The 144179-nt window shown below is 38.0% G+C and overlaps 1 protein-coding gene across 1 annotated transcript; it reads right to left on the reverse strand.

The window, feature by feature from the left end:
* Positions 1-14340: 14340 nt before the first annotated feature.
* CPNE8 (copine 8) lies at positions 14341-111227 on the reverse strand. The gene is made up of 20 exons (XM_053461829.1): positions 110986-111227; positions 80851-80891; positions 73391-73437; positions 70588-70691; positions 66740-66779; positions 65019-65095; positions 61928-61991; positions 61576-61679; positions 60606-60710; positions 59947-59988; positions 57745-57820; positions 56289-56342; positions 45334-45395; positions 39231-39277; positions 34453-34634; positions 31201-31328; positions 29794-29896; positions 23551-23608; positions 19987-20060; positions 14341-16059 (listed from the first exon to the last, which is right to left on the reverse strand). The coding sequence occupies exons 1-20, from the start codon at positions 111111-111113 to the stop codon at positions 15871-15873; spliced, it is 1725 nt and encodes a 574-aa protein (XP_053317804.1). The 5' UTR covers positions 111114-111227; the 3' UTR covers positions 14341-15870.
* Positions 111228-144179: the final 32952 nt, after the last annotated feature.

A 144179-nucleotide genomic window follows, 5' to 3' on the forward strand; every position in this document is an offset into this window, starting at 1 on the left:
ATTTACATGTACAGGTATAAGCAGATTTGCCTAACATGATTATTTTTCTTTACTTTTGTTCTGTTTTTTACATACACATATGACTCCCATTGGCAAATCTGAATTCTGTAGCTGGATTCCTGGAAATCTTCTCTTCTTTTTTTAGTTTTACTTCTAGAGTGTATTTATCTCCGATGTAGTTGCCATGGAACACTTGCAGGATGATGAATACTTGAAATATCCACTCTTTCAGATTATATATTTCCTGCATGCCTTGCAGAAACTGACTGATGCATAAATTGATTTAGCTATACCATAAAATTGGCCTTGTATTCTGATTTATCCCATTTTCTCTGTCCATAGGCAGAATCTTCCTGAGTCTGTGGACTTATCAGATTGATGTTGTGTGATCAACAGAATTGTATGATGTATGTGTCTGGCTGATGCACAGCTTGAAAATATTCACATGCACAGTTGATCATTTTAGGATTCCTAATAAAGGTTGACATTTGAACAGGTAAATGTTACTGTCACAGAGCTGTGGTTCTATACAACTTTGGGTCCTCCATGTACACTAAATGGTGGTATGCACACATTTACGCTGCATGTATTCCTTCTTTAGAAAGTCAATCACCAATTTGAAAAGCAACATCACAACTTAAATGTGTTGCTTATCCACAAAATAGACAGATAAGTAGTTCTCATCCAATACTAACCATAGCTTCCATTTGTATTACAGTCAATCACATTTCAACTTAGTGTCCAGTTAGAGTCCAATTTGATTCCATGTTAATAGTATTATTCTGAGTTTAAAGAATTCTTTAGAAAGTATTTACATAGACAACAATTTAGCATCCCAATAAAACAAAATTAGAACGAAACATCCAATTTGTTAATTGATTATTGCTGAAACTGTGATTATATTAGTCAATTGTTTCTAAATAACTATAATTATTATTAAGACTAGCTTTAAAGCACAAACCCACAACACATATAGGCGGCCATTTTTCTCCACACTAAACAGACACATTGATCACGTCTAGCCTAACTAATGCAAACTCAAGCACACCGACTTACACTCACTGAGGCAAACCTATAGGGACTGCTCTTCACCATACTGCTGCAAACACATTTATCACTCTCAGCCAAAGTCATGCAAACCCAAACACACGATTAACTACCCAGACCACATTGGATTCATTGATATATCCACTTAATACTACTAATCTGAGCACTCTCATACAGACTTATATTTGTCTACCATTCTCAACCAAACACACACACAAAGTACCAGCAGAAATTCTCTCTGCCCTCAACCCTATCTCCTCTAAGAATGCTTCACACTCACAGTAAATAATAAATAACAATAAATATGTTGACAATGTCTATTTAAAAAGAAGCATGGTCCATTTAATTTACAATACTACTGTACTTTGTTTTATAAAGTATTTCACTATACTGACAACATAATAATAACATAATGGAAGTAAAACATAAACTCATTTTATGCTGAGATTAATATTTTAAGCAATACAAAGCATTTTGCATTACTATAATCTTTCCATTTTGAAAATTAAATTTGCTGGTTCGCCATTCAAGAAAAATAATTATATATGATATTCCGGATGCAGTATTTAGAATTCTAACATTATATTTTACTGTGCTATAATAACAATGAACACCTACACAATATGCATTAGCGTTGGTGGAGGGAAGAAATAGAACTGGAGTTCCTTCGCTGGCATCCTGTTTCTACGGAAACCACTTTCTGTACAGCTACCGTCTAATCCGTATTTTACACTAAAAAAGGGCAAATGGTCAATCTTTTATATTTTATTTGTTTGTAAACATTTAAAGTCTTCTTGGATTCAAGGATATATATATATATTATATACAGGTTTAATATTAAATGTGAAATATAACATGCACTGCTTAGAATTCTGTTGTTACATCCCTGCTAAAAACATACAGATATTAATATGTAAGTAATAATATGTAAGGTGTTATCAATAACCATCAGATTCTTCAGCACTATTACAATGAGGGGAGAATAGAAAAGTAACAATAGCATTGAAATTAACAGTATACAAATGTAATAGTAGACATGCTGCTTCAAGACAAGAGGAGCATTATTTTACTTAGCAGATGTACTTTATATCCTGCCTCTTGGGCATTCTGTCCCTCCGTGGTGCTGCTGCCCAAAGGGCACAGTCTCCATAGGTTGCATTACAAAGTCGCAGAGCGCTGTGATATGACATCATACAAGAAGGCGTAGCTGGGGTGCTGCCTTAGGTCAGCCCTCGGTCTGTGCCCAAGGTATATGCATCACTGGTTATGGTTAGGGGTAATTCATCATTGATGCAGAATGAGGAGTATTCTTGATGCTGAAAATCCAATGTTTAATGCCAAAGTACATTTGATATACAAGAATGGAAAAATCTGTAAAAACTGCTTTTTTTTTCTAAATAACCAGGTTCTGTATAGTAACAAGATTCATACTGATCGCCAATAGAACATATCAAAAACAAAACACTAACCCTTAATCCTTTACGACAAAGCCTGTACATGTACAGGCTCACAATGCATTGTCCTTGTTGGGTTTAAGGACAACCCTTTGTTCTGAAAGGGGTTAACACTTTGCCTAAATTCATCTTCTCTTTTGCAGTTCCTTTCCCTTGGCTCCTGAACTCATTGGTCCCTTTACTTTCTTCAGCTCATTTTGAGAGCAAATGCTAGTAAGGTATGTGCTTTGTTCAGTTTTTTCTTTCGATGTAACTTTTACCATGTTTAAGTGTTCGAAGTGAAAAGACACTATTCCTCTTCTAAGTACAAATTATATTATTTATCTTACTTTACCAAGTCCCGATAAAACTGTCATGTCATGGCATACTCTACCAAATCCCATCAAACGGTAATATTCCACACGGCAACACGTTGAAACATTCTATAGATATGTAAGTATAAATGATTTGCAGAATGCTGCTTTGTCAAAGAATTAAATTTAAGGCCAGAGCATGTGCTTTATATTCCACTCAATGTAAATAATTAGCACATTGTGTAATTAAAAAACAATAACTAAAAAGATTACTGCCACGCAGACAGAGGTTTTTAGCAGGTCCACACACCAGGAGGAGAGAGCATGAGCCCATTTGTATGTGATGAAGCTCCATGTAGGTGTTTCTTGCTATTCTTGCTGTTTTGTGTACATATTGGTCATTATTATTTTACCAGCAACCCAAGATCTGGATGTTTTATGCTCTTTAGGCTGTGCTCCCCATTCTTTATATTTTTGTTGTGAAAAAATAGACTAGATTGGACCATTGGACCATTATTCATGCTTTATATATTTCCAGCAATAGTCTGACATTGATAGATTCTCTTCTTTCACATATCAGTATTTTCAATGTGCAATATTTCAGCAGACTTTAAAGATGTCACCTTATGTGCAACCTGTATCTGCTAGAGAGACCATGAGAAATGATCTTCAAGCAAGTACTTTTCTTAAAAACACACTCGCAGTTGTTTTTACCTTTTGTAGGTTTAACCCTTTGTGCCCCTGGTGTCAGGGGACATTTTTCCCATAAAAGGCAGGGATAATTTTCAGAGTTGCAATGGTCAGAGTTAGGAGAAATTCATAAAAGCAGTTTACACCTAGTTTAAAGAAAACTGTGCATCAATGTTATAGCTGCAAAGGGGGACCAACTTCATATTAATGTCTATGTATTTAAAATGTTAATGTCCTGTTGGTGTAATGGCCAGGTATCCCAATACTTTTATCCATATACTGTGTATTTATTTTTTTTTACATTTTTTTTATCCCTGGGCATATGCTTTTGATTTTGTCTTTTCTTCCACCTAAAAAATATTCACATAATCCATGATCATTAACACTTGCTACATCAAATATATATTGTTATAGAGAGAGGTGTGAACATTGGTGTTGCCTCTTAGGACTACAAATACTATAATTCTGTATTGATACTAGTACTAGCATAGTGTAACTTGACTTGATTTTAAGAAGAATGTATGGATCAAATTAGCCTGTATACAGTTTGATGTCCCTGCAGCCTCCCTAACCACTTTGATGAGATGTGTTTGGCTGAACATATCTCGGCAAGCTAAGGAGCTGGGGGCAGTACAGTATATAGACGGGATTCTCAAGAATACCTCCATACATTGTACATGTAAGGTGAGAAAATAAATGGGGACACAACTATCTTATGCATTATAGTGCATATGATGGCTGGATTAAAAGCGAAGTAAAAGCGATGGCTGAGCAGTTCAGACTCCTGGGTTTCTCAATTACCTAAAATGTAAAAATGCTAATAATTGCTCAGCTGATAGGGTTCCATTAGTTCTATTGCCTTCTGAGACTAGAAAAGCACCTTTGCACCCGTACTCAATAACACTTATTGCCTTGAAGTGGTAGCTTCCATCATGTTTCCATAACTTTACATTTTAAAGTTTCTTACACTTAATAAACCAGTATAATGCAATTTACATGTTTTGAGGTTACTGGGAGCAGCCATATTAATTATCTGTGAACTTTGGAGGACTATTCTTTGTAAATTATTTTTCTTCTTTCCTTTTATCAAGGCACCGTCCATCTGGTGGCAGCTCATTTGTTCCAGCAGCATTCATAAAGGTAAGGGAGGGGGATAACAAAAATGGAAAAAATACACTAGCCACACATCTCTGCTTTTATGAGATAAATGGTCCCTTACTTTTAACCCCTTAAGGATGGGGCTGTTTTTTTTTCTTTTTGTACCCTTTGCGACCAAGGCTTTTTAACATATATGCGGTGGTCGTGTTCAGCTGTATTTTTTTCTATGATGACATTTTTTTTAAAAAGCCCTTTTTCTAATTTTTATTTGACAAATCTTTTACTCAATTATAGAAACTAATGAAAAAACTGCTAAATTGATTCTTACACTTGTCCTGAGTTTATAAATAAAATTGTTGATCGCCTCCTAAGCTCTTATTTTTGATTTTAATACTCCATTGAGGGGCAACACGTGGTCCCTGGAGCAAATGTCTGTCTATCACTAACTCCGGTCCTGTGACCTCTGCACCCAAGCTGTAACTGGGGCTCTTGATGCCTGGGGTAGTATCGGAGGCCTACTGTACCCTGACATCTCATTAACCTCTAGAAGCAGAAGATAGCAAGGAGAAGAATTGCCGCTTGGTGGCTCAACCACAACCCTTACCTTGCAACACCTGGGGCAGCTGCCCCTCTTGCCTTATGGAAGTTACAGCCTTTTCTGCACACTTGTGAGACTGTAGACATTGCTTTTTTAATGTGATTGCTTATGGCAAATACATCCAGCTCTGGATAATGGACTCCTGCAGCACTGACCCTTGGCTTACTAAGCTCAAGCATAACCTCAGGTGGTTCAGTAGCAGCAGATGGTAAAAACATTATACTTTGCAAAAGAAAAAAAAATCTAAATATCAAAACAGCATACTGTTTATCAAACAAAATATAAATGCAAACTGCTGGGAAAAAAAACACTGAAGTCAAAAATTGTACTTAAATAAATGCATCTTTTTGAGCCATGAGTACTTTAAATAGGTTACCATTACTCAATAAAGCTTTGCAAGAGTAAAGAAAAGTGCTATATTTATGGCACGACAAGTCAACAAAAATGTTACAAAACATACTGTTTATCTAAGCAATATGTTTCTGTAAAGATACACAAGCTACAGTGTGTCGGGTTCTGAGTGCAGATATACTCTGCTTAAAATAGAAAAGAAACATGCTCTGATCACAGTAAATATCATAATAATCACCGTCTAGTCCACCAGGCTGTGCAGTCTGGAATTAGAGCATCTCTATACAACCAGTGCTGTTTAAGGTAGAAACGTTTAAATGTAGAACAGTAGCATTCACTATACACTAGGTATAGTAAATATTAGAGCGTATCTGTTTTATAGATTTCATTTTATTGATCTAGAATCTCTGTACATAATCTTAAAAAAAATCCTTGTGTATTTTTTTTCTCATTGGCTGGTGGCTGTATTATTCTTTGATGATTCTTGATGCACATCGATCGTTTTTGACATTTAGAAATCCATCAGCCAAGCCACATTCAACAGTTGTAGTCTCATTACTGTAATCAGTAATTATGCTACAAAGTTAATTAAAATCTAGAAACGAGTTGCAGAAATCATTTACACTTCCTAAACAGCTATATTAATACAATTGTATACAAATTTCTAGTAACAGTAAACAATATGATGGAATCCTTATAGTTGTATTTAATATACATTTATTAGAGAATATTAATGTGATGGATTGTCCATAATATTTATTTTATATTATTGCTAACAAATTATAAGTAAACCAAACCTCACGTAAGACTGCCCATTAAAATTATTACATTAAATCGATAGAAGTCTGAAGAAGACACCTCTGAGGTCCTGAAAGCTTATGTGATTATACATCTTTTTCCATATTTCCCAGTAGAAGGTATTAGTTTTGTCTTGACGGGTAGAGTTCATAGGAGTGCTGTATTTCAACTCCTCCATTTCACTATATGTTATGAAGGTCTCACACCAGTGAGCTTCTACTGCATGAAGAGCTTGATTGTCACTGTATAATGTATAGTCAAATCAGCAAGATCCTTTAGTCTCCTCCTTCTCCTCCATTATACAGTATGCAGGGCCTTCTCGATCCTTCTTGCTGATGATGGTCCTTCATAATGAATAGTTAGGGAAAAGAGTTAAAACGATAATTCTCCTGCAAACACTCCCTCTAATTCTCCACTTAGTTAATAAAACCCAAGGACTCATTTTTCTATTTGGCCAATACACTAATATACGGTACATTCTTAATAGAATAAAAAATAACATTGGTTAAAACAGTTCAACAGATTTTCATATGAATACAGAACCCAATGTTTTACCTGTGACCTCTTCTTGACTGATTCCATCATTTCTTCAAGGTAACTATCATACCTGCCTCGTTAGGAGAGACATACCCTTTTGGGTCCAAATAACTCAGTTCCTATTTCTCACTGGGTGTCCCCCTTTTTTTTAGGACTTCAAAATATTTCCTGGGTAGGACTATATGTCACGGAAAATCTGTTTATAAATTAAATTGTGTCATAAAATGCATTATTTATTCTAAATGCCTTACTCAATTAGGTAAATAGTGAATGGTCACGCATAATAAATTTGGTCATTTAATGATAGAAGGTATAAAATACTTTTTATATATACATTTGTGGTTGTGGGTCTACCATGTAATGATTTGTTTAGAATTAAAGGTATATCAAGGTAACTAAATATATATATATATATATGATTTAAGGTTTATCCTTGTCTTGAATAGTATACCATTTCTGTACAACAGACATTAAGTAGCAAATATTGCTATCGGTTACTGAGAATAGATTTATCAGGTATGGCAACACGCTTCCCAAATATTCTTGTTGGTAACACAACTTAAACTGAAAAGCTTATTCATTGTTCAGATGCATCCGCAGATAGCAAATGAAATTATTTAACATTGCCTTTACTGCTCTGTTGTCTTAGAAACCAGATAAGAAGTTTGAGAATGTTCTATATTTATTTGCATAATCAGTCTGGGAAGGGTGCAGGAGCACTTCTAAGCCCCATGTTGTTCTGTTGTCTTGGAAACCAAACACTACAGGAAAAATGCAGTAACAGTATTTAGTATAAATTGCAATGAAAATAATGAGGCTTGTTAAAGAGATAAGCACAGGCTTATAACGTGCCAGTCAAAAATCAATTGTATCTAATCTAGAGTGAAAACATTATTGAAGTATCTATAGGCTATAAAAAGAATTTGCCTAACTTGTCACATAAGCTTTTCCAGACCTATGAGGCCCATCCTTCAGACGTAATCTTTGGAGATCATTTCTTCAGATGTATTATGTATGTTTATCCACTAAAAGATAACGCCAACACCTACCATAAAGCTGGTATTAGTATAACATCTGAGGACATGCCTGTTGGTTTTCCCCAAGATTTTTTGACTATTTTCTCTAGGACCCATACTAATGTAAAGTTACATGACAACTGTCCTAAAATAAGAGAAAGGGGTTCACTGAATCTAGGAGATCTCCAAGTTCTCACAGGCTTATGTTCCCATAATGTCTGACTATATCGGTATTTAGAATATTTTTACAATCTATTTTCTCTGAGACTGAGGTATTGTGTGCTGGTATTGTGAAGCAGGGTGACTTTATAGCAGAACAGAACAAGGCTGTAAAACAAAAAGCAAACAATTTTATTTATGCCTTCTCAGATAATTTCTCATGGTCACTTCTGAGATAACAAAAATGTATTTCAGAAATAAACCTCTGGAAAAAAGTCCTTAGCAGGGCTTCCATCTTCTCAGCCAGCACGCTTTATGCTGGTGCCCTTTCTCAAAGGCATAGTATAACGTCCTCACCTCAGCTCAACACTTCCTCCATGATCTGACGTTAACATGCCACTGATTCTGCAGAACCATCTCATTCATTTGCAACAGAGACCGCAATGAATTTTAAAGGGGCCACCCAGCTATGCATATGGTGGCTGGAGTGTCCCTTGAAGAAATAGTCTGTATACTCCACCTCAGAGACCAATATGGATGTTGGATATCCATTTTGCGTGTTAAAATGGCACAGTTATTTTAATTAATAAGGTTATTTTGCTATTCTCCGTTATAGTGGCGTACACATTTGGGTTAAAGGAATGTTACAGGATCATAAAGTTGTCTAGTACTGGAGGACCAAAAATTATCTTTTTAAAAACCATATTGCTACACTGCAAAAAAATCGATAAAAGAACCGGTAAAAGAACATGCCTATTAAGGTGATATTTAATGAGTGATCTTATGCATATTCCAGCTTAGGTTTAGTGATGCAGGACCAACAGTACAGCCTTCTCTCTGCTGCAAAATGAGAGGAATTAGTGGCTCCCTGGTCTCTCTGTTCTTCCCAACCTGCCCATGTTCACTATGGAGGACAGTGGCTGGGATGTTGGGCTGGGCTAGGCCTAGAACAGCGCCCACGATAAAGACGTCACCATGTGTACTTGCAGCAACAACCTGTTTGTCCGTTCGGTTGCACTTACACTGCTGGTTTACAATCCACTACTTGGTTAGAAACCTTACATTTGTTTAATTTTTGCCATGTCATCATAACCAACCATCTTTGGACTGGTTACTTTTGTGTGGTTCTAATTTTATTTTTATCAAAACAACTCATTGCAACAAACGATATTTATATATTTTACTAACTACATGCTGGCCCGTCTTAAGTGAGACGTTTATGAGAACACAGTGATTTTTATTTAGTAGCATACGCATTTAGTATTTATTTCAGAGGGGGTCTGGTAGTGATGGAATGCCACACATATATTACCATTCTGTTATTGCCTTGGAAACACATCATTGCATTTCTTTCACTCAGCCCTGTCAGCTTGTGACACATTTATATTCACAGAAGAGACTTACCGAGATAAGAGCTTTTACAGAAATTACCCAGCAGCATTTTGACAGTGATAGCACAGGTCAGAATATAGGAGGCAAGTAAAAGCGCTGAGCAGTAAAATAATATGCCTGCCTGACAGCTGTTACCAAAAATAAACATTTTTTGTTATATTTATATTGATCAAAAAATATAATTATGTAGGAGAAATAAAAAAAAATTTCTCTGAAAAATTGTTATACCCTTCAGCTGGTCTTCTTGAAGCCACTACTTTACAATAATTTAGGATGTCCTAGTATCTTAATTCAACGGTTATCTAAAGACATTCTGTTATGTTACTTGGAGTCTTAATCTCTACTTGCAAGACAAATGTGACAGCAAGTATTGTTCAGCTTTTATCGCAGTCAAGTCAGAAACCATAGAGGCTTCGTAAAAGGTTACCACAGTTTGAGAGCATAAGATATATATTTTGTCACATTGTATTTTACCATTTTTAGGGCACCAAGTTAAACAAGTGTTTAGGTTTGAATGAAAAGGATTAAAGGGGATTCCACACATTACTAGGAAGGAGACTTATGGGGGAGTTGCCACCCAGGCAGGTCAGAATTCATTATGCCGGGCTTGCCCAAAATCAACTTGGAGGCCAGACACCTGCCCCACAGAGCCAGATGACCAGCAATAGCCACAAAGTCCAAACTACTGTATCTGTGCGGCCAGCGCCCAGTAGAAACCGACAGTGTCTTCGGTAGTCTGGAGCAGGGGGCTAGTGAAGCAGATATTGGCCACTTGGTTGTACTTGCCCATGAGGTTCTGTAAACCCTAACCTTGGCCTTGTCACTTTATGCCGTGTTATCAGTGAAGATAAAACCTGGATCCGATTATTAGTTAATAAGTTAACTTGATCAGGAAAGTGCAGGAATAACCATATCCTGTTTATGCACATTAAGCAGTAAGAGACATAGAGACAGGCATTTAATATAAAGAAGTATGTTTTTAAGTAGTAATTATGGCCATACAGTCAGTCTTTAGTATGACATTTACAAACGTGAATGCATGTGTGTCTGTAGGTCTTAAACACAGCCAAGCAATTATCATGCTGGGATCATATGATATAAGTCCTAACAAGGTCTTTAAGATATTTGAATAATGGTAGGGAAGCTAATTACATTTCTTAATTACTGCTTGCTACACCAGCATACTAACCTATTTCATATAATTATTCCTGTGTCTGTAATAAGACTGACAAGTTTTAAGTTCATTTGCAGCCATGGACCTGTCTCATGCATACATACTTTATCACAGGGTTTAAATTGCACAACTAGATAATCACAATAATAATAATTTATAATAATAATTTATGACAGACATAAAGTTACCCAGGCCAAGTCCACTGTAAAATCTGTAACTGCAAAGAACAGGGAAGGAAAAGCTACAAAGATTTTGTTGAAAGAGACCAGTCAGCTCTCTTTTGGTTTTTCATTATTTGGACATATCATGAAATGCTGTATACACACACAGGGCTGCTATTTAATTTATTGCATTTTATAAATACACTTTGAATAAGATGAACTGATAGCATAACGTTGGTTTTAAATGCACTCGCTTGATTAGCAGAAAGACCAAATACTTTCATTCAGTCCAAAGGGTTTGCATGTTAGTTGTTTGTTAGTTGTCAGCCATGCTGGAAAAGTACAAATACAATGAAGATTAATGGATATCTACGAAGGATTAGAAAGATCTAATTTATGTCACGTCTGCCTGTGCAGTTGGCTTGTACTTCCAGGAGCTCTGCACAACACATATACTTAATCTTACTTTTTACAAAAGGTCATACAGCAAAACCGGATAACTGTGATGCAGTTACAACGGGGAAAATTCTTAAGAGCATCTGCTGAAATTATTCAATACTTTATCAAGAACTCCCAGTAGAAGCCAGTCTAATTCTTTGCAGCGTTATAGATTTTTGTTAATGGTAGCAGATCAAGATCCACAACACTGTGAAGTGTAGAAGTGGAGGATGTATGTGTCAATAATTGCCATTTTTATATATAGTTTAGTACCACCTTCTAGTGTGTTTACCTGAGGAATATATTAATAAATATACACCTATTATCAGCACCGGACTGGGACTTAAAATAGGCCCAGGCATTTCAAAGCCCAGCAGACCACTGTGCCCCCCACTCAGTCTTATTGTTGCCCAAGTGCCACCACAATAATTTATAAATATATATGCACACATTCATATTTGTACGATTGACGTCTTCCCCCCTTTTCCATTATTTCTTAATATCGGCTGACGAATAAGTTAAGTTTTAGGGGTTAAAGGATTTTTGTTGGGACTTACTTTTAACACTTAGTAGAGTCTAGGTGAACTGGCTGTTCTCTATAAAATGCACAATATCCCACCATGTAGGTTTCAAGCTATTTAATGAATACCAACATACCAAAAGAAAAGATATCGGTGCATGAACTTCTATGACAGCAAAGCTTATTAATTGGCCCTTGACTTGCTGAGGCAAGCCATTACATTATTCTGGGTTACCAAGGAAACATCAGAACTTGCAATCAATGGCAAAGTGTTATTAACATATCTTGCAATGTTCCACTGAGGTTTTATCTGTAAATAGCAAGTTCCAAAAGCGTTCCCAAGATGTTTAGGAACTATTACAGCCTTAAATAAAATTGTCATGGTAGGAATTCTCAGACTTTTTTGTAAGTCAGTTTTGACTGTAATGTGATCAAACCCTTAGCGCCATAAATAATTGCTAAATATGGAAATTGCATCCATAATATGAGGGAGGCCAGGAAAAAAATGAAATCCTATTATTGATATGCAAAACAGTATAACGAGTGGCTGGTGATTTTGCAAATCCACACGATCCGTCTCAAGTGGCTATGGCTATTATTTTTGTTCTAGAATATGAATATCAAACACAGAGCAGTGAAGACCGGCAGTCGCAGAGATACAGAAGCCATTCTCAATTTTAAAAGAAAGTGATATGAATCCAATTTTATGCTATAAAGATTGATGGTTTCACAATAGGAACTGTGTTTTTGGTCAAAACTGTTATTTTTTGAAACAAAAGAAGGCAGAGATTAAACAATGTTATGATGCTATCAATATAACCCCTTTAACACCTTTATGCCCAGTGTTATTTTGTACCAAAAAGCTTATTTTTCTTCTCTTTTTTGCTGTGGATGTTCAAACACAATTCACTGTATCCACGCATATGCTATTTTTATTGTCAGGACAAGTAGAACTGTCTTTTGAGATTGTATTTATATATGCTTTCTCATGCTCTACAGTTTTCAAGCTTGGTATTTTAGGAATAGGAATCAACAGATACCAAAACCGCACAGTATTTCAATAATTTTGTTTTTCATGCAACCTTTTTACCACCCTCTTTCAAATTTTGTGGAGAAGTAAATAATTACAACTGTGTATTTTTTCATATGCATCTTGCAATGTTGCTGTGGATTTCATGCACCCGGTGATAAATACTCTACAGCACCATCCTCAGTGTTTTGGAGAGGCTACAGCGATCGTGTATCCTGATGCATCAGAGGTTAAAGAGAAAGCTTGTGGCGTAAACGATGTTGGCTCGATTCAATCTGCAATATTGGCTTTTGGAGAAGATCTCATGCTAAAATCATATCCACAATTAAGCAATTCATCTCCCAGGGCACACATCCTTAAACAATGGCTAATTGCTCAAATGATGTACAGATTTAGAGTGCAAATTTCATAATCACAACTCAGCGTGCAATGTTTCTGTGTCCTAACCACTGTATAAGATCAGGAAAACATCTAACTGGTTTTAGAGCAGGTCTTGGCCACGGCTGAAGCACATTACAAGCAATCTGGCACTACTGGCAGCAGTGCAAGCCCTTTTATGTTTGCAAATGTTTGTTTTGATATACATTTGTGTAGCTTTTTATTTGGGTAATAATATCAGTTGATGTGAAAAATATATATGGATGAAAGTTAAAAAAAAAAAAAAAAAAAAATTGTACAAAAGCCAAACTTATTGAAGTGCCAATTAATCTTACGTAGGCATTGACAGGGTTAAATTGCCACTTCTATACTTTTGTTTTTGTTCGTTTGTCTGCACATGTTCAAGGTGTTCATTTCAGCCTTCTATGTATATTCCGGAATTAAGTTTTTGATGTGTATCCTCATGATATCCATCACTGTCGACAGAAGTTTCTCGCAGATTTAACTGAAATAATCAGTAAAGCCAACATGGGCATGGAGACATTTGTGCAATAAAGAGAAAGCGTATATTTCACACATATCATATACCATCTTACTGACCTTTTGAAACCTTTACATCTTATTAAAAAAAAATATCTATAAAAGTCAGATTTAATCTACAGCAACAAGGGATCTGTAAGCTATTTCAAGTAATGGCATGAACACATGAGCAGATACCAGATAGGATTTAATCTTTTAATGTCCTCCATTAATGTTATTGCAAGGTTGTTTTTTTATATTTCAAAATGCTTCTATAAGTACTGTATTTATAACTTTCTCATAAAATGTATTTTATTTCATTACTGACAAGTGAAACATGAGTTGGGATAGTATAAACAATGTTCTTTTATGAATTCAGTGGTCTAATAGTTATCTGGTGAATATTCCATACATTTTAGACACTAATCTAATAATTTCTTAGTAGGGAATACAGTTTCCTTAAATGAATAGGAAGCTCACATTTAAACACCCCCAAATTCATTAGAATGTGTTATTGACAGGTGAAAGGTAAACCGCACAGCTTAAAACAGTATGCTAGACTTAAATGTGTCCACTTTTACCTAAAAGACAAAAGCAAGGACTTGGAACTTTTCTTCTTTTAGGAAGAGTTTACATTTTCTGATTCTTTTTACACTATAGAAGATGTAAAATATAGTTGCAACCAGAATTTTTAAATCGTTTTAATAAAAATTTAGGATATAGCATTACATAAGTATATATCATCTAAAATGGCAGATATATTTAGATTTAAATTCAGCAAAATACTCGTTACCATGCTTACAAAAGAAAGGGTTTGCTACAATAAATGTAATTTTTAACAGTACATCATATAAATATTTATGCATATATTATGCAAATAAAATTACATTACAAAGCAGTTACAAGGTTGACACAAAAATGATAGAATATTTCCATCATTTGAAGGCAATTCACAATCATTTTTGAGGAACTGGGTGTGTGTTTAAGGCCATTAGTTCTAGAATAATGTATTGTAGTTGACACAAAGTAGCACACAACTGTGTAGAATGTAGTAAAAACTGTACATGCAAAAACATTGTACCATTATATATGAACAAGCATATATAGTTATTTGGGTAGTTTCGTAAACATAGTTTGTGTTTACATAGTACACGGACGTGCATTTTCCAAACATTGCTCAATACTCTTCTATGCTGCCACCTCCTGCATCTGTTATACAAAGCAGTACTTATTACCTAATCATGTGCTTCAGTCTACCCACGCTCTATGGCATTGATGTTATTAGGTGCCAACAATAAACCCCATCAACAGGTTGAGCTATTACCCTTTTGACAGACATTATCCAGACACCATGCACCATAGCATAATAAATTTACAAAAATGTTGACGTTACTATTTTAATCACAGTAAAAAAATAAAAGGCAGCCAACAAGCTGCTGACTTCATATAAATGATATAGACATTGTGTTTTTATGTTAAATTTATTTCAGATTATTTTGAGGTGTCCATTCTAATTTTATCTTTAGCACATTTAGTAAGGATAAATTATTTGGGTTGATTATTTTTTTTCTTCTTTAGTTCACAGCCTTTCATTTTTCCTATATATAAATAATTTGGCAACTGATGATTAAGCATGAGGGATTCTTTTTTTTTTCTTTTTCTTTTCAGGTATGTAAATATATTTCTCTTTAGGTTTGTCTACGACTAAGGGGATATTGCTTGGATTTTGTGGCTATACTTATTGCCAGCTAGAAGACACTGGATTTTATTTAATTTGTTTTTTTTCTTTTTTTTTAAGAATAGTTACAAAAAGTATTTAAGTTTAAAAATTAGTAACATGTAAACATTGACAGAACTGCATTCCCATAAAAGTAGATATCAGTTAGGGAGAACAATATGGTTTGGATTAAAAGTGTTATTTGTGCTTTCCCCAACAATTCCAATATAAATGAACGGTCACAAAAATAAGACTCATTTAGGAAAGTTTTTTTTTTGTTTTTTTTTCCTGCCGAGTAATCAAAATCTTTCTATTTTACCATATATCCATATTTACAGTTTTGGTCTGTAAACAGAATCTGTTAGATCCAAAAAAGCATTCGATATTCCATTCAGAATAGCAGTCCTACTAATTGTTTCTTAGTGCACCTTTGACTTGAAAGCTGACTTGTCAGCTTGTAAGACTTCATGAGAGTTTGGAAGTACTGTACTTTAGAGTTGTCAGATCTGAGTCTGTAAAAGATGTCCTGTGGGTGTATATGGAGGTGGAGCTGGAAATGGCTTGAATCCTCTGGTTCTCATGTACAAGAGAAACTGGTCTGGGATCTCAGCTAACACATCCTTGGCTAACCGTGCCATGCTTAAAACGTGGTTTCCACTTCTGTCAATGTAGTCTCGGAAAGGAACAAACTGTAGTGGGGAAAAGCAAAACACATTACAGTGGAATTATATTCTACTGAAACATAAAATAGAGACAGGTTCCATATCCCCCCCACTATTGGAGTTTGTTTGGATCTATTGGTTAAAATGAGGTAGGTACATGAGATAAAATGAGTCGTCCACTAATCCACCTGTGCTGATACAGTTAAATCCTAAAAACCTGAGAGGTCACCTGCGGAACCATTATAAGGTACACTGATCAGCCATAACATTATGACCACCTGCCTAATATTGCGTTGTGCCCCTTTTGCTGCCAAAACACACCTGACCAGTTTAGACATGGACTCCACTAGGCCTCTGGCATCAAGACGTTAGCAGCAGATCATTTAAGTCCTGTGAGTTGGGTCTCCATGAATATATCCAGGTGCCATGTGTTCTCCAGGTAAGTGAGGCACACGCACAAAGCCATCCATGTGATGTAAAAGAAAATGTGATTTATCAGACCTTCTTCCATTGCTACATGGTCCAGCTCGTCTGTTCGATTTGACCACACGGGTCAGCCTGTGGCCCCCACATGCATCAATGAGCCTTGGCCGCCCATGATCCTGTCACCGGTTCACCGCTTTTTCTTCCTTGGATTTTGATAGGTACTGACCTCTGCAGACTGGGAAGACTCCACAAGAGCTGCAGTTTTGGTGATGCTTTGATCCAGTCGTCTTGCAATCACAATTCGGCCCTCGTCAAAGTTGATCAGATCCTTACGCTTGCCCATTTTTCCAGCTTCTAACAGATCAGCTTTGAGGACAAAATGTTCACTTGCTGCCTAATATATTCTACCCACTGACAGGTGCCATGATACGATTATCAGCATTATTCACTCCGCCTTTCAGTGGTCATAACGTTATGGCTGATCGGTGTATATGATAAGCTGGCTTTGTGAAGATGACCCTTAGGGATAAGTTGGGGAAAGCGTATGCTTAGCTTCTATGAAATTTTTGTCTTTATTTACTCTCTCTCAACTACTAGTATTAGAAACTCAAAGTTCACAACCAAACTTTTAAAGTTGTGAAATATAAATATCTATGACAGCACCGGTTTTATAATGAACATGGGGTTGATTGCCACTATAAAAACATACATTTATTATTTATTTGAAGGGCTGAGTTTTTTCACAGGGTACAGTAAATGTACAGCAGAGTATCTGTATATTTTGCACCCTTGTGCGTAATAATTGCCAATTAGCAATAACGTAATAAAGTAATAATTATAACATCATAATGCTAGTTTTAAGCAAATTTTAAGAGTATTATTATTATAGGGTGGTGAAATAGTTAGACATTCATTTTTTAGTGCTAATTGCATGATTACGTCATGCAGGAATTATCTAGTAAACTATAAAACAACAAACAATCTTGTTTTCCCACCAGTCAGTTAATTAAATTGTTACATTAAGGATTTCTACATAGACAATTGCTCCTATCTCACCAATTACCAAGTGAACCCTTTTTCCTACACTCTTGCTCCCATCTCATTTCTCCTTTTAGGTTATTCCCTAATCATGATCATTCTTGTCAAACACAAACTCATCACAGGTACAATTTCACCAAAACACTTTAAAGAGATAAATACCTCTGTTCGATTAATTTATCCTGTTAACAATCTGGTGTGTAGATCTTAACATTATGTATGATAGTAGAAACGGACAATATTGTTTTAGGTTATGTAGCAGAAATGCGTAATTAATTAGCCACCCAGTAGACAGATTGTATGTGAAATAGCCATCTTAAAAAGGTGAGCAAGTTCATATATCATACAGCAGGCAGCATGTAGAACTGATCATGTGATCAGTGCATCAGTTCACTGGTTTTTAGACCTCATGAAAAGTTAAAGTCTGAGAACTGCATCCATGCAAAGATTATTTGGCACCATTACTACAATTACAATCAGGGCTGCAGCACAGCACCCAGGCGGCAGGGAGCGGAGAAGAGAAAGGGGCGCCGAGTGGTCGCTCATGAAAAAGTTTTCAGCAACTCCTTGGCGCCCCTGTGGTCCTGCCACCACCCGCCTTGGCGAGACGCACTTTGTTTATGTTATACAGTGTGCCTTGATAAAAGCCATCCATGCCAAAATGTTAGGAGGATCTCTAGCAAGTATCAACAATTATCAGCTGTTATACTTCAATTAGTGTTTGCTGGTAGTACCTACTGCATTAGTAATTAACTTTTTTTTTATGAAACACACATACATCTGGGCAGCATTGCTTTGCATGTTTTATATTATCAGTATGCCAGCTTAGTATTTGCTTCATTTTGTATCAATGTTGGGCTGATTGAAGAGACAGCCTTTATGTGGCTATTCTGCACCAATATTCCACTGATGAAATGTATTTGAACCATGGTGGCAGATAACTATGTATGACCTCTATTGGCCTATAAAGTGATACAATATCATTTTAACATGCAGCCAGAAGCTGCAGAGAAACTTTCTAGAGGCCATGAGGCTATTTCTTCTAAACAAAACAGTATGTAACAGGTATTATCAATACCCCCCTGTATTTGTTAGTACAAGTATGATCCAAAGGCTTTCTACCAGGTATAGTGCTATCTGCAGCACATGGCTCTAGGATAGCATATAGGATATATAGGATAATTTAATACAACGTATATTGGGAAATTGAGATATCAGGCAGAAACATCATATCATACAAAGCATACAGAATCAGCATAGTTAAATTTTAATGTTAAATTAGTTCATCAGCATTTTAATAAGTTATGTTGTTTTCTTAATTTGACCTTCTCTTTTGTCTACAAATGTTAAAGGCAAGTAACACAAAGAAAACAGGTATGCAATATTTTTATTTATGGATAATGTTACATGGTGAAGTTGGCTCAAAGCTTAAGATAAATTTAGCTACCGTGCCCGTTGCTTAGTGACATCAGTGTATGCGGATACATTAGTAACTAGATTTAATAGGGCAAACTGGTAATTCAAACTATTAAAAACATATACATACATTTGGTTACTATATTTTAACATTTCATACAACAAACATCCCAATGTGTTTCCTTTAAGAAACATAGAACACAGAAACATTTTACAGCAGATAAGAACCATTCAGCCCATCTAGTCTGTTTTTCCAAGATTCAGACCTTAATCAGTCCCTGGACTACTCTAAGATTCGGGATAGCTGTATGCCATGAATGTGTACATTTCTCACTGTATTAACCTCTAAAACCTTTGCAGAGAGGCTGTTCCATTGATCTACCACCCTCTCAGTAATGTAAAACTTCCTTAACTTACATTCAAGCTTCTGACCCTCCAGTTGGCTACATGCGCTTACATTTTTCCTCTGAAATGAACTTCCCTGTTGTGCAATCTTTTCATTGCATGGATGAGTTGTTTCTTAGGAGGCCAATTTTACATTTATTTTTATTGGAATTATTTGGCTTATTAATTAAGAGGCCCTCAGTTCATCGAGTTCAGTTCCTTTTTTGTTAGCTTTTCATAAAAGTAAAACATAGGTAGCCATACGTCAAATAGGGTTTAAGTAATGTTTCTCATTAGAACATCATTAGTGATGTTGTTCAAGTCACAGACCCAACACTAACAGGCACACATCTACTTCATCTGATGTCACATTAACCCCTTAATGGCAAAGCCAGTTCATGTACAAGCTCAAAATGCATTGTTTTCAATGGGTTTAGGGACCGCCCATTGTCCTTAAGGGGTTAAGGAGTTGGAACATTTGAGTATTTCCCGTGTTTATTACCATGGAAGCGACCAGCTGTATTAATTTTGCAATTTTTAGTATTTAAGCTGCAGCATTCTCTTCTTCCGTGGAGCAAGCCTTGTGTTTAAAAGTAAACTGACGTCTTTCCTTTTTAACAAAGTCTCGCCATCGCTGTTATCATGCATACATGTCCACTAATGCAGAGGACAATGTTTGGTTTACTGTACCTGCACTATATCTCTTTCTGCATAGCGTCCTCTTGATGAAAGCCTGATTTCATCTCCATCCAGTTCTATCATGGCTTCAAAAGAAAAGAAAATTATGTTAATTGTTTGCATCATAAACCTTAAGTGGAAATTATTTAATTTAGAACAGAATATTTATTGAAAAAAAAGGTTGGACCATGTACGGACTGGATCAGTGTGCATTACATATCAAAGGTGTAGATTTCTTTATTCAAAGATATTCTTACAATTTAGTTTTCTTCTAAACAGCAAATCTTTGCTAGTAGAAACCATTTTATTGGAGCCTGCTCAGTGGTGCAAAAACATCAAGACATTTTAATCTCATAAATCTAAGCTTCAAAGCTCATTCTAAAAAGAAAAATAAAGGTGTTAAGTAGACTGTGGTGTTGCATAGCAGTAAGAACAGCTCACAACGTACCATGTCTAGGGCATCAGTATGCTTTCAACATAAGCTGTTCTCAGTCTCAGCATCACAAAAAAATCTAAACCTTGCTACACTAAAATAATGTGGTTCACATTCATATACAAATCACATAATGAAATAAAGTTCAATTGCTCTTCCCTTGTAACTTTGATTTCCACAGAATGAGCTGATACAATGTAGAATGTGTGTTGTAGTTGTATTAACTACATCTTAAAAGGTAATGGGAAGCACGATCAACTCCCAAATTATTTGCAGGAAATGTCTACTGTTGCATCTTGGGACTTTAAATGGGAATCCCAACCTATTTTTTTTTTTTAATATTGGAATCAGATTTAAAAACATTTTCAAAATGATTGTACTTTTCGCATAACATTTTCAGACAGGTGCATCTTAGCCTTTGGTATATGTTCAATCTATTAGCAAACATCCTACTTATCATACTGCCTGGGGCAAACAATAAACTGACTTAGTCTTAATCACCCAACCAAACACTAATGAAAGTCTATGGAGTTACCTCTCTGTAGTGCCTTAATATATCACTAAAATATTCTCCAAGGAAGGTTGGTATTTAGCTAGAGGGTTTGGTCTGAGATGGTATTTTTGTTATTTAATGATTCTATTTTTTATTTATGGCGTTAAATGGAATCAGATTTTTTTACAACAACATTTACAAGCTAGACATGTATTTTTCATTACTTAAAACATGATACAAAGTGGAACTTAACATTGGATATGCTTTTATACACAGGAGGCAAGATGTATTAATAACTGCTCAAGTCAAACATCTAAATGCCTAGGATACATGACTAACAGTATGTAATGTTGAGAATGACCTTTCACTAGGTTTTTATACAAATACAGTTTTCCATAGCACAAAGGGTGTTATTCTTTGTGTAGGTTTATTATAAGGCATTTCTCAGCCGGAGATCCAGAATATAGATATCTTTGTGTGCATTTTCTTCTCCAATGTATTGATCTTTTTGGGAGACTGGAATTTGTGGCCAAAACATTTAGGACTGTATTACTGCACTGCACTATAATATGGGGGATATTATGGCTTTGTAGCACAGTAATAAATATATACGTATATATATATATATATATTTAAAGATATAGTTAAAGTTCTACACATGTTACAGTGACAATGCCAGAGCCTAAAGAGCAGCGTTACTTGTTTTAACAGCAGAATTTATATAGTGGAATCTACAATTCACTTTACTTAATTGCATTATATATATATATATATATATATATATATATATATATATATATATATGCCGTATTCGCTCGATTATAAGCCAAAGTTTTTTCAGAGCAAATGCAATGAAAAATACCCCTCGTCTTATAGTCAGACCTCAAATAAAGGTCTGACTATAAGACTAAGATCCAGATCCCCCTCTCTGGCACCCTGTGAATGCGCACAGGCAACCTCCTCTGCTGCCGGCACTTCTGACAGGGCTTCTATGACTGAGCACTGCCGGGACATGACCTTCCAGTGCTCCGCCATAGAAAGCCCCAGCGGAAGTACCGTCCAGTAGCAGCGGAGGTTGTCTACACGCATCACGCAGACGTTCACTGTTCAGAGAGGTGGACCCCCCCTCCACAACGCAGCAGGAGACCTCCTCTCTGGCAGCTGGTGGACGTGAGGGCAGAGTGGCAAAAAGGGGGTATAATTTCTGGGGGGCAGAGTATCAAAGCCTTTAATTTTAAATATTAAAAAATGGTTTACATGTGAATTAATATTTACTAATAAAACTTTTTTTTTGTTATAGGCTAGTCTTATATTCAGGCTTTTTCTTTTTTTCTAAATTAATATTCAAATTTTAGGGGGGTTGTCTTATAATCGAGAAAATAGGGTATTTTTTTCAAATAAAAAAATATTACTTACATTATAGTTATAGTTCTTGTTCCAAAACAAAAATATTTTTAAAGCAGAATGTTTTTTTGTTTTTTTTTAATGCAAGGATGTCTGTGTAAAACAAACTGTAAAAAGGAGCAAGGCTGGCACTCACATTAACATGAAACATTATAGACATATGTTGATACAAACAATGTTTACAAAAAATAAAAAAAGGTTTTTAAAATATCAATGTAATACATAAACAAAGCAAGGAAATAATAGGCTGGACCCCGTGTGAGATCCCCAGTGGGGAAGCATTGTTTTTATCAGCATATAAGTCTATTTTTTATTTTCATGCGGTTTCAGTGCTAGCCTTACTCTTTTTACATTATTGCTATTTATGGTGCTTGGGAGGGCACCTGTAGGCTTTAGTACCATTGTTCCATGTGTTACTTACATTTGGAATGCAGTTCTTAGTTTCTATTTTTGAAAATAAATAAACTGAATTGACGATGAAAAAAATGCTTTACAGGAATACATGAAGACTGAACTATAACAATACTTCTGTTTGGTTACTCCTGGTAAGGTGATCCTCCATACTATTATGTCACTACATATCTTAAACATTTTATTCTTTTGTTATTGTTATTTGTTTTATCAGTGCCTCTGAAAGTAAAAATATTACAAGTCTTATCCCATGCTTGGTAACCCATTATGCTGGTAATACTTTAGTGCATTATATCAATTATGAAAATGTACTTGTCTGGGCTTCATGCTAGTAATGTTTTAATCATGTTACACATTGTTAGCTCACATTGTGAGGGTCTAGGTCATACTACATATTTACAAGATCTGAGTACCAAGTACTTCTGAGATATGTATAGTGCCACTAGGCTTTAAAAATCTTGTTTTGAAGCCAGTACAATGTACTAGAACACATGCAAAATGGATCCCAATATGCATTTAAAATGAAAACAGGGTTGGGTGTTCTTTTAAGGAGAGAGAATGTGAAGCAGTAGAACAAAAATGAAAGTAGTATAGGGGCAAAAGTCAAAAAGCTTGTGGAATGGTGGGAAATTATTATAAATGGCCTCCTCTATGGTAGTTATTAGGCCAGTTCTTAGCTAGGATTCACCCCAGTAGAAGCTGCTCTATTATCTCTCTGAAATTGAAAAATTGGCAATGGACCCTCTACTTCTTTACAAGTTTAAATTCTGTCAGCCTTCATAAATGAATGCATGTTTAATTATGCCTTCCCAGCTATCCTAATGATAACACTTACCATCAAATTCGGCAGGTCCCACTCCTACAATGATAATCGACATAGGAAGTTTTGCGGCCTTTAAAAGAAAACAAATGTTCAGTTACTATAAACTAAACCAATGTAAGAAATAAATTGGAAAAACTTAAATATTTTTTTTATTTTTACATCGGATCTATATGAGAGTGTCTTTGGGGCAGGAAAATATTTATTTTAAAATGTTCTTAAACACTATTTTGCATAGTTTTGTTATTTTAAGTTTTGGTTTCATACTCTTGAGTAAATGTTTGATTCAGATTTTACAAGTAACATTACTATACACAACTGCAAGTAAATTCCTATAATCTACAGGGAAGCTTATCATTAGCTTTTTAGGCAAAGGACTCCAATTTGTACTATTTAATAAAAATTGCCGGTTTATCAAGATACTATGTGAACGTTAATTTGAAAAAGATATTTTAAGTATTTTAAAAATACATATAGGTTCAGTATAGTTGGTTTCTCACGTACACTACTGCTAGAATAATGTACAAAACACAACAAGAGTTCCCAGAGGCTATTCTGTTAAAGTATTTTTTTCTCTGGTAGCTATTTTTCCTGTGTATGGGATACACAGACCAAAGGATCACTACTCTTATTTAAGAAAAAATAGTTAATAGATTTTATGTGCATATTGTAATTGCTGCTGTTGTTTTTAATAATTTAACACATGTGCATGATTTTGTATGCAGAGACCTTTTTGCAAATATTAAATCTGTCTTTGTAAATTTTTTCTCCACGTGATATTAACTGACAGTTTTACATATTAGTTATGTTTTACAAATGTCTATAGTGTTTTTTGTTTTTTTGTTTTAACAAAAAGTACATAATACACTGCATTTAACAAAACGCATCCAATACTCTTCAAAAGGAGAACAATTACATTTACATGTGGACAATAGAGACACAAAGTAACTAACTGAAAATTAGGAATAGGATGGTAGCACAGCTTGTTTCTATAATGAAGGAAAAAGCTGTCTTGGGGTCTGACATTATATACACTATGTGGACAAAACATATTGGGACAACTGACCATGACACCAACAGGGACTTTTATGACATTGCTTTCTAAATACATAGAAATTAATATGTAGTTGATCCTCGCTTTGCAGCTATAACAGCTTCCACTCTTCTGGGAATGCTTTCCACAAAATTTTGGAGTGTGTTTGTTGGTATTTTTACCCGTTCATCCAGTAGAGCATTTCAGGCACTGATGTTGGATGAGAATGCCATTCTAGTTAATCCCAAAGGTGTTTGATGGGGTTGAGGTCAGGGTTCTGTGCAGGCCAATCAAGTTCTTCCACACCAAACTCATACAATTATGCATTTATGGACCTTGCTTTATGCACTGGGGTACAGCCATGCTGGAATATAAAAGGGACTTCCCCAAACTGTTCCCACAAAGTTAGAAGCATAACATTGTCCAAAACGTCTTGGTATGTCCCCTTCAGCATACAAAGACAATGCTTTGCTTCTAACTTTGGAAGCTCAGGCTGCAGTAGCAGAAGGTGATAGGCCTACCCACTTGAGCGGTGTCCTTGGGTAAGACTGCTACATGTGTGCTTTTTATTCATGGTTTGGTTATGGTCCTATATCTGGTGTTAACTAATGTTTAATTTTGTTTGTTTTTTTGTCCTTTTTAAGAGTGATTTGAGTTGTAAATGTTTGGAATAATATTTATGTTATTGGGTGAACACCTAGGTATTTTAGCTCCACAATGCACTTCACTTTGTGCAAAGCAGGGATTGAGAGAGTATTTATGTAAAAGGGCAAAACTTGACAAAGGCCAGGTCAAGGTTGGCACACAGTGGCAAATATGCAGATTACTTTATCCTGTAAACAATTGTTTTTAACATCAAGTGTATCTGTCCTCCCACATGACACATTATCTTGAAAATATAGATACAAACTTTTAAACACACAGACATTATATTTCAGGTTACATGACTAACACTGCTTATAGTGTTGTTATTAATGCAAAAGCAACATGTTTTTTTCTGAAAGAAGAAGAAAAAACACTGTGAAGTATCCATGCAATACTGCTGCTGACAGATGAACAGTCCATGGAAATTCTGCTCACATTTAAATGTTCACAATGATGCCTGCATAAGCAAATATACACAGACAACAGCTCCCTCAGCTCTTCTCAAGGTCTCCTTTCTGCCTTTAATATACACCAAACAGATAAAGAACAAGTCACAAAACTTAATAAATTCTTTGCAGTACATTTTTTGAATAGTTCTCACAGATTAAGTAGTTTATTCTTTGGGGGGAAAACACGGGAACAATTAAATTAATTATGTTTAGGATAATAACTTAACACTATACAACTGTAAATAAAAGAGCCAAGTCAGCAGGGTCACTCCAGGTTGACACCCTGATTCCCTTTAGGACCCACCTAAGGTGGGTTGTAGCTGAAGGACTTTAGTGTCTTTCTGTGTTACAAAGCTAGAGATTCATGTGTGTATGTTCTTCAGCATGAAAAAAGGGGCGATAACCTAGCAGAAAGCATTGTACATACACATGCATACATATACAGTACTGTGCAAGAGTTTTAAGCAGGTGTTAAATGGTGTTAAGTAAGAATGCTTTTAAAAATAGACATGTTAATAGTTTTTTCCCATTTAACAAAATGCAAAGTGAGCGGACACAAGAAAAATCTAAATCGAATCAATATTTGGTGTGACCACCCTTTGCCTTCAAAACAGCATACATTCTTCTGGGTATACTCGGGCTCATTTGCCGAGATCAGGGTCCATGCCATCACTTCAAGGACCCCTTGTTGTTCTTCACTCTGAAGATAGTTGACTTTGGCTGTATGGTTGGGGTTGTCATGCTGCAGAATACATTTAGGGCAAATCATGCCTCCTGGGTGGTGTCACAAGATGGATAAAGAATCTGCCTGTACTTCTCAGCATCGGAGAGTCCATTAATTCTGACTAAATCCCCAACTTTATTTGCAGAAATGCAGCCCGAAGCTTGCAAGGAACCTCCACCATGCTTCACTGTTGCCTGCAAATACTCATTGGTGTACCGCTCTCTATCCCTTCGGTGAACAAACTGCCTTCTGCTAAAGCCAAATGTTTCACATTTTGACTCATCAGTCCAGAGTCCCTGCTGCCATTTTTCCTTTCACCAGTTCCTGTGTTTTCGTGAACAGCTTTTTGGCCGGAAGTCTTCCACAAAGACTTCTCAAGACAGTAGATGGGTGTACCAGGCTCTCACTGTTTTCGGCAAATGCTGAGCTGATGGCACTGCTGGACATTGATTGTGAAGGGAAGTGAGCATGATGTGTCTTATCTGCTCCACTAAGTTTCCTTGGCCTACCTCTGTGTTTACTCAATTTCGTCTGTTTTTGTGCTTCTTCAAAAGAGCCCGGGCAGAATCTCTGAAAATCCCTGTTTGCCTTGAAATTTCCATCTATGACTTTTGACATTTAACACTCTTCAGCAACCTCATCGTGTTAGTGAGTTTGGCTGATTCTGTTTCAGTTAATGATTGTGCTTCAACCTACATATTAAATCGATAAGCAACCTTTTGGCATAATTCTTTAATCATACACATATATGCCTACAAAATCACTGACTTTGTACAAGTGTACCTAGAAGAATTACATTTTTTTTTTTTTTTTTTTAAAGGCAAACACCAAACATTGATCGGATTTAGATTTTTCTTCTGTTCGCTCCATTTGTATTTTGTTAAATGATAAAACCAAACTATTTACAAAAATTTAGTATTTTTAAAATTATTCTTATTTTACAGAAAGTGTAGTGTTTTTCACACCTTTTGCATGGAAACACACACAAATATATATATATATATATATATATATATATATATATATATATATATATTTGTATATATACTGTATATGCTAAATGATCATCCATTGCCAACAGGCAATTAAGCACGTGCATGTCATCTTCATAGACAAACAACGATAGTAGAATGGGTTGTACTTAAGAGCTGTGACTTTAAACATGGCAGTGTCATAGGATGCCACCTTTGCTACACATTAGCCATAGACTGAAACTTCTCCCCTGCTCCACTGTAAGTGCTATTAATGTGAAGTGGAAATGTCTAGTAGTAGCAACAGCTCAGCCCCAAAGCGGTAGACCACGCACACTCACAGCGCAGGGCTTCTGAGCAATGAAGAGCGTAAAAATGATCTGTCCTCTGTAGCATCACTCACTACAACGTTCCAAACTACCTCTGGAAGCAATATCTGCACATGCACTGTGTGTCAGGCGCTTCATGAAATGGGTTTCCATGGTTTTGCAGCTGCACACAAGCCAAGGATCCCTATCTGCAATGGCAAGCACTGACTGCAGCAGTGTAAAACACACTGCCACTGGACATCCTTGGAGCAGTAGAAAGGTGTTTTCTGAGTTGACAAATCACACTCCACTTTCTGATGGTCTGATGGAAGAAACTGGGCTTGGTGGAGGAGGTAATATGGTCTGGGGCTGTTCTTCAGGGTTTGGACTAGGCCCAAGTGAAGGATAATGTTAATGCTAAAGTATACATAGACATTTTAGACAATTGTAGGTTTCCAACTTTGTGGCACCAGTTTGAGGAAGACCCTTTCTTGTTTCAGCATGTCTGTGCCTCCATACACAAAACAATGTCCATAAAGACATGATTTAATGAGTTTGGTGTGGAGTAACTTGATTGGCCACCGTGAGCCAGGCCTCCTTGTCAAACATCAGTGCCTGACCTCACAAATGCCCCCATGGCTGAATGGGCACAAATTACCAGAGATGCACTCCATCTTGTGGAAAGCCTTCCTAGATGAGAGGAGGCTAGTATAGAAGCTAAATGGGAAGAGGGGGCAACTTTATATTAAAGCCTCTGGTTCTGAAATGCAATATTCAGCAAGCTCATATAGATGTGATGGTCAGGTGTCCACATGTTTTTGGCCGTGTGTGTGTATATATTATATATATATATATATATATATATATATATATATATATATATATATATATATATATCTTACAGAAATCATTTGGTTAGGGAGAAAATCGTGTCATCAGAATAGCCATTTACAAACATATCAAAGCATTAATGTTTTAGCATTGTTTTCCTTGCAGCAAATCCGGAACATCTGCTAGTTCAGAAAAATAATTTGGATAGTCTGCCTGCAGCAAATCAATGACCGTGAAATAAAAAAAAACACATACAACAACACATATATCACCAAATGTCAAGGCAGACAGTTGTTATATTTGAGAATGTAAGCATGACCTTCTACCCCTTTCAACACCAGAGGGGACAGCAACTTATTCAATTGTCTATCAGTGCAAAAACAACAAAAGAAGCAAGCAATAATCATTTTCAAATTATCATGTGTGGACTGAAATGATTTTATTTGAAATAATATTTCACTTTTGGTATGAAATACAAAAAGAGAAACAGTATATCAAAAAACAAGTCAGATCACTTATTTAGATAATCAATGCATATTTCTAACTCTGACTTAAAAAAAAATAACGGATTTTTATTAGGGATTCCATCAGCTACAGTAATTGTCTCAATTTTAATGAGTTCCTAATCTGGAAATGCTTCATAGTTGACCATCTGGGATAATAGATTTTTGCACTTGATATTATGTAAATGAGTCAACACAGATATGTTTACTGACAACTTACATACCACAGAAAAGAAGCATGATATCATGTGCACACTGGATCCAGCTTTGTAATCTGACCTAGGACGTCTAGGGCGGTGCTAGCCCCCTGCAGCAAAACTGTAAGAAGTTCACCCTAATGGTCGATCAGGCTACCTGGCGTACCCCTGGTCAATGGGCTGGTTACAAGAGCATCTCCGATTTACCCAAACAGCCTATTTACACTACTGTTTGCAGACTCAGATGCAGACGGTTAAACTCTATTGATTTGTATAGTTTTAATTTAGTTTTCCTTTGTAATTCCATTCTGTAATATAAAGTAAATAAGTAAAATGGGTGTAGTGGGCCACCTAATACCACTCATTACTTTCTGTAGAATGCCAACTAGTGTAATCATGAGCATGATTTCACTGTTAAGATTATTATACACTCACACCATGACATGAACTTTAAATATGCAAATTCTTAATTGTAAAATCATATTTGCATTTAGAATAGCGAAGCATTCTTTAAAACAATAAATCAGATGGGAAAATACAGGAGCTAACGAAGAAGAAAACTGCCAAGGATGCAGGAAAAACAACACTTTTACTCACGTTGACTATAGCCTCCTTTGTCTGAGCCATGTCAGAGATAACTCCATCTGTAATAATCAGCAGAATAAAGTACTGCGAGCCATCCTTTACTGAAGCAGCATATCTGCAAAAAGAAAGAGCAATTACTCTTTATATAAAAAACACAAGAGCAGCAAATTTGACCATGTGAATTACTCCATACTGCAGGCTTGTTAATAACAAGTAACAAGTAAAACTTTTGTTCCTCTTTCAACATTGGGATGACAGAGCATGTCAATAATGAGCAGATTCCCTTATAATATATTTTTCTTCACATGTGCTGTGAACAGGACACTTATCTCGTTTAATATTTCATTTTTGTTTTTTTGTTTTTTTATAAATTGTGGCCTTATAGAAAGGTGGGCTATATCTGTATTAGTTGCAGAGAGGCTTCCAATGTCAGGAGCCATTGTGTTCAGTGGAATTCTGGGTTGATCCAAGAGTAACCCTTAGTCAGTCCCCTTGGAAATGGTATACAAATTAAAGTGACATGCACAGCAATGTACAATGACATTTGAAAATAAATGTACTGTGAAAGGGCAGTATGGCCAGAAAATGTATATACTTAAAGTGATGCTGAGCCCTTTATGAGCAAAGCCCTTTCATGTTATTATTTATGAACAATCTGCTAAATTTCTATATTCCCCCCACAACAATCTGACCACAGACAGAATTTAAGCTAACTAAACAGCAGTGCAGTATATATAGTAAAATTGGAAATGCTAATTTAGTAAGGATTTAATTAATGGCTTTTTTTTTTTTTTTTTAAAGAAAACCTGGCTATTATCACTTCTTTATCATGTTTCTTTTCTTTTTAAATTGCTTATACTCAGTCTTTCCCACATTTGCTTTCTTTCGCTTCTTCTATCTCCATTTAGTCCTTCACCTCCCATGATGCTTTAAGAGCTGATTTGCAAAAGGTGTTTTGCTAATGATTGTATTAAATTATGACATCCCTCTGCCAATGACACAGAAGATATGCTTTTGCATTTCTGGCTTGAAGCATCTTGTTCTAAGGCCAAGAAGCTCTATTTCAACAACTCAATAAAGAAAATGAATGTGGCCCATGCAAAAATACATTGTCACCTTGCCTACTTTTAAAACATTTGGATGCCCTTGAACCAAGTTCCAGATTGGCATGTTTCACAACTAACACAGCCTGCTTTTTAAGACCGGGTTTTCACCAGTGACTCATTGCAACAATGCACAGATTTACTGACTGCTGACAACTCAGTAAACCAGACTATGTTTTTAAGGCTGTTTGTATGTGACTATAGAAGAAGAAGAAAATAAGAAAGCATTATAAAAACTCGACTATTTCTTCTATGTGCTACAAAGCATTACTGAGAATATTCCTGAATTAGACAAATAGGCAATAGTCAAGCATACCTTGCAACGTGATTAATCACTGGAGCAAAATTTGTAGGGCCATAGAGCTGTACACTTTTCAAACTTCTGTAATAGGCTTCCATCACTCCTTCTATTCCATTACAGTAAGGGTTTTGGGGATTTCCATTCTGAAAGAAAAAAGAAAACAGAATAAAAAAAGGAAAGAAGTAGATAGAGATGTAGACAACTGCAATTAATTATTTACAACACACAATACTTAAGTAGAGCATGGGTTATAGTAAAAGGGTGCATCTGAGTCTGGATAGGTTGCCTATGTGGTGTGGTAATATGAAACAGGAATATCATTTCATCCTCTGATTTAGGTTTTAAGTTGCATACAAGTTAATATGGCAACCCATCAATTGTTTCATTTTAGAATAAGTATGGCGTTATATTTTCTATATTGCATGGTGTTCTTTGACATGTCAGCCTCAAAGACAATTCTAAATTACATTAAACATAACTTGAAGACTGTCAGGAGGAGTGAGATTTATATCTTGATTACTAGCCTTTGCGACCCCTACAAAACATTGGGCAATGCTCTTGAATGAGCCAAGCTTTCTAAACAAAGCATACTTACAATTACATGTGATGAGAACTACAAAGAGCGGTTGGAAGCCCATATGTTCCATGTACACCACATGAAGGGAAATACCACCCCTTTATCTAAAAGATGAATCTCTCACTTATCTAATTAACTAGCTGAAAGCACTTACATAACAGTTTACTTTTGTAAGTTGTGATTTAAGATGGTATGTGCCCAAAGTCACTAAGATCTTTAGTATGACCCATTCGGCTGCCAATGTTTGTCTACAGAGATGGCTGCCTATGGGCATGCTTTTATAGACCTGTTAATCAATGGGTGTGGCTGAATCACCCAAACTCAATAATTAGGATGGTTGTCCCTATATCATTGGCCAGTAGTACTGAAAAAAAAACAATATAGGGTAATATGAAAGGGATGGATTTGTCCCTCTAGAACTACAAAAAAAAAATGTGTTGTATTACTGTAATCAGGGAATGTTGCCAAACATAAATTGGGTCATTGTTCAGCAGTGGCACCTGCTGTGTACAAGAAATCCTCAGCAAAATTACAAAAAAAATAAACAAAATATACTTTAGCACTGGTACTTTACATATTAGCACAAATCATTTTGTTTTATGTATTTCTATTATTCTGAAAGAAGGCCCTAAACGCCCTGAACAAAACAATGTATAACTTATATGGGTGCATCAAATATAGAAAACCATCATGGTGCCGAAGGGGTTAAATCTTGTTGGAAAAAAACTCTAATTTACTTAACTATGCAGTGTACAGGGGCATCTGAGTCCTTCTCAAATGGGGAAAATGCTAGCATGGCCTTTAATAATTAATAATGAATTAAGTTAAAGTCACAATTATTCTGCACACTCTCATGCCAACTTCAGAGAATAAAAAAAAAATCTGCCAAACCAATCTGCAAAACCATGTTATACAGTCCAATCAATATATACAAAAACTATAACTGGGGGGCAGGGTAGATACAAGTAGCTACTTTCACTCTTGTTAATGGTCCTGATGGATTTAGCAGGTACAAAAGCAAGCTTTTTCATGGTAACTCTCATGGGAAGATTGTTCAACCTTCCACAAGCTCTAGTCTATGATCATCAATACTAGTCTTAAAATCTTGCACTCAGCATGGCTTCACAGGAAGGAATCAGGAATCGGTGAGTAGTATATTAATGTCATCCCAGAGATGGTAAAAAAAAAAAAAAAAAAAGTTCTAGACTCACTGTTTATTTCTGAAGCTCTTTCTTTGATAAGAAAAAGCACATTTATTACTGGTTCCGCCAAAAGCACTAAGCAAAGGGTGCTCCAGGGAGTACGCAGTTTGTGGCTATCAATTCCATTATGGAACGTTATGTAGCACTGTCAACCTAGAAGTGTTAGTGCTCCGTGCTGGGACTTTTAGATCAGTTTGCTTCATTCTGTGTGTCACATCACAGACACTGAGGCAATCTGTCACACAGTAGCATCAATGACTAATGGACAAGTTTCAGCTGAGAAGGTTAACAAAACAAACAAAAAAAGCTAACTTATTTTTTAATAGAATTATTCTTGAGGAAGTTTTTTGTCATTAATATATTTTTGTTAAAAAACATACATGAATATGTCTTATTGGAAACATGAATATAGCACCTACACTTTTATATAAATATAAAAATAATCTTTTACATTCTCAACCACAGCAGTAGTTTGGTTTTGGAGACTAAAATATCTGAAAGAATCTAAAATAAAGAAAATTCAATAATTTGCAACTAAAATTATAAAAAAAAAACAAACAAAAAAAACACATAGCAAATATAAGGATATTCTGCTTTGGAGAGCAGCGGAGAAACTAATATACCAGATCATTTTTCTTACTTAAAAATGCTATGTAAAAATATGCCATTAAGTTATTAGGTAATGGCTGCCTTTCAAAATATGGGATTTGCTGGAGTCAAATAAGGATAACATTGTTGGAAAGAAACTTAATACATCACGCAACAATTACAGAAATGACGGTGAGGTTAGATGAGCTGCCCGGAGAGGAAAACAGGATGCTTCTCACTAATTACATAACCTCCAGGCAAATGGCTTATGAACATATGAGAACTGTGACTTGATTAGAAGAAATACAGTACAATATAATTACAACTGTATAATAATTTGGAGACCATTAGAAGAGAACATAAAGACATTAATTTAAGATGCCCTGAAGTAAAAGACAGTTGTTCGTTATTGCCAATCATGGTTTACTATAAACTATTTACTGTTTTCTGTCTTTGATATTTATGACTAGAGCCACTAAGTTTTGTTCAGATCAAAGCCATCACACTATGCATGTTCACTTTGGTTTAGTTACCAATAAATCATAGATGAAATGAAACCTATCATTGTGCAGGGTAAGCACACGTTCTTTAAGACACTTGGATCAGTGGCAAAAAAGCACCGGGTCTTCACGTCAACATAATGCAGGCACTTGATTTAGTTTTATTCCCACAGGCTTTGATTTTACACCGTTCTACCTAGTGTAGGGTTTTTTTACACCCATAACAGCCTACTACTAAAATAGTTCAACTGTTTAGTATTCCAGGTATCTGAGCCAACAGCAAAGGTAAACTGTCTTTAACACTGGGGTAACATGATGATAAAGTTGTGTTATGAGTTATTGCTTAATTCTGTGAATAATCAAACAGGTGCACTTAATGCATTTTAAAACAAACTCTTACCAAAGCAAATTCATGACATACTCTTCCATCAGGTGGCAACTTTGCTCCAAATCCTAATGCAGGAAACATTTTATCGCTATCATAATCCTGAATAATCTCTCCAACTGCCTTTAGTGCCATGCCATATGCATTAAGCTGATAAGGATTCATATAATGCAAAGAGGTTGGCTGTGCAGGGTTACCTGTGTAGAAATAAAGGTTATATTAAATCACATAAATTGAATGTGGATGGTCTGAATTTTCAATCAACACAAACAAGAATCTGTATCAATGCTCCCCTATAAGAAAAACAATATTGAAGAGAATCTTGAATTCGGTGTCAGAACACAAAAATGGTCACAAATTGTATATTGTCTTTCTGAGACATTGATAAATTTAAGTATCAGAAAAAAACCCAACTATCATTAACCAGCAGTTTTGATATTTTAAGAACTATCTTGACCAGGCATAGTCAGTAGAAAATCTATACAAGGGCACTAATGTGAATGACTAATAAAATAAGGACTTTTAAGGACACCATTCAGGTGCCCTACACTCCCCCAAGATCTCCATGGAGTCTCGCCGAAATAAGTATATAACACAAGTGGCAAAACGTTGGAGATCTCCGTGGGCAATGATGAATAAAGGTTCAAACTCCACAGCATGCAAACATTTCTATGTTATTGTAGATTTAGTCCACCACATAGTAAACAGCAGCAAGGTTACACACCCCTGAAAGGAGACAAGTGATGAACATCAAACACGTTTAGCACTATACTTAGCATTTAGTCATAGGCATATATCACAAGACCTAATAGATGTTTATATACTATCTAAAATGTACATCACCGTCACATCTTTTTGAATATTAGTGTCATTAACAGGTAATGTCAAAGTTAAACGCTCATTATAATTAATGTAAAAAAAGGGGGGGGCAAAGGCTAAACAAAAAACATAAAAAAATAATCTAGCTTGAGTTACCATAAATACCAGGAGAAGCGACTGAAAATATATATAACTGCATTCAGTTTTATATATAGAATTGCCCCAAAATATACAACTATTAAATTATAATTATTAAATAAATGACAAAATATTTATCACCACTCAAAAAGCCTGAAATCTGATATTGGTCACAATAGCAGACAAAGGCTTTGTTTGACATCATGACTTTAAGAGCCACATTTGTTCATGCCAATATAGATAAGCCAAGTCTTTTTCTTGTTTATCCCATCTTGATAAAATGATGGTGACAAAAAGGAACCTAAAGACCTAATCTTTCTAGCACTAAATCATATATTAGATGTCAAGATTTTGTTCTATAGTGGGTCCAAATGCAAAAGAGAAGGTTTTTAGTTCAGCAATTATACATTTTAATATTCTGCACAATAGTACAACAAATTAGATTCATTTAAGGGTTGCTTTGTCTCCTTACACTGTAATAAATCCTTACATTTCTTGTTTTTAGCTATATTAAAACCCTACTCTAAATCAGGACAATTTTATTTTAATATTTAATATGAATATGTGAATTTTCGGTAGCTTCCCCAGGTAACTATGGTTATGGTAACTTGAGCTAGACTCTTTTCCTTCAAGGTGTTTTATATTAATTATAATGGGTGTTTAATTTTGGAATTACCTGTTAATTACACCAATATATAAAAGGGTGTGTTTTGTCATGATACAGGCAATGGTCATTTTGGGTCATAGATATTATATATAAGCATCTATGAGATCGAGCGGATATATGCATATGACTAATCGCTAAGTATAGCACAAAATGAGTTAGGTGTTTATCACATTGTCTCCTTTCTGAGCTGTATAACCTTGCTGCTGTATACTATGTGGTGGATTAGAATCTATAGCACAATATCAATGTTTGCATACTGTGGAGTTTGAACCTTTACTCATTATCCCTTGCTGTCCAACTTTGTGTATGAATAGTCATTTGTGGATCAGGGAAATCTAGTCGAGTGTAATCATGTTTTACATGTACGGTGTAGATACACCATACGCAACTCTTTAGTTATTTGAGGTATAAAATTAGACTTGTGTCTCGTTTAACTCTTCTCTCCGATACTATACTAAAATAAGATACAATACTAATACGCTTATTTCACGCGCTCAGTGGGATTGAATCAGCAACAGCCAATCACATGTATGCTAAACACTGATGTTTTGCTAACTTACATTAAATTAGCTTCTGCTTCAGTAACCTCAAGGGGAGGGCTACTAAGCACGTGCAAGTAGCTACATACCAATGCTTCCTGGTTTCAGTAGAGGCAGTCAATGGAGGAAGAAAATGAGATGAAACTCATTTTCTAACTCTTGTAACTAACCGCATGCTCCAATCGGCATGTACTAAAATGCATTGGAGTCTATGCAAAACAGACTACAACATGCATTAACAGTACCAATTTGGGGACTGTTATTAGAAATAACCTAAAGAAATAGAAGACAATTGTGTAATTCTTGTCCAGAGAATATGTACCCGAGAAAAATTCTGGTTAGAACTGAAATAATTTCATATTCTACTTGCTTATTTTTTTTTATTTTATTTTTTTACTTTAAGACTGTCAGTTTTCTATATTTAGAAAGTCTGCTGTTTTTTCATGCTGTGTGCACCTGCTGAGATATGAACGTTACGGTTGCTATTGGAAAGCTTTCCAGTACAGTGGATTTATCAAGAAATATTTAGAAAATGACAATTTTATTCTTGTTATCTTTCATGTTGCAATTCTAAAATTAGCAGTTCTCATTGATCCTGTGTAATATTGATTTTTGCCAATATGAGCCTAGTGCTTTTTATTCCAATATCAGACTGTTAGCTCGGCTGAAACTTCTATTTCCAGTGCTCGGTGTAAGGCTGTGGTATTTACATTTTTTTCATTACACTCACTAAAACCAGTCAAAAGATAGAAACATTTGTAGACTTAAATCTGTGGATTTTTTGTACAACTCAAAAATCTTGTGTTTGGTATTGTCCGACTTGTGCATTTCTTGATTAAATGATTATATGGCAGGACAAAATGAGGAGGCAGATACATATTAAATTGAAACAAAAAAATTTCACGTTTCTCATATGCAGAATAGACAACTAAAGCCAAAGATCATTCACATGCTTATTATAACCGTTTATGGCTTTCTGTGACAGGACAGCCCCTCAAGGAATACAATGTTAACCTATGTATGTCAGGAATACCTTCTGAAAGCTAGTTTTGTTTTGTTTTCTTGAGTCTCTCTCTCTATCTATATTATATATATATATATATATATATATATATATATATATATATATATATATGCACAATATGTCTGTTTTCTATGTTTCAGAATCATGCGCATATCATTCTAGACAGCTGTCAAAGTTAAGCGTACTCAAAGTACATTTGTGTTGTAGCGTAACCAAGAAGACGCTCTCATCATATAGAGCCATAACTAAGGATATTGGCGTCTGGGGCAAGGTTAGGGGTCATGATGGGCTGATGTCAGATCCGCTTTCCAGAGGGGGCTTTGAAGCACAAGGAAGTGGAGAGAAATTGCTTTTGGGCATCTCATGTGCACCCCTCACCTTGCCACTACTGGGGCAGCTGTCCTTCTTAACCTATGGAAATCACAGCCGTTTCATTACTTCAGTAAGAGCATTTTATTGATATTACATCAACAATACCACACATTTAAATTAAACGCATGCAGTACACTGTCTGTACTATCACAGAGAAGAGTCTAAATAGTTGGCAGTGAGAAGTAATCGAACTAATCATCTGTCTGAATGCCACTACATATGCAGTCATATTTCAAAACAACCGCTATTGAGTAAGACACCAAATTTAACATAACATGGAAGCCATTCCATGATAGATTAAGATTTTTTTTTTTTTTTTTTTTTTACATTCTGTTTTACAAACTCTGCCTCAGATGTTTTCATTTTACAAAGGAAAAAACAAAACCGATATCTTACTGCATATATAACACTGGTGATGCTGTGTGCATGTTGTGCAGGATCTCATCTACTGGTATTAGCCAATTACAAATGCACAGACTGGCAACCTAATTAGGGGAAGATCTTGAAATATAACTGTTTTACATTTATAACTCTTGTAAGAACATGAATTGGAGTCTGGAATCTAGGACTGATGTTAATAGGATTCAAAGATAGGATCCAGATAAATTCAGTGCTACGTTTGTGGCACACTGGAGGCTTAGGTGATCCATAATATTTGGTGCCAATTTCCCTCTGTGAGCAGCCAACATCAAGAATCCCCAGTTATGACAATGGTGGCACAGCAAGGCCAAAAGCAGGAGGATGCTATGTGGGCAATCCAGATCCTTTCAGCAATGATGTGGCAGAAGTCATGATCAATCTCTTCCTTGCCAGCCCCGTTACCGATTTATCAACATAAAACATACCACAATGGATGGGATACTGGTGAAACACATAATTGAACTCTAAGCACTGGAGACACCGGAGAGATGGTTCACAAGCCATTGAACTAAAATCCTAAATCTTTGTTAAAGAGAGTATTTATGGTATTATAGTATTAGGGTAAAAATGCCAAAAAGCACTAGCACTTTTAAACACACTCTTTATTCTGAAACTATTTTAGATTTATAGATTATATATTTAAAATAAAAGCAAAGAAAAAAAAATACTTAAAGCTGTGTTTAGAATGAATTATATAAAATGTTAATGACATATTCCCGTTAAAAACAGCAATTACATTTCAGTTATTAAAAAGGTAAATCCTAAAATCAGTTGCATAATAACATTACACAGTTTTAATCTCTTTTCCACTTACCATTTGATGCAGTAAAATCTATGGCAACTGTGAAATTGATTTGTGTCCTGTGAATCAAAATAAGAGGTTGTTTGTTATAGCATTATGCCTCTGCTATGCCGAACAACACCAAAGGCATTTTAACAAAAAAGTAATAACATTCATTTATCATACTGGGACTGTAATAATGAACTTCTCATTTTCTTAATCATTTTAAGATGTGGATTTGGTATAGTTAAAGGTAAATTATCAAGACAAATAGTTTTTTGTCCATTTTTTACGTAATGACACATAATCCATCATAATAATAATTGGCAGTTTTATTATTTTAAAATGTGTTATTGACTGAAGAAATTCAGCATTCAGGGCTCTGTTTTATCTTTCTACGTTCATGGTCTCTTCCCTTCTAAAGTAAAAACACTGTGCACAAGTAGCATACTTGGGGGGGTGATCCACCCTGGATGCCACTCATCAGGGGTATGCCACTCTGGCGCACAGAGGTCCCAAGTCTCCCTACCTTCTCCACCGACCACTTCCGTGTCTCTGTTCCCACAGCTGTGCTTCTTCTCCTGTCTTCTTTCATTCTCCATCCAATTATCCCCGGTGTCTGCTCTGTTGACCAGGCCTCCCAGAGTACTTCCATAAAAGGGCAGACCCACAGCACGTGGACAGCCTCTTGTGTACGTGGATTCTCTGTCCTTTACAGGAAGAGATCTGCAAGGCCTGGTCAGCAGAGCTGATGAAGAAAGAAGAGGCAGAAGAAGCAGAGCTGCAGGAGACTGGAACACAGAAGTGGTTGGCAGAGAAGATTGAGTGCAAGTGAGTGTGAGGGACTATGAGTGAGAACAAGTGAGAGCCAGGGAAAATATGTGTGGGCATGTTTAATGGAACATCTTCATAGGCGCACAGGAAATATTTTATTATATTTTTTCATGTGACAACACTGACGAAATGACACTCTGCTACAATGTAAAATAGTGAGTGTACAGCCTGTACAACAGTGTAAGTTTGCTGTCCCCTGAAATGTAACACCTTGGCAACAAAAGAGAGTGCTGCCCTAAGTGAAAATGTCCAAATTGGGCCCAAATATTTTGCGTGGCCACCATTATTTTCAAGCACTGCCTTAACCCTCTTGGGCATGGAGTTCACCAGAGCTTCACAGGTTGCCACAGGTTGCCACTGGAGTCCTCTTCCACTCCATGGAGGGCATCACGGAGCTGGTGGATGTTAGAGACCTTGCGCTTCCCTACCTGCCATTTGAGGATGACCCACAGATGCTCAATAGGGTTTAGGTCTGGAGACATGCTTAGCCAGTCCATCACCTTTACCTTCAGCTTCTTTAACAAGGCATTGGTCGTCTTGGAGGTGTGTTTGGTATTATCATCATGTTACTGCCCTGTGGACCAGTCTCTGAAGGGAGGGGATTGTGCTCAGTACATGTTGGCATTCATGGTTCCCTCAATGAACTGTAGCTCCCCAGTGCCGGCAGCACTCATGCAGGCCTAGACCATCACACTCCCACCACCATGCTTGGCTGTAGGCAAGACACACTTGTCTTTGTACTCCTCACCTGGTTGCTGCCACACACACTTGACATCATCTGAACCAAATAAGTTTATCTTGGTCTCATCGGACGACAGGACATGGTTCCAGTAATCCACGTCCTTAGTCTGCTTGTCTTCAGCAAGATGATGCAGGCTTTCTTGTGCATCATCTTTAGAAGAGACTTCCTTCTGGGACGACAGCCAATGCAGTGTGCGGTGTATGGTCTGAGCACTGACAGGCTGACCACCCACCCCTTCAACCTCTGCAGCAATGCTGGCAGCACTCATACGTCTATTTCCCAAAGACAATGACGCTAAGCACGTGCACTTAACTTCAATGGCTGTGTGTTGAGTTATATTTGAGGGGTCAGCAAATTTACACTGTTTTACACTCACTAAACTCACTACTTTTCATTGTAGCAGAGTCATTTCTTCAGTGTTATCACATGAAAAGATACCATAAAATATTTACAAAAATGTGGAGGGGTGTACTCACTTATATATATATATATATATTTTTTTTTTCTTAGTTCAGGTGAGCTTTATGTTTAAGATGCATCAGCAGTGCATACTTTGCAACAAATATATTAATTTGATGTTCCCTTGTTTTCTCTAGTGTCTTTTGTCATTAGAACACTGTGTGGCGTCTTTGAAGGTCATGAAGCATTTGTAAAATCAGATCATCCTGCTAAAAGCGTGAAGTGTTTTCAACAACCATGGAGGCCAGGATGTTGCCTGGAAACTACATCTACAAAGCTATTTTTATGACAAGAAGCCAGGAAACAACGATTTACGCTATATTACTAAACAGAAAATGCAACAAGTTCTATATGCCAGTGCATATACATCTATTGGGTACCATTTAGATAAACTAGGTATCAGAGTAACTCCACAGGTTTTTAGAAAATGTTTCACAAGGTATTAAAATTTCAATTCATGCATCATTCTCAACGTTCCGATTCTACCGAGCAAAAATTTATTAAACCATGTCAAACACTCAGCACTGCCTAATGGACTGTAAACACACATTTCTATCAGTAAGCAGATAGAGACGTGCATATACATATCTCTATATCTGCCTGTCTATATATATATCCAGCCAGCCACAAAACCATAACACCAACTTTGTGTTTGAATACAAAGCTCTTTACATTCACCTGGAGGAAAAGTCGGCGCAAATTTAGCAGCTTTTAGCAAAAAAGAGAGGTCAAACTAGTGCAAGAAGAACATGCAATATGGAATACCGATTTATATCTGCCAACATCATGTGATAATTATATTGACACAAATGCACTTTTTATGCATTTTCATGTATACGTGAATGTGAAATTAAATTTTACTAATTCTATTTCTTAATAAAAAAATAAGTCTGAACAAGACATATATTTAAAACTATTAAACTTTGACTATTCTAAACATGTTCAGTAAGCATAATGTTCGATAATCTATATCTGTCCTGCAGTGGTGCTTGAGAAGTTTACAAGCTGACTTCAGGTGTATGTAGTGTTACAATTGTTTTGTTTAAAACATGGAGCCATCATATACATGGCAGCCTCCAGGTCTGTAGATAAAAGGAGTTTATAGGAACAAAATAAGATAAGACCAAGTTTTGTTCAACGCCAATATCTGCTTCTGCATACAGCACTGTATTGTACACTCTTACGCAAAATGCATGTCTTACCATTATAGCTAGGAGAACTTGTCCCTACAAGATATGCAAGTAAAAAGGATGGACGACTTTAGCTTATACAAGTAATCCATGTCAATTTATTTATGTGTGTCAGGTTTGGTGTATATGAGTCAGAGTATGTACCCATGCCTATGAATATCATACATATATGATTATAGTGTGTATACAATGATTAATGTGCACCAATGTATGTATTCATATGCATTTAGACTTCTTGTTGGGATGTACATGTCTATTTAAATATGGGTGTACCACATCCCGGTGTAAAAAGACATTGGATGTGAAGCCTAGCCTTATTTTTTTTTGGTGTTGGTTAACCTCCCTCTGTGCTTGCGATCTCAGGATGGCAGCTCAAATGTCATGCACACTAACACGCCAACATTACATAAAAGGAAGCCTGGCACCTTCACAGCTTTGTAATTACCTAAACACAACATTAATGTAAAGGTCACTAAACAAAGAATGACAAATCTGCTTATAGCAACTGTCTAATCGTCTCAATAAACACTCAAGTGTACCGTCCAACTGCAGACATGGGAGCTACACTGCATCTCTTTCAGACTAAAATCCCTGCAAAAAAACGGATTATTGTTAAAAGTAGTGGGAGTATGTTTCACAGTTCTGACATTTATGATCGAACGCAGATACTGTTCTATATTTAGTTTCAGCAGAGGATTTTCTGCTGTGAAAGAAAAGACAGTACAAGAATTCAGACACATTTGATTCATACAAATGTTCTTCATTCAGTATATAAATAAAATGAAAATATTGTTATGTGAATATAATACATTGTTATAGTCTAGCAGCTAAACATCTCTATTGCCATATCTCACTCTAACTGTCCGCACCAGGGCTGTAAGATCTATGGGCCAAGAAGGGCATCCCCAAAATCAGAGATCCCGTCCCAGGTGCAAGGAGCCGTAGTCACAGCTCTGGTCCATGCGACACGACCTGAATAGACTCCAAACGCACCCTCTCAGGTCACTGAACATTACCGTCCAGATAAAACAACACACTCTAAAGCCATTAAACTCATAATAACGAAACCGAACAGATCTGCGCAGGAAGGTTGGTTATTTGCTGTTCATTTAGGATATGGCTAATGGAATGGCAGCCATTTTGATGTTTTAGAGAGAGATAAAGCAGCTGTATCTTGCAGAATACAATTTTCTGGAGTGTTTCTTATTAAAGCTTGATTCATGCAACAAACGTCTGTAAAAAAAAATTGCCTTATTCATCGTGCTTTTTAGAAGCTCAAAAATCAAAGAAAAGGAAAATCAGTGCAACTCGATAATTATGTTTAATTACTATGCAAATGGCAGATGAAATCTTCCATGAATTAATTTTAAAATGTTGGTAAATATGGCAAAGATATGAGCAGCCCATGGTGCTGAGGAAAGAAACAATGCAAAGTGATTATATTTTACATGCTCTGTTTCCTTCTCTGACTTCAATGGCAACTACGCCAAAAAAGATTTTTGACAAGTGATTCAGAGAACCGACAAGCTTGCTGCGAGCTTAACAGGAGTTCTAAATTGGATTGCTGCTTTATCACAACAAGGGCTATGATGCACAGTTTGCGGTGCACAGTAAAAGCATATCTTTCAATTAACTACCTTAACTCTTGCTGTTCTTTGTAAACTAGAGGATACTATTCTTGCTAATAAAAATATATTTAAGGCCCTTTGCCGTGAAAGAGCCTTCTATCTCTCTCTCTCTGAGAGGCCATTTGGCAAATCGGCAAACTGGCGCAGGTGACTTATTGCCACTTACCAGGAAAGTGTAAAAGGCTAGCATGCCGTTGCACATATTCAGGTAGCACATACTGCAAAAAGTGTATAAAGATAGAAAAAAACATACTTTTCTACTTCTAGAAGCCTTACACAATTACATAAAAAAATGTTTTTCTAACCGCACTCCTTACAACACAAGTTTTCCTATCTGACCATCTGAAAGGTTGTGAGGCATATTCACCTAGCTCAAATAAATAAATGGCATTTATTGCATGTATCGGAGTAGTCAGAGATTTCTGGTGGCAATATGTAGTTTGGGTCTACAGCCTAGTAATCCGTACTTTGTAGCCATTGATCATATTTGGTTTAGTTTACTTCACCAAACATGAGCACATATTAATGCGCTGAGGGTACAAAGAAATACTTCTATTCCCAGTATATGTTCCTGTCATGCATCATCTTTGTGAGTACCGCAATAGACCTTTTCTTGACTTGCTACAGTGCGACTTCTAAAAGTCAAAGAGTGAACAATTTTCAAGTCAGAAAATATATTGTACAATTAGTAGACATCCTTTCATAGAGAACAAAGAACAGCATTTATTCACATGGTGTCAGATCGCAATCAAATATTCAAAAATAAACTGTGTTTGTGTACCTGGTTCAGTGGGGATTCATTGATCAAAACCAATATGCATAGCTGCTGCCAGTACAAATGGACATCTCAGTACAGATCATATCGCTTACACAGGAAAGGCATCATAAAATAATGATGCACGCAACATTACCCACACTCTACAGTTTTTAATAATATCAACCTATGTTTCAGACTACCTTGAAAAGGTTACGTTCTTAGAAAACCCCTGCAACTGTAAATGCACTCAAGACAAAAAAAAAATGCGTGATTTTTTTTGTGCTGCAAATCTAGAAGACGAGATGCGACTTTAGGTGAAAATGTACTTTTAACAAGTCCAGGTGATTTATCAGGCAGGGAATTGGTGGTCATTAAATGTGATCACTGGTGTGAAAAACTATAAGAAACTTCTGTGTTCAGGATCCTGCAAACTAAGAATTTCATGAATTTTGTATCATTCGAGTGAAACTTTGGATATCACAAAAAAAAAAAAAAAAAAATAAATAACTTTAAAAGCAACACTTACCCTCCTTTAATATAGTCAAGAAATGAAACTTCTGTTTCGACCAGAAAGGAAAGCAATGTAACCTAAAGCAGATAAAAGAACCAATATAAGTTTAACAGTCAACAGAATGAGGGTCACCCAATAAGTAAATATAATAAACACTTTGAACCAATTTATCAGGGGGGGCACTCATCTGAGCCTCCTTTTTGTGTCATTTGTAAAGGATTAAAAATGGACTAAAACACATGGGCATCAATCTGCAAAATATTAATTCCTAAAAAAAATATTTGGGAAAAACATTAGTGGTTATGTTTCTGTTTGCTCTACTGAGATGCTTTATCTCAGAATGCATCTGGTCTTCTGTTTTCCTTTTGCCTGTCCAGGCACCCATTTTAGGAAGGTTAACGGGGCTATGATTTAAAAATTAACTTGCAGGGGTGAAACAGTAACATTTTGTATTTTCACCTTGTTTCAATTTGTATGTGTATTGAGAATGACTCACCATCTAGTTGACGTTTCATTGTTACTTCCCTAATCCCTTTACCTGTGTTGTGTGTTCGCTGTATGTGTGATTAGATCAGTCAGGTGTCAATGCTGTCTGTGTAATCCCTTGCCATTACGTTGCGTGTTAATTATGTGAATCCTTTCCTATATATATCAATATCAATCAGAGCAGCTACCCATCTTGTAGCCGGCTTACACTACGAGGAAGAAGGCAACACCCAGTGGATCCCCTTGGTTCCCATTACAATAATATAAAAGGAAGAAGAATTACACTGAAATATAAGTGGACAGGTCACTAAAAGCCAGTGAATAAGTGCTGTGTAATATTCTTGATGTTAAGCCAACATAAATAAATTATCTACTTTGTCTCTTGCATTTTCTCAACATTTAGCTTTGGACTGTATCTATAAATCACTTCTTAAATACTACTGACATCAGAGAATTGCAGCATGGAGTTTTAAGTCTACAAAGATGCAAAAAACGTTCGGACGTTCCTGCAAAAGCGCACGTAAAATATTTTTTGCCATTATACAAATTAACATGACCACTACGTAAAGATTTCCAGAAAACGTAGTTTAAAATTAAGCATGCATGATCACATATTGTTCAAGAGACATTATTCCAGAGCATACAAAACTCTACTGTTGAAACTTGAGGAGGTACATAGTTATATTAGAGGTAAAAAAAAAAAAGGTTTTGTTTACATTTTTAATCGCTTTGCCCTAAAAAGTCGAAAATTGCTCATTTTGCTTCACCTAAGTAAGCATGACATTTTACCATGGCTCTATGTGGTTAATTTCCACCTTACCATTTTGGATTCTTTACTAGACTAATAGACAAAGCACCCAAAATTTGCAAAAGGGGAAAGGTATTTTTTTTTACTGGCAAATATTCTAAAGAGTAACCCCATATTTTGTGTAAAAATATTTACCCAAACTATACACATCTTAGATTCTTTACTATTTAATCTCAAAGATGCTTTAGAATCTGAAACCATTATATGTTAAAAAAAAATAAATAAAAAAAAAATAAAAAGATTAAGCTGTATGGCAGGCAGGGTTTCAATAAGCACACACAGAGCTCAGGGCCTCCAATGTAAGAGATAGTTTCTAAAAATGGTGATATTTCCAAATACTAAATAATACTAGATAATACTAAAGACTTGGAATATCTTAAAAAACCCACAGAAAATTAATCCCCTCAGTCACATATATGTGCGATTATATCTACCCAAATCTTAAAAAGGCACCTTATTGTTTTAAGATTCATACATGTGTCAATTATAGTCTGGCGGTAAATGGTGTACGCTATTCATACAATTATAGCAAAAGCACCTGTCCTTTTCCATTGGTGTTAACAATTTCACAAAAAGGTACAGGTTATGGTATTTTGCATTACAATATCTAAGTTATGTACAAATTCTATATTCTGTATAGCAAGAATAACTTTACACTTTTATTCAGTATTAATTTGCTATAATAAATATGTTACTGACCTTGCTTGTATGGGTACATTTTGACACTCCACACTGGGGTAAATGATGTGTAAAAAATTTCCCTTAAGGTTATTTGAAGGACAAAAATAGATATTTAAGCATTCTGTGGCCAACATTCCCGCGGGGAAGTTTTTGACAGTTAGAAGGAACTGAAAGCACATTACAAACAAAGACTGTATGGAAATGCACTCCGACAAAAACAGAATTGTTACATAATGTAACAAATAACTTGAACGTATAGATAGTTCTGAAGATGTACATTAAAAACATACTGTATTGTGCCTAAGGCTATGGTACTTTATGTGGGTCCTAGGGGAAAAAATAATGACGACAGCTTCTGTTCAAGGAAATAGGTATTTTTACAGTTGATCCCCAATTAAACGTTTGAATGCAAGAATGCCCTAGGGAGTTTCAATATGGTCTGGTTTTAATGCTCCATTCTTACCTAAATAGCAAGATTGGTGAGGAGAGGATTATGGGTAGGGGAGATTATATCAGTGTAGCTTTTGCTTGGTTAGCTTTTTCTTTTACATACTTTATGGGGTATCTGATATAACATAGGACTTGTGAACATATGGTTTCGCAGAATTTTAACATTTGGAGATTCTAGGACCAAGTTTTAAAGAATAGAATACGGCTAAAATAGTTATGCTTTTAAAGGGTTGCTTCTCATTGCGGATGCTTGTCATCTTGCACGATTTAAGGTATTATAACGTTTGCTGGGTTTTTTCCTGCATCGCACTCTTTAAAAAGACATCTTTTACATGGGAAGTCTAGCACGATAAGCCAGCTTTTCATGTTCTGATTGTCCTCTAAACCACAGAGAACGAACACTGATAAGCTGCATATAAAGGAAGAATAACAAATATAGCAAACAAAAAATATAATGAATCTGTCAAGAAAACAAATTATTGCTTTATTGTGGTAGCAACATTTCACTTTTATTACCGTTCTTTGTAATGTCACTGAAAGCTGGAACTGTGCTTATTGAATAATAATAATAATAATATTATGCATATGTATCCTGAACAATCTTCTTTGGCTGTGATTGTTAAGATGTCAGTCATTTCTTGGGAAAATGCTTTATCAAATATATTCCTTGTGAGTGTAAATTTGATTTGGCTTGTACATATACGTTCATATGTTGCTTACTGCAACATACATTTTAATGTATTAAAAGTTATTCTTTTACTGCTTCTTTTGGCAAGGGTGGTATTTGTTCTATGGGTCTTAGAGTGACCACATCATAAAAAAATAAATACAATTTAAAAAAAATTGTCCAACTGGAAAAAGCTACCATATTGCATAACTTGAGAATTGTCCCCCCAATGATAGCATCCTTTTTCAGGCCCTTAGGCAGCAAAAACAGCCACTTTGTTGTTGCTTCTTCTGTGGTATCCTGCCATGGACTTCATGTCTGTTCAATATTTTGCATACCGTAGACTCATGAACACAGATGTTGACCAGTTCCTAAAATTCCTTCAAGTTTTTAGCTGTTACTCTAGGGTTCTTTGTACCTCATTGAGCATTCTGTGTTGTGCCCTCGGAGTCATCTTGGCTGGGCATTTGGTTCTAGGGAGAGTAGCCCCAGTCCTCTCACGGGTCAGTGAGAGTGCTCGTCCAGGGAAAATTCAAAGGGAAAGTTCTGGTGCTGCACAACATGATTCTTCCCGTTATGCAGTGTGTGGCTCAGGCCTCGTCCTTGCTGGTCACCATCCACCGACCCATCAACAAGGCAGTCTTCCATTTCATCTGTGGCTCCAAAATGGACAGAGTAAAGCATGCAGTGAAGTACAAGGACCCTCGCAAGGGTCATGCTGAGAGCCTTCTTTCTTCTCGCACAGATATATCTTAGCTGATAATTCAGTGAAACGTAAGTGCAACACTGATCTTTAACCCAAAACATTTCACATAAACTCAACTCCTGGTGAACACGTGAGTGGCAACAGAGCCGGCCTTAGGTGTTCTGGCGCCCTGTGCGGACTACTCCTCTGGCGCCCCCCCATCCCATAAAAAGAAAGGAATAAAAACTTGTAACAAAACCCCAATCACTATATACTACGCCAAACATTGATGTGGTGTAGGCCTCACACTGTCTGGCTTAGTAGTAGGGATGCACCGAAACGAATTCTAGACTGAAACCGAAAGTGCAGCATTTACCTGGCCAAAACCGAATATGACCCCCCCACACCATAAAGAAATCTAACACTTTTATTTAAAGTAAGTAACACACCAAAATAGGACAAAACAATTAAATAACAATATTATATATATATATATATATAATCATATATATATATATGATTAACAGCAATCACATTCCTATCATGCCCAGGCATACCCAGATTCCAGGATGTACTCGCAGATTTGGCATGATAGGAGTATGATTGCCCTATCTACCCCTTCTCACTCCCTTCTGCCCTATCTACCCCTTCCCCCTGCCTCACTCCATTCTCCCTATCTACCCCCTCCTAACTATCTACCCTTTCCCTCTTTGAAGTTCACTTACCTTTCAGGAGTCCTGCGGTGAGGGTGCAAGGCCTCTGCCTCCCAGCTCTGCCACTGTATGGAACAGTATAGAGTGATGGGAGTTATGATGTACTTTTAGAGCATAATTAGATCATGAAAAAGACATTGGATGGTACAGCATAACACCCATCACTCTCACACACTTACCAATCCACACGTATACCAATCCACACGCATACCAATCCACACGCATACCAATCCACATGTATACCAATCCACACGTATACCAATCCACACACATACCAATCCACACATACTAATCCAGACGTACACTAATCCACACATATACCAATCCACACATATACAAATCCACACATATATACCAATCCACACATATATACCAATCCACACATATACACCAATCCACACATATACACCAATCCACACATATATACCAATCCACACATATACACCAATCCACACATATATACCAATCCACACATATATACCAATCCACACATATACATCCACTCTCACTGAATGCTTTCCTACCTTTCCTCTTTTCTCCTTACAGCTTCTTTTCCTCCTCTTCGCTCCTCTTCTTCAGTTCTTCTGTCCTCTCTGTCTTCTTCCGGGTCAGAGGGCACGGACAGCGGTGGGCGCGGCTTCAGTGTTGTGCGCCGGGATCTGACAACAAACCCCGGCGCACAGCAGCTGTTGCCACCCGGATCACAAGGGAGCGATATCGGAGGTCTTTAACAGACCTCCGGCTTCCTTGAGCGATTTTAAGCCGGGTTCAAGGGAGATCCTTGAACCGGCTTAAAATCACTCAAGGGAGCCGGAGGTCTGTTAAAGACCTCCGATACCGCTCCCTTGCGAGCCTGCACCTCCAGCGGCGGACATTATTGTCCGTCTCTGGAGGGGTGCCGGGTGCCCCCCTGATGAGCGGCACCCGGTGCGGACCGCCCCCCCGCCAGGTACGCTACTGGCGGCGGCGGACCCCGCGGCGGCGCCCCCTGGAGTGTGGCGCCCTGTGCGGTCGCACAGGTCGCACACCCCAAAGGCCGGCCCTGAGTGGCAAATTTAATGCTGCTGCATCCTTTGCTTCTTTAGAGGCCCATTGGTAAAGTCGAATGAAAAGTGACAGTAAAGTAATTGACTCATTATCATGCATTTTGTCTTGCAGAAAGTCCTTAAAAAATACGATTTGATAACAAGGGTTAGATTTAAATATGATTCATTTTATTGGTTATACAAGAAATTATATATTTTTGATTGTCATAATAAACTGGTACTGGTGTGACACTCAATTCATACCAATAGCTGCAATATAAAAGCACCATATCAGTTGTGACAGGACCGACCTGTACCCCGACTGGGTACACCCGCCAAACCGTGCTTCCTCCTGCCAAGACTGTTAACCCTTTCAACTGTTAACCCCTTCAATGCTGGACGAGGCTAATGCTGGCAAGACAAAGTGGGACAGCAATCTAATGGAGCCGTAGTGGCACTGTGGCTAGCCGGAGCTTGACTACTCATTGCTAATATTGTCCTGAAATGGAAGTTGTCATAGCAGCCCACCTCAATCATCAGACAGAACTAATGTTGAGGTGGAACACACAAACTCATTTTATTTGGAACAAGCATTGATATTTATACACCCAAACATAATTAGATCAGGTGTATAATCCCATCACTTCCAGACAGCCCGGCCCCTCCATACAGTTCTATGGCCAGCAATGCCCACCTGACAAAAAGTCACTATTTCGGGGTGATCCCAAGGGAGTGGAGTCAATCCAGGGGATTCCAAATGAGCTCCTTCTCCGTAACCACCTCAGAGTGTTGCCTACCACGAGCATAGTGTAACCTCACTGACCCTGGCTTGTCTGAGACCACGTATCCGGTTCCTGATTTTGCCTGCTCTGCAGCTTCCCTAATGACATTCCATCCTGCCTAAAAGGTTCCTACTCCTCTGCCTTAGATAGGCCCCATGTGCCTCTGGGCTGACAACAAATGTCCGCAGCAACGCAGTTCCAATTGCCAGCAGACATCACCGCTGGTTTTCCCAAACTAAAACCTTCCCCTAAGTGCCGCAGGGGGTTACTGTGACATCAGTAACAAAAGATGAGTTAAGAGAAGCACACTGGTTGGATTTGTATAAAATCTAGGGCTGCAACAACTAATCGATAAAATCGATAATAATCGATAATGAAATTCGTTGGCAACGAATTTCATTATCGATTAGTTGAATCGATTATTATCGATTATAAAATGAGGGTTTTTTCAGAGCAAACGCTCTGAAAAATCCCCCTCATTATATAATCCGTTTAGTCTGACTCACCGTCTCACAGCAGCAGCTCCTACTTACTCCCCCTCCCTGTAATCACTGTGACAACTGGCCCCGCCCCTTCCTTCTCCAGGCCAGAACCACATGGCTGTGACGCTCATCTATCTGTAAGTATATGTACAGCTATGGTTAGTGGAGTGTTTAGGGTTAATTTAGGGGCAGTTATGGTTAATTGGGTGTTTAGGGTTAATTTAGGGGCAATTATGTTAATAGGGTGTTTAGGGTTAATTTAGGAGCAGCTGTGGTTAATAGGGTGTTTGGGGTTAATTTGAGGCAGTTGTGGTTAATGGTGTGTTTAGGGTTAATTTAGGGGATGCTGTGGTTGATGGGGTCTTTAGGGTTAATTTAGGGGATGCTGTGGTTAAGGGGGTGTTAAGGGTTAATTTAGGGGCAGTTATGGTTAATGGGGAGTTTAGGGTTAATTTAGGGGAATCTAAATCCTGGGGGCAGTGAAGTGACATATCTGGGGGTATAAGGCATATACAGTATATAAGGCATATGTGGGGAGGGCAGTGTGGCATGTCTGGGGAGGACGGAGTGGTGTATCAGGGTGTATAAGGCATATCTGGGGGTAGAGTGGCATATCTGGGGGTAGAGAAGTGGCATGTCTGGGAGGCAGGGTGGCATGTCTGGGGAGGATGGAGTGGGGTATCAGGGGATATAAGGCGTATCAGGCACAGTGGCAGATGTTGGAGGCAGCGTGGAGTGGCAGATGTGGGAGGCAGCGTGGAGTGGCAGATGTGGGAGGCAGCGTGGCATATGTGGGAGGCATTGTGGAGTGGCAGATGTGGGAGGCAGCATGGCGTGGCATATGTGGGGAGGGCAGTGTGGCATGTCTGGGGAGGACGGAGTGGTGTATCAGGGTGTATAAGGCATATCTGGGGTAGAGTGGCATATCTGGGGGTAGAGAAGTGGCATGTCTGGGAGGCAGGGTGGCATGTCTGGGGAGGATGGAGTGGGGTATCAGGCACAGTGGCAGATGTGGGAGGCAGCGTGGAGTGGCAGATGTGGGAGGCAGCGTGGAGTGGCAGATGTGGGAGGCAGCGTGGCATATGTGGGAGGCATTGTGGAGTGGCAGATGTGGGAGGCAGCATGGCGTGGCATATGTGGGGAGGGCAGGGTGGCATGTCTGGGGAGGATGGAGTGGTGTTTCAGGGGGTATAAGGCGTATCAGGCACAGTGGCATGTGGGGGGTAGAGTGGAGTAGCAGATGTTGGAGGCAGCGTGGCGTGGCAGATGTGGGAGGCAGCGTGGCGTGGCAGATGTGGGAGGTGGCGTGGCAGATGTGGGAGGCAGCGTGGAGTGGCAGATGTGGGAGGCAGCGTGGAGTGGCAGATGTGGGAGGCAGCGTGGTGTGGTATATGTGGGAGGCAGCGTGGTGTGGTATATGTGGGAGGCAGCGTGGTGTGGTATATGTGGGAAGCAGCGTGGAGTGGCAGATGTGGGAGACAGCGTGGAGTGGCATATGTGGGAGGCAGCGTGGAGTGGCAGATGTGGGAGGCAGCGTGGTGTGGTATATGTGGGAGGCAGCGTGGAGTGGTATATGTGGGAGGCAGCGTGGTGTGGTATATGTGGGAGGCAGCGTGGAGTGCTATGGTAGGCAGCGTGGCATATGTGGGGGGGGCAGCATGGCATGTCTGGGAGGCAGCGTAGCAAGCCTGGGCTCAAATGTGCATATATTGGGGGGCTGGTTGGGAAATAAAGACAAGAAATTTATTATCAAAGTTTTTTTTCTTCTGCTGTTTGTATTTAACATCATTTGTTTAGTAAATTATTTTAAATAAATGAAAAATTTACATTCATTTTTTTTATCCGGGTATAAGGCGTATCAGGCACAGTGGCATGTGGGGGGTAGAGTGGAGTAGCAGATGTTGGAGGCAGCGTGGCGTGGCAGATGTGGGAGGCAGCGTGGCGTGGCAGATGTGGGAGGTGGCGTGGCAGATGTGGGAGGCAGCGTGGAGTGGCAGATGTGGGAGGCAGCGTGGAGTGGCAGATGTGGGAGGCAGCGTGGTGTGGTATATGTGGGAGGCAGCGTGGTGTGGTATATGTGGGAGGCAGCGTGGTGTGGTATATGTGGGAAGCAGCGTGGAGTGGCAGATGTGGGAGACAGCGTGGAGTGGCATATGTGGGAGGCAGCGTGGAGTGGCAGATGTGGGAGGCAGCGTGGTGTGGTATATGTGGGAGGCAGCGTGGAGTGGTATATGTGGGAGGCAGCGTGGTGTGGTATATGTGGGAGGCAGCGTGGAGTGCTATGGTAGGCAGCGTGGCATATGTGGGGGGGGCAGCATGGCATGTCTGGGAGGCAGCGTAGCAAGCCTGGGCTCAAATGTGCATATATTGGGGGGCTGGTTGGGAAATAAAGACAAGAAATTTATTATCAAAGTTTTTTTTCTTCTGCTGTTTGTATTTAACATCATTTGTTTAGTAAATTATTTTAAATAAATGAAAAATTTACATTCATTTTTTTTATCCGATTAATCGATTAATCGAAAAAATAATCGGCCAACTAATCGATTATTAAAATAATCGTTAGTTGCAGCCCTAATTTATATATGTATGTATATTTATATATGTATGTATATTTATATTTTAAATAAATGAAAAATTTACATTCATTTTTTTTTATCCGATTAATCGATTAATCGAAAAAATAATCGGCCAACTAATCGATTATTAAAATAATCGTTAGTTGCAGCCCTAATAAAATCACAAAAAAAAAAAATGTATTAAGCCATATCACAATGTATCTCACTTCCATCTCTATTTTTCCTTCTAGTTAAGTACAGTGGTTTAATTGTGCTTAAAACCCTAATCTACATTGGAATTACTGGAACAGGAGCCACCAATGCTATACTTTTGCAATTTTTATTATGTTATAATCTAGTGTACTAATATTAAATTTATCCCAGCCTAAAAAACACCTTACAACTAAAGTTATCACACATGCTTATGTGAATGTACATTTTCACCTTTTTAATATTTTATCCTACTATACTCTTTAAATGTATTAAGACTGACGTTGTGCAAGGCAAAGTGTGACCAAAAAAAACCCAACATTAAATAAACCTAATTATAGAAAAAAATATTTCTATATTAGTACTATTGTTTATTGATTTAAATAGGGCAATTGTATTCTGCAGCTCTGTACAATGTGAAGGTGATCATTTCACATTAGGTCAATGATAATTATGCAGTACGTGTTTGTATAAAACAAAATGCATCACAACATGAAGTAAGTCCTTGACTCTAAAGTATATAGATTTAGCTTCAAACTCATACGGCACAAAATACATTGAAACGCTAAAATTGCAGATATAAAGGATGCCCTTTCCCCAAACTAGTTTAAGAATGCGTTTTCTAAGGCAATTTTTTTTTGCAGGGTGAGGTAGGCACCAATAATTTGATTTAATTTTGAAACCACTGTAGTGCAAAATGCATTGGTCATATACTTAGTTATTGCTTAAATTTTCTGCTGAAGAGCATGTCACACATGTATGTTTTAGTTTAGCAGATGGTGGAGAAACACAGATCAGCTGTCTCAGAACTCATCTGCCAACAGTCTCAGGCAGTGCTAAATTGATTTCTTATAATGGAATATAGTCGCTGTCATGGTAATCCCTTTTCAACAGAATACAAAATCTTTTGCACAATGACACGTTTATAGAAAATTGTGACATATATGGAGCAACATTAAAGCGACACTGCAGAGTCCCATGCAGCTTCACCAGCTAAGAATCCATATTAAAGTACTTTAAAATGCAACTATTAATCATTAGGGGCGGAAAAAGCTCTACCCGTTAGCAGAAGAGCCATTCTCATGCCACTGGTTGGCTGCTGGGTTGGGAAATTAAATAATGCATATAAGGGGGATTCTGTAGACCACATGAAAATTTAAAGGGGACACTCAGCTTTCATATGCATTAAAACACACACGATGGCTGGAATGAATGTCCCTTTAACATGACAAAACACAATGTTGCTAATAAGCATTTCTGTAAAATTAATGTAACAAAACAATATCAAACTAAAAAAAAAAGACAAAGTATAATGTATGACAACAACACTCCACTATGTGAACACAAGAATGTTCATTAACAAAGCAGTAAAGTGTGGGAGGGAAGAAAGCACTAATATGTATCAGTTGAGCATTTAGTTACTTACAGTGCCAGAGTTTACATACTTTTTCTTTTTTCCTTTCTTCTTTGGGTTGATTACCTGAAATTAAAAAAAAACATTAGAAATAACGAAAGCATCATTGTACATAAAATTGCTCTTCTGATCGCGCAGCTTTATCCCCAATTTGTTTTGCATCACCATTTAACACAATCTCTGAGAAAAAACAGTCTTCAATGTTTTATAGATAAAATGCATAATTACTTTTCATAAAATATTAAATTAGCATATCTTGAATACTTAATTACACAGTGTTTTTAAAGGACATATTCTATTAATAATGTATGTAAATGTTTTCATGTTATTCTAGGACAAAGCATAGTTCCTTCCAGCTGTGTTTGAACCACTGTAAAATAGGGAAATATAGAAAGAATATTTCAGAGTTAAACTTCTAGTGCTGAATGCAATGATTATTACTAAACTGGTGTTTATGAGAAGGCTTTTTGAGGTCAATAGTGCCTATGAAGCCTTAAGTGAAATGTCTGATACAATGGTTGTTGCTTTTTTTTTAATGACTGGATTGAGGAATATGAATAAACAATGTGAATGGCCCCTTCCTTTAAATTGGGTTAATTTTGGATTGGTACCATTGAGACTCTGAGGCCTGAATAGGTTTTACAGAAAGAGATCAGGGTCATCGGTTAGCCCTGTTTTTTTTCCCCAAAGGAAAACCAGACAAGCACATTTCCTCCTATTTTAGCATTATTGTTGTACCATGCAAAAGTTGGTGGTGTCATTCTGGTTGTTAAGTGGAAACTAACCATTGTTAGTCGGTGCACAAGCCTAAGTGTAAGTGATAAGATTTGCTTTTGACTCCAGAGCAATTTATGAGACTGGTGGTTTCCAGTGTTAATCTTTAAAATTATGGCTACAGCAGTTATTGTAGGCCAATTGAATAAACTTTCTTGTTCATACAGTTACGTATAGAAGTCTGGGAGCTCTAAACACGTACATCAAGCTTAATTATATGATGTAATAGGCTAATTATGTAAAATGTCATTATCTTAACATATGCTCATTATGTTAATTGGTATTACATTGATTTGTATATATTTTAAGTTGATTTGGATGCTTAAGTGTTGCAGTGTAAAAACCAGCACACTTAATCCAAAATTGACTTTTGAACTTAATAGTTATGCTGCTCATGTCTTTACATATCGTGGGGATAACTGGACATTTTGCGGTGCACATGTTTAATCTGTGCACTATGGTTAGGTGTTAACTACTGGACTTACAAAACTAGGTTATTTGCCATCTTTAAAAATTGTCCAGGTAATCTATTTCGTACTTGCATTTACTATATACAAACCTTAATGCGTAACAGAGTGCTATAAACGGTAATCAACCTATAAATGAGAATTCCGAAACGTGAAACTAAACAAGACTCAAAAAATAAAAAAAATGACATAGTAAGTTATTTTTGTTAAAAATGACTTAAACTCACCTCATATACATTGAACTGAGATTGCCCTCTAGATAACTCTCTATAACTTGTTGTAAATTCCCCAATGAAATCGTGGCTGAGAGAAAACAAAGCACAAATATTATATAACTATATACATATATATTATACACACAGAACAAATATTATCCAAACACTTTCATCTATGTAAAATGACAGTTGCGTACATAATAACGTTCACCGACTAGATACTTGACTTCAATTAGATTCATATTACATAGTTAATATTCTGTTTGAACAGGTAATCCAAAGATCACTACACAGCAGAAGTCACGAGAGGAAGGAACCAAAAATAAATTATTTGGTGAAATGCGGATTATTCAGAGCAATTAAGCATTGCTTACTCTGTTCCCTCTAATTAAAAATCCTTCATTAACTATTGTATTTTATTCATCACTCAGTGGAAAAGAACATTTAGACTCCTATAATATGTACTCTTTTCTTTCAGAGGGATGCTAATTAGTATTGCCCTATGTCAAAAGACTGCAGGACTCGACTGAGAATAGATGCCAAGTCATTCATTAAAGAGTAAATGGACATCAGATTTTTTTTCTTTTTTCCATATTGACTAATTAGAATCTGGTGAAGATATTCAGTTTAGAAAATGGCACACACTGCATACATATAACTATGTGGTATGATTTAATCGTATAACAGTTTAAAGCATACCTGTCACCACAAAACATTTATATCTGATTAAACATAACAGAAAACAGGCTATGTTGTATACTAGCTATTTTGTCCCATAAAATTGTGAAGAAATCTTAGTTTGCTTCACTAGAAAAACAAACAAAACAAATTATATATCATCAAACTATCGTGTCTTTTACTAAACAGCTTTTGATTCTTATTTCTGAACTTGTATTTGGGGGGGGGGGTAAAATACCACCATTTCAAATACCCTGGGGTGTCTACTTTTCAAAAACATATGGTTTGATGGGGGTAATTTGAAAGTTGTCCCAATTAAGACATGGGTGCAGGATGACCAGATGTCAAATATGAAAAAGATAAATATTTAATAATTTAAAAAATAAATGACTTTATAAATAAAGGACAATAAAAAAAAATGCAGACAGCAAAAAAAAGTGGTGCTGTGCAAGATTACTGCCTACGCAGTGATCACCGGTAATTAAGGGGTTAATGAATAATGAACATTGGATGTTACTGATTAGATGCAACACCTCTGAGTGACGGAAGTGATCATTGACCGCTTATGAAGCGCTTGCCAGAAGAGGGGCAGCGCCATATTGAAAGACGCCAGGATTATTTAATCCAATGATGTGCCAGGCAGGTCCTTTTTCAATAAGGGGTTAAAGGCTCTTCAGTTTGCTTTTCTCTTTCTTTTCCTTTTTGTAAAGAGTGGAGAGGAAAGGGTAAAGCTAAATACTAATGAGATGCTATTTATCATTAAGAAAAAAACATTTAACAGCAAAAACTGTTTTTCTATAACTTTGGCATATAACATATTAATATTGACCTTTATTTATTAAGCACTATGGTACTTTTGTTTACCCCATTTCAGATGATTTACCATTTGCTAACATATAACCATTTAATGATGGTCATTAATATTAATTCTGCTCTCACTAAAAAACATAGTTGTGTGCCTGCCAAACCTGTAGTAGCAGTAATCCTAACATAGCTCAGATGTAACCTTTAGCAGTGTAAATCATTGTGATATTTCAGTATGCAGTCAATGCATTATAAAATAAATACTTTGCATCCAACACTAAAGAGCTGGCAAATATTTTAGAACAAGGCATGACTCCAGATAATAGAAAGAATGGGTATCACATGAAAATTCCTTTGATTGTTGGCTAGGTGATTCATAACAAAAAGGTGGTTCTACTAAAAACTTCCAAATAAAAGTGTAGGATATTTATCAGAAAAAAATGCAATTAAGTGAACAACAACAACCCAATAACTCTGCTTGTCTAGTCCATCTACAATCTCATTTTAAGCTCATTTTAAGATTTTTGTACACAAGAATCATACAGCAAAAAATGTGATCCATATACAATAAAGATCCTTGTCTCCCTCCCCCACAAATATATATATATTATGAGTGTATCATTGCTTGCTGTAATACTAAAGGATAAAACATAAATCAATGATAAATCACAGCATGTACCTCAGTAGTATAGTTTAGAAATATAATAATTTAGAAATATATAACTATTCTACCTTCCATCTCTGTCCCAGTCGTAGACTTCTACTTTAATTGTTCTGCCAATAGAAACAGATAAAGAAACACATCATACAGTGTACAATTAAGGTTTCCGTCTAATCACAGAGAAAAATAATCGTACTGTATACCTGAAAGCATCATAATTCCCAATATTTTAACAATGTCACAAACCACAATATTTGTATTTCTGTGTTACCCCCACACAGTAATTATTGCCACCAACACAGAAATCAAATGAATGCATTACAAATGAATGGACCATTCACCTCTGCATAGCAAAGAATACAAAAAATAACTAACCTGAACTGAATGTGAACATGATTTAATTTCATGTTTTCGTTTTATTACAGCCATTCTATAAAATCAATTTTTCTGATAATTTTATACTGCTGACATATATAGATATATAAAGTGCTAACTATCATATTCTAATGTATAAATTCCATTTGAACATCCATGGTACCGAGTAGAAAAGAAAAAAAAAAGGGCTAGGATTTTCATAGTAGCATTTGCATCTTTATGAACCTTCACATTGTCTGGAATTAAGCGCTCCACTTGCTGTTTTCTTACGTACATCCTTCGTTTGAACACAAGTTGATTACTAAAATGGTTTGAAAAACATCTTACAATTGGACATTTGTTAATTTTTTCTTACCTGTCAAAATCCCCATTGCACAGTGCTCTTACTGGAACTTTAAAGGCCTGCCATACTGGGTTTAATGTGTTTTTTACAACCTCTGTCTTGTGGCAGATTGTAAAGCTGAAAGGTCCAGAAAATATTAGTAAACACCAATTAGTCACATAAACCAATTTAATACATTGCACATATGCTTCAAACAAACAATGTTGCATGAGCACCATTACAGATATAAAAAAAAAATCACAAGCAGCAATATTAGACTAATTCCATCAATAATGGCAGCCCAGACTCCAGATACAGAAGGTAACGTTTTCTCAGCAGAAGAGAACGAAAAACTCCAGATGTACATTTGACTTTCAATGGCCTCATCAGTGAGATATGATTTTTTTTTTTTCTAGGCATCGAGTGTCCCACAAACAGTCCAGACATAAACTCTAATTCATACAGTGCCCATTCTTCATGAAGCTAGCCTCAATGGTGAAAACCAATGGAGGGGATGGGTATTCGCTAAAGGCTTGTAAATTGATCTTCAAGCAGAAGGACTACTGATACCACCTAGAACACACCAGCTGTATTACACACAATAATTATGTATTTTTAATATAATTTCATAACATAGATGATTCCTTTTGTTTTATCTGCTTGAAACACATGCTTTAATTTTAGGGATTGCATTCACACAGAATAAGTGCTTTTCAATGCCCCAAATAAATGATAAATGGTTAAGGAGGAACTTAGCACTGAATGTTTCAAGAGTAACACATTTCATTGATGGTTTCTGTATTAAATTATGCAAGAAGATTGCAGCTAGTTATCTAGCCTTGTTTGGATTTAGAAATTAAATTAACTTATATTTACTGAAATAAAGCCAAAAACAGGGACATACAATATGTGGAGGTATATTGGTTTGATTAAAGTTATTATTGCAAAATGAAATGAAAGGGACTGTTTGCAATCTCTAAACCAAGTGATAACAATGACTCACCTGCCATCTTCATTACTTCTGTAAAACACTAGAAAAGGATCAGACTTTCCAAAAAAGTCTTTCTTGTCAAGCTTATTGGCACAAAACTGCATTAAGACAGACTCCTGTAGTAAAAAGACACACACAAGTGGCTTATCAAACATGGCGGATAACAGGCATGTGTCTATGTGACTTACTAAGGAATGACAAGGAACAGGCATGTAGCTGGCTGGGTTAAATATGTTTATTATCAGTTCAGATCAGCGTATCCTCCTTTCAAACATCACTCATTCACTAAATCGTACATATCATAACAATGTAGGAAGTGCTTAATTCTAAAGCCCAAAGCAACAAAGCAGTACAGAATACTCACTCTACAGTTATTCAGCTCTTCTGCTGAGACTATGATTGTTCCACAGTTTTTCCCTGGAATTCCCCTACAACAAAATTTGATAAGATTATATAATCACTATAACTGCATTACACCAATTAGAGGTAACATGACAATTTCAAGGTTACATATTATGTCTATTACTAGGACAAATGGGAAAATGAGACCACTCCAACCTCCTCAAGGAAGGGAGCGCTGCACTGAGGCTTCTCTGTGCAATCATGTGATCATCAGATCTCTGTCTCCCACATCACTACAGCATCAGACAAAGAAAGCAAAACCCTGAGAGTCACTCTGCTTTTTCCTCTCAGTGGGGTATATTCACTAAAAGGAGAGTTGTGATTTCAGCCTTCTCACTTCACTATTCATTATGAAAGGCTTACAATGGCAGTTTTTCTCCGACAAGAGGACCTGAGCTGGCTCTATATACCGAATTCAATGTGTAAGGAGACTTTAAAGAAACCTTGCTGACTTAACTATGCATTACACGTCTCACCGAGCTCTTCCTACAGCAAATGTTTGCAAGGGTTGGATTTTCATAATGCATAGGAAAGTCAAGAAGAAGTCAAGTGAAGTCCCCTGCCAACTCTCCCTTTAGTCAATAGACCCCTTTGTCTTAACCAGCAGCGTCCACTTCAGTAAGAAATAGGAAGGCGTCCTAGTGCTGTCCCTGTGCACTTGTGTTATCTAGAAAGCCTAGGTCTAAATATAGGGCATACCCTAAAGAGAGTCTACTACTACAAACAGCCTCATTAATGTTCAATGCACGTTAAAGTACGTTTAAAATATCTCCTGAGCTGCAGCATGCTGCCCGCTCCAAACTCAAATCAAAGAGAGCGCTTTTCAGTGTATGCGGCCATGAGACTAGTGTTAGACCCTCTGGAAATCTCACGTGAACTAGCACTGGAGCTGGCTGCCAATGAGTATCTACTTATGCACACTGCTGAACAGAAAATTATTATAGTCAATTATTGTAGTTACATAATTGAAACAAAATTTTAGTTCATTTTAAAAGTTCTCCATGTAATACAACCATGCTGTTTTTAATCTTGTAATTAATTTCCATTGAGATATTTTACAATCCTGTCTGTTAACATGGTTTATGCTAATGGTTTCACACTATTATTTTATGACTAATTATATAGTAATAATAAGAGGTCATAATAAATGAGCAAGGTAAAGAGCAAGTAGAGGAACACCTTATCAATCAGCACTTCCATACAGGGAATGCATGAATTCAAATGCCTGCTACAGCTTTTAACACTCTGTTGGTGGATACTACAAAACGTATGAACCACATGGACCAAAACTAAACACTTTTACCGCCCAAATCAATAAACTTAGAGAGGAGTGGGGGAGATAACATTATGGAGAAGGATGATGATGATGCAGATTCTGAGGTTAATATGGCTACTCCCATAGTATACATATACGACTGTTTATAAAAAAAATCTATATAATATTATGTATAAACACAAATACAGAGAGAGCTAGCTGGCTGTAGGTAGTTTTGATAAGTTTAGTTACGCTAAAAGGCAGCTGCATAATCCAACAAAACGTATCCATTACTTATTTTTGACTCATCATTTACCCAACTGAATTTAGAATTTAGAACCCACCATGTTTCTATCTTGTTTTATTCTATAATCCGTTATTAATAGAGTAATGGGATTTAGCTTCTTGTGTAAACACCTTTATTCCATGTTTCATTTAACCCCTTCAATCCCAGGGGTTTTTGGTACCTCAAAGTCGGTTTAGCGATGTTTCTCTTTTCCTGTGAATAGTGTACCCATGTAAACTATATATTGTTTTTTCAAGGAGATAGAGCTTTCGTTTGATACCATAGTTGGATGATTAGCTGAAAATTTAGAATGAGAAATGTAGTAAAAACTAGCGAAGATTAGAAAAATAAACTATTTTTTTTTTTACACTTTCCCTCTGAATCCTCACAAAATTAGGTAAAGTGATGGAAAATCCCCTCCAAGTTTATCAATTCAGGTGTCCTGATTTCAGACATACCTAATTTATATAGATTTTCCAGACTTTCCCAGCACCAGGGAGCATACTATTAGGTGTACAATTTTGTATAATTTTTATGCCTATGGCTTAACGGGTTTGGGGGTTGTGAACGGGGGCAGGAGGGTTATACTGGCTAGATGTTATGCTAGGGCTATGGGATGTAAGATTTTTTTAAGAATTTTTTTTATTATCTTTTTTTATATCTTTTTTTTTAATTTTTTTTTTATTTTATTTTTTTTTTTACATTTTTTAGTATTTTTTTTTTTTTTTTTTTTTACACAGTAATGGTTAGAGGTCCTCCTAGGGACCTCCTGAACATGCCAGTGATGTCACAGTGACATCACAGCTCACATTATAATTTTTTTTTAGTATTATTTATATTATTATTTTAATGATTTATTTATTTTTAATTTTAAATCACTAACCGTTTTTTTTTTTTTCCAGCTTTTCCGTTTCAGGACTGGAGGAGGAGTGAGAGAGATGGTTTCTCACTACCCTCCCCGCGATCCCCCCTGCACCGATCACACTGTGATCTCTATGCAGGTGCTCACAGACCTGCATAGAGATCGTAGTGTCTCTGTGCCTCATCGGAGGGCAGGATATCTCGTTGCAGTGGTAGTATATACTTGTGGTATATATACTACTATGCACCAGTGCCCTACGTGGTTGGAGGATGCATTGTATCCCCAGCCAAGTCGTATGGTGGGGTAAAGGAAGTTAACTCAATATTAAGGGGGTCTTGGACTCCAAGTTTCATTTTTTTTAAATTATTATTTTATATTTGTACAGGGAAGGTGGAGTGGACTACCCAATATCTTGCAACGTGCCTAGTGATGCAAAGCATAATTTGCAGGTAGAAACTTTAATAAATGTTAATACAAAATCTGCTTTCTAAGTGAAGAAATGTAGCAAAGTAACATTGTGTAACAGCCAGTGGCTGCAAAGAATGTGAGTGTAAGCACCTGTCACACATACAAGCATTTATTTACATACATATCATTTTTTGTAAGAAAATTCAAACCAGAACCAGAAAATTGAGTTCATGCCTACTTACGTTACAGACTTCTCAAGCCGGCTTCCTTGAGAACCAACGATTTCCCCCAATGTGCAATACATCTGACCAAGAAAATCCTGTAAATTAAAAAATATTTATATGTATGTATATAAAACAAATCACATTGAATAGCATCAATAAATGTCTTGTGATATACTGGCTACTAACTTTGTTAACATAAAATGAAAGTAGATTTTTTGTTTTGTATTGTTACATTACATACTGTACAAAGATGAAAATGTTACAATTTTAGATAACCTGCCAGAAACCGACAGAAAGATGGAAAACTCCAGTCCAAACTAACAGAATTCGCAATAATACTGGCACATTGCTGTGTGTCACTAGCAATGCATGATGCCGGCTGTCAGATTACAGGGTAATTCACAGCATCAAAAAAAAGGACTGACACTTATACTAGAACTTGCAGTTGAGTACACATAGAAGCTGGAATTTTGTATTTATGTTATTTTATGAAGCAGAGCAGTAGATACATAATGTAATCTAGAAGCATAGGCAATGAATTTAAAGTATGTGAAACATAAACACACACGCACTAATGGTTAATTTAGTTTTAGAAAGATTTTTATGGTGCTCATAGATTAAAGAACCGAGCAGCATGAGTTGGATGCGTACGCCAAATCATAGAAGATTTGTATATTCCACTATGAATGTATTTCACAGACTTATAAGTGACTAAACTAGCTGCCAGTCCAAGCTAGGAAGGAGTCCCTTCATTAGGAGTTTGTCTCTACAACAAAGAGGAAGATGTAGAAATGTAATGCTGTGAAATAATAAAAATGTAATCATGCAAATTCAGTTTTCTGGAGTGAATATATGAATGTAAAACAATAACACAAGAAAACTTGCCTGACACATGCAATATGTAACTAAAGAAACATAAAAGATTGTTGTGGTTAAATGACTATTACAGAATGCTACATGTTTTGCAATTTCCTTTTTCTATACTTCCAGCATGTGATTGGGGCATGTTTGCTAACGTTGTATTAGAATCACTCACTCATCTTTCATCATGCTGTCAAATACACTAAAAATTATCAGTGTTTAATAAAACCAATAATAGCCGTTTTTTTTTCCTTTCTAAATGGAAGGTAGAATCTGAGATATAGCATCCATAGAGACATTCCAGTAGAATATAATAGCAATAGTTCAAGTCTGAAGTGATTGAAGGAGACAACGCCAAGATAAAGCGTCTTTGGTGTCACACTACGGCAAAAGGTTAACTCCATCTAACCATAGGGCTTTTCCTGTTCCATTCGTCTCTAATTCAATGTAACAATTGGATTTTTTCTATCTAGATGGGGAACAAATATATCTAATAACGGCAAAGTTCAAATAATTACATGAACCTGTGTTTTTCTGTAAATTGACAGCTTGCTTCAAGCCCCGTGAATTTAAGATTTAGTTGATTTTTTATTTCACCGAAACACGGGCATATAGGCGAAAAATAAAAACAACATTATTGTTTATAATAAACAGGAATTAAATTCTGGGTTAGGCAATCTGGAATTCTCTGTACAAAATGGGGTGGGAAAATGCGCATACTATGCCATGAACGAATACAAAAAAACTTTTCTTTACAGAGTTTGCAATACAAAAGCAAAACATCTTAATAAAAAGAGGTGGGATAGATAGGCAGAGAGCACGCAAGAGTGAGATATGATATGAAGTGGTGGGGTAAACAACTTAAAATAGAAACTTACATGTTTGGCTAGATTAGGGCTCTTTGAGTCGACATCATACCTATAAACACAGCAAAGAAAATTAATATTAAAAAAGCAAATAATTGCATTTACAAAATTTCCTGCAGAGGTATATATTAACATTGCTTTTTAATAAAGTTCAGGCTATAGTATATGAAACTCAAAAGGTGAGGCAAGATGTCCCCTTGGACATACTGGCATGTCCAGTCATTTTTTGCATTGGAAGTGACATCTGCCTACTGATAGCTAGGACTCCCCAGTCAACAGAAGCCAAACGTTGGGCATTCTGCCAGAAGGACTTAGGAGAAAAGACCCAGGAGGGTCTGTCCAAGACTATGGAGAAATGCTTGCTGTTTAAAGCGTGACCAGTATAGAGGAGATCAGAGAAACAAATTATATCACTGGCATCCATAAGATATAAGAGAGATACCCAAAAGAGAGAACATTGCAAATTAAATACAAAAATAAATGCCATCAGAAACCAGTACACGATTAATGCCTAGGCCTCAATGCCCCTACTATTAGCCCTCCCCATGTCCATCCCACTGTAACACCCATTGCTCTACCCATCACTCTGCCTTAAGATCCTCTCATAAGCACACATTATGTAAACAGGGGCAAGCATAGGATTAGTAGCATCTGGGTGCAGTATTTCTTCAAGGCCCCCCTATAACTAACATGCATTCATACTAACATGCACTCTCACCAGAACACCACCTTACTTTATCACTACATACACACATGTACATTTACATACACACACACACACACACATTATCCTGCTCCTACTCTCCCCTTTCCCAGGTACCACTAACCCTAGGCTCACCCCTGATAGTCCATCATCATACACTGACACACAAACACGTCAACACCAAATATGAACACACATCCACTCATGCTAACATACACTTACACAATCTTTAACACCTTACAGTAAAAACACACAGGCTAACTCTACACACACATGGACATGCATGCTAACCCCATACACACACCCTAACACTACATACAGATATACACACTCATGCTAATGCCATACAGTAACACACACTAACTTCAACTTTATATACATGCACACACTATCCACCATACACCAACACACACCCATCATTGACATATAGTATTAGTGTGTGTATATTCAATATGTATAGTGTTAAAGAGTCAGTGACTAACACTTTATATACGTACTGACCAACACACCAGTACACATACATAGACATACACAAACACTGCTGCCTCTACTCAGTGGGTAAATAAAAATGCCAGTGCCCCCCCTGTGAGAAGTACGGTTAGGACACCCAAGCTCCTCCTGCACACACAGAAACATACCCCCCCCACACACACACGTACGTACATTTGTACCTACATGCACAATAATATATTTTCACACACACTAACATACTTACACACAGTAACCAATGTTCCATATAAGCTGTGCATGTACGCGTCCACACACACACACACACGTTTTGCAACCAATGGACAAATGGAATTTATGTCACTTCACATCTGGTGCAGTGCTGGCTTGCAGTCGCGCAGAGGAAGACCGCACTTCAGACTGCCAGACTCAGAGGCCTAGGATGAGGATGTGAGGCCAAAATATGTTTGTGTGAATATAAAAGGGAGTGTGCTAAGAGACGGGTATGAAGATGATGCAGAAATAATGCTGGGTGGTTATGGAGATGATGATAAGTTAGCATGAAGATGGATGATTGCGATACAATATGGGGTAATGATGGTAGGGGATGAAAATGTTGGTGGGTAGGGGATGGAAATTTTGGTGGGTAGGGGATAATGATTTTGGTGGAGGCAGTAAATTAATTATGATATAGGGGGTATGATGATTGCCAGGTGTATACACACACACACACTTTAATACTTTAAATATAGATATATACACAGGGTGATGGACATTAAATCTTCAAGTATAGAATAAAATCGTATATAAATAGTTAACTTCATAGATTGGATTAGTATTTGTATAATATTAAAACCGTGGAAATACAGTTTCGTAAGCCATAAGATTTCTGCGCACACCAACTACTAAAAATTAGAGGGAACAGTCACAGTAACATACTTACACATACTAACATGCACACACAGTAAGATACTGAAATACTTACACACACATACAGCAACATACTTATTTACACTTACACACGCGCACCCAACCTGCTTTTGTTGGCTCAGGAGGGGGCTCCTGTTCTTCTGCTTTTTCAAGGTCCTCACCTTGCGGGCCTTCACTACGGTGAGCAGGGGGGGCCTGGCCTCCCTGCTCTCTCAGGTGAGAGAGCAAAATGGAAGGGCAGTACACTAGTATTGGTCGATTATTGGATGCTAATAACACAAGCTGGATAGGCCTAATATAAATTTAAATTGGGTGGAGTGTGTCAACACACTATGAATAAAATAATAATTTATAGATTTGTTCTTATGCCTTAAATTCTAACTTGATCTTTAACCTTTTAGGGAACAGATCAAAGAAGAATGATTTTTCTTTGTTTTATTGTGCAGTCTGAATGAGAGATAAATAAATATTCCCCAAAAAATACTCTACAAAAGAACATCTGATTAAAGGGACACTCTACAACAAAATCAAAGCAACCACAAACACTGTATAGTAAAATGTTTGCTGCAAAGTAATTGAGACTTAAAACTCTTTAAGGGAATCTTGCATGGAACAGTTTTACTGAAAAGAAAAAGTCTAAGTAATGATTTTCTCTCTTTGTGAAAATAATAGCCTGTAGAAAAAGTAGTGATACAAAGCAAAAAGCCTTTTAGAAATTAATTAATGTTCCACGATTAGAAACAGCATTCATTTGTATTTCTTCTTTTACAACAGCTGCAATTCCATCTTTAAATGTACTCAGTGTTTTATTTTCAGAATCAGAATGGATGAGCAAGGCAAAGGCACACTTTAGTAAATGGCTTCTACCATCTGACTAAGCAGTTTAGAAATAAAACACGGCCCTCACTGGTTGTTTATCATAATCTTGCTTTGAATGCAGTAGCCAACAGATTTTCAAAGCAATCATACCTTTTCATTGTCCCGTAACAGGGTGTAGATAACATTCTTATGTGATGTTTATTAGAAATGAAACACCAAATCAGCAGAAACAAAATATGTTTATTCACAAGCTGACAATTAGGAAAAAAAGGAAAAAAAAAAAGAATTATTTTGATACATATGCAGCCTTACCATCAAAGCTGACATCACTCTTAGATTGTGGAAGAGTGGTTAGATGTGTTTGTCAACAAAATTCCAGATTTACCAAGACAAAACTTGATGCCTGGCAGAGTAGGGCTGCCATCAGGTGGGTATGACCACTACAGCTGCATGGGGTGAAGCCTTCAGAGCAGTTACAGACCCACACAATCCCATATTAGTGTAGCCAAATGTTTTTTTATGACATGGTAGGCTAAATCTGAGGGACAGATTGCATAATGTTCTCTCTAAAAAGGTGTTTCAGAAGATGTTGATCAAAAAACCTCTTGTTTGCAAGCCTCCTTACCCATCACATACATACTTTCTAAAAGGCTTAGCTCGCAACATGTTAAATGCCTACTAGTAACACACTTCGTCTTCACATTAGCCCAGGGTACCAGCTGCTCTCCTGGGGGAAAACTCCTTGTGCTTTATATTATATGCTTTGGTCAGCATCAGATAGTAATATTCGTATCAATGTTTCCAAGCTTCATCCCTGCCTTTGCAGTCCTCATTTTATTCAGGCTTAGTGTATACAATGTTCAAGAGTGCTTGTAATATTTTAACATTGCATTTTCAAAAGAAAGGCAGGGGAAGAAAAAAAAACAAAAAAAAAAACAGAATTGTAATATTTCCAACTTACAAATCAAATCGAAGATTCTGTCTCTCCTCAAAAAAGTAGTCCATTATAAATTTTTTTACAAAATCTGGATTTAAGGTGTTGTCGATCACTTCCGTCCTCCCATACTGCACAAGAGAAAGAAATAATGTATATATATTAGCGTTGTGTAAGCCTCTTCAGATAACCACTCGCACCAGAAATTAGGCATGGAAAGTCTATCAATTACATTGGATTATGCCCATTGGCTCTAAGCTTTGAAACAATTAATTTAATTCCCTGATGTGCATCAATGTTCACATTAAAGTTAATTTAGAATATCTGCATAATAACTCTCCAGGGAAAATTAAGTTTTTAAAAAATGGTTGAGCATTTCTTGTACCATCATGTAACATGTTCCCCAGGTGCCCTAGGTGATTAGAGAAAATCAAAGCTGGAGAAACCAAGTCATCAGCAGATGCAAATGTGTGTTTATGTAAGATAGACTTCCTTAGCTTGGCACACAGAGAAAAAAAAATTGTTACCGGTTAAGATGCCATTTTTCTTTTTTTCTTTTTTTTTTTAAGCAACTTTGGTGTCAAGTTACATAGAAAATTATTTGTATGAACTATATCAACATCAATACATATTGTTCTACAAGACAGGGATAAGATTTAAAAAAAATGATAAACTGGTGCATAACCCTAATCCTTTAGGGATAGAAACAGACCATTTTCTTATATTTTGGTCATCACTGTTTCGTCACAGGAATCGGAATTAGAATTACTAGTTTACAGGCAAAAGCATACAGAATTCCTCGCTGGTCTGCAGCTCTCAAGGACTGGAGCTGTGCACCGCTCTTTAAAGGATCTTTAAAATGTTATTCCTATCATGTAAAATAACGTGTAATGTTGTTGCAGCTCTGCCTTAAAAAGGTAATCAATTCTTGAACCAGTTAGAACTCGTGTAATACGGCAAAATAGTAAATATACAGCCAACGCAATATGTTATGCAACAGCTGTGACCTACAGCCTTTAAATATGAATCCCTCTCCATATTAACATGGATATTCAGTTTCTGGTATATGTATCACAATATATTTGACAAAATGATGCTGCAAAGAGATTCCAGCGGACTAGCGATAGGGAATGCAGGATGTGCAGCTAGAGCCTCGCTCTACTTTACAAACTGCGCCCTGTTGACTGGAGGAGAAGAGCACAAATCTCTATTTTGTTGCGTGTAGGTGTGAACAGATTAAAGGGACAGTTCAACCAGCATATGCACTTTAACACACAGGATTGCTGCGTGGCTCGTTTAAATTTTAGTGTGGTCCATTTTGCCAATGCATGGGAGGATTCTGCAGAAAATATATGCTTAAATAGTATACAATATATGATTAGAAAGAAAAAAGATAAAAAGGACAGATTTGGTTTTCAGAGGAAATAAATTGCAATTCTATAAGCACTCCTAGTTTAATAAACTGCTGATGATGCCATCTGTTTCAGAAGCTTTAATTGTGTAAATCTTTCAGACACTGTATATGCGAAGTAAATGTAGCTTCAAGCATGGGTAATATATATGATGAAAATTGCTAATGTTTCAAGATGTCTTATGCTAAAACTATTATTTCAAGGGGTTGTAGCAATTTCCTCTTTTGCGTTAATGTACTGACGCTTAAACAGAGCTGATTTTCAAGTAGAATAGAAATCATTCATCTTTTTTTCCCGCTTGTGTCATTAGAACATCTTACAAGGAAAACTCTATACAGCACCATAATCATCTATCCATTAAGTGAAAATCACCAGAATGATTTTCTCATTTTGTTTGCGAGGGATTAACACTGGTGCAATCATTTATATTTATGACCAGAAATGGTAACACAATCCTCCTAGATTCAAAAGTACAATATTCATTCTTTAATAAGAGGGAATTTTATCAACACTGGAGAAATACACATTTTAACAAAAAAAGTTAAAATGGTCAATTCTAATCCAGCTACATGAATCAAGATATCACAAATATGAGATGTATAGTGATCTTGTTCCTGGCATCTCACCCTAGGGTGACCAAAGCCAGCAAGATGGGGTACTGGACATTTAGGTGACTTTTACCATTGGCAATGTTTACCCATTTCTCACACCCAGCATCATCTCCCCACTGCAAATTTAGGGACTGCTTGGCTGCTGAAAGAACATATCACTTTCCTAGTGACTCTATAGAATTGTTAGGAAATTCCACATACTAAAACAATGCATTAAATATCTCCTAATAACATACTGTGCAAGATTAACGTGACTCTTTAATCAATGTGATTGTGTCATTTAAGCAGTCACTTTAAAAACAGGCCATTACCACACTGGATCTGAGTTTTGTTGCCTCTAAATGTATACCTAGAAGATCAGGGAAATGGAACATCTGTGCCTCTACTAGGAAGAACGCTATCTTCTCCAGCATTCCACTGGCAAGAGCTTTGTAATGAACTCAGAATGTTGCCTGTGTCCCTTGCTACACATGAACCAGAGAGGCAGGCACGTTTCCTCGTCCCCATGCTATATCACTGACAGTAGGAGAACCTCCTGCCCCAGGCATTGTGGTAAGGGGAGTAGATGAGCAACATTGATACCCCCAAAGTAGAACAACTTTATAATTACACTCCTGCTTTTAATTGGCTGTAACCAAGCTCATCAGATTCACCTTATGGAAGTCAGAAAAATGATCTAAATTCCTGATCTAAACCACCAAGGACACTGTGGGAGACTTAAACACCCAACGGGTAGCATGCATCCAAGAAGAGATCCCAGTTAACAAACATATTGCAATGAAAGAAAGAAAGAAAAAAAAAACATACCTCTCTCCATTCTTTGTTTCCAATGCCTTGCGTATACAATACACAAACTGTAAGGAGATTAAATAGAAATATGAGATTTTGCACACTTAAGCACATGCTCCATATCCTTCAAATACGCAATTTCAATAATCTTACGTCTCACAAACAAATTGATTGCTTCGGTAGTTATTTATATCTATAACTGTCAAATGCTATGATTTAAAAAAAATCAAAAAGTAATGACTATCGAACAGGATCACAGTAAAATACGGTGTTACAGTATGGGAAATATACAAGTGTGATACTAATACAGTTAACACAAGATATAACTTTTGGAAACAAATGAGCATGATAATAAAATAGGGTGGAATGAGTGTTATTTCCAGATTGTTCTATGGTTTGCTTATGATTCACCCACCTGTGATACGCACGTCTATACTGTAAAGGCATTAGTTTGCCCTGCTACTTTTCATATACAACTAGACCTAGACACATGAATCACAACCTGGAAAACTAGGCTAGGCTGTCAGCTGTAATTTTGCCTGCTGTGTAAGTTACAATAGTTGAGCACAGCTACAAAATGTTTCCCGTTCTAGACACAGTAAGTGTCAAGCTCTGTTAAAAGGTCACAGCTACAAAAATATTTCATTAATATACCAAGGCAAAAGCACAAGAGCTACTCCAGTACATAGAAAAGGCATATTACTGCATACTCATAAGTACTTGTACATTATGACGACTCTGTTGCTATATATATATATATTATATATATATACATATACACACCTTTGTAACTTTTTTCATAAAACTGGCATATAGTGTACAGTACCTGCCACTGGTTTGCATGACATTAACATTACATCAATGCAATTAGGGGTTCCAATATCTGTGGCTAGCCTTGGAGGCAGCTAGGACCTGGAATTCAGTCTCACGAGATTATAGGAGGGGGTATGGGGTTATATTATTTAATAAATAAAAAAAAACATGAGCTATATGGGTGTATAAACTTCTAGAGGTTATGTCTGACATAGTACCTAGTTCAAAGTCAGTTAGCTCAGAATATAGTCCTCTCTAAAAATGACAGCTCAAACTACACGTTGATGACGTTCAGTTTGTAGGGCTGTTTAATGATATTGGCTTTCTATAATATGTAGTGTAGTAGAAAAGCCATGTTCTGGTCTTTTTACATATTTAAATATATATGTGATGTTCCTGATATCACCAATATTCAATGCAAACTTAGATCTGTCATGATGGTTATGGAAAGAGTGGTATATGTCATTTGCAAATAGCCATGCACATACTACGGGAAACAGAGATCTCTTTAAATTAGGTACGCTAAGATCACATTGATTTCCCCCACTTCTCGCATGTAGTAAATCTTTGCATAAGGCTACACAATTTCATTCACAATTATCCTGTGATGTGAGAAAAAGACATCAATTTTCTCACTCTGCATAAAACATGCCTTCTTCTATATTTAAATACATAGCTTTATGAATGTGAAGATCCAGTATGCATTATGGTAGCTTGCTAATGACGGACCCATTTACTAGAAGAGACAAACACTCTAACAGGTGGAAAAATTCACAAACATTCAAATGCAAAGCCTATACACCAAATTAAGTCACTTTGAGAACATTTCAAATAATCACATTTTAAAACAATACTTTGTATTTGCATTTTGCTTAAATTAAGAATATTTAATTACCGTAGATGATCAACAGATAATTACAGGACAAATTACAAAAATATTGGAAATATTCACATAACAAAATGTCTCCATGAATTTCGGCGACACAAATGCTTTTTGGAGAACTTTCATTATAAGCATTCTTATAAGAAAGGTTTGAGAGAAGAAAGAGCCATGATTTAGATGCATAATGTTGAATGTTTTAAGACTCGCAGGTGCTCACACAGGGTTATGGAATGAATGATGAACGTTTTTGTAGAAAGATGAAATTAAATCACGCGTTGCCAATTCTCTTGAAAGGGTACGTCAGCATGTCAGCTTGAGTCGTGCACTGCATATATTATGAGATGACACAACATCAAAGCATCATGAACAAACCAAAACGGTTTGAAGTGTTTCATTGTTGCACAATTATGTGCCAAAGCAAATTTCATCCAATGCATTGACAGTCCGTTTCATGATGGACACAAGAATGTCTCTTTCTATTATTCACAGTCTTTGAATTAGCAAGGCCAGTCAGGCTTCCCAAAACACACAACATGGGAACCTAGCAAGACTAATAAAACAGATGCCTAAACAAAACTAGGGCATAGTCATACTTTTATTTGTTTAAATCGAGAATATGCTTACTAATCTATAACAAATTCATCAAGTTTTTCAAAAATGCCACTGTCAATAAAGCCTTTTTTACAAATAACATACAATCACATAATTTCATCAAAATCTTACATGCTGTGATTTTGAAAGCCTACTTTGTTTGTTAGACAATTAGATCAATATATCTCAAAGAAGTTTGAAAACCAACAATACTTACCACTTATTTTTGATATTTTCAAAAACACTGTGTTCTTCCATATTGACTTTGATATTATCACAAGAGTCGCACAACAGATCGGCAATTTAATTTTGTTGGTCCTGCGATTATTGGTAGAAAACTGGTGAGAAACACCATTGCTAACAAGCTAATGAATAAGGGGAACATTGCGAATCATAACAACGTTGCTCAAATTCATTGGCTCGTTGGCAATGCCATAAGCCAGGTTTCACTGGACCAAGAAAGAAAAGAAAACCGCTTAAAAAGGCAGAACTGTGATGATGTTCATGTCACGTACAAACACAAGTCAAAAGTTAAAATGTTAAAAAGGCATTACAAGCAAGTTATAACAAAACACAACCTTCCTTGTAAAAAGTATGTTTATTTTGCCACCGACTTATAAAAAAAGAATATTCATACAAACATTTTATAGACAGGCAATACAAATTAATGAACGAACCAGTTAACGCTTCTTATCAATGAGAAACATTCTAATGAGAAACATTACTATTTGATGTATGGCTACCATTTATTAAATAACTTTTATGAGAAGCCAACAAAAAAGAACTGCAACCAGAGAGACTCTTCGCCACATACAATTCTAATGATTAATATTAAAAATAAATTTGAAATTCACCTCCTTATATATAACTCATCCATGCAATGAAGGGATTTAATAAAATAAAGTTTATTTCAGAGGGGAACAAGAACTATACTTGGAGGGTCAGAGGTGTAGATGTAATGTAAGGAATTTCACTTACAGAGAGGGTGGTAGATAAGTGGAACTGCCTCACGTCATAAGTGTAAGGGGTCAATTCAGTGAGGGAATTTAACATGCATTAAAAGGCTTAAAAGGTATCCTTAATATAAAACAAGACCAAGCCCTGATAAAGGTCTGAGACTCTACATGAGTAAAAATTACTGATGGGCCGATGGCTTCTTATTTGCCATCAAATTATATGGTTTATTTTTTATTTTTATTTTTTTTTTATTTTTTTTTACAAAGCATGCAAAGGTAAACAAAAATAAAATGAAATGTAAATATTTGCATAAGTAGCTCAATGGCAGTGAACCATAACAGTAACAATAACAGTAGTTAATTATATAGATACATTAAATGGATCAAGAAGAGCAAGCATTTATTTCCAAAACTGCATCTAATTTGTTGATATAAAAACTTATCTGTATTGGCTTTTCTCCCACCTACCTCCTCTGTCTACAGTAACTATATAGAATATATGTATCACTAAATACAGGCTAAGTAATGCATAACTTAAACAGTCATGTCACAGTTGTCCCCTGATCAATGAAGGAAACTGTTTTGCTTTACTGATCCTGTGTGTCAGTAAAACAAGCAGAATCTCAATGAGAAACTGGTGTCAGGAAGTAGCATGGAGATATGTGGACTTTTAGGTGCTACAAATGCATCGTTCCCTTACAACAGAACGTATTCCAGTAAAGTCGGCCTTAGCAAAAACAACAGAGAGGGCGACAGAAGGAAAAAATATTAGATAAAAGTTAGATTTTAAAATGTGTCTGCGCCTTCAGTGCTGACTGAGCTGTTTTTCTATATAACCAGTGTGTGAACAGATCACATCAAGTTCTGGCACTTCACATCACACACACATATTCAGCAGTGTTGCACAATCTGGAGAACAACAGATACCGAATATCATTAACATTATAGAAAACACAAATTGATCTATTCAAGTTAGCAAACATGTGAATCTGCAGCAGAAACTATTGAGGAAAAAAAAAAAAAGAAAAAAAATACAAAAATAATTAAATAATGGGGTAGATCATTGCCCCCATCTTCCCCCACCCAATGTGTGGGGGGGCTAGGACCACTGCCATATTATATATAAGGGCACTCACCATACCTCTGCCAGTTGAACTCCCCTTGCCCCACTACACAAAGAATGGGAGGAAAAAAGAGAGGGGATAGTCATCACCCTCTTTGGTTAACAGGGATTACTTGGGACCCTGTTACTTTTATTTAATCATTCTATTGTATATTGCGGGGGGATTGGGGATTTTCAGGGAAGGAGATGAGCCAGTTCTCATTATACTTGCATGCCCTTGATTGCCCTTGCCAGAAACATGCAAAGTTTAAAGTGGCAGGCCTTCTCAAACAACTTTAGCGAGTGTTAGCATGCGAGTACACTTAATGCCTTGATTAACAAACTGAAATTATATATATATATATATATATATATATATATATATATATATATATATATACACACACACACACACGCAAACATGAGAATTGGGGGACTGTATTATGCCACTGATAAAAGTGTTATGCAGTTCTTCCTAAGTAACAGATGAATACTTGTAGATATAAGCCATTTTTTTGTATTATATGATTCCCACGTTAAAAGTTCTAAATTGATATATTAATGCTGCTAGCCTTATATCCTTGCCTATTTGAGACAGACACTGCATTTTCCCTATCATCCACGCGTGTAGTTCTTAGACAAGCTAAAATTGTGCGCACGCAATTCACAGATGGTTCAATGATTGCGATCTGTTTAGATAGGCTGTGCTAAAATGTACTGTGAAAAAATAACTTTACAACTCCTCATGAGCACAGTGTTGAGCACAAAGCAAATTTCAAAATAACACTGACATACTGTAGCACCACTTAAGGGATGATTCTGTGATGAATCCAAAACACATTTCTTGCCTACTTTAACCCTGCTGAAATGTATTTGAATATAATGAAGTTTCGGGTCTATGTTGTACAGAATGTTATATCATAGCAAGAATGAAAGCCTTGCTCATCAGACTCGTCTACCAAGGACTGATGTGAATATCAGAAATAATATATGCTAAATAAGCTCCCATGTGAACGAATAATGTAGTCTAAACTATGATCTGTACTAAATGTATATATATATATATATATTCCTTCCTACACTACTGGTAGATACAGACAGAACTAAATAGTTACATATTCCATCTATATGATATAGATCTAATAGGATGATACCAGAAAAAGTGATTCATCAATTTTTCCAGCAAAAAAATAAATAAAAATTGAGCAAAGGAAAACCATTAAGTAAATCAATGTCTATTAATTTAAAATGATGAAGTTACATCACAGAACCTGCGCATTAGCTAATAACATGGTCATTTGCCACAGTCAGCAAGATAAATGAAATGCATCTGAGTGCTTGCCTACAGTTAAATTGTTAGGTTTATGGTTTTTTTCAACTGACTCAGTGGGTAAAGTGTGTTATTCTTACTTACAAACCAACAGATGTTACCTTTTTATGTTAAAACGCCTAAGTCAGACGCATTGTCTCAAAGGGGAATGGATATATGGAGACCTATTGAGTCAACTGCTTTTTGGTTTATTGTTTGCTTGTTACTACATATTTATTATATCCATTCATTTTTATATGAGTGTTACGCACGTAGTACTGGCTGCAATGTTTTAACATTATGCTAATTTGTAGTGGTAGGACACTAAATTCCCTGACAAACTGAGCACTACTTCTATAAAGGGCAACCTTCCAGATTTAGTCTTTTGTTAGCCAATTGATGATTTTACATGGTTATCATTAGAAGCCATTACATGTGAACTTTCTATACAGCCAGTTGATCATTATCTGTGTCATTTGATGCTGCTCTTCCTGAATAGTTTAATAACTCAAAGCTATAGTTAGGCAGATATTTCTTCACATTTGTGACAGTAAATTAATGGTGTAAGAGGAACACCAAGACTGTAATATGAGCTCTCTTGCTCAATATATTATTAACTGGCATAAAGTGACACAAGGTGCCATTGTATAACTCAATTATATTATATATATATATATATATATATATATATATATATTTTATATGCAGTGATGTATTCTCGACTAGGACAACTAGCCAATGCACAGCACTTCCAGGAGATGGCAGCACCTCTGCTGCATAACTGGGAACCTGACTGCCCTACTGGGAAATTAGGCTCTCTGGAGCGCCACTTATCCTAGGGCCAGTTGGGGAGATCAGGGATCCCGCCCTGTAACTGTCGCAAACACATTATGGAGTACTGTGCCTAACCAGCACAGCCTCCATAGTGACCTTCCTCCATGCCACACATGTATTGCGCTGAAATATGACATCATATCCCAGCGGTCATCAAGGGGTGCAGTAGGGGCAGCGCCGAATAATAATACGTGTCTGCATATAAGGTTGCAGGTATATAGTATAAATAGAATAATGTGATAATAAACTGTGTAATGAAGTCAAATTGTATCTCTTAAAAGGTGCGATCTAGTCCAAAAACGTTTTCCAGACTCCAATGCATTTTTCATTTACTAGTCAACTTCCTCTTAAGCCTCTTGTACAATATAAAACAGAGACTTCCTTCCGCCACATGAAGAGCGAATTTTTACAGTCAAGATATTAGCCTTGAATGTGTGATTCGTCCATGCTCGCTGTATTATTATTATGCTATTCATGTATACAGGTCAATAGAGGGCTGAATGATCACTTTACTCATATATTTGTGCAAAACACTCACATGCTGTGAAATGTCAAACAATCTGATTCTGAGCGTTATTTTCCAGATTGTGCTGCACTGCCTTGTATTATTAATCCTGTGCGTTTTGAGCTTCACGTAATTCTAGTGCAAATTATTTCAAATCAGCGTATCATAAATTATCGCAATAAGACAGTAACCTATTTATGGTTACTATTACACCTAATTACTGTATATCATGCACGCTTACTTTAGTCACCAAAAAAGTATAGGGTATCATTATCTTGTGTAGATATAAGATCTGCAACTATGCTTCTAAGGTTTTAAAACACTGGAATTGTAACACAGATTAAAATTTACAGTATACTAGACAAAATGTCATTATAATTTGCAATTTTTTCTATAGACAGGTGACATATACATTTTAATGAACTGAATCACAAATATCACATTTTTAATATTGAAATATTATATTACATTTAGGTTTTACTTACTTGGATCAGATTTGGAAAATGTGTCTCGGTCCAACAGATTCCTATTTAAAGAAAACAAATGTAAATTAACCAACAGCAAATAAATATTGCAAATGTAAAAATTCTATCCATGCTAATAATACTATATAATATTCTAAAAACCTGACTTTGCTGATGAGCAAATTCTAATTCAGACACTGCTTATTTGCTACAAATGTTTTTCTGCAGTAGTTTATGTTTACTCTTTCAGTTAATGTTCAGAGCGACAAACATGACAATTTTAAATGCATTTTTAGAAAAGTAAGAATATTTTTGTATTTTTGTACATTCTAGATTCTAAAATGGTGACAGACAGACTCTTACAATCTTACCTCCTAACATTTTAAAAATGAATAATTTGGCGTGGCTATGGACTGTACAGAGACTTGTGTGACCACTTATACACATCAATGTACAATGTTAATGAGACGACTATAATGAATATGTTCCCGTGGGCCAATGCACGGTATGAACACCTTTCTTTTTATGGCCACTGTTTGTATTTATAACATTCTGTAGGGTTTTTTTTGTTTTTTATTAACCAAAATAATGTACAAAAGAACAAACATGTGCAGAGTGCTTTAATTTACCAATCTCTATTTCGTACTTTTCACTCTCTATGTGTTATATTTGTTAGAATTATAATTATGACAGAAGATTGGTTTGTTAGATAAAGTAGGGTGTTACTGATTCATAATACGATTTACAAATCCTGGCTGGCCAGCAGGGGGCGTTCTTCTACTGTGACTGGTTGCACTCCTATGGAAATCAGAATGTTTCTTTAAGGGGGACATGTACATTTTATGGCATTTACATTTTACAGTATAAATGTTGTGAAATTCATGATCAACGTATTTCTAATGCAATACCATACATGTGAAATGTTAATATACCCAATATCTCAATTTAATACATGATCGAATAGTCTTTCCAACAACATTTACAACAGTGTTTGTTTTGGCCTGCCATACTTTATCAGTGTATACAGAACTTCTTTCCTTTTGTTAATAGGAATGTCAAGTACACTATGCAACATGGCTGAGGTAGGACCCAAAAAAGTCAACAATTAGTCGGCCCACTTAGCATCGCAGTTGCTCTTAGACGGAGTTAGATCGAGTTCATAATACTACGTATCAGACCACTGCCATCATGGTTAGTATCAGTAAAGCCCAATCTCTTATTTTGTTTGTGATAGTAGATCTATCTACCATCTACAACTGTAGTCTTTATTTATTTTTATTATTACTAATCATATGTAGTGTAGTTATCCTCTAGCATTTGTTTATAAAGAATATATTAGACAAAATTGTGACTATTAATAAGGTCTAGCACCTTAACAGGAATGTGAGACTCAAACTGCACACAATTTATAGGCTGCACTTTTTGGGGAAGTTGTCTTTTTATTTCTACCACATCGCAGAAGTCATAGTAATACGGTTTTTGATAATAGTGTAGTCTTCCGATGGGTTACATGGTCTTTTGTATGTGAAATTCTAATGATACAGCTTATTTTGGTACTGCTGATTGCTGGTGTATGAAAGACACAAGAAGACTCTCCTTTTGTATTTTTTCATAAAGCTTGCCATTTTATCCAGAGCATTTATTTATGTCCTCAATTAGTTCTATTGTTTCTTAAAAAGAAAGCACAGATGTAAGAAATAAACACTGTTGTTCTAATAAGAAATTGTTTTCATTGCTTAGGCTGGAGTCACAGACTAAAACTTTGAGGGAGAATAATTGATGACATCTATTTTGTTAGAATTCTTTGTTTAAGTTCTATAGAAACGATCAGATAAGATTTTGTTAGCAACATTTTTTTCCCCTCAATTAAATTATCAACTAAACAAAACAATTCGTTTTCACAGATGTAGATTAATATGATGTACATAACAAAAATGTTTATACATGCTGACATTTTACCATGGGTTGTGAAACATTCAGGTCACCTAATCTGCCCTTTTTTTGCGCTTGTAAATTCTTTTTAACCTTTATCTGTGCTTGGTGTTGCCATGTGCTGCCATGTGCCTACCCCATGCACCTCTAAATTTCTACCACTTATGCTGGGAGACTGTTCCACTTTTGTGCTACCTCTCTCTCGCTTATCACATCAAAGCCTCTGAAAACCATGGTGAATTTCAGACATGGTCAGCATTCAGATTCCCTGGTTCATTGCCATTGCATAACTTTTTTCATAAAGTACATCATATTCTACTCTGATTTAATATATATTTGGTCCCTTTTCTCACTGGTATATCACAGCTAAAATTCCATCTTGAATATGGGTGCCCTAAAATATTCACCTCCCCAAGTAAATGGTTTTCATTACACACATACACAAAAAAATAACTTGGTTAACAATTTATAAAGCACCTTTGACCATGTGGGAGTAACTGTGTTTTTTAGCACACACTCACCACTGAACAGTAGCTGTTATTACCCAATAAGTGGTACTCATTTTGTGACCTTAGAAGGGTGTAGGGCTGAGTTGACTCCACCTGGATTTGAATAGGCTCTGCTTTCAGGGGCATCTACCAACTGAGCTATCTCAACATGCCATGAACATGTTACCGTTCATAATTGCACACAACTAGATAAATAGATAATAGACAGAGCTAGCTAGATTCCTACCGATAATCAGGGCTGGTGCAAGGATTTTTGCCGCCCCCTGGTGCCACCCACACAAGCCCCTCCCTTTTTGCAACACGCACTCCTCCTCATAGCGAGCCAGTCAGATTATATTATATCTGACATTTAGTATATATGTGTGCAGAGTTTGTGATTTCATGTCTCATATTATAACCAACTTGGGATGAGGTTCTTGACCAAAGGGGCAAATTAGTATTCTGGAGGCACAGATGCACAAAAACAAAAAGGATTCTCCCACTGATGGAAAGTTCTCTAGTCTCTGCATTACGCTATACAATATTATTAATATTTATTGTTTTATAGAGCACCATCAAGTTCCGTAGCGCTGTACAATGGGTAGACAGGACATAAGTAATATGTAACATAACAAATTAACTTAGAGACAACAGGTGAGGAGAGCCCTGCTCAAACGAGCTTACAATGTTCAAACTAAACTTTACAGAATAACCTTGCATTGAGAGATTGCTCTTTGTGTTGAGATTTGCATTACAATGAGGGCCAGTCCTCCAACTAGACAAGTACTTAGATTGCTTGCCAGTGATAAATCACCTCTAGATTTGTTTTAGCTCAGTGTAGGAATGCATTTCAGGAAACATACTGAAATTAAAAAAAAATACACTTTTCTCTTAGGGAACACCAACACCATTTTCTTAAAGTGAATAACGTCCTTCATGTAGACATCAGCATAACTATCCATTTATAAATTTTGTTAATAAAACTGAATTATTTTGATTTCTTTCCCCTATATGCAGCTAAGAAGCTTTGTAACTTCCCCACAATTTGCCAAAGTCTTATAAACGTCCCTATCTTCATTTTTTTTATTAATGTTTACATAATCCAATTGATAAAGTTCAGCTATCGATTCTTTACTCCCAGGTGTCAGGGACATGAGGATACACCACAGTATTTGAAAAAGATGGGAAAGTGATCTGGGCTCGGTGCTAGACATGTAAGATCGGCGTGGGAGGTGGTTTCAACTCTTTGTTAACCATAATGAATAGGGCTGCAACTAACGATTATTTTAATAATCGATTAGTTGGCCGATTATTTTTTCGATTAATCGATTAATCGGATAAAAAAAAACAATATGCAAATTTTTTTCGTTTATTTAAAATAATTTAATGAACTGGATGTTAAAAAACAACTTAAAATTTACATTAACATTCTTATTTTGTTATGATGTAATAAAAAACAATATTTTCAAAGTACAAGAACCCAAACACAATATTTATGAAACAAAATAACCCCAAACATTCTGAAAAGAGGTGGACTATTACTGTTCAAGAAACTTTGCCCCAGCCCTGGCACTTTGCACCCAGCACTTTGCCCCAGAACTTTGCACCCAGCACTTTGCCCCAGCCCTGGCACTTTGCACCCAGCAAGCACTTTGCACCCAGCACTCAGCACTTTGCACCCAGCCCTGGCACTTTGCACCCAGCACTTTGTACCCAGCACTCAGCACTTTGCACCCAGCACTTTGCCCCAGCCCTGGCACTTTGCACCCAGCACTTTGCCCCAGCCCTGGCACTTTGCACCCAGCAAGCACTTTGCACCCAGCACTTTGCACCAGCACTTTGCACTTTGCACCCAGCCCTGGCACTTTGTACCCAGCAGTGGCACTTTGCACTGTGCCCCTGCACCCAGTCTCCAACTCTGCCCTGCACCCAGCCCTGCCCCCACATTCTGCCCTGCCCCCACACTCACACTCTGCCCTGCACCCACTCTGCCCTGCACCCACTTTTCCTTGCACCCACACTCACACCCTGCCCTGCATCCCCACCCCCACTCTGCCCTGCACCCACACTCACACCCTGCATCCCCACCCCCACTCTGCCCTGCACCCAGTCTCCTGCCCTGCACCCCCCACCCCCACTCTGCCCTGCACCCCCACCCCCACTCTGCCCTGCACCCACACTCACACCCTGCATCCCCTGAAACCCCACCCCCACCCCACCGTGGACCCCCACCCCCGCGAATCGCTCTGTGCGAATGGAGCCACTCGCACAGAGCGAACCGCTCTGTGCGAATGGAGCCACTCGCACAGAGCGAACCGCTCTGTGCGAATCGCTCTGTGCGAGTGGCTCCATTCGCACAGAGCAATTCGCTCTGTGCGAGTGGCTCTGTGCGATCTGTGCACATAGACATGAAGAATACTTACCTCCGGAACGCGTCACATCCGTCACGTAGCTAGAAGGCGGAGACTGCAGAGCGTGTAGCAGAAGCGGGGAACGCTCGCGGAGGTAAGTAAAAGGAGCCGAGTGCTCCAACAACGAATCGATCACTCGATTAATCGATAACGGAAATCGTCGACAACGATTTCCGTTATCGATTATTATCGATTTTATCGATTCGTTGTTTCAGCCCTAATAATGAACAAGCAATAAAAACAGTTTTATGCTGGTATCTCCTTGAAATGGTAAGGGGTTCATTTTTTGTCGTTTGAGTTTTGATTGCTTTGTCTTACTAGGTCGGTTCTTGATCAGTTTCATGCCCATTTAGATACATGGCAACACTGCCAGGTCTGTTTTCACCTGATTGTGTAGACTTTGTACTGGACTTTGTATCTGTATGTAATGACTTGTATGAATATGCTTTTGTAAAATAGATTGGTAATAAATTAGTGTTCAGGGCAAACTTGTTTGTAACAGAGGTATACAAATCTTCTATTGTACCTCTTTTTTCTTATTTTTTTTGTGTATCTGAGTTATGTATACAATAATCTGAAAATAAAAAATAAAAAAACTTTAAAGTGGTATGCAACTTTAAAGATTATTTTCACAAATTAAGCTGCCCAACCTGTTCTTTATCCGTGAAATGAAATAACTGTGGCTATTTACATAATGATGTACGAGGTACATTGCAAAGTGGCCTCAAGTGATATTTGCCAAATCAGTTTTAAGTGCCACAGATTAAAGAAAATCATTTTATAAATGTTATACAACATAGGCTGTTATCTCAATAAAACCTCATATTGTTTTAGCAAGGCAACACAATTGGGTGATATAATGTATTTTGGCATTTTTTTTACTGTAATTCTACATTCCAAATCACTGCCTTAACATGTAAGAAATATTCATAATAAACCAATACGCTACTATTTAAACATATCCCTTTGTACAGATTCCAAATCACAATCTACAAGGTAACGCAATTCAGCCCCCCCCAACTGAATTATATGCTATTAAACATGTTACCAACAGTCCCTTTGATTAAGTAGCAGCTGTCCATACAACTCTTAGTTTTGGCTTCATATCCCAGTGCTTTTCCTGGGATCTGGTTTACAAGAACAAGCATTAATATGTTGCCACACAGGTCTAAAGAAGAAAAAAAAGGGGGAAAAAAATGGAAAAGTATTTTCATGTGTGTGTGTTCGCACATGTAAATACTGAAGCCCTCCTCTCCAGCAAAGTACTGTTTTATCTAAACAACTGCATCAAAGAACATATCACTTAACAAGGGATATATTATGGAACACACACACAAACCAGTTACAATTTTACACAAATATAATCAAGCTATGGGATATAATCAAGATATGGGATTAGTGGCAGCTTTCAAGGGTCCACTTGTACACCAAGAAAACCTGAGAGCCCCCTAAAGGCATGGGAGGTTTCTGCACAAGAGGGGCTGCAACAGCTCACATCACTCTCACGCTCCTATCATATGTTTATGATGTATGAGGGGTTATGATAACCAAGGTGATGCTGGCCATCAAATGCATTCCAAACCATTTTAAATAATATATCACCCACTTTGGGGGAGGAATGACATTTTTGCAGTGGATTGTGTAGACTGCATAATTCTGTTTTGTAAAGTCACTGTTTATTAATTAAGCATTTAACTGCGCATTGCATATGGATATACAAGAGTAATGATTTCATGCAGTTAAACGTTTCAACACCTGTGCATAGAAATGCCTTCAATGAGCACAACAATTTACGGCTACTACAGAGGAATCTGCATCCTTCTTGAAATGCGAATATAAATATTAAATGATGGCAGAAACAAAGAGGCAGCTATATTAGATAGCCTGCAGCACTAGGCATGTACCTCCAACGGATCCTGACAGATGCATTGTTTCTAAAAGCTTGGCCACATGGAAATAACTCACGTAGCTAACAATTTCAGGTTCATGTTCCTGACAAAGGGTTTAATGAGCAGAAACTCAACTGTTCCAAATCCAGACAGGATACAAAAAAAAAATCTAAGGCAGCAAGAGGTGCTCAGTCACTCAGGTTTAATCTATAACAAATACCAGAACCAAAAGGAAAAAAAAAATCAAAAACGAGTGCAAAGGAGAACTTTACACTTAACGCAACAATAAGCAAATCGTCAAGAGACTCAGCTAAGGTTACAGACAAATCGAATTACCCATATACAAAAGACAAAAAAGGGAGAGAATGCATCCAAGTAGTACTATTATGGTAAGAAACAAAAACAGACGACTAATTTGCAGACGAAATAAGGTGAATGAAGACATTGTTTTCAGTATAGGTGAAAAGACTATTCTGTTGTGTACATTGAAAATAAAAATATGTATTTATGCGTGAATTTCAGAAATGGTGAGAAGGATTTAGGACGTCTCATATCTTGTTTGTACACTAAAGAGAGTACAACATTGAAAATCTGATTTCAACAAATAAATATAGAATTTGATGCCAGATAAGAACCACTCGGCCCATCTAGTCTGCCCACTTTTCCTGATGTCAGGATAGCTTTATGCCCATCACCACATCTGATGCTCCATTTATCTACCACACTCTCAGTAAAGTAAAACTTCCTTACATTACATCTAAACCTCTGATCCTCTAGTTTTAGGATTTGACCTCTTGTTCTAACATTCCTTCTCCTTTGAAATAAAGCATCACCCGTCTTTGATGTAAAAGTAGGTAAAATGGTTGTCCTGTCTCCTGAGGTAGCTCTAGTTTTTAATGCAACAGTAAGAATACTAAACTATAAAGGTTAACGTAGAAACTCTATGGATTGACTGATGTCAGTTGCTTTGCATACTGGATGGAAATCCTAATTTGTGATAGGCTGACTGAATTCCTATGACAGGGCCTTGGATATATAAATTCTATATGAGTGTAATTTAATTGCATTACTACATTATCTGACATACCAGAAGAAAAACTTGCCCATAAAAATGCAAGACATGCTTTATCTGATCTTTAATTTTCTTCTCTTAATAATTATGTTATAAAAGGTTCTGCAATGTTCTGTTTGTAAGGATAGATCTCCTGTAGCTTAATCAGATATGCACATGCCAAAAATAGAGTAATAAATGTAGAACAGAGACCTGATCAAACGTTAAATTAATAACATTGAAATATTAGCAGAGTGAATAGTGTTTAAAAGGGATCAGTGGCAGGAAAGCTCCACCACTGAAATAAATGGGGGTGCTATATGCCCGCATGTATGCGCATAAAGCATTCCCATTCATTCACATGAACATGGGGGTCTTAAGAGATGCTCATCAGCAGCATTCATTGAGCCACCGTTGGAGCCGACAGGTAAGTATATTATGTGTCAAGAGATGTGCTTGCCTGAATAACCGGGGGTAGGGAAAAAGAAAAATGCCTATGGGACAGCGGATCCTTTTGCACATGGGACAAGTGGACAACTAAAACAGATCATGCAGCTATCATATGCAGTAAGGTGCGTATAGTTGCTAGAGATATTGTTCTAGAGATGCTTCATATTCAGATGGTAACAAAAATAGGCAACCAAGCATTCAACCAAAAGGAACAGTAACTAAAATTCCAACAGAAACTGTTACCTTTTTCAAATGACGTTAGTAATATTGCAAACAATTTGCAATTAAGATGGGTTTTTTTTGTAAAAAAAAGTCCCATAAAATGCATGTACTGATTTGCTGTTGTCACGTTATCCATAGTTAGCATTCATTTCTTAGACAGGCCTGCAGGAAACATTGGTTTTTCATATTTTTGTTGTTGTTGTATATCTATTTTTGTAAATTCTTTAAGTATCGATAGGCGAGTTTACTTAGTTTACTGAACTGCAAAATTTAATATTTGAGGAAGGTGACAGATGCACTTTAAGCTTTCAACTGGAACAGGAACATTGCTAGTACATTCATCCATAGAAGAGCTATGACTGTAAGCGCAAACAGTTCTGTGTAATCAGGAGAAGGGATTTTTAGCACAGGCCAAATCTAAACAAGACTGTGTGGTCACTGAGTATGTATCTGTGAAGCCCCATAAGCCAAGCACAGCAACATCAAGCATACTTCATTAGATGCTCAAATGAACTCACAAATGCTGTGGCGTGATATAAATAGCTCTGCGACAGTGCATTACTGAGTATTCTATAGGGGCACATAGCTGTGCAACAGGATGGAGCCAATGTGATATATATATATATAAACCTGTTTATAAAATTTAGGCATATTGAACAAATCAGCAAAAGGATAAACAGATGCTGTCATCTAAGTATAGGCATCCAAAACAACAAAAAAGAAATATCAAAACAATAAATTACAATATGAGTACTAACATATCACCTGATCAATATGCAGAATGTGTTCTCAAAATACAAGTATGACGCATGATTTGATATTTAATGGAAGTCTCTCTGTTTTTGCTTTTGAATCAACAATTTAAAAAGAGCCTCAGTTTTCCCAGTATATTCATTTTTTTATTATTTGTTTGCAAGCATGACATAGGATAGCCACTATTATGTATAGCATTGCTGTTTTCATGATGGTTAGTATAGTCTGTTAAAGTGCAGATTCTGAAACCAAGCCACAACTGGCCATTCAAACAGTCCTATTTACAATAAAATAATTAAACGATTCGCCATTGCAAAATAGCCTCTCCTGGGTATATTCACTAAACTGCGGGTTGAAGAAGCGATAACATCAGATGCTTTATCTCCCCAATAGATATTGGGGTCTATAAACTAGAGGAAGAGTTGACAGGAGGGTTTTCCCTCACTTCACTATTCATTCATCAGCGGGTTCCTTACAGGCTTAAGCTTTCCCTGGGTAATTTAAATTCAACAGATGAGACTTCAGAGAATGCACACAGATTTAACTATACATTATGTAGGGTCAGACAAGCCCTTTTTTGCAGCAAAAGGTTATTGGGGATAGGTCATTATCACTCTACAGCAAAGTCTTCCTACCAACCTCATTTTTACGAATGGCCAACCCCAGCAGGTTTCGCCTGCCGTGCTGGCATTTAACATGGTTAAATAAGAGAGAAGAAATTTGAAAATGCAACCACACAGAGTCTAATCAGACGAGAAACCTATAACTGGTTGAGTGCCAGAGGTCTAGCCAATTTTTTCCCTTTGAAAGGCCTGGGCATTTTCAACAATTTCCACATCATTTCACTTATTTCTGGGAAAATCTTTCACTTCACCCATGGAAAACCACATAGTGTTTCGGCAGAAGTTCAGCTTGTTATTGGCAGCGGACTTGAGGCAAATTTTACATCATGGGTCAAGAAGCCTTAAGTACATTAAAAAAAAAAAAAAAAACAACATTCTCATACTATTTTATCTTATAAAACGGCCATAACTCTTGAAGTTTGTTCAAATACATATGTTTTTAGCATATACTGAAAATTGGTAACAGCACGAAACTGTAATTTATTATTTTTTTTTATATAAAAAAAAGGTACAAGTGATAAATTCCATGGTAAAACACATATAAAAAGTCACTGTGCATGTATGTATGTATGTAATACGTGTTATGTGGCACCACTGGGTACTTCAGCATATCGGACACCAGCTTGGGTGCACCTCTGTTCTCTCTCTTCTCTTTTTTCGTTCTTTATTTTTTTTATTCTACCTTCCCCCACACATACATTTTGGAGCAGCCCCCACCCCTCCTGCACACAACTCTATCCAGTAGGACATCCTGGGGAGCATTTAGGCTGTCAGACTGTAAGGCTCATATCTCAAGAGAGTTTTCCAGTACACACATTTTGATAACTGGACGTAAAAAAAAGGTAAATTTCAACTTACAACTATTTTGATTAGTTACTTTTCTGAAACTTGAACATGCACAAGTAATGGTTCTGCAGTATTTTTGATAAACGAGCAATGCATTACTTAGCTTTGTGCATACCATCAGACGTGTTTGACTTTAAAGATAATCTTTTAAAGACTGGAAAAAGGATCAGGAACCAATACAGTGAGATGAGCAGGGCAAAAAGTGAGATTTTGTTCCAGAGGGAGTTACTACAAATATCACACAATATTGCCCCTTTTCACAGTAATTGAAACACCTGCAAAGTACTGTACAAAGTGAGAAAATCTGATCACTAGCACCACAATGCATGCAACAATTCACTTTCTGAAATGTTGCTTGTTGTGAAATAAACATGACAGACATGGTAAACTGTTTTGTTTTTTATTAATGAAAGTTGCTTTTTTTTTTCTACAGTAAAACATATTCACCTGCCTCTACTGGGTTGCAGCTCCCAGATAGCAAAAAAAAAACCTCTACAAGAAGATGCCAGAGAAAACACTACATATCTACTGCCAATTTGACCAAATTAAACAGAGAAAGATACATCATACCTTCCATTTACATGCCAATACATTCATGCAGTCTGGGCTATAATTTAAAACATATAAATAGCAAAACAGTATACTTGTACTTATTTGTGTAGTGTAGTATTCATACTAAAGCGCTGAATTTTGTTTTCAGCCATTGAAATGCCATTTGTCAAGCAAGGAGCTGCCCATAAACCCAGGGCAATTATTAAATCTAGCTGGCCAGGGGTGTTGTCTATATTTCTTATAGCTCTGTTGCTGGTGTTGCCACTTCTTGGAGTCCATGTCTGCAGTTTTTGCCATCTGGAAGCTGTCTCACAGATCAATGAACCCAAAATTTACTAGTGGGCTCCGAGCTCTAGGCATGTCTGCATGAATGCTTTTTGCACCGCTATTGGAAAGTGTTTTGGCCATGAAAGGTGATGCATAAATATGAGATGAGTTTGTCATGAAATCCTTTACTGCATTTTCCAGGCAGTCATAATAGAAATCTAAAAATTCCACTGAGGTTCACAGTACATATAATCTTATATTATTAATCAGCAACATTCTATGTATGGGGCTCAGAGTTTAAAACACAAAAACTGTTTTTATGTGTATGCTCTTAGAGCTAAATTGACAGATTGCAAAAGAACTGGCTACTGTGAGATGACTATGACTGGCTTAGATTACTGAAGTTCCATAACTGTATTAACCAAGTCCAGTGGTACCATTTATAGCTATAAGGTGCTTTAAATGTTAGACCATGCAGGAGGGGACATTGTAACACACACTCACTGGCCACTTTATTAGGTACACCCGTTCAATTGCTTGTAAACACATATAGCTAATCAGCCAATCACATGGCAGCAACTCAATGCAGTTAGGCATGTAGACATGGTCAAAACAACTTGCTGAAGTTCATACCGAGAAACAGAATGGGGAAGAATGGGGATTTGAGAGACTTTGAACGTGGCATGGTTGTTGGTGCCAGAAGGGCTGGTCTGACTATTGCAGAAACTGCCGATCTACTTGCATGACGCACAACCATCTCTAGGGTTTACAGAGTATGGTCAGCGAAAGAGAAAATATCCAGTGAGCAGCAGTTGTGTGAACGAAAATGCCTTGTTGATGTCAGCGGAGAATGGGCAGACTGGTTAGAGAATAATTCAAATAACCACTCGTTACAACCAAAGGTATGCAGAATACCATCTCTGAATGCACATCAAACCTTGAAGCAGATGGGCTAGAGCAGCACACCGGGTGCCACTCCTATGAACAGGAAACTGAGGCTACAAAACTTAGCATTTACCTTACACAGAAGATGCATTCTTCCTCCATGATCTAGCATTTCTTGAAATCAACAGTTGGACTTTACACATAAGCCATGGAGTCCAAGACAGACCCCCACACAAAGCATTCACCAGAACCAGTGCTAGAGTTGAGTACATCACGTGCAAGGAGATGTACTTGACCAAATGCATCTACTGCACAGCATTTAGCTAGATGCGGAAAGGGGCACATTTTGGAAAACAGGCCACACAACCGTTTAAGGAGAACATACAGATATCATATACATTAAGGTGCAGATGATGGCTGGAGTGCACTTTATGATGAAAATGGCTCATATTTTAGGTTTATAATGTTTACTTACACCATGATTTAGTTATTAGCACATGCTTAGGTATTCTACAATCGCAGAGTATTGTTCGAAAGTGAGATGGGATATGCAGACTACACCAGGTTTAAAAATTGACAATGTAATGTTTGTAAAATATTATTTTGCATGTAAGGAAACAAGCATGCCCCAGAGTGCATCCTTCCCAGATTTCACATGCAGCATTATTTGAAAGAGACACATTTGAATGCTGAATATATGAACACCACAATTTAATGTGAATACTAGAAGCAGCAGCATGTTCATACTCTCTAATATAGCGCTATAAGTAAATCTGTTTCTTTTTCTGTGAATACAGATGCGTTTGGAAGGCTGTGAAGGTGTACCTGTGAAGCCTTTTTCAGGCTGCGAAAAATAAGTGTCATAACAATAGGGACAGCCAGCTTACTTTACTTTGTTACATGGCGCTGCACCCCAGTTAAAATAGTTCTCTTTGCTATTGTTACATCATGCATGGAAATTTACAGCATGACACATGTATGTATTATACACGAGTCAGGCTATGAATTTCAATGCATGATATCAACCATATGCTCTGCAATTGTTCTATTAATCATTGTTATTGATCAGTCGTAGGATAAAGAAAGCAATAAAAAGCACTAATCTCGTTGATATTTAAGGATGTTTAATACTGTTTTGGCCAAGTGAACATGTCTTGAAGCACTATCATCATACATCTACAGAGTGATGTCTGAAGTATAGCTCTTAATGTTGCCAACTATCTATGCCAGAGAAGGTGGGGTTTTAATAACCTTTTTTAAAAAGGGACACTTCCCTCACCATATGGACTTTAATAGATGTAATAGCTGTGTGGTCCCAGGAATGCTCTGCTATCATATGCATTAAAGCAGGGCTCGACAAATCCCAGGCGCCAGGTCGCCATGGCGACTCAGAATTTTGTCCTGGCGCCTAGGAGTTTGTCAGCCTCTTATATCCACAAAAAAATGCCCCCGCGTCACCACGCGGGGGCGCTGCTGCTGCTGTCTGCCCAGGAGTCTGGGCAGACAGCACAGCCACTCAGAGGCCGCCCCCCGAGCCTGAGATCACTCCCACGGAGTGATCCTGTAGGCTGAAACCGCGATTGCAGGAAAACCTGCAAAAGCGTTTTCAGCTGCCACAGGCAGCTTCAGGAAAGGGGGTTCAGTGTTGATTGGGTCCCCACACAAGTGTGGGGACCTGACACAACATCCCCCTGCTGCCTGATCGCTCCATGAGAGCGACAGGGCAGCGTTAACCCCTTCAAAGCCGCGATCGCGGCATTTAGGGGTTAATTCCCGTTTTGTAAGGGGCCTGCAAAAACGAGCCCCCACAAGCCCTTTGATGATTCCTGTAGGCATGGAAGCCTACAGCAGTCAACAGAGACTCCCCCCTGCAATGGCTGGTCTATATACCAGCAATTGTGTCCCAGCTGCCAGGGGTAGCTTCAGGGACAGGGGGAGAGGGTTCTTTGGTCTCCACATGAGTGTGGAGACCTGACACAACACCCCCCTGCTGCCTGATCGCTCCATGAGAGCGACAGTGCAACGTTAACCCCTTCAATGCCACAATTGTGTATAACACATTCGTGGCATTGCAGGGGTTAACATTTAAACATTATTAAAAAAAAAAAAAAAAAAACAGCACTGACCTGGAAGTCCAGGGTGCTTCCAGGTCAAATGCTGTGAGTTTAGTAAGTGATCAGATCACTCCTAACCAACTGTTAGTTTAAAAAAAAATCCCGGCTCCTAACTTTTTTAGCTGGCGCCTAGATTCGCAACAAATTTGTCAAGCCCTGCATTAAAGTGCATATGAAACATGGCGTTCCCCTTCAATATAGGTTTAACAAGGAAAAATACAATATGTATCTATATGAAATGTGTTTCAAAACTGGTATATTAATGGGATTGCAGTTAGCTGATTTTTAGACCTGCTAAGGAACAGATGATTGCTATATCCTGATATGTAAAACCATAGAATTCAAAGAGGGTGTATTTTCCTTTTCACACGACTGTAAGTGTTAGGTCAAGCATGGATGTGTGTGTATGGGTGGATGTGTGTGTATGGGCAGGCGTGTTTATGGGCAGGCATTGGTAAAATGCGCGCGTCTACCCATTATCGTTTTGTGCCTAAAAAAAGGTATAGACGGATTCACTACAAAACATTTGAACCCAGTGGACTATTTGGTATTGTTTTCAATGAAATTTAAGAAGGTTTGTGATTCATCAGGTCACAAAAGCATGAATTAAATTGCATATAATATAAAACATCCCTATAATGACTTTATAGTAGAAGAATTTTAAACAAAGGCAAAAAAAGCCTTTAAAACGACTGTCAGCCAACTCTAGACACTATCCATTTATTCCAAGGGAAGAAAGTAGCTATATACAAAGAACTCATGCATCTATTTTATTCAAAGCAAGCTGATTTTTGTCTACAAATGTTCCTTAAACAATACTGATTATTTGAAAACAAAATGCCTTATGAGTAACATTGCTTTTTTCTACCAAGGTCACTTGAGTTTACCTGTCAAAACCAATAACTTGACATTTATACCAGGTTGTCAGAGCACAGATAACTTTGCTGTGCAGAATACATTGCAAAATAAAACAATGACAGTCTAGCATTGGATGACTGTCCATGTGGCAGAAAAGCAAAACAATTTTGAAATGTTATACAACTGTTGTAATGATCAGACTATTAGAACCTCTGAAAATTAGTTTGTTAAACCAATAATATTTATATTTATATTGTTTTTTTGTTTGTTTTAATGTAAAAGTATCCGTTTATTCAGCATGTTAGAACACCAGGTACATATACAACATGTGACAACAATTGGTGTGAGTACAAGCAGAGTGATACAAAATAGAAGTATATGAGTCCCTACATAGTGCAAAGCCATCATAGCAGTCAGAAGCAGAATCTCATATGGTAATCACACGGATTGGCACTCGATAGTATACGGAGTGAACATGTGAGGAGGTTATTTTCAAGGAACAATGCCCAGAAAGAAAGAAGAACATAATGGAAAAGAAAAGGAGATTTCAGGGAGAGGTGGTGGGGACGTCCAGAGATGGACCAGAGGAGGCAATAAAATTATTCCACCAAAACCATCTCCTGCTATGTTGGAATTCCATGCCTTTGGAGGACCACACTGTGTTCAATGAATGATACTTTCTGTAGCCACATTTGCAGAGAGGGAACTGAGGAGAAGCGCCAGAACCTAGGGATAACCGCCTTAGCAGCATTGAGAAGGTGTATTGCTAATGATTTTATTTAGTGTAACAGAGTCGCTGCAGGAGAGGTCAGGAAATCGAGGTCACAAATATGTTTAACAACTTGGAGAATTGTGGACCAATGTGGGGTAACCCGTGAGCATGACCACCAGATATGATATAGGGTGCCCTGTTCCTCTCCACATCTCCAACAAACCTCTGGTACATCAGGGAGAAACCTGTGTAGATCAACAGGAGTTTTATGCCACCAAGTTAAAACCTTATAGGAGCATTTCTGCAATCTGCTGGAAATAGAGCCCTTGTGTACTGCACAGAAGACCTTGTCCCAGTCCTGTGGGGACATAGATATTTGGAGGTCTTCCTCCCATAAACACAAAAAGTAGGGTTTTGTCAATGAGGCCTGGTCTGTCAGTAGTGTATACAAGATAGAGAGTAAATGGGGAGGTTTATTTTTATTTATATTGTTCACTGGGACACTCCAGTGGACAATGAGCCCCACTTGTTTTCAGGGTTTTGTACAGGTTAGTCAAGTTTTCCCACACCAAACTCATCCAACCATGTCTTTATGGACCCTGCTTTGTGCACTGGGGCACAGTCATGCTGGAATAGAACCTTCCTTAAACTGTTCCCACAAAGTTAGAAGCATAGCATCGTCCAAAATGTCTTGGTATGCTGATGCATTAAGAGTTCCCTTCACTGGAAAAACAGCCCCATAACATTATCTCTCCTCCACCAAAGTTTACAGTGGGCACAATGCAGTCAGGCGGGTAACATTCTGGCATTCGCCAAACCCAGACTCACCCATCAGACTCCCAGAGAAGTGCGATTCCTCACTCAACAGAACACGTTTCCACTGCCCTAGAGTCCCGTGGCGGCGTGATTTACACCTCTCAATCCAACGCTTGGCATTGTACTTGGTGATGTGAGGCTTGCATGCCACTGCTCGGCCTTGGAAACAGTGGTAGTTTGGAACTCTTCAGCTATGGAATCAGCAGAGAGTTGGTGACTTTTACGCACCATTCGTCTCAGCATTCGTGACCCTGCTCTGAAATTTCACAAATTGACATACTGCAAGATGTGGCGTCCTATGGCAGTACCATGGTTGAATTTACCAAGCTCCTCTGCATGACTAGGTGCGTGGTTTTATACACCGGTAGCAATGGGTCTTATTGAAATACCTGAATTCAATAATTAAGATGTCCCAATACTTCTGTCCATATAGTGTATGTTAATATGGCTGTATAGAGTGCAGTCAATGAGACTACTTGCTTGCCGTGGCAATTATTGTTGGGGGTTGGATTTATCAGCAACTATGTGAGGTCAACATGCAGGAAAAAAATATATATAGAAATGCATTTTTTACCTATAATTTTGATTTTTGGGTTTAATTATTTGTATATGTTTATAAAGGATGTTACTTAAATCTACAAAGGACAAAATGTGTCCCAATGCCTAACACTCAAAGGTTAATGCATCTTCATTATTGAATTTCTGAATTTCTTTCAGTGGTGCCAGCAGCTGTAGTCTCAAAATACAGTTTACGTGTATGTTTTTATTATCTCCAATAAAACCAAATCCTCATATTATTGTTATCACCTGCTATATAGTTACATTTTACATAGCCATCTACAATAAATTATTTCTAATTTATTGAAAGTATTAGACTTGGCTACATCTCTGAATTTAGTTTTTACGAAACCCTTCCATAGACAGACATAGCCACATGAAGCGCCAAGCTATTATTCTAGATAAGCACTACTGACAGCTCAAACCGACTGACCGTGATATGTTATTAGACTACTAAACTTAAGTGTATATCTCTTGTGAGATACTCAAAGATACATGATTGTTCTGCTTTTGTAAAACTAGTCCTCTTCTAAAAATATTCAATAAAGACGCAAGCAGGGGTTAATTAGCTGTAAAAGAAAATGTATAGTTCAATTTGACTGGGGCCCCATTAGCTACCTTAAATTATAGGCCTTTTCCTCTAACACTTCAGTATTTTATTTCATAATACTTTTAACTAATATGCGGTTTATGATCAGCGTATCAGAAGGGAAGATTTGTTTCTGAAACAGACCAGTTACCCATTTCTGCACCACTGTGATAAAAATTAAAAATGTTGTATTCTATCTGAAAATGTATGTACCCGTAACAGATTATAGGCATAAATCAGTATCTTTGTGATGATCGCAACACTATAACATCTCTATAGATCTGGGGGGGGGCAAAACGTATATAAAATAGTAGATGAGAGTTATAGAAATGCTTCTCTTTGCTAATCTATCTCCACTATTCTGGCCTCCTGGTCCACATCTTCGAACGGGCAGAGGCTCGGGCCCACTCTCTTCCCCAATTGGAGCAACAGGAGAGGCTGGTGGCCAGAGGTGACATCTTTTGTGGAAATTCACCAGGAGGCCAGAATAATGAAGATAGATTTGAGAACAAAGAAGCATTTCGACACCTCTCTCTGTGAATCTATCTGCATTTTTCTGGCCTATCATTGCACTTCCGCAGAAGGGCGGAGGCCCACGGGCAGCCCAATCGAGAGACAGGATGTGCCTGGAGGCTCCACTCACCACACAGAAGTTCACCATGAGGCCAGGTTCACAGAGAAGTGGACGAAGAATCCTAGTAGTATGTAAAGGAGTCAGACCCTTTGTATATACATTCTCAGGAAAGGTCTCCAGATCTGTTGTGCCAAGGCCATAATAGCCAAATCATCATTACAGAGCCCAATAAATATGCGTGAGCGGAGATAAACTAACTACTCGATATGAAGTGTCCTTGTACATCTCAATAGACCAAAAATCTAATAGTGTTTTTACTGGTGAGACACAGTGTGTTTTTTGTTCTTGATTATTTCAGACTGTGAAAAACATATTTCTATGAGATGCACTGCAGCCAAGAACATTTGCTGGCATTGAACCAACTGCATATTGTTATGTTTAGGTGCAAACCTAACTGTGAGAGGTCCCTTGACACCGACCAGAAAACAACTAAATCCAATGCTGTCTGTCTATAAAGATTCTTAGTATTTGTATGATTAGAAGATAAAACTAGTTTGAAGCACTTCAAACAAACAGATTTTATCTTATAGGCAGCGATACAACAAATTAGCTAAGGCCAGAAAACAGCATTTGAAAACTGAAAACATCACCTGATATAAGGCAATATTGTAGGGTGAAGCCAACTAAAATAAAACTCGCCGTTACTTTCCTTGTAAAGCTCACTCTAACTGATGTGGGAAAGTAACAGTTTTAATTTAATTACTTGAAGTAAACTGATTTCTGGTAATTGAATACCAGTTCTCCCACAGGTTGCAGAGGAATGTTTTTTTTCAGCAACAAACCAGTGATAAGGTTTATCTCAAGTAATTAAATCAAGCCCTGGGGATACCAGAGATACATTTATTTCGGGTAATCAGTTTTCAGCATCCGCATTGCATTTTGGGCACCAAAGTCCTGAATTCACCAACACAGCTCATTTTAAAGGACTTATATTGTCTTATAATAAGACAGCAGGCTTAGCCATACTGTTCAACAGCCATTTTTTTTTTAACAAATCATAAATATATTTAATGTAGACGGAAGACATTTTTGATATATTTTACAGTAAACTATTAAACTAACACCATAGAGATTATCAAAGTGTCTTGTTTTGGGTAATTCCAGTTATATGCGCTGCAGCTTCTACTGCAGTTTTTTTTTTTTATCATAGCAACCATGGCAGCTTGTAAAAACAGAAGACTATTAAATTCACATACATTTGTTGGATAACATTTATGAGGATGACATGTTATGCAACAGTGAAAACACTGGAATGACAAGATCTGATGGTGAAGCCTATGAAAATGTCAGAACAGAAACGAGGACTGACAGATGCTGATTGCTTAATTACTTTAGCATTGTCATTGTTAGCATTAGCAGATCAGACGGTGGCAAATGCTACATTCTTCCAGAAAAAGAACAATGACGGCAAGCTATACAGCCTGTTTCTTGAACTACATAAAAAAATCAGGGCATTACTAGTCTATACTATGGGTGCATGATAAAAATGTGGGAATGTACAAAGTGTACATTGCAAGCGATAGGGCAATAAATACAAGTAGCATATTGCTATTTCAAATCCATTTTTTTCCAAAACTGGCCATTCTGCTCCCATGTGCTATGTTTGGGATACCTTTGAAGCTGGTCAGTCTAATTTAACCCAATAAGTATATGTTTGAAAACTAGACACCTCAGGGTATTTCAAATGCTGGTATTTTAACTCTTCCCATGCACTAATTCTACTACCAGCTTTTGTTAATCATCGCTCACTTCAGGAGCTTCATGAAACAGGTTTCCACGGCCAAGCAAATCACAGACATCAGCAATCAGATATAGGCAAATAGAGATACAGTACAGAGGAATACACATTTATATTTTTAATACACTTATTAGAAAAAATCTAAACACCAGATTATGCATAGTACCATATATAAGTTCTGTTCATACAAAACACAGACAAAAATATGGATCCATGAATAGCAATAAGTTTCAAGTGTTACATCAGTAGCTGAGATGAGCTAATTTATTCTCAATTAGAAAACACTAAGTTATAAGGCAATAAAGACAAGAACGCTGCACTTCTTTGCACATGACAACATTTTAATGCCAAGAGATTATCTGTTTACCAATGTGAAGCTTTTTGGTATTTTTCTTTTTCACATATAGAATACAGTTCTAGAACTACCTTGAATTGTGTTAGAAAAAGGAAATGCCTTTTGCTCAAAATCCCAATTAAGTTTCAGCTTTCTGATCCAGGAAGAAATCCAATATATAATTAGTAAGTATGCTATTTATAACCGAATGCTAAAATCTGTGCTTGTTCAAATGAAGATACATTATAATTGATAAACAGCCCATTTTTTTTTAATAATGCCAGTTATGCTGATAGAATAGAAAAATACTGTATAAGGATGACCATTTCCCAGATCCTGCTTCTCTACTCCAATTAGCAAAAGGGTAGAAGACCTCATCCCTGATGTACCAGGGTGGAAAGAGAGGGGTCTGTGTCTCCAACGGTAGAGGCTTCTCTGAAATGCTTCATCGTGAAAGCAAAGATATAATTTCTCTGTAACAATGAGCTAATTGTGAAGTAATTGGAATGGAAAGCAATCAACAGTTCTTCTTTGTTGCTACAATATTAGCCCTTTGCATTGTGGTGTATTCTGGCCTGGGCCAGGGGAAACAAACAGGGTAGAAGGTCCAAGGGTGGGGGCAACAGTGCTATTGGGGCATTCAGGCCCCCTGTAGCATCATTGCTGAATGGGGTCAGATACAAGGGAGATAACAGATCACAGCCCTCATAGCTGACCTCCGTCCAACACCACACATCCTTAAAAAGGAAGGCATGGATTGCAGCACAAAAGGGAGGGCTGGTGGCACTGCCCTGGCTCCGTTTCAGTGAAATAAAATATTTTATACTTTTGAAAGTGTAGCTCGTTGGCCACTATATCCTTGACATTATTGACATTATTACTGTACTTGCTCAATTATGAGACAAGTTTTTTTCCAGAGCAAATGCTCTGAAAAATACCCCTCGTCTTGTAACAGAGGTCGTCTTCTAATGAGACTAAGATCCAGATCCCCCGCAGCGCTGCATGTGACCTGGATCCTCCTGTCTGGTAACCTCAGCTGCTGCCGTTATTTACACCAGACGTCTATCACCAAGCGTCGGCGAACGTGATAGGCTGCGGGGGAATTCTCTTCACTGCCACCCGGGGAATGTCCGCTCCATGAACGCAGACAACCCCCGCTACTGCTTGTACTTCCACCAACCAGTACATGCTGGACTAAGGTTATGCCTGAGATTACTGTTAACAATCATAATACCGTATTTTCTCGATTATAAGACAAGGTTTTTTCCAGAGCAAATGCTCTGAAAAATACCCCTCGTCTTATAATGGGGGTCGTCTTATAATCAGACCTCAAATAGGTCTGACTATGATACTAAGATCCAGATCCCCCGCAGCAATGCAGGGGACCTGGATCCTCCTGTGTATGCCCACCCCCCAGCTTACCGGTGTTTCTGAGTCCCTGGTGCTTAGTCTGGGCAGCGTGTAGAGCTCTACGCGATTTGCGGAAGTTGTCTACGTGGATCGCGTAGAGCTCTACACGCTGCCCGGACTAAGCACCGGGGACTCAGAAACACCGGTAAGCACCGGTAAGTTCGGAGGAGGGAGGGGGAGGGAGTGTTAAACGGGGGGCATAAGGCATTTCTGGAGGCAGAGTGCTCTGCAAAATGCCTTTTAACCCCCTTAATGCCACTCTGCCTCCAGAAATTCCTTATACCTCCCTATATGCCACTCTGCCCCATAATATGCCTTTTAACACCCTAAATGCCAGAGTGGCATATAAGGGTATAAGGCAATTCTGGTATAAGGTCAAAAGGTATATCATGGGGCACAGTGGCATATAGAGGGTTAAAAGGCGTATCATGGGGCACATTGGCATATATGGGGGTCTAAGGCATTTCTGGGGACAGAGTGGCAAGCCTGGGGCAGATGTGCATAACTGGGGGGGCAGGTTGTAAAAAATATTTTTCTCAATCATAGCTTTTATTAACAAACAATTGTTCACATAGTTTACATGAATTAACATTTACTGGTAAAACTTTTTTCCATAATATGCAATGCCACCTATGAGAAACAGAACTCACACTGTGTGTGAGGGTCATCTTATATTCAGGCTTTTTCTTTTTTTCCTAAATTAATATTCAGATTTTGGGGGGTCGTCTTATAATCAGGGTCATCTTGAGCAAATACGGTATACATATTATACACACACATATACATATATACACACACACACACAAACATTATTAAACGTTTTGTACAATTTTGGTGTGTAATTTACTTTTATTAAAAGTGTGGGATATTTTTATTGTTTTTAAAGGTGGGGGGTCATTTTCAGCTTCCGCTAAGTGAACCCTGAATTTTCAGTTTCGGCCCAGAATTTTCATTTTGGTGCATCCCTAGAATAAATAGAACTACTTCATTTTTACTTTTTACTTATCCAGAATCCTGAATTTGTAGTCACACAACTTTCTAGGCCCAGAAATCAGTGAGAGGAAAAGTAAAGGTTTGGTGTCATTTACTTTATTTTAACCTGCATATCTTATTAAAGGCTAAAAATTACAGTGAAAAATGAGTGCGGCCCTTGCACGTATACAATTCTGATGAAGTGGCCCACTGCAGAAAAAACTTGGACACCCCTGGTATAAGGCATATCAGGGAGGCAGAGTGGCAAGCGTGGGGCAGATGTGCAAACTGGGCAGGTTGGCAAATAAAATGAAATATAAAACAAAAAAATAATTTTTCTCAATGATAGCTTTTATTAAATAGGAAAACATTTATATGAATTAATATTTACTAGTAAAACGTTTTCCCTGTAGGGTCGTCTTATATTCAGGCTCTCTTTTTTCCTAAATTAATGTTCAGATTTTGGGGGGTCATCTTATAATTGAGCAAATACAGTAATGCGTGGCTTTTCTGAGCAGTATGTTTGTCAAACGTTTGTATATAAAAAAACAAGTAATAATGGGACTGTATTTCATATGAGAAATAGGATATCACTTTTTGCAAAACCTACACAGGCGAGACAAAACAGCAGAAAAGTATATAAAAGACACTAGCTGACAAAATCCAAGATATACAGTAAAGATTAAGCCATTTAGTTACCTTGTGTAAAACATAAACGATACCTTTTCTGGGAAAAGAATATTTGTTTTATTGGGGGAATGCAAAAAAAAAAAATAATAAAAAAAAAATAGCAAAATGATCTGAAAAAACCCTTTTCATCTTGGACTAGCCTTACACAAAGGCGTCCAGCCTATCTGCTGTATTGAATAGCACCTATTCTGTAATGTTTTCTTTGGGTCAAGGAATGGCACAGCCCTCTGGATGTTCCGACTGATGAAAATATATTTTGACAGATCATATATATCTGACCGACTCATAACCAAATTCATCAATGCCTTTTCATTTTGCAATTCGTAAAGGTAGCGCGTGAGCTCCAGTTTTGCTTTGAGGCAACCATATTGGCATGCCACTCAGCTGGACCTCAACATCAAACTGGCAAATGCGATCTTGTGTCTGCACAGCTGTCCATAACAACAGTTCAATTTAGCACTATTGGTCTCTGGAGAATGTGCAGCAGCTCCAGCAGTTATTTAAAGGATGACACACTTAGATCACGGTCCAGCATCCTTATTCTATAAAGAAATCAGGGGAGAACTGCACAAGTATGAAGCCGTAGCTGTAACTCATAAACAGACCATTTTCTGTATCAGTTACTAGGAGACCCCTGGAGATGAGCTGTGTGCCTTGCACATATCATTCTGGAACAAACTATTATATCATGATCAGAATAAAAACTATTTTCATTCATATGCTTTTTTTGTCAGCAAAGTCCCAAAAGTAGGCACTCGAGTACCATAAAAGCAAACAATTCTATCCAGAAAGATTTATATTTCTGTCTAATGTCACCTCATGTTTTACTCTGCTAAATAACACCCTCTCTCATCTTCTCCTTTGTGTGCATACTAGACCTGAAAACCTTCTAAAAAACATATTCTCCTGTAGAGGTATCAGAGAAGCAGAATTTAATAATAGATATTGCATATACCATATGTTCTAAAACATGGTTGTGAATAATGTTTTAGATTTACAATGAATATTTCAAATTTGTAACCAAAGTTTGAAGGCAGATTCTTAAACAACTCCTATAGGGAAAGTTTATTGCTCCACATTTTAGAAAGATATTAGTTGCAAAGGAACATTGTAAAACATTGTATTTTTTATTTATCATGATATAATATTAATCAGTAAGTTTTATTTATTCTTATGGCATGAAAAAAATAGTTGTTATGCCAACAGAAAAAAGGTTGGTAATGTTATGAACATTACAAAACTGCCACTTTTCCTAGCATTGCTCATGATATGGTCAAACCAATTAAATTCATAAAGATGTTCAGGGGAAGTATATTTTAATGGAGGAGGAATGTCGGGACAAGAGGCCAAAAGTATAAACTGAAACATGGTTACCAGGCACGGCCCCCGAGGTTTCTAACTCCCTAGAAGACCTCTATCTCTGGTCACCCCAGCCACTACTGTACCGCATGTACATGCCTGCCAATATATTAAATGCCATGGAGATGCCCCCTACTAGATGTGCACCCTATGCAACCACTTTGTTTATTATTTTGTTACCGAGTGGATAAGCAGAACAGCCTTCCAGCATGTGGGAGGTTGTTAATACAGCGAGGGAACACACATTTAAGGGGATAGGCAAAAGGCTATCCAGAAGATAAGGCAAAACCAAACACCAAGCACTGTTTGAGGTTTTACAGCAGGTACGATTTACAGGCAGACTAGATGCGCTTAATGTCTTTAATCTATATTTCAACATTACAGGTTTCCCAAATACTTCACCATCTGGTCAGTGTTCAGTGTAACTTCAATAGACAAAGTCTGTTAACACATTATCATCTTAGTCATGTTCAAATACAATCCAACATTTATCTCCGTATAAATATATGCATGGGCGGGGGTGGGGTGGGGTGGTGGTGTCAGTGTTTTGTCATCTTCCGAACCTTCTGGCTTTAGGATAACAAGATTTTATGAGCAGGGGTTACAAGCCCATCTGCATAAATGTCAAAAAGGTTTGCACTGCTGGCACCCATTGTTAGCATGGGTATAGCATTATGTATTGCATTAAATCCATTTACTATAAGGCATTTGCATCTTTTGCGACAATGACATTATGCTGTCTGGTGACAGCCATGTTTTAGGATTTCCCTGTATAGGATATAATTAACACTATGAATAGGCAGCACGACTGGTAACTGCATGAAAAGAAAAGCATATACAATTTTAGCATTATTCCTTGTTAACTTCTGTCTGCCAGCACCTGACTGGCAGTGAACACTGCTCCCAGCACTTAAAGGTCAGCGGCCCAAACATCAGAGGCCTGCAGCCTCCTCTTAGATTCACAGCATCATGCTGTACTTTTAGATCACCCAGAAACAGTTTTGCAGCATTCATCGGTGTGCGTCCAGCAGGTGGCGCATGCTAAAGGCGTACGCTGCCCAAGCAAACTGGTGAGTTGCAGGTTTCCTTGTTGTGCCTAAAAGCCAGTACGTTAGCATTTCCACACTTTCTACAAGGTCTGCCCATAAACACCTGTGTGCATACGCACAGCAGGTTTCATTTACACAGTAATATATACTTTCGCGTGTCTACTGTGATATATATATATATATAACATACAATATATATTACACACACATATATAATTAAAAAGTAACACCAACTCCAGGAACGGTACATTTGGCATGAAAATTGTTATTACAATCGGACACTGCTCTATGCTCTGACTGTTCAGTAATGCTGGGAACTGCGTGTGCGTGTTTATTACAGATAAGGTTAACAGTTGCTGTGCAATACCAGTCATGTGCTTGGGCCCTGGACCAACTTTTCAGATATTAGTGTCATAATTATGTGCATACTAAATAAGTACATGACTGCGTACTAACATGTGAACGTATGATGAAACAGCCTTGTCACAGTTGTTTGGCTTTACGCAACCATGGAAGTCCCCTCTAGCTGAACCATACCTCCTAAGCAACACAAATCTCAGTGTCTTCTTTTCCTCCTATCATGTCTGCCTGTTATATTATACAATAATATAAACAGCGGAAATAGCCTTACTCAGTTACAATAGGCCACACGGTGGTACTTCTATTGGCCCAATAATAAAAGTGTGAAAGGTCCCTTTCTTCAGGTAGAAGAATGATCGCTATTAGACAAAAGTCTTAGTAAAGTCCTGCTCTGTCCACACTCCTAAAACAAAAGTGTAAAATGTCTGGCCTTTTCAAATGGGAGGCATTTCTGAACATGTATACGTTATATACCACACAAACTTAGTTTCCATGTCTTCTCTTGCTGAGCTCCATGTCACACAATGACAAAGAAACAGGTATCTGCAACCAGACTTTCCAGATCAGACCCTGAGCTATCAGAAGTAGGAGCTCTGCAACTTTGACGCTGCATGAAAGGAAAGCCCAAACTCCATTCAGGCATTCATAGAGTAAGTGCCATTAGACTATCTCTGTCCAGCTCAGAGACAACAATGCTGACTGTAATGACAAAAGGTATCAGGACATAGTGGTACATCTTAAGGATGCCAAGGGGTTAAAGGTTAACACTGGTCTGTATAAATAAACTGTAGTCAATCTTTTTAATAAAATATGAATTTCTATTTGATTTGGTAAACATGTTATAACTAAATATAGAGCTTTATGTAGCACTGTCCATGGGAGACAAAGCGCCTTCAAGTTAAGCAAATTACTAAAAGCAGCTGGTGCTTTTAATCTATTAATAAACCTTCAGTCTATCATCAGGAGTCTGCAAATAATACTTCTGAAGTGGTTCAACTAGGCAGAGTCAAGAAAATTAACTGTGTAGCTACAGATAGACTGCATGGCACATCGGAGTAACATTAAAGTTTGAAAAATTAAGAATTACAAAAGATCTGGAAAATTATTCAAAATACAAAGTAGTAGTTTTCTTAAGCAAATAATTCCCCATCACCCGGTTTGGGCTGTTACTCGGCATTGCACAATCTTTTATCCCTGAATGATCACCAGTGTCCCATGTGCACTTGTCTTGGTGCTACATGAATTATATTGTAATGTATGTAAAATCCTGCCTTTCTTGTACACTTGGCCCATCTTCTGGTTACTGCAGTTTGGTAACTACCTGAAGAACGTTTTGATATTTCATATTTAAAATGGAATGACAGAGTTCAGTACAGTCAGGAACAACAGGACGCTACATGTTTACAAGCAAAGTGAATATCCTTTTAAAATATTTTCAATGTTTACACGCATAAGTATTATTTTGTTTTCTTTTACAAGTAACAAATACTGCATGATGTAAACACATTTGTTTTGTAACCCAATTGACACCATTCTATGATGTATGGCTCCCACATTTATCTATGAAACGCTCATTTTAGCACTAGAATAAGCCTCTGATTTTAGGCACCATTCCCATCCAACTTCATGGAACACTAGTGTGTCTGCAGTGCAAGGACCTCAATTATATACATGTAAACATGCAACAGTCTACCATAATATATACTATTCCAAAAATTACAAACACAAAGGCAATCAATATTGGATAATATCCAAATCAATGCTCCATTTGGACTGGGCAGGGGCCTCCTTTTCTAATGTAGTTATTCCTATTGTACCCCAATCATAAAGCCTGTAAACAACTGTATTTATTACATGACTCCACTGACTGTATGTCTCCTGTTATATTGTAACGCACAAAGTACATCTGTTAGTGCTTAATCACAAATGAATCCTCCTAATTGTCTAGTCCAGGAAATGAACCCTGTTTTATTGGTGGAGTAATTTAAGTCAAAATCAAGATGAAATATCATGGCTAAAGAAACAACAAAACAAAGCATGAAATATTGACTGTAATCACACAATATTGTAGATGTGCGTGTTTCTCATAATTTACTTGATTCGAACTTTGACCCCCCACGTCCCTTTCATGTAAAAGAAAATCAAAATAAATACATGGCAGTCACATGAACTGGAATATGCAGCAAACAATACAGTGTATTGGCACAGCTTTCAGTTGCGTTGACATAGCACATCTTGTGATTCTCATTACCACTATAGCTATAAAGATGCTGGGTTAAAAAAAAAAAAAAAAAGACAGATGAATAAGCAAAGCTCAGAAAATTTCATGGCACATGCATTCTCATAACTGTTGGTGAATTGAAGGAAATGACACCGATTTCCTTCCTCAACCTGTAGTGTTGATAAGTCAAAAAATATTAAAAATAAAATTATAATTTAACAATGTGTAATGTGCCAGGCATTAAAGGGTTAAGTGCAGGTCTCTTCTCTGAAGAAAGAGCAGCAATACCTCTTAACTCTCAAATCATTTAATTTTATTGAACAGTTCCACCGAACATCTTCTACCCAAAAGGGATTATCGGTTTGACCAGTGAAGTGGTTTCGCTCTCTATTGGCGTCCTTTCTCCTGACTTGCATCACCAAACAGGTTGATGTGAGAACCCATGATATAGTTAAAATACATACACAGTGCTATGTTGTAATAATGACACTATCAACGCTTATATTACATTAAATCAGTTTTCTACTGAAAGACTTCCCTATGAAATGATTGTTAATACAGTGTGTCAATACAATCCATGTCCATAACAGCTAAAATCAATTGTGCAAGAAATAACAAAAAACTGATTAACAATAGGGTTATCCGTCTACTGAGCAATGTCGGCATCTAAGTCAAGAAAGATAAAAACAACCCATAAAACAAATACACTGTAACCGCTAATAACACACAACACTGTCTCTGCCTTCAACAGCAAGAGATTGCTATGAACAGATCTACGTGAAAACCTAAAATAAATCACCGCGGCACAGCATACAACAATCACAATTAACAACGAGTTCCAAAAAAGGTGACAGGCGCCAAGTGGATGTGTGACAGAAAAGTGACAGTGAAAAAAGCAGGAATTCTGACCTATGGAAATTGAAGTTATACATGATTGTGATTTCAGCCAGTACCACAAATATGGGGGATTTCCCCAACGTTTTAGTGTAAAACATCATAACACAAATGGAAAGGCTGACAACAGGAAACAAGAAAACCGCCAGCGTGTAACACTGTGCACACTAACTACATCTCCATGGCTTTGAATGCCAACATATTAAAGTCCATTAAGTCACTGGCAAGCGAAGCCCTCCCTTCCTACCTGGCCTGGGGCAGTTATTCGCAATTCATACACCAACACTGCACGAGTGACTACCTCTGTGTATTACAACATGTCACTGTGTATTAATAGCACTTACTAAAGGGGTAAAGTTTCTACAACCCTTCTACAGAAGCCCCTCGTTAAACCAAATCTGTTGTGAACTGCCAAATACTTTAACACTATTAAGCCCTGACGTTGTCCTGAAGCATGGAGAACCCCAGTAGCTTCTCACCTGCAGGAGACGGTCAACTCCACTTTGGTGGCCGGTATGCTAGCGCTGAAGGGGTTAAAGTCCCCAATAGAAGCCGTGTTCCTGAAGCCGAAGTCCATTTCGAACCCCAGTTTATCCGGTGCGAACATGGGGACTGGTGGGATGGGGGTTTCTGGAAGAACCTGGAGTGAAGCAGTTACAGGGGAAGAACAGGTGAAACAAGCACCGTCAGGCTCGATATAAAGTCATATATGTAAGCAGCTGAGGGAGGAAACGGCGTGCAGTGACAGGAGCGTCCACACAGGCGGGAGAGGGGCGGGGAGAGGCTCTGACGGGCAGGCACTGAACGCTGCCTGGGGAAGGCACGGAATTCCCGGGATGGAATCTGGCTTTTTTCCACAACTTTGTTGCAACGCCTCTGCCTTAGGAAGGAGCGGGGAGAGACACCCTGCTTCACCCATAAGAACTTCATAATGGCTACCATAGTTTCTCATATGGTCGCTCAAACAGCAAAACGGTGACCTGCATCCTGGACCAGAGCAATGGAAAACCAGTGCAGGGCATAACGGGAAGGCTGTTATTAACCCTTTACCTATGGAGCACAGTCATTCTTGTCTCCCATGCTTCAGCTTTATCCCTGCTCATTTTCCCAAAATGAACGCACCAGCTGCTAGCCACCAAATCACTACCGTTTTACCCCACTGTTGACACTTCTTTCAGCCGTCAATCCCCCAGTTCAACCACCTTATGCTTACTGCCCTTATAAACGTTCCAGCTGCTGTCACGGATGGGTATGGTTCACCATTAAATGCCAAGGCTTTAGTTTGTATTCACTGAATTAAGTCACCAGCTTTCAAGCAGGGATATCAACCATAACATACTAGTAGCAAAGACACCAACTGGGAATCCTCGATATGATCACAGCAGTGTAGAATAGGAAGGCGTCAGCTCCAGACTGTGTGACCCTGAGAATCAGCCCCTTTACCCCAAGCCTCTGAGAATGGGGGGAAAAACCCTGACAGTTACCAAGTATGACTATTGGTTGTTGCATCATTGAATGCTGTCTTGTCTCTGTCCAGGACATGCAAAGAACTATATTTACCCCCAGTTAATCTTTTTACATTAGATGAACATGAGGCTTTAAATGATGAATAACCATCATTGTTGATGTATTTCCCAAAAGTTACTACCGTGCTGCACGAGCAGAGGGAAAGGCGTTAACACATTGGAATTTGGCTTCAGAATTAAGTTCCCGGAATACATTTTGGCTCTGTCCTATTTTTCCCATATTACAAAACTCTGCTGTAAATACAAGCTGCTATCAGTGACAGAGATTATTATAACGTTTAATAATTGCAGAGAATGGCAGAAACATTACTCAACCTACAAAGGTTGATTGCTTGATATCCGTATTTTTTATTGACTAAAAGCAGATCTGTCACTTTTACTATGTTTATATTATATTAAGATTATATTCCCTTTCTTGATCGTCAAGCAAATGAACCCTAGCAGCGATGTTGTTTCCTTTCTTTCCTTCAAATGGTTAATTGCATGAGAACAACACAGAAACTTTTAAGAAGTTTTTCTGTTTCTATGGCAACAAACCATCAGGTAAGGGTCTCAACACAGCTTGTAGGAAAGACTCTGCATTTGTATTAGGCCTCTGAGCCTAGGGCCAATTCTAATGCTTTGTTATGAATACAGAGTAAAATCACAGATATTAGAAGCATTTCAGTGAAAAATATTTCAGTACAAACCTGAATGCAATAAAACTATCACAATGAATAATTCTTTTCATGAAATACAAACATTCGAATGTATTTCCTTCTGTTGATGTTTTCGTCATAGCATGAAAATAGATTTGGTAGGTTTACTATTTTGTATTATGCCAGAGATAATGAAGTTGAGGTTGAAAGGCTCAATTGAGCCTTTGGCAGACAAGAAATGTGCCAAGTTCTCTATTAGGTATAAACTCTGGCAAGATAAACGATTATTTTGAGATGGCAGTAGACACAAGTTTTTTTATTTTATTTATTATTCTTGCCATAATCAGATACCCTTTAAGGACAATGGGCAGTCCCTAAACCCATTGAAAACAATGCATTTTGAGCCCGTACATGTACGGGCTTTGTCATTAATAAGGATAAGAACTCCTTGGCCTCTTTTTTATTCAAATCATACTCTTCTCTTCTGAGAAGGCTTCCCAAAAGAATTTGGAGTGTTTCTGTGGGAATTTGTACCCATTCATCCAGCAATAGCTTGTGTGAGGTCAGGCACTGATGTTGGACGAGAAGACCTGGTTCTGCGTATCGGTTCATCCCAAAGGTGCAGTGTTTTTCATGTCAGGGCTCTGTGGAATCGACTCAAGGTCCTCCACACCAACCTAGTCGAACCATGTGTTTGTATGCTGTAGCATTTAGATTACCGTTTACATGAACTGGCAACAGTTTGGGAAAGTCCCCTTCCTGGATGATTCTGTACATGTGCATGAAACAAGTTTCATAAAGACATCTGACACCTATTGGGCCAGAATAACCTAAATTGAGATACAGGTCAGAGACACCTATTGCTGATCTATTTTAGTTATTTAGTGTTATGTAGAGAAAAACAAACATATATAGCAGAACAGTTATGTTACATTGACTGTGTGTTAAGGGGTTGTGTGTTCACAATCAGACGGGGCATTTTAGCAAAATTTAAACACTTGATATCTATCATGTCGGGGAGTGGTTACATTGGGTGGAGGCATAAAAAAATGTTCTGCCCCGTAAAGCTGGTTATACCACTGGCTGTAATGCCCCGATGTCGAGGCATTTAGTAATACCGAAAACTGCTGTAGGGACCCTGGGTTGTCCCTCCACGGATGCTTCCATGTGCGCCATATACAATGTGGCTGTGAACACTTGCTTTAACGATTGCCTCCTAGCTCAAACAGCATTGATGAAATGCCTCAATATCGAGCTATTCTGCAACCCCGGTCCGGAGAGTGACCACAAGCACCATAGGGGGAGATGTTGTCTCTCACAAGATGGAGAGGCCCACTCTGAGACCCCAAGAGTCTTCAGACCCACCTAAGAATTCTGAGCTCCCCCTGCAGGTTGAATGCAGGTACTTTACAATGGAGCCCTGCTTACTAGTCACAGTGTGAGTAGTAAAATATGTAATAAAATAAAAAAAATTAAAAAATAAATAAGAATGACGTAACATATAAGAATAATTTACATCTACAGTGATGTTACCATCAGGGGAACCATCCAGTTCAAGCAAAATGTTACAGCCACTCACTGGCCACTTTATTAGGTACACCTGTTCAATTGCTTGTTATTAGGTACACCTGTTCAATTGCTTGTTAATCACCAAATCACATGGCAGCAACTCAATGCATTTAGGCATGGTCAAGACAGCTTGCTGAAGTTCAAACCAAGTAGAGCCCTGCGTGGGACTGTTTTTTTAATCCTGCTCCCGCTGATTTTTTGCCCAATCCCGCCTGCTCCCGCAATGTGGGTGTTCCACTCCCGCCCGCTCCCGCCACATTTGTGGCCAATCACGCCCGCTCCCGCCTCATTTGTGGCCAATCACGCCCACCTCCTTACCTGAACTGCAGATTTCCCGTGCAGTCCCGCAAGACTGCCCTCGAGTTGCTCCCTCACAGCGTCTCTTCTCTTGCTTCGCCCAAGAACTAGGCAGAGTCACGGGAAGTGACGTCACATCACGTGGCTCCGTTTTGTTCCTGGGCGGAGCAAGAGAGGAGGCACTGTAAGGGAGCAGCGAGAAGGCAGCCTTGCGGGACTGCGCAGGATTACAGGGACCCGCAGGTACAGTGCCTGACCGCCCGCTCCCGTCCGCAACACCAGCAAGACCGCCCACACATGCAAGTGTTTTGGCGGGACCCGCCTACTAATGCAGTCCTCTAAAACCAAGCATCAGAATGGGAAAGAAAGGGAATTTAAGTGACTTTGAACATGGCATGGTTGTTGGTGCCAGACTGGCTGGTCTAAGCATTTCAGAAACTGCTGATCTACTGGGAAGACTGGACATTCAGATGGCAGGGTCGAACTTTGGCATAAACAACACAAAAGCATGGATCCATCCTGCCTTGTATCAACGATTTAGGCTGGTGGTGTAGTAGCAACTAGCATCGTTAGTAGCAACTGAGCATCGTTTAAACGCGACAGCCTACCTGAGTATTGTTGCTGACCATATCCATCCCTTTATGACCACAGTGTACCCACCTCCTGATGGCTACTTCCAGCAGGATAATGCACCATGCCACAAAGCTATCATCATCTCAAACTGGTTTCTTGAACATGACAATGAGTTCACTGTACTCCAATGGCCTCCACAGTCACCAGATCTCAATCCAAAAGAGCACCTTTGGGATGTGGTGGAACGGGAGATTCGCATCATGGATGTACAGCCCTAAAATCTGCAGCAACTACGTGATGCCATTATGTCCATATAAACCTAAATCTCTGTGAAATGTTTCCAGCACCTTGTAGGAAGTATGCCACGAAGAATGAAGGCAAAAGGGGGTCCAACCCGGTACTAGCAAGGTGTACCTAATAAACTGGCAGTGAATGTGTGTGTGTATATATATATATATATATATATAATACATTAAAAACTTCATTTTTATGAGCAAGTCCTAAAATTAGCGTATCTTCTCAAAAATCCTGGCATAAAATATTAGCATATTTAAAATACCTATCGGGTGACTATTGACAAATTTACAGGGGTAAATTGAATTGTCCAGGTTCAAAGATGCCCCAAATAGGACATGGGTGCATACTGACCATATGTAAAAATGCAAAACTCGAAATTCACACCTTTCAAATGTGGCCTTTTAGCCCCAAACAACCCGACAAACACATAGATTTTGTAGTGTTTTTGGCAGTGACATATATCAGAAGCCGTATATACATACCTAAAGTACAATGTGTGTGAAAAAGAAAAACAAAAATATACTACCACAAACTTTGACCAAGACTAGTGGTGGAAAAATATTGTATATTTCTAAAATTAAGACAAATATTATTTATGACTCATCAGGTTTTTGTATTAGCTTTTGTAGATGAGTAAAAGATTTTTAATATAAAATAAAAGATGCTTTTTCAATGTTTCCATTACCATATTTTTTTTAAAATAGAAATTGTGGCCAAGAAAATTAAAGCTAAACATGAGTACCTCAAAAATGTTAGAACAGCCTCGTCACAAGGGTACAAAAAGAAAAAAAAAGCAGCTAGGGTTAATGTGTGCATGTGCACATTGCAGGATTCATTTCATTAAAGGGTTTCATATGAATTCTTGTTTCTAAATGCAACATATACTTTAAAACTGAGCTATTCATAGCACACTTACACCATAAGCATGTACAATAATGCTGTCGGGCAGGGTAAAATATCAACACTGCTCATGGCAACAGTCATTTCTTTCCAATATGTATTTATAAAAGGAACTTCTGTTTTTAGAAGGCAAGCTGCCAAAAAAATTGTAATAAATGGACAGATGTCTTTCTGTGAGAATTTTGTTTATGTTTGGCAGATATCATCTTCCATATTTGTGGTACATTGACTGGGTACATTATTTCTGGCCCTCCTGCAATTCCCTCAGTGCCTCACCAGCCTTCGCAGCTCCATCTGCATCTCCATCTTCTATCACAAATGCCATCCCCTTTGCTTAGGATTTCCTGTGAGGGTTGTTATTGCTATTTTCAAAAAGCTAATAAATTTGTACTACTGTTTTGCAGTTACAGTTTAAATGTATTAATCATTTTCCTAAGGCCAATTCAAGCTTTCCACTGGGGTATTCCAAACATTTTTGATTGCTTTCTTTAGGATTAAAAAAATAGCTATTGGGAAATGATGTATGTACCCTATACATCCCTGTACAACTGTGTATGTAACACATTCAAGATAAACAAGTCTATAACCTGGAGACTCTGTTATGTTAAGTATAAGATGCTCATTTGCAAAGGTTCAGGTAACCAGTGAATGCTTTGCGGTTTCATATGAACCAAGACAAAGAGCTAGCAAATATTTTATTCTAAATTAGTGGAATATGTACAATCAGTAGCTGTAATGTGAGAACTTATGGATGGGTTCCTAAGAACAAATATTGGGAGCTATAGTTCCAGCAACATTATCAGAGTTCAGGTTTCTGTAATCAGGAATGAATGATTGAAATTTTAAGGCAATACAGGAGGCGTCCTGTTTTGCATCTCTTCCTTTACTCTCACCAACAGCAGCTGTTCATACTGTTCCTAAAAGTTAGTGTCCATTTAGACATATATCTATGGACCGCTGTGCTACTTTGGACATACATTTGAGTAAATTGTGTCAGACAGCGTCAGTTGGAAAAGAAAGATCTAGGTTTTTACTCAGTCTATAGAGTTTAAAGAGCAAAAAAATGAGCTCAAAACAATATTAAAATTAAAGAGAATAAAACTTTTAAAAGCAACTTTCAGTTTCTTTTTATAAATCAGTCATGTGGAACAAAGTGATCGTAATTAAAACATTTTTAAACGTATCCCCTTTAAGAAAATTATTATCAAAATTTATTCCGGTTTATATGAACATTGATAATTCTAAATCAGTGGCCCAAAGCTATGAATTTGTTAAATGCTAATGAGTAGTGTATAACGTTTTACATTACCACCTTTTTTTAACAAATATATTATGTAACTGTAGCAGTGAGACAAGTGGTAAATAGTATATCCAGCAAGCAATAATGGGTGGATTAATCACATCTAAAGATCTTATCATTTTGTGTAATATATTTCCTTTTGTTCACATTAACTCTCATCATTTCTCATCATTAAACTTATGACCGTGCTTAACAAACAGGGGCTGACTGACCCGTTGAGCACTCAGGTATGAACCAAAAGTCCAAGAGGGTCGAGTGGTCACTCAGGAAGGAATGGTCAGCCCAGTGTGCCATTCATCTGGGGGGTGCCATCAGAGCCAGCCACGCCCCCACCACCCTTATTCATCTGGATGGACAAAGACAATAGAAAAGGAGCTAAAGGAAAGGAGATGTGGTTAAGGTAGGGAGACATTGTGAGAAAGCAAGAGTAACTGTGTGAGAGTTTGATTGGAGTTATGGTGTATCACCATCAGTCCCTGGCTGTCTGGGTTCGGGGTGTGGAACCTGGTATGCAGGATACTTCACAGCGGTGAGGGCAGATGGTAGTAACACAGCAAGTCCAGAAATAAATAGCCAAAGGCCAGGATTGGAGAAAACAGCGTAAACGGTATTTAATAGCCAAGGGTTCAGGAACGGAGAAATCAGCATAAATGGTATTCAAAAGCCAAGGGGTCAGGAACGGAGAAATCAGCATAAACGGTATACAAAAGCCAAGGTTCAGCAACAGGACTCAATAGGGATAAGCAGCAACACAACAGAGCTCCGTTAAGTGATAGTGCTGTTTTTTAAAGCTACCACCAGGGGTCGCCTCGCCTCCGTGCGTAATGTCGTTGACACGCGTTCCCCGCCTTCTCCATTCAGGAATCCACAAAGAGGGGGGGCGTGCGCGCGTCTGTACACAGACAGCAAAGCAGTCGACAAAGCAGCAGTGAGAACGGCAGCGGCGTGGGAGCTGGTGCCCGCCATTGGCGGGTACACTGGCTCAGTGCAAAGTGATGGGAGTTAAGGTGTACCACAATCAGTACCCGACTTACTATAAAGTGATGAGAGTTATGGTGTACCGCCATCAATTCCTGGCTCAGTATATAGTGATTGGAGTCATGCTGTATCACTGTTAATGTCTGACTCTGTATAAAGTGATGTGAGTTATGCTCTACCATCGTCGATATCTGGCTAAGTATATAATGATGGGAGTTATTGTGTACCATCATTAATGTCTGGCTCAGTATACAATGGTGGGATTTATGCTATACCACTGTCAATAAAAACAAATCTATGTAGGTTTGAAATGTATCCTAATGTGTTTTCTAATTTTTTTAACCTTTTAACAAAACAGGAGCAAAAAAATATGTTAAATGTGTGAGTTGAAGAAAGCTATCTGTATCCATGGCTGAACTTCTTTTCTAACATCTGTCACTGGAAAGACAATACTGCTAAGAAATCTGTGAGATGGAATGTCCATTAATGCCAGGTTAAAATAGGAACAGCTGAAAGCAATAATTACACAAACTTATTAATAATACACAACTCAAAGATAGAGTGAACATAGATGATAAGAATTGTCAGATGGTAAATACTTGCAACTATATATAAATTGTTTAGATTGTCTTTCCTATTTTTCCTCATTTAGTGTGTACCTATTGTTTTAAGGTATAACTGAAGACAGATAATCATCCTTATAACTTCACCCAAGGACATTATCATGTCAAGCAGATGCATTGAATGTACAAAGTCGTTTTTAATATTAAATTAGCATCAATGTAGCAGTTTGGTTGATATGTTGACAGCACTACATCATTATTATTAGGTTCTTCTCCTTGGGCTATACAACATTCAGATTTGATTTTATTACAGACAGGAGGCCTCATATTATATTCCTTCTTTACTACTTCAGCAGAAAAATGGTTAAATACAAAGTTTGGTGGAACAAACAAAAACAACCAAACTTGGAAGACACAATAGAACACTGAGTAGCCAATCAGCATGCAGTAGAGTGTAGGTGTAGATCCCCAACCAATCTCCCTTTTTCTTGCTGCTCAGCTGTACAGATAAGTACCAACTGTTTTTTGCTCAGTTGTATTCAGTTGGTAGTTGGTAGTACATCTTGCGAAAACCCGGGTAGCTGGCTAGAGAGGAGGTGTGTCCCCAACGAAGAACAGCGGTGCGAAAACGAGGTGGTACGTAGAGACGTCCTGGAGGAGGGCGATGAGGTGCAGGAATGTGGGCTTGTGACATACGAATCTTGCACATGACGGAAGTAGAGAGAGACGAGATGACACGTGCAGGAGAGATGATAGGTTCATCTGTGCGGTTATCCTAAGTGCTCTCGGATTGTCGTGACAGGGCGTAACGTAATGGAACCAGGTGAAGAAGAGGGCCCATCTGGCTTGCCGTGGGTTCAAGCGCCTTGCTCCCTTAATGTACTGAAGGTTCTTGTGGTTGTTTAGTACCTTCGAGGAGATGTTGCCACTCTTCGAAGGCGAGTTTGACAGCCAGCAGTTCCCGGTTACCTACGTCGTAATTGTGTTCAGAGGCCGTGAATCTCTTTGAGAAGAACGCACAAGGCAGGAATTTGGAAGTGTGTGGATTTCTTTGTGACAGAACGGGACCTGCTCCATTTTCACACACGTCAACCTCCAAGAGGTTTGCAGGATGGGAGCAGTTACAAACTGACGGAACGCCTTGACATCCTCTTCCGACCAGACCTTAGGGTTGGCACCTTTCTTTGTGAATGCTGTGATCGGCGCTGCGATGTTGGCGTAGTTCTGGATGAAACAACGGTAGTAATTAGCAAAACCCAGCAATTACCACTTTCACTGTACGAGGGATCGGCCATGCTGTTATTGTGTGTAACTTGGTGGGATCCATCTCCAACCCGTTGGCAGAGATGATATACCCCAAAAATGGAAGACTCTGTTTTTTGAACTCGCATTTCTCTGCTTTTGCGTACAGCCCGTGTTCACGTAGTCTCTGTAGCATACCAGTACCCCTCCTCCACCTTGCTGGCATCAAGTCAAAGTGGAGCTCTGTGCCTGTTACTGATCCATCCATATTCTCATAGGTGTGTGCGGTGGGTCTCGATGTCTGGTGAAAAAACAAGTATGTAGTCAAGATACACAACAACGTGGGTGAATAGCATGTCCCGGAAGACGTCGCTGGCGAAAGCTTGGAAAACCGCAGGCATATTACAGAGTCCAAAGGGCATAACCCTGTATTCCTAGTGGCAGAATCTCGTGTTGAACGCGGTTTTCCACTCGTCCGTTTTATTCGTACAAGGTTGTAAGCACCTCTGAGATCAAGTTTGGTGAAGACCGTGGCTCCTTTCAGACGGTCTTATATCTCAGTGATCAAGGGAAGGGGATACCGGTTCTTAACGGTTATGCGGTTAAGACCATGATAGTCTATACAAGGCCGTAGAGATCCCTTCTTTTTGGATACAAAAAAGAAACCAACTCCTGCTGGTGAAGAGGAGGCACCGATGAAGCCTTTTTCGAGGCTCTCTTTTATGTATGTCTCCAGCGCTTCGTTCTCAGGTTCCGATAGGGGATAAGTGCGCCCTCGTGGAGGTGTGGTGCCTGGCAACAGGTCGATAGCACAGTCATAGGGCCTGTGAGGCGGGAGGCGTTCAGCCTGTTTCTCGGAGAACACGTCTAAGTAGTCCCAATACTGTTCGGGAACCAGGAGTTTGGGGTCTGTCGGCTTGATTTCCAAGACAAGGCTCACTCGCTGGCAGGGTGTGGTGCACTTCTGATGACATTCGGGACTGCAGGCAAGAATTTCCCCTTTCTCCCAATAGATGCGCGGATTGTGATACCGCAGCCAGGTATACCCCAATATGAGAGGGGCATGGGGCGATTGAATGATTTCAAATGAGGCAAGTTCTTTGTGTGTTGCCCCGATGTACATTGTAGGGGTGCTGTTTCTTACTTGACTATTCCTGGACCCAAAAGACTGCCCTCAACAGCAGTCACAACGGAAGGGTTCCTTTTGGACAGGAGGGGCAGGCGATGCCATAGAGCCCACTCCTCATCCAGGAACATCCCAGCAACCCCCGAGTCTATGAAAGCTTGGGTGACCACTGAGTGGTCGTGCCACCTAAGCGGGTATCATCATGCAGGTTGGAGGAGGAGTGTTGGTTGTGCTTAGGGGTTCTCCTTGGTTGTTCCCTAAGCTCTCTCTTTTCCCTGGTGCACAGGACAGGAACGTAAGAGATGGCCAGTCTGACTGCAATAGAAACAGAGGCCATAATTTCTTCTTCTGGTCTTTTCTGCTTCGGTAACGTGACGCACGGTTCCTATCTCCGTGGGTTCTTCGGTTGGAGGATTGGTCACAGCTGGTGATACAGGGGACATGGATGAGGAGGTCTCTCTTTCTCCATGTCTCTTTTCTGTAAATGCTTGTCCACACGTAAACAGAGGGCTATGAACTCCTGAAGGTCAGAAGGGGGGCTCATGACACAGGAGAGTGTCTTTGATCTTTTCATTGAGGACTTTCTGGTAGGCAGCTCTCAAGGCACCTTGATCCCAGCGGAGTTCGCAAGCTAACGTGCGGAACTCAACGGTGTACTGGGCTAGGGTCTTATGTCCTTGCTGGAGCTCCAGTAAGGTAGCCTCTGCTGTTTCCCTTCAGCCTGGCATGTCAAAGACGGAACGTAACGCTTCCATAAAGGCAGGGCAGTCGTCCAGCAACTCCGATCCATGTTCGAACAATGGTGAGGCCCAGAGCAGTGCTTCCCATTCAGCAGGGATATTATGAAAGACAGTGAAAGGCTTGAGGATGGTTCCGGAAATGGAGGAGACATTGGTTCAGGAATCCTCTGCACTCCTTGGGTTCTCCTTCATATTTGTCTGGGAGAGCTAACCGCACGGCAGCACCTGCTTCCTCAGGGCTGGGGTCTCTGAGCGAAAACGGGGTGCGTGACGGTGGGGTGACAACCAGAGAGCGAATAAGTTCAGTCATGGTGCCAGTAGCCAGAGGTCGGTACACAGAAGTCAGGAATCAAGTACGTACACACAAACAGGAACCCAGAGCACAAAGGCAACGTGACTCTTTGAACGGGCAATACACAATGGGACATGCAGGTTTAACTAGAACTAGGGGCGGAATAAGGATGAGACTTGCCGGAGAGCAGCGGACGAGGCGTTTTTAATAAAATCTATATATTCTTGCACTGCAAGTTAGGAAAACCTCCAATTTTATCTCATAACAGATCCCTTATTTTCTATTAACAATATTAAATCTAAATACAATTTATTGAAATCTAGGTTGGTCTAAATTACAATACAAACATTTATTATTGGAAAAAACTATATCCAAGGTTAGTTCCCCCTATATAGGGCATTGTTGAGGGCACGCATTTTTAAAAAATGAGGTTCAGGTACAGTGGACAAACACTGCACACATAATTATGATCAGGACAATGACCTGTTTTACCTTCCCCTACAAAAGTTTCCGTGGCCCATTCAGTTTACATTTTAAGAGAGTGTGCTGGCTAAATTTTTGAAATAGAGGGCATTAGATTATGTTTTAAGATTACAATGTGTGATATTATATGTGTCAAAAGACTCTCAATGCTTTGATTTATTTTGGTTTTATAAAATTTCATATTTCTTGTTTAACCCCTTAATGACAATTGCCGGTCCTGGCACGGCACGGAAAAGCATGTGCTTTTCGACAATTGACGTGCCAGGACCGGCACGTCTTTAAACGGGTGCAGAAAGCGATCTACTATCGCTTTCTGCACCCAAAAAGCGTTGCTGAATGCCTCGACCTCGAGGCATTCAGCAACGCCGCGATCGGCACGAAGGGGCCATCTCTGGCCCCTCCACGGGGCGTCAACATCCGCCATACTTTGTATGGCGGCGGATGCCCGTTTTAAAAGCGTTTAGGAGGCGATCGACGATCGCCTCCTAAACTTAAATGGTGTCGCTGGAATGCCTCGATCAGGAGGCATCCAGCGACACCAAACACTAACCTTTTGATGGGCTGTGACCGCTCCGGAGAGCGGTCACAGCCGCAGCTGCCGGCAATCTTCGCCATCAAGGAAGATGGCCGCCGTCCTGTAACAGGAACCACAAATTTTAAAAGTTCGCTAGATGGTCCAGACCATCTAGAGAACTTTGGCTCCACTTGCAGGTTGAATACAGGTACTGCATTCACCATGCAAGTCAATGGAGCCCAGCTTTCTAATCACAGTGTGATTAGTAAAAATAAATTAAAAAATAAAATAAAATTAATAATAATTAGAAAAAAATAGTAAAAAAACAGTAAAATGTAAAAATCATTTCCCACTGATGTCACTATCAGGGGAACCTCCAAGTTGAAAAAAAAATGTTAAAATTTTTAAAAAAAAAAATAAGAAAAAAAATAAATATAAATATAAAAAATATATTTTTGTGAGCAAGTCCTAAAATTAGCATATTAGCTTAAAACAATTCTCGCATGGAAAGAGTTAAAATACTGGCATATTAAATGCCCGTGGGGTGTCTACTTTTAAAAAATGTATGATTTGATGGGGTAAATTGAATGGGCCAGGTTCAACAACGTCCCAATTAACACGGGGGGAAGGATGGCCACACATCTAATTTCCAATTAGAAAAATGCACACGTACCAAATGTGGCCTTTTAGTTCCCCCAAAAAATGACACACCCATGCATGTGGGGTATCACTGCACTCAGGAGATGTTGCTGAACACATTATGGGGTGTCGTGTGACAGCGGCATATACCAGGAGCTGTAAATTCATACATAAAGTAGGTGTGTGTGGGAAAAATACACACACAAAAATATTACTGCAAACTTTGAAAAAATGCTGGTGGTAAAATGTGTGCATGCAAAGAGTTAAAATACCAGCATTTAAAATACCCTGTGGTGTCTAGTTTTGAAAAATATATGGTTTTGTTGGGCACACTGAAATGGCCCGGCTCAAAGATGTACCAAATAGGGCATGGGCAGTGGATCCCCAAATGCCAAAGTTCAACATTGAAAAAAGCGCATGCCCCAAATGTGGCCCTTTTGCCCCCAAACAGCCAGGCAAAATCATTCATGTGAGGTATCGCTGTACTCAGGAGATGTTGCTGAACACATATTGGGGTGTTTTGTGATAGTGACATATACGAGAACATTTTAATTCATACCTGAATTAAAATGTGTGTGGAAAACCAAATGCAAAAAAATGACTACCACAAAGTTTGATAAAGACTGGTGGTAGATATGGTGCATGGAAAGAGTTAAAATACTAGCATTTGAAATACCCTGGGGTGTCTAGTTTTCAAAAATATATGGGTTTATTGGGCACACTGAAATGGCCCGGCTCAAAGATGTACCAAATAGGGCATGGGCAGTGGATCCCCAAATGCCAAAGTTCAACATTGAAAAATGCGCATGCCCCAAATGTGGCCCTTTTGCCCCCAAACAGCCAGGCAAAATCATTCATGTGGGGTATCGCTGCGCTCAGGAGATGTTGCTGAACACATATTGGGGTGTTTTGTGATAGTGACATAAACGAGAACATTTTAATTCATACCTGAAGTAAAATGTGTATGACAAAACAAATGCAAAAAATGACTACCATAAAGTTTGACAAAGACTGGTGGTAGATATGGTGCATGGAAAGAGTTAAAATACTAGCATTTGGAATACCCTGGGCTGTCTAGTTTTCAAAAATATATGACTTGATGGGGTAAATTGCATTGGCCGGGTTCAAAGATACCCGAAATGGCACATGGGGGGAAGAATTACCAGATTTGGAAAAAATGGCTTTGAAATAGCAAAACGCTACCTGTACTTATTGCCCCATAATGGGTAGAAAAAAGCAAAAAAACATAAAAACATTGGGTATTTCTAAACTCAGGACAAATAGTAGAATCTATTTAGCAGGTTTTTTCATTACCTTTTATAGATGAGTAAAAGATTTTTCAACTAAAAGTTAGAAACAGTCATTTTTTTCTAAATTTTTCACCATATTTTATAATTTTTTTAATAGTAAATAATATGATACAATCAAAACAATGTCATCTAAAGAAAGCCCTTCTTGTCCTGAAAAAAACAATATCTAATGTGTGTGGGTTCAGTAAACGGGAAAGAAGAAAATTACAGCTAAACACAAGCAGCGCAGAAATGTTAAAAAGGCCATTGTCACAAAGGGTACAAAAAGTAAAATCAGCCTTTGTCTCGAAGGGGTTAATCAAAGCATTTCTCTGTGAAGTTTGAAGGGAAGCTGCAAACCACCATCTGATTAAAGGCCCTTGCAAGAATGAAAAGGTATTCAACCTCATTTGGACTTTGCCAGATCTGCAAGCAGGTTTACTAATTCATAATTGTATTAGTATGCATGGTTTTCCTATATGTGTACCAAATATGATTCTTTTTTTTTTTACCAGATTTTATTCCATTATCTTGATCCCCTCCCCCTCTAGCCTCCTACAACCTTTTTCCTAACGTAAAAACTCTTCTCTTATTCATCTCTCTCCTTGTCCTCTGGTAGCATTAATGAAACATCCCAAACCCTCTGCAAACCACCATCTGAAACTAACCTATTGCACCCCCACAATCTCCCCCACCGGCCCTGCTCCTCCAGCGGATCTGCGTGAGGGCACCTCCAATGTAGCAGACTGGGCTGCCTGTCCAGTCCAACACAGAGTAGGTGACCCAATGCAGATCTGTGCCCTAGGTCGGTCCCTAACATGCCTATAGGTAGAACCGGCCCTGTCAATAACTCATACTACTCCCTTATATTGTAAGCTCATAAGCCAACCATTCCGACATAACATAGAGGAACATAGTGGTAAATAACTGTATCCTAATAAAACAAATGCATTGTACAGCAGGTGGTTCATCTTAACATGTTGGAAAACTTTGTGGCAGACAGCTTTCTTAGACATCAGGTGTCAACTACCTCTGACACAGTTTACATTTAAATAGGATTGGTAATATCAGACTAGATAACTAATATTTTTTCGGCATGGTTGTCTTTGTGAAAATAGATGCCAGCTGGAAAGTAAGACATCTGCATCTTAAGCAGGGTAATCAGAAAATAAACGTTATTATTTTGAATGAGAAATAAATTAATGGCTATACAGCAACAGCAGCAAAAAGAACAATTGGTGTATGTTTCACAATGTTTGTTATTTGTTACCAAGTGTGTATTAATTACAATGGATGATATGGCAATAGTCAGGTGCTGTTCTCAATTCGATCAAATGAGGTAGATATGTGTGATTTTTAGAACTCTTTCTGTTTTGCTTCTGATTTTTTTTCAAAGAGCCATTGATGACTTGTATTACTTTGAGATCTCACAGGTGTTACATTTATAAGAAGTTTTGACGGCCATCGATCTCAATGTTGTACAATGTTATAATGTAGGCATAGGTTTGTATGCACAGCCATTATTCCAGCGGATAGGACCTTGACTGGAATGCTAGTTTTAGGTGAAAATACAGATGGAGAATAAAGGTAGCTCCATTCACCCCTATATCTGTTATGTTAATCTTAACACTTAGTGTAATAATATGGCATATTGCAAGGATTTTACAACATCAATTAAAAAACAATGCATCAATTTAAGTACAAATTACACCACTGACAAAGGGAATTTTAACATCCATGGGATAGACATATGACTGATCTGAATCTAGGTCTAGACCAAATTGAGCAGCCTAGATTGGCTGAATGGTTCTTATTTTCCATCAAACCAAACTCTTGTATAGCATTCTTCTTCCTGTCATGTACTTATGCTTTCAAAAATGATATCCTTGTACAAGTGAGTGTTGCATGATGCATTTAGCATAACCATCACTAGTTAAAGAAGCCAATTATGGCATATTATACTGAGTGCCAATAGTAGTATTTTTTATTCATTCAAGAATGGCAAAGTGAGTTATTTCAGGAAATGCCATAATCCTTTATTTGAGTGTTATAAAATATATGTACCTTCAACAAATATATCCAGGAAATCTTCTATCCCCACATATCCTAATAAAATTAATTAAATATTTAATAAATCCACCACCATTAACTTAAGCAAAGTCCTACTCAACCAAAACTAATGACCTGAACTTTAGGATCACCTTTCTTGAATAAATGCTCTATTCTACCAAAACTTTGTGGGTATCTCAAAAAAGACTGAGGCTACACAGAAAGGGTAACAGGTGAATAATATGTAATGTCATAATCTGGCCAAAATGCCATACCTCGCAACACCTACCACAGAATCAGGAGGTGGGACATGGCTAGAGTGGGGTCCACTTTGCGACCTATGGAAGCAGAGTGATTGTTCACACATTGGGTTTTCTTTTAAACCATGTATTTTTCACTTGTTTGGCTCCCAAAACCAACTATATTATTTCTAATAAATAAATACTGCAATAATAGTGATTTAAGAGGGTGTTTTTCTTAATATGAAATTAAGTTCAGCTTTGGTTTAGAATCTAAAATGTGGCATTGATCTTGCTTGACAAGTTGGCAAACTAAATTGGGAAAGGCCATCATGTTGGAAATGTATACCAGACAAAATAGACATACTCCTAGGAAAAAAACATAATATAAGAAACTATGTAGTATATGGAAGTAAACAAAAGCATTTGTAGTACCTTGCTTAGCACAAAAATAGTAATGCTGAGACCATGAACTGAATGGTCAATTCAATAGAAAATAAAAATGTAGATAACATGACACAGCAGTAAAGGTACATTTAGGATATTAGCCTTGGGGTTTATGAAAAATACCACTGCTGGATAACAGAATTTGCTGCCAGAAATATTGTAGTGTTAAGCAATTCACCTGGTGACTGCAACTATACGATATTTTACTAGGAAGGAGATCACAATAGAATGAAAGGAAAAACTGTGAGAAGCTCTCTAATTGCAGTAACTAATTAAAGTGGTCAAAGAGAAATGCTTTGTATTTGCTGTTCCACAGCTATAAGTGTATCCCGTGAGGGACGCGTCACGTAAGCATTCATGCAAAACTAAAAGATTTTCGTAATGTGGCTTAATATGTCTGGCCTAAGCTGGAAACCAAATCTTGCGTCCTTCCTCTGATACCCATCTTGGAACTCAACAAATAAACAATAAGTGATGCGCAAAGTAATAAATAATACAAATATAAATATCAATATAAAGAAACAACCTTTAAGAAACAAAACCTCACTGTTGTTTCACTTAAATTGCTTGAACATAAATAAAAAAAATTGTATTCCAATCATATATTTTATTTGTATTCTACACTTATTTGGCGTGTTGGGCGCAGTCACCGGTGTTTTTTGGTATATATATATATATATACACACACACACACACACACACACACACCGTATTTGCTCGATTATAAAACAAGGTTTTTTTCAGAGAAAATGCTCTGAATATTCAGGGTCATCTTATAATCAGACCTCAAATAGAGGTCTGACTACAAGACTAAGATCCACATCCCTCACAGCGCTGCAGGGCTTCTATGACAGAGCACCGGCAGCAGCGGGGGTTGTCTGCACGCATTGCACAGACGTTCACCAGCTGCCAGAGAAGAGGATCCCTGCAGCACTGCAGGAGACCAGGATCCTCCTCTCTGGCAGCCGGTGCTCGGTCATAGAACCCCGGGCGGAAGTCCCGGGTAGCAGCGGAGGTTGTCTGTGCGCATCGCGCAGACGTCCATCAGCTGCCCCCACTTGACACCAGGGATGCATCGTTAAGTCAGGGGGCATATAGGCATATCAGGGGGAAGATTGGCAAATAGGAAAGAATAAGGCATATCTGGGGGCAGAGTGGTAAATAAGAGGGTATCAGGCATATCAGAGAGACAGAGTGGCAAATTGGGGGTATAAGGCATATCAGGGGGGCAGAGTTGCATATGGGGGGCAAAGTGGTATATCAGGAAGGCAGAGTGGCATATAGGGGGTATAAGGCATATCAGTGGGGACATAGTGGCATATAGGGGGTATAAGGTATATCAAGGGGGCAGAGTGGCATACAGGGGATATAAGGCATATCTGGGGGGCAGGTTGGCAAATAAAAGGAAATAAAAACAAAAAATGCATTTTCTCAATCATAGTTTTTATTAAATATGAAAAAATAGTTAACATGTGAATTCATATTTACTAATAACTTTTTAGGGCAGTATTATACTCAGGCTTTTTCTTTTTTTCTAAATTAATATTTAAATATTTTAACACTTTAAAACATTAGCATCACACAATGCATGAAATGTGAATATTTTAATGTTATTTAGAAATGTAACCCTATTGTTGTATTGGCTGACAATCTGTTCAAGAATATCACACTAATATTTTGTACTTACTCTTATTTTCTGTATGATACCAGGCTGTGTTAGGGGGGTAAAATAACCCACAGTAGAGAGAGAGAGAGAGTCGTGACTGATCAGTGCATTTTTAGTCTGGAAATAAAATCCACAGTGAATGCCTGCCTGAGTTAACAATTGCCTTTGGTGATATTATAGTGGTGCATCTGTCAAAATTTCCAAGCACTTCATGCATCCAAGCAGGCGAATGAACTTGCTGTTATTTACATGGACGTTACTGAGCAGTTGAAGTTGACTTGAGCTGAAACATACCAAAAATAATCCTTTCAAATCTGCTCTTCCATGTTTACCAGTTTTCCTACATATTTATTAGTTTTCATTTGAAATACTGAAATTAGTAAAGAAAAGAATGTTATCATTTGAAACTAAATAATTATAATTCTTAAAAATGAATCTGGTTTTGTAGTCTAGAGTCTAACTTATTAGCATTGCATGGAACAGTATAATGTGTTACAAAAATTACTTGCAGATGAAAGTTATATTTTTACCTGATGTTTTGTTGCATTGCTGGCTCCATGCTGACAGCTCTGGTGTAACATAGTGGGTGTCGGTACAACTTCGCTGTTTGAATGTCCAATTGTTCTATTAGGTGTCATGGACACCTACCAGAATGTCTCAGGTGACCAGTAAACACTAAGGACTGTCTCTCTAGACCCTCGTGGGATCTCTGATTATCCCAACCCCTGTTTGTTGATCACAGGGATTGATCCACAGGGATCCTTACCATTTTACAGCATTTAGAAAATAAATGAAAGAATTATGTCAAATACAATATGAGTTTGTGTCTGCATGCATGAATGGCTTAACAGCACAGACACCTTTGACTCCATTAAAAAATGTTGGTCTGAATACACAAAAGATAGCTCAACATGAAGATGGTGGGGGTGGCTGACATCAAAAAGCCACAGGCAGAGGACACCCCAGTTACTTGACCCTCAATTGTCAGGAGGAGATTTGAGGAGGGAGCTGAGTACATGTGACCGTTTACACTGGTAATGCAGACTACCTGTTATAGGTAACTCCCTTATTATTATTTCCATTGTGAAAACACATGCCAATGATTCATCTACTATGACTAATATGACTACTGTGTCTAGGTCATTGGTTAAGGAAATAAGCAATATTGTGTGTGTGTATATATATATATATATATATATATATATATAATATATAATATATATATTGTGAAAAACCCTGTAGCATTAGGGCCATACATATCACATTTAGGGGTCCTAAGCACAGTCCCTTAGGGCAATCAGAGTCAGGAAGACCAGCTTGTAACGAAACAGCGCTTTATTTTAACTGTTTAAATGCAACACCCCAAAAACCAAATCATAAAAAGGAAACCTAGCTCCCAATTGGAGCCCTCGCTTACTAAACTATGGTGGTTCAGACTGACCAGCCTAATCACCCACTAACTCGACCTCCCAGCCAGACCCAGCTAAGCCAGACTCTGGAAAACCTCCCCCAGACAGCACACAAAAGGTCCAGGCAGGTATTGCCTCACTTGGCTCAGGGATGGTCTTCTTCTTCAGGGCCTCTCCCTGGCCTGGGAGAGAAGGGAACTTCCTCTTCCCCCAACAGTCTCCAGGGGTTTTTAATGTCCAGCACCTGTGCCTGATGCCAGCCCCATAGGAATCCCGGACCAGATCCTGCAGACTTCTAGCCTACTGGAAAAGCTGTGCGCGCGTTAGTTTCAAGTGGGTCCCCTGCTAATACTTATGTAGGTATTTCTATTTACCCAATAGCCGGTGCCTAAGAGTACCATTCTGTAAGTCCCTGCTGACAGATGATTGTTACAGCATATAGTAATCACGTTTGTTCCCATTAAATCCAACACACACAAACATAATTTTGATGTTTCCACCACAGATAATCTGGGTGCTTATAGTGTGAACATTTTTCATATTGGTATACAGGTGTTCAACATATTGAATGACAATTGGGACCCCCAAACTGTCTTGGCCCTATCCCATTGCTGATCAATGTTGGGAATGGGGATGTTGATGTACATTTGTGTGGCTCATCCTTATTTACAGCAGTTATAACCCTGGAACCTGTGGGATAGAACATTCCAGATAAAAGTTCTTTGAGGCATTGAAAGGAGCCGCTTGTAATGAAGTATATTGCACATAATTTCTGCTGCCCAGTAATGACAGTGTTACTCTTAGCAACCGGTCTATATCTTCCCTCAGGGCATTGCAGAGTTGGTAAATACTGGCTGTTATTATCCTGTACATCCATCATATTGTTTGGTTTTCTGTCAGTCTATCTTTTGCCCATTTGGGTTAAATATTGTTTTGTCAGTAGTTAACCTCTTCAATCCCAGGGGTTTTTGGTACCTCAAGTCCCGGAGCAATTTTGCTATTTTTGCGCTATGTCGGTTCAGCGATTATTCTCTTTTCCTGTAAATAGTGTACCCATGTAAACTATATATTGTTTTTGCTCAAGGAGAGATAGAGCTTTCTTTTGACACCATAGTTGGATGATTAGCTGCAAATTTAGAATGAGAAATTTAGTAAAAACTAGCAAAAATGAGAAAAAAAACACCTGCTCCCCAACGAGTCACATGACACCGGGGAGGGGAAATGGCTAATTGGGGTGTACTCACTTTTGTTGCTGAGGTTTAGATATTAATGGCTGTGTGTTGAGTTATTTTCAGGGGACAGCAAATTTACACTGTTATACAGGCTGTACACTCACTACTTTACATTGTAGCAGAGTGTCATTTCTTCAGTGTTGTCACATGAAAAGATATAATAATATATTTACAAAAATGTGAGGGGTGTACTCACTTTTGTGAGAGACTGTATATAATTTGGGCTATAAATTACCATGCTTACCACTTTATTAGAAACTGGATTCATGTGAATATGTTATTAATTATTATAAATAATAGTTACAACAGTTTATGGAGCTTAAAAATTTAATTTATGGACACTAAAAGGTAAAATGAATTCCCCAGTGAGGACTCTACCCACATGCTTTATATGGAGCAGCTCTGGGATAAGACACACAGAAAGCTTACACGATGCTAACATGATTATTAACATGGTTTATGATTAAGCGCACATTAGTATAGTACAAAACATATAAAATGTTTCTTAACTATGTATGTGTTACTCACCTGTCTCCGGTTCCCACGCTGCCGCAGCAGCCGCCGCCACAAAAGAGAGGGAGACCCCCTCCACCACACGGCCACCTCCGCTGCCTTCCTCTGAAGTGCCGCGCAGGAGAGGCAGACCTCCTGGTACACGGCGTCCTGCTGATGGGGGCGCGCGCTCTAGTGGCGAACTCGCATACTGCAGAACTTTATGAAGGGAGATTACGCCACCCTCAAGATGGCCGCGATTCCCGGACACCGGAAGTGATGTCATGAGGGGCTGATGGGAGATTCAGACTTCCTCTGCGGTTCTCCATTTAAACCCCTCAGACCAGTTACACCTTGCCTTCTGATGGTTGTCTATGCCTTGTGCTAGCACCCAGATAGTGTTTACCTTCCTGATTCCTGTGTTTGACCTCGGCTTGCCTGACTACGTTGTTATCCTGTATCCTGACCTCGGCTCATTTATCGTTTATCCTGATCTCCTTAATCCTGACCTCGGTTACGTCTACCGGCTATCCAGTTCTCCGGAAACCTGACCTCGGCTTGTCTGAACTGTTCTGTCCTGGAGCCCTACCTGACCACGGTGTCTCCAAACTACTTGTACGTGACAGTATGTTCATATATTCTAATGTGTCAATAAAGTTATGTCATTTAAAATATAAAGCCCCATATATGAACATGTATATACCGTATTTGCTCGATTATAAGACGACCCTGATTATAAGACGACCCCCCAAAATCTGAATATTAACTTAGGAAAAAAAGAAAAAGCCTGAATATAAGACGACCCCAAAGGAAAAAAGTATTACCAGTAAATGTTAATTCATGTAAACTATTTTTTTTAATAAAAGCTATGATTGAGAAAAAGATTTTTTTTGTTTTTATTTCTTGTATTTTCCAACCTGTCCCCCAGTTACGCACATCTGCCCCCAGGCTTGCCACTCCAATATGGCACTGTGGCCCATGATATGCCTTTTAACCCTCTTTATGCCACTGTGCCCCATGGTATGCCTTTTGACCCCCTATGTGCCACTCTGCCTCCAGAAATGCCTTATACCCCTATATCCCATTCTGGCATTTAGGGGGTTAAAATGCATATTATGGGGCAGAGTGACACATAGGGAGGTATAAGGCATTTCAGGAGGCAGAGTGGCATTAAGGGAGTTAAAAGGCATTGTATAGAGCACTCTGCCTCCAGAAATGCCTTATACCCCTATATGCCACTCTGCCATTTAGGGGGTTAAAGGGCATATTATGGGGCAGAGTGGCATATAGGGAGGTATAAGGCATTTCAGGAGGCAGAGTGCTCTATTAAATGCCCCCTTAACGCCACTCCAGAAATGCCCTATGCCCCCATTTAACACACACACACACCCTATACCCCCATTTAACTAACTAACACACACACACACACACACACTCTCTCTCTCACACACTCTCTCAAACTGCATATTACACATTTGACCCCATGAACTAGCAACATTTTCATTGCTATTTAAATGCAAGATACTGAATATTTGACATATTAAAACATTAATCCATAGATGTATTATTAAATTAATTAGATTATTATGCATAATCATGGTAGCCTTAGGCATGTTGTAATTATATCAGTGATGATGTGTCCTGAATATTTTAATCATCTTAAAATAAGTTTGTGTCTGAATACAGATAGGTATGGGTCCCAAATGCAGTTGATATTGTAGTTTTGCGGAGATTAATATGGATGTATTTACAATCTATGTTCTTGTAGTATTAAGAAAATGTCTTGGCAGATTCTGTCTGGAACATGAAGCCATTCGCCTAGGCAAGACATGACCCCTGTGTAAATTTATTAAGGGAAACCAGAGGCCTGTTTTCTGATGCTATGACAATTTGTATTTAAAAAAATGCAAGCACCACATAGACTGTGGTTTATTTCATGCTTTTTAGGTGCTTTCTCCCTCCAACCGGCTTAAAATCAATCAAGGGAGCGGGAGGTCTGTTAATGCAGACCTCCGATCCTGCTCCCCTGCGATGCGCGCGGCAACTGATGCTGTGCGTCGGGATTTGATGTCATATCCCGGCGCACGGCACTGAAGCCACGCCCACCGTCTTTACTGCACCGGAAGGACAGGACACAGAAGAAGAAGAGGCAAGAGGAAGAACGAAGAGGCGGAGGAAAAGTAACTAACAGAGGAAAGGTAGGTAAACATTAAGTGAGAGTGGATTTATTTAAAGGAGGGGTCATTTTCAGTTTCGGTGAAGTGAATGCTGAATTTTAGGTCCAAAATTTTCATTTCGGTGCATCCCTATATACTAAGCCAGACACTGAAGCGGTAGACCTACACCACATCAATGTTTAGTATATAGTGATAGAGGTTATGCTACATTATTGGCAATGTCTGGCTCAATGTATAGTGATAGGTGTTGTGCTGTGCCTCAGTATATAGTGATAGTTGTTATGCTGCCCCACCGTCAGTGCATGCCTCAGTTTATAGTGATAGGTGTTATGCTGTACCCCTGTCAATGGTTGCCTAGCGACAGAAGCTATGTAGTTTTTCCCAATAAAAAAAATAATGATATAGATCCTTTATGCAGCCCGGAGCCCCCGCTCGTGATTCGCTCATAATTAACTTTTGCAGTGAGAATTTCCCCTTTAAAATAGACCATGGAGTCAAAAGGGTTGGAAATATATAGCTCCACCACCCTTGCAATGTGATTTTTTTTTCAGCTCCACCAACTTCGCTTTATATGGATTGTAGAAGCATATTGTGCGCACAAAATTTTGGCTCTGGGATATTTGAGCACAAATCTTCTTAAAATGGCTGACAAAGCTTTATGTATAAAGAGACATATATAAAACCTTTACAGTCATATGAAAAATAAAGTAGATATCAGGACATAATAACAATCATCTGTTCCTTAGAAGGTCTAAAAATTAGGTAAATACAACCTTATGTGAACAACAACACATGACATGTTACACCTTGTCATGATTTATTTAACAAAAATAAAGCCAAATGGAGAAGCCATGTGTGAACTAAGTATAACTTATGATTCAATATTACTAGTTGTGGAGTAATTTTGGCCCACTTTTTTTTTTACTACATTGCGTTAGTTCATTGAGGTTTGCAGGCACAGCATTTCAATGGAGTTGAGGGCTGGACTTTGACTGGGCCATTGCCATTGATGCTTTTATTTTTCAGCCATTCTGTTGTAGATTTGCTGATGTGCTTGGGATCATTGTCCTGTTGCAAAACTCATGAACGATGCAAGGAGGGCATTAATCAGAGAGGCAACAAAGAGACCAAAGCTCCACAGTGAAGATTGGAGTATCTGTCCATCGGACCACTTTCAGCCGTACAGGCCACAGAGCTGGGCTTTATGGAAGAGTGGCCAGAAAAAAGCCATTACGTAAGGAAAAAAATAAGCAAACACATTTGCTGTTTGCAAAAAGGCATGTGGGAGACTCCCCAAATCATTCTGGTCAGATGAGACTAAAATTGACCTTTTGGCTATCATGGAAAACCTCTCTCATGCATCTTCTGCTCTCTACATCTTCTCTCTGCTCGCCACATCTCCATGGACATAATTCGTGGGAACTTCCGCCAAAATGGCAGCACTTGCGAGGACATCCTCTCCCCAATCCTCCAACCGAGGGAGAGGACGTCATTGCATGCACCGTCATATTGCCTTCAGTTCATGTTATGGCAAAATTATGGGCCTTTCAGTGACATCCTCTTCCCTGATTGGAGGATCAGGGAGAGGATGTCACCTGAAGCGCCACCATTTTGGCCGAAGTTTCCGTCGGGTTATGTCTGCTGGGACAAAAAAGAAACTGAAAAATGTGCCCAAATAGTTTTTTACCCATTCCCACATGTCTATTATATACAGAAATTACATCCCAGGCATTATGCTATGGCGTTTGAGGTACTGGAGTATTTGTTTATATTAGTAAATACATGAAATTCTTGTTGATTTATATTACTTAAAGATCTGTTCCAAATGGAACACAAAATTAACTCTTCTTGAGAACAGAAGATTACAATGGGCTTATGAGTGGGCTCCATTGCCTGCCTCTACATTTTTTATTTCATGCTTGGTTTACTTGCTTAAGCAAATGAATTCAGATGTTTTAGATGCCACAAAGTACATTTCTCAAATAAAAATGTGATCTTATTGCATGTTATAAATGGAAAAAATCCAGGTGTGGTGCATATTGAGAGTTATAAATGAATAGTGTTTCACAAATAAGTAAAGCATTGCAAATGCATTTAAAACTAGGTGGGGACATTGTTATTTCACTGTATATAGCCGGTTATAGAATTTATGTTCCTAGAAATCAGTAAGTGATTTGCTGACAATGTTCAAATCATGTTACGAGAAGCTAACTCACTCAATTTTCATCATGCTTATGGATTTTAACACATTGTATTTATGTGAAGGGAATTTGGAAATTAGGCTTCTTCTAGATTACTGCAAAAAATATTTAATGCTGCTTCAAACAAATAAGCAATTAGTTTGAAATACAGCTGTGCTAAGTTGATAAATATGCAGTTTATAAGACAGATTTAATAGAACAAATCAACATACGATGTATGTTGCTCATATACACTCATAAATATACAGATATATGGAATTCATAGCATGGATTTAAAATATTAACATAAAAAACAAAAAAGATAAAAGGCGCTCTCTCTTACAAAAGCAGCAGACACAATATGGACACTTAAGTGAATCGAAGTTACATAGTACATAAGGTTGAATAAAGACCTAAGTCCATTAAGTTCAACCCTTCTACCAAACCTTCCTACTCTTGATCCAAAAGAATGCAAAAAAACCCCTAATTAAGCTACTTCGAATTCTGCCATTAGGGGGGGGGTTCCTTCTTGACTCCAAAAAGCAATCAGATTTCTCCTTGGATCAAGAAGCTCTAAAATATTAATTCTATTTATAACCCTGTATGTCTTGCCTTTGTAAAAAAAAATATCCAGACCCCTTTTGAAGGCATCTAATGTATTTGATAACACTACTTCTCTTGGCAGTGAATTCCGTACATTTATTGTCCTTACTGTAAAGAATCCCTTCCTTTGTCGTCAATGAAATCTCCGCTCTTCCAGTCTCAGAGGGTGACCTCTTGTTCTTTGTACATTTCTGTTAATGAACAGGTCGCTGAAGAGCTCTTTTGGAGTCAAGAAGCATTTTTTTCCCCTGATGGCAGAATTTGAAGTAGCTTAATTATGGGGGGGTTTTGCCTTCTTTTGGATCGAGTAGAAAGGTTAGGTAGAAGGGTTGAACTTGATGGACTTAGGTCTTTTTTCAACCTTATGTACTATATAACTATGTACCTGCAGCCACTAGTGGCCACCCTTCCCTCTCAGGAGCACCGATTTCTAATTACCGTATTTGCTCGATTATAAGACGACCCTGAATATTAATTTAGAAAAAAGAAAAAGCCTGAATATAAGACTACCCTATTGGAAAAATGTTTTATTAGTAAATATCTATTCACATGTAAACAATTTTTCATCTTTAATAAAAACTATGACTGAGAAAAATGCATTTTATGTTTTTATTTCTTTTTATTTGCCAACCTGCCCCAGTTATGCAAATCTGCCCTACAGCTTGCTAACCTTTCCCCCATATATGCCTTATACTCCCCTATATGCCCACCCGGCTTACCGGTGCATCCCTAGACCTGTCTCCCATGTTCCAGACTCCCTGGTTCAAGTAGGGGAAGCCGGGGGAAGTCTGCGCGATGCACGCAGAAAACCTCAGCTTCCACTCGGCACTTTCGCAAGGGCTTCAATGACTTCACGTCACCCCAGTGCTCCTTCATAGATGCCTTGGCGGAAGTGTCTGGTAGCAGCGGAGGTTGTCTTTGCAGCACTGCAGGGATCTGGATCTTAGTCTTGCAGTCAGACCTCTATTTGAGGTCTGATTATAAGATCACCTTGGATATAAGTTGATTTATTTTTCAGAGCATTTGCAAATACGGTACTTGGGACAGCTAAGGCCATGTTACCTGAGTTTAGCCCTGCCCTTTTATACCTGCTCTGCCCAGTTTGGGCTTTTGCATTGTTTGGCTTAGGTTCCTGTTAGTCTGCTTGCAGCTATAGCTGCATGTACTTCATTTTGATCTCCTGTATATGACCTTGGTTACGTTCATGATCCAGATTTGTGTACCAGACCCCGGCGTGTCCCAGATTTACCTTCCTGTCCAGCCATTTTCAAGCCATGTGCCCTGCCTGAGGGCTTCCAAGCCTTATGGCCTGCCTGAAGGCTTCCAAGCCGTGTGCCCTGCCTGAGGGCTTTCATGCTGTGCACCCTGCCATTCTGAGTTCCCCTGTCCTTGATACAGTTCCCCTGTCCTCGCTCTATACCTACCTCCCAGTCATGATGCATCAAGGGGTACAGACAGAGCCCCTGGTATTTCCTGCAACTGGGCTCCTACCCGGCCTGCTTGCCCGGGTCCTGACATAATCTCCTTTTTAAGGACCAGTGCCCAGAATTGTACCGCATATTGAAGGTGAGGTCTTACCATTGACCTGTAAAGAAGCAAATTAATATCCTCCTTTTGTGAATCAATACCTTATTTTACGCATGCCAAAACCTTATTGGACCCTGTAGCTGCTTGCTGGCATTGCACACTGTTGCCAAGTCTGTGGTCTACCAGACAGATAAATCTATGGACACATCCAGATCTATACTTTTACTAACTTCTTCATAGAATGCTAATAAGTTTGTTTGACCTGTCTTTCACAAATCTATGTTGACTTCTACTAATTGGATTCTAGATCAAGATATGTTCTTGAATGTATACCTTTAACAACCCTTCAAATAATTTCCCCACTACTGATCTTAAGCTTACCCTGTAATTGCACGGTTAAGATTGTGATCTCTTTTTAAATATGGACACAACATCTGCCTTGCACCAATCTAATGGAACTATGCCTGAACGGAAAAAATCCCTAAAGATCAGTAATAATGTTTGGGGCAGAATTAGGCTTAGCTACTTAAGTATCTTTGGGGGTATACTATCCGGTCCAGGGGCCTTGTCTATCTTAACAGTATTTAATTGCTTGAGCAATTTTTCTGGGATTGTAAGCCAATCCCATGTTTGCTGTAATGGTTCCTTAAAATTAGCCAGCATGGTCAGCAGAGAAGTGGTCAGCAGAGAAGGTAAGGAAACATTTGGAGAGCATGAGAGAGAGTGAAGCAAATGGGCAGAGAATGAAATTCATTTCTACATGTCTATTATATACGAAAATGCTATGGCTGCATTTGAGGGACGGGGTATTTGTTTATATTGGTGAATAAATGTAATTATTGTTGTTTTATGTTACTTAAAGATTTCTTCTAAATGGAACACAAAATTAACTCCGTGGATACAGAGTATATTGAGAACAAAAGATGACAATGGACTTATGAGTGAGCTCCATTGCCTGCTACTACATTTCTTTATTTTATGCTTTTTTTTCCTTGCTTAAGCAAATTAGCCCAGCTGTTTTATATGCTACAATGTACATTTCTCAAATGTGATCTTATTACAAGCTATAAATGAAAAAAATCCAGGCGTGGTGCATATTGAGAATTATAAATGAATAATGTTTCACAAATAAGTAAAGCATTGCAAATGCACTTAAAACTATAGCCAGTTATAGAATTTATGCTCCTAGAAACCAGTAAGTGATTTGCGGGCAATGTTCAAATCGTGTTAAGAGAAGCTATACTTTTATTCTAGTTAACCCCACTTCATTTTCATCACTCTTTCCATTTTAACACATTGTATTTATGTGAAGGGAATTAAGCTTCTACTAGAAAACTGAAAAAAATATTTAATGTTGCTTCAACAAATAAGCAATTAGTTTTAAATACAGCTGTGCTGAGTTGATAAATATGCAGCTTATAAAACAAATTTAATAGAAAAAAATCAACACATGATTTATGTTGCTCATACAGATATATGAAATTTCTATCATGGATTTAAAATATTAACAGAAAAGGCGCCCTCTCTTACAAAATGCAGCAGACAACACTAGTGTTGTTCCCTAAAACACGCAAAATGCAAACTTAGTGGGGAGGCCTTCCCAAATTGTTCCCACAAATTTGGAAGCATAGCATTGTTCAAAGCATTTTGGACAATGCTATGCTTTCAACTTTGTGAGAACAGTTTGGGGAGCCCTAACCTCAACCCCAACGAACACCTTTGGGATGAACAGGAACTGAGATTTTGAGCCAGACCTCCTCATCCAACATCAGTGCCTGGCCTCACAAGTGCCCTACCGGATGAATGGGTGCAAATTCCCACAGAAAAACTTCCGAAACGTGTGGAAAGTTTTCCCAGCAGAGTGGAAGTTGTTATATTTGCAATGGGGGGTAGCTATTAATCTCTATGTAGTTAGAATGCAGTGTCATAAAAGTTCCTGTTGGTGTAATCAGAGCCGGCCTTAATTGTTCTGGCGCCCTGTGCGGACCACTCCTCTGGCGCCCCCCCATCCCAAAAAAAAGGAAAAAAATCTCCCCCCTCTGCCCCTTCTCACTATCTACCACCTCTGCCCCTTTTCACTGCCTCCCCCCCTGCCCCTTATCACTATCTACCCCCCTGCCCCTTATCACTATCCAACCCCTATCCTTACTTACCTTGTTGCCAGAGTCCTGTGGTGGGAGCGGGAGGCGTCCGTCACGGAGAGTGAGGTGCGCCGAGCGGTTGCTGAAAACTTCACGAGCAACGGCTCGACGCCCCTGCCCGGGACTTAAATGAAAACACCGTTTTTTTTTTTGTTTAACTTTATTTAACATCCTCCATGTTAAATAAAGTTAAAAAAACCCCCGATGTTTTAATTTAAGTCCCGGACGGCGCCCCTGTTGCCATGGCGCCATGTGTGGCCGCACAGGTCGCACACCCCTAAGGCTGGCCCTGGGTGTAATGGCCAGGTGTCCCAATACTTTTGTCCATAAATACAGCTGCTACTTAAATTAGCAATGATGTGGAGGTATACTAAATATTTAAAAAAGAAAAGAATGAAGACATAAAAACATTACCACTAATAGATGGAAACAAGCTGCCTGCCAGTATAGTATAGTGCAGATTGAGCTGTTTGCCCCTGGTTCTCTGTCACCCTTTTATAATTAGAATTAAAGGACACAAAACAAACAATGGCAGATACAGTGTAAGTGCAACCCAACTCCACTTAGAAATACTACATGTATATAAACAAATAAACCATAGTTTGTTACCTGTCCTTCAAAATGTCCTATACCTCTCATAGTCTCGAACAGGGGTGTAACTAGAAACCACAGGACACCTGGTGCGAAAATTCCCCCACCGCCAACAGCTGGTATGTGCCATAATTTGCCCCCAAACAACTCATCTATGCCTTCTTTGCCCCTTGCCCCCCTTCAAACACACACTCTGGCAAACTTACTGTACATCCATGCTCACAATAACACGTATATACTCACACACACAATTACACATCCATGTTCACACACACACACAATTAAACATCCATACTCACACACGCAATTAGACATCCATGCTCACACACACACACACAAACTTAGACATCCATGCTCACACATAAACACAATTAGACATCCATGGCGATGCGGTCCAGGTAAGAAGAGCCCATTCTAAACTATTTTGAATTGGCAATAGGAGACAGGGACAAGGGGTCACTGGGGACACACTTAGCTCCCTAGAGGCATGGGCCCTGTCGCAGCTGCGAACGCTGCGACCCCTGTAGTTACGTTGGTGGGTTCAAGTGAAGGACAATTTGCTACACAATATATAGTAGAATAGCGATGATAACTTTGTAAAGTGCACACCTTATAGTATTTATTACATTATATTTTAACAGGGTGTCTTTAGTACAGTGTAACACTGAGTGGATTTTTTGGAACACAGAGTAGAGGTGAATGGAATTGACATAAAGGTAACACTGTGAACACAATAGCTTTTAGCTAGTGTTGAGGTTCCCTTAGTTTTGACCCCCACACATAAAATACAGTTGCAAAAGTAAGAGGCTGCAGTTAAAGAAATGTGGGACAGAGATCCTGAAGAGCTCTGCCAAATGCATTGTCTAATAAGCCTAGAAGCAAGCAATCAAGGAAAATCTGAACATATCAAACTAACATTTGTGGTTCTGCAGTCAACATGTCTTTCAACAGCTGGATAGAGAAGCCTTGGCAGAGGTTCACATAACTGTCAACGCAATTGAAATAAAAAGAACAGCGGATATAAGAAACTGACAAGATGCAGATAAGAAAATAACAATTATTCATCTAATTGCAAAGTGTATTTTTGACTAATTGCAACAAAACTTTGTATTGTCAACTACATTCCACATAAGTGCATATATGGAAGTAAAATCTGTTTTGGGCCTAAATTATCATTTTATCGTGATCAGGTGCACTTTATTGCACAGGTTGCACATAATAAACCTCTAATAAAGAAAAAGACACTTTATTCTTTAACCCATCTCTGAAAAAGCAAGATTATTGATTTAGCAACCAGAGTGTATTCTACAAACAAGTGTACCAGGAATGCAATGGGAGTCAAGATTCATGCTCTCTCATCTTTACTTTGCTCCCCTTTCCATGTCACACTTGAGCAGAACATCTTAAAGTAAAAAAATAATGTATAATTTGGTTTTTAGAGAATGAAACAGCTACTCAAGAAGTGGTATCATTGAGATGCAATGATACAATGATAAAACAGTTACCTTTTGTAGTTGGAATGCAACCCTGAAAAACATGTTTATTTAAAATGATTTTATATATATATTTGCATTTTGTTATAAAAGTGGTAAATTTAGCAGGTAAACCCGCACCCTTAAATTATTATTCCAATTTTTAACTACAATGCAATAGCATTTCTCTTGGAAATTACTACCGGTATTTAGATGACAATACAATTTTAATGTGTCAAGCTTTTCTATTACTTACGATTCTGTTTGGTTTTGTTTTTTAATGAATGTAGTTAAAAATGCTTTCAGTGTAAACGCTCTATTTGTCTTTTTGCTCTCAGTCATGTGCCCTATGAATAAAAGAAAACATTGATGTGAAACAAAAGAACGCATTTGACTCAGTCGTGCCGTCTGCAGTGATGGAGTCATGCTGTGCACTGTGGTGCTATTAATGTCTCATTACAATTCAGTTTCACTGTATGCAT

The sequence above is a fragment of the Spea bombifrons genome, chromosome 4, assembly GCF_027358695.1.
Source record: "Spea bombifrons isolate aSpeBom1 chromosome 4, aSpeBom1.2.pri, whole genome shotgun sequence".
Taxonomy (NCBI): domain Eukaryota; kingdom Metazoa; phylum Chordata; class Amphibia; order Anura; family Pelobatidae; genus Spea; species Spea bombifrons.

Bases quoted from the DNA above. Each gene is read 5' to 3' on its own strand.
- CPNE8 (XM_053461829.1), bottom strand. From the start codon at position 111,113: ATGTTCGCACCGGATAAACTGGGGTTCGAAATGGACTTCGGCTTCAGG. The intron at 61,680-61,927 runs GTGAGTATTCTG...TTTTTACTACAG, and splicing joins AAGAGCTGAATAACTGTAGA to GAGTCTGTCTTAATGCAGTT. The intron at 60,711-61,575 runs GTGAGTCATTGT...TGGACCTTTCAG, and splicing joins AGAAGTAATGAAGATGGCAG to CTTTACAATCTGCCACAAGA.